Consider the following 144,179-nt stretch of genomic DNA (forward strand, 5'->3'; position numbering starts at 1 on the left):
TCAGTGAGGAAATCATAGTCTTGTACTCAGTTGGATGCTGGGTTCGGAGTGTCTCCTGAATTTATCTGTTCTCCAAATGGTTCAGCTATAGTCAGTCACTGTCGGTTAAGTTGTGCCAATTAAGTTTTAATTTCCCGATAGTCATTTTGTTTACAGAAATAGGACTTTGGCTTTGCTATTTTTAACCTTGAACCCAGTATAGAATTGTACCCTTGGGTTCCCACTGACTCAGAAGCCTTGTCTCATTTTAAACTGAGCAATAGCAGATGAGAAATATTGGATCAGAAGGTCCACCCTTTGTTAAAACAGCTCCAGGCCGCTTTGGCCTGCAGATCACTGCCTGACTTGGCATCCTTGCCTTGGGGCTCCCCAGAGGGCCATGGCTATTAACCCACATTAACTCCCAGAAAGCAGTTTTCTGAAGGTGATTGCTTGACTGTTATAAAGTTGATTGGAAAGTTATTTGTACTGAACAGAATACATGGTATAGAATATATGACTCTGGTATTCCAACGTGATTCCTTTTAACAATGACTTTTTTCATGAAATAGGAATCCATTGAAATGACCTAAAGTTCACTTTTATCATCAGGGAATTATGATGACTAGGAGGCTCTTTCATGCACTCCGTGTGTTAATTTGGGGAGAGGTTTGCTATAATTTCCATCCGTTTCTCTAGATTCATTCTCCACCGTCCTCACTGTGCGGTGTGCCCCATGAGACTGACCTCTCTGGCCCACAGTACCTGGGTTTCCTTGGCCTCTAGCTTCTGTTTGGTTTGACCAATGGGACGCTTTAGGAAGGAGAAGAGAGGATTCTGGGTAGTCACTCTCAGCCTCCCTCCCTGCCGCTGTTTGACAGCGTCTATGTCATCTGTCTAAAGCCACAGCTCCTATCGTGGAGTTTGTGTTCTACGGCACTTTCTAGACTTCATCACTATTTCTTCTTCTCGCACTTTCAGGACTAGAGTGGTGTGATCGGTAAAATAATGGTCCCCTCAAAGATGCCCACATTCTTGTCCTTGGAATCTGTGAATATGCCTTACTTACTAAAAGGGGTTTTGCAGATGTGGTTAAGTTAAGGATCTGGAGATGAATCCAGGATTATGTGGGTGGGCCCATTGTAACCACAATGGTTCTTGTCAATGGCAGGTCAGAGCTAGAGTTAGAGATACGATGAAGGAAACAGAGGTTGGACTGATGTGATTGCTGGCTTTCAAGTTGGAAAAGGGCCACTAGCCAAGGAAGGAGGAAGCCTCTAGAGACTTGAAAAAGCAAAGAGCACGTTCTCCCTTGGAGCATCCGGAAGGAACTCAGCTCAGATGACATCTTTATTTTAGCCAGTGAGACTTCCAAATTGTAAACGTGGTGATGAATTTGCGCTGTTCTAAGTTGCTAACGTTGTGGTAATTTGATGATAGTGGCTCTCCAATGTTGTTAGACCCATGGTACTACAATATCCTTTTATTGGCGGGTCTTACCCTTGCCCACATCTTTGTAAATAATCCCTTCATTAATTTTTCATTTATCCCTCTGTGTGTGACATCTGACTGCAGCCAGGACTCTGTTAAATGCTTATACCTTTTTATTCAGCAAAGCCACTTTTAGAAATTTATTCTATGGAAATAGTGGGGGATATATAGAGTACCTGAGATATATGCACATACTGATTGTAGCATTATTTGTAACAACAAAAATAAAGCAAATTTTCAGAATAGAGACTAGTTAAAAGAATTATAATATAGCTATATGATACAGTAATAGAATGCTAGAAAATGTTACATATGTACACATACACATGCATAATTGTGTGAAAGAATCAGGCTACAAAACATATCTATATTATATTTTTACATATACCTGTATCTGTGCACCTTTATTGATCTATCTATCTATCTATCTAATCTCTTGATCATCTATCTGTTTAAATATATAGGAACAGAAAAATGAAAAAAAGAAAAAGACAAATGATGCTTTTAGTGGTTAACTCTTGCTAATGGATGAAGGATAATATTTTTTCTTTGTGTGTTTTCATATTTTTCAAATTTTCTATAAGGCTTTCATTAATAGCCACAAAGAAGGTTTTAAAACAGTAATGGTTCCTCCCCACATGTGGTGGAATGCTTTGGATCACAGAGGGGATCTTTTCTGGTTTCATTGGCAGTTAGAACAATAATTTCTTCTACCTACAACTGTTCTGTGCAGCTTCGTTACAGTTATTTGCATTCTTGTCTGACACCTCTGTCATATTATGGGACTTTTGAAGCAGAGAATGCCCTGAAATTTATTTCTTCCTGCACACACAGTGCCCTATGTGAGGTATGCAATGTGTATTTACTGAAAGCTTTATACTGAATTGAATTTATAGGTGCTAAATCAAAACTTCTTTGATGAGGGACTTATTTCCACACCCATAAAAAAATACAAGTAACAGAAAAAAGCCTATGAGGCAAATTTATATAGCAGGGAGATAGCAGATACACAACCTGATTTAAGATGCAAATGGGTAGTGAATTATTTATATCATATCCTTGTCACAGAATTGTTCATTTAAAATTTGTTTACTAAGAGGATTGGATGAATGTAAGAACTTGGCCGAGGTAAACATTAGGATTAGAATATTCAAAAAGCACACCGAGTACTAGAAAAGATGAAAGGAAAACAGCCTTGTTGTATGTTAGTCACCCTGGCAAGACTTCATGATGGGCCAGGCAGAATCTTTAATTAGTGAGTCTTCAGTGTGTTGAGCAGAAAACGGTTTTCTAGGAAGAAGGCACTGTTTTGGAGAAGACCCAAGGATTAAAAATAGGACAAATGAGTCAAGATAGCTGTGCAGAGATACAGCAGAGGTTAGAGGAGTCTGAACGTTCGATGGTAATTGATAATGTCACAATGTAATAAACAGCAGAGGAGTGATAAAAGGAAGGTATGTCAGAAGGAGGAACTAAATCCTTTCATTCACATGTGAGAGACTTAATCTCCCAAGATAAGCATGTTTGGAAAATCTTCAGATGTGGGTTGAAGTCTCTATCCCTGGTCCAGTACCCCCCCCCCTTTTTTTTTTTTGCTTTTTTTTTTTTTTAATTGGAAGAGTCCTCAGTAATGGTTAATGAGTCCTCATGTTCATTTCATGAAGGATTTTTTTTAACTTAGCTACAAAATAATGTATTTGACTTAGTTATTATTGCAAAAAGTACCGTATTAAGATGGAACTACATATTTATTGATAATGTTACATGTTTAGTTAGCAATCCTATTAGGCATTTCTATTTTTAAGGGAAATCATCATGTTTACTTTTCAAAGTATTATCTACATTAGTATCTTCATACATGTCAGCTATAGTGATTTAAATTATACACTATTCCACTTGCAAATAGTTATTACCAATACTCAGTTCCAGGATTTTTTATGTCCGTGAATCTCCCAAGTATGGCATGATGCCAGTAACGATGTTCATTGTACTGCATTCCCACAAAGTGGAAAATATAGCAATTAACTTCATAAATGATCATCATTCTTCATAAGCCAGCAGACTATCATCCTTGTGTCCACTTCTGACCCTTCATATCTGTGCTGAAGAAAATTACTTACAATCCAATCATTCCTTGGTATTAACTCAGTAACTCCTTACAATAAAACTGTGGGTTAGGAACCATTATTATCCCCATTATTCAGATGAAGAAACTGAGGAAAAGTTGGATAATAAGCCATGACAGGGCCAGGGTTTAAATGTGTTTAGTAATGTGAAGTAAGAGCCTCTGCTTTTTCACTTTGTTGTACAAACAATAACAAGGGAAAATCTTTCTTTCTTATCCTAAATATAAAAAAAGTCACAACTGAATTTTTTAATTGGCCTTTGAATCTCTAACCTCAGACCAGGTAATAATAGAGCACTCCCACTACTTTTCTGATAGAACCAAAAGAGTGAGCCTGTGGCGACCAGCCATAGGAAACTCTGGTTTTCTCTTGCTCTAAGCCCTGAGGGACAAAGGCCAGCTCTGGGTCTAGAATTTTTCAGATGATTGGAGATCCCTTCTTTCAAACAGAATTCTGGAAGCAGTGAGTAACACTGAATAGTAATTGTTCATTCTGTTGGAGAACAAAATAAATGTAAAATCTAGCAACTTATTTCTGTTGCTGTGTATTTTTAAATGTCTATCTTATTGTAATTAAAATAATCAAAAAGTGAAGTCAAGATCAAAGAAAGAAGGCATCTTCAAGGTTGGCAGATCCTAAGGACTCTAACAGGAAGGTCATGTGTTCCAGAGTTTTACTTCCAAATCCTGAGACACTGAGGGGCAGTAGAAAAGAGCAATGCTTGAATGGCTCTCCTAGGTTTGCCATTAACTGGCTGTGTGACCTCTGGCAATTCAATGAGCATTAAAAATATATAGCAGCGCATGGGTCTAGGTCATTCTCCTTTTTTTTTCTATACGTTTAACAAAAATCCGTAGTGACAGGGCATACAGATAGCAATTTTTGACATAATCCCCAATGACCACATCATTTGGTTAAATTTAATGTGACCTTTGTCACAGACAAAAACTGTTGCTACTAGTCAGAATAATATTGAGACTAAAAAAAAGGGATGAAGGCCACCCATGAATATGTACTTAGCTAAACTTAAAGGCATTGAGTTAGAAGACAAGACCTAAGTGAAAACTATTTTTTTTTTAATGTGGCTGGAAGGTGAGAAATTGATGTTTAAATTGGATGCAGGAAGCCATGAGAGGCCAAGAGGATGACAGCTAGAGGAAGGTTAGGGCAGCTGTGCTTGTGAAGGATTATGCCAACTCTGTCCTTCTGAGAATTTCAGAGGACTTCAAGAAAACACGAACCGTCTCTGGAGCATGGCTCCCTGTATTTTTGATTTTGGGTGGGCACAGAGAAGGGCTCTTTGAGTTTGAAAATAATCTAATGTGTGAGTTTTTTTCAACAAGAGCCTTGGGTTTTCAGCCTGCGGTTTAAAGGAAGGATTTTAATTCAAGCACTCTTTAAAAATGAAACATCACGCTATGCAGAGTCACACTTGGGACATCTGTGAACAGCGCGGGGTTCTTTCAGAGAGCTGATCTGACGAGAGCGGGCGGGGCGGCAGCAGCGCGCTGCACACACTGGAAGGGAGGTGGGGCGCTTTGGCCAGTTTGTTGGGTGTCACCACATGGAGTGGTGTTGCTCTACCTAATTTACAGTTGGGGAAATGGAGCCTTATGAAGGCCGCACTGACAGTTGTCAAGCAACTGCAGTGGGAGAGCTGGCACCCCAGTTATGCCTGACATCAGTGTCCATACTCTTGACCACACCCCAAGGGTCGAGGCCCAGGAGTCTTGCGCTCTACCTACTTCACGCCATTTTTGTCTTCTCTGTCTACGCCACGCCCCAAATACACCTCACAGTTTCTGTGAAGTGAGGAGCATGATCATGCAGAACAGGATTACACTGCTCACAAATGAAGTTCACATAAGAGGAAGACAGTGCTGGGGAATGAGACAGGGAAGAGGGGTCACCATCTTTCAGACAAGTCAGTCCAACCAGACCACTGACATGACACTATGGACTAGAATGCAGCATTTTTATTGTAAAAGTCCACATATTAGGCAGTTCCCTTTGTGAAAAGGTTTTCAAATACATAGACAAGGAGCAGCTGATAATTAAGAATTAGATTATATATAATGTGTATTCATATTGCCAATACTATGCACACATTGGAAAGCTAGTTTTGAGTGTCCCCATTACAGAATACATTTCAAGCTGACAATAATGTTTCTCGTCATTGAAAATTTGCCAACAACTCTCCCAAAGAGTCAACATGTAATATGTTAACAGTTCAAAAACAAGAAAATAATTAATTCTATTTACACGTGAGGTTATATACTAGAGCACGGATACAGAAAAGGTTTGTAAAATTGGCAGCTAAATGCGTCTCAGAATTCATCCAGATGACTTGATGGTGACTTTACATGATTTTATGTGAACGATGCCACTTTCTCTTCTTTTCTACGTTTTAGATTATCTATAGCTATGATTGAATTCTGACTTAGAGTAATGACGACCAAAAGGAAGGACCGACAAGAGGTGCTATTGTAGGAAAAATAAGAATTCATGAGGAGTCCATGAAAATGGAGCTCAACTCATCATGTATGAAGTCTGGGACGACCACCCCATGGATTACAGTATTGTTGAATGAGGACACAGTCATAAGCTTAACCTCCATGTAAGTCTTTCATTTTTCTTTCATTTTTTAAAATGTAAACTTCAGTACATTTTCTCAGAGCACAGAGGACTACGTTTGGAATACCAGTCAGGTATGAATCCTGCTTACGCCTGTCGTATGTCCTCAGGTGACATGGTGGATGGGTCAGAGAGCTGACTCATCTCCAAACCTGGAACGATAATACACAAACTCTAATTCTGCCCTAGTAGACTCGGTTCTGTACATAAACATAGGACTTAAATATTGTTCTAAAAGGAGCCTGGACCTTGCCTAAACTAAACGTTTGATAATGAACAAAAATAGCCAGAGTTCTTTGGGTCCTTCTGTTTACTTCTACAAGATCAAAGAGCACTGGATAATGCCTCTGTGAAAAGATGAACCACTGGTTCCAGACCAGCTCAGAGAGGGTCACCAGCGTGCACGAGGCCAATTCACCTCTAACCATATTTACTGAGCACCGACTATGTGCCAAGCACTGTGTAAGGTGCTGAGGACCCAAAGAGGGAATGACAGGGATTCTGCCCACAAGGCACTCACAATCACGAGAAGCAGGTCTTGAGATGGAGAATAAGTTCTCTTACGACCTATCACCCTAAAAGGAAGAAACAAGAGCAGCAAGCACATACAGTTACTTTAGACTCTATGAAATTGGGCATATTTTAAGGTAGCAAATGTCAGTTATTCAGTCTCTGTTTCCCATAAAGTGTTTTGATATGTCAGACAAGGAAAAAAAATAAGCCGTTTGAATCTTCATGCATGAGGGAGAAGGCAGAGAAAACTCCCCCTCCCATTCTAAACTCAAACCCTTATAATTACACTCATGGTTCTTCTACAGCCCAAAGACACAGAGAAGACAATACTTTATGATGTTAACTTTATTCCATTTGTTTCGGCTCTAAAGAGATGCATGCATTAAACTTGAAGCATTCTATGTTATTGAAATATTTACATCATTGTACATGTGATGTGGAGGAAAACTTTCTTGCTATCTTGGGATAGAGATGTAATAGATTTCTAGTTTAGGCTCTTATATTTAAAACAGGTTGTGATTTTTTTTCAAATGACGGACACATCCTAGTGTCACATCCTAGTAGGATCCAATTTACTACCACTTGACCCCAAATGAACATAGGATATGGTTTTAGACTTTTTGCATCTAATTGTATTTTGAATTAAGTAAATGTAAATAGTCATGGCTTTTACTTATTTCAAATTGCTATAGCTGAGAAGAAAAAAATTCTTGTTTGGTTTCAGTGTTCTTGCTCTAATTTCACTTTGCCTTGCAGGTTTGAGACACAGCGAACATTATAGTTCAGATTACACGTACCACAGGAGAGTTGGGCGCAAACAGTATGACATGAATACAGTTTACCAGGTTAGAACAGAGGAACAGATTCAGATCATTAGAAACCACGTGGGGGAGTATGTAAGTGGACTTAGAAAGGACATCTTCTCTCCAGGAGCTGTAGTGACTAAGACCCTTATCAGTAACGCCCAGACCTCTTCACAGGTAAAGGTAGGAGACCCAGTAAACCAGATTGAACAAGCAGAAGGCGGTGGGGAAGAAGATGCGTGCGTAGGAGTCCATTTTGGCGATCCGGATGTGTATCCTCCCGTGTCTCCAGGCTCCTGTTCGGCAGTCTTCAAAACAGCAGAAAAAGCTAGCGCAGTCCTTGCCGTCCAGACACTCGTACCCGTATTCCTCATCTCGCTCTTGTAGGTGCGTGGCATTGTTCATTTGAATGGTTGCCGATCGTGGGCGGATGTCAATGGTAGGGGCCTGCGATGAGGGCAGGGAGGGAGAGGGCTCAGAGTCAGTTACACCTGAGAAACCCCAGATGGTTTCGCCACAATGTCACCAGTGTGAATGATGAATCTGAAAATGAGTACTCAGGAAATTGCTATGACATCATGATCTACGATGGTAAAATTGAACTCAGGATAGCACAGTTGCAGATTTTAAACTGTGAGCTTAAGCAGTGCAGCTGAAAACAATACCACCAAGCTAACAGCTATAGCAAGAAGGTTGAACACCAAAAGAACTCAAAGTTTAAAGGTTTAAACCAAACAACTACATGGAATCTTATTCTAGTAAATATTAGATGTGAGGTTGGTTACATGAAGGCATTTGATGGTGTTGCATGTGAGTAGAACAGAGAAAGAAAAATGCGTCAATTTTGAAATCAAATTTTGGGTCATGCTTATCTATAGGCAAACAGTAAATCCCATTATGCTAAACAGCTGTATTAAGGGTCTTCAATAGAAAATGTTAAGATGTATATAACTATAGAAGTTTCCTGAGTTTATAGCACAATGGTATGTATGGCTTATGTTTTAAAGGAATATATTACTTTGTCTAACAGCCACCATCTAGAAGCTTCAGAATGTCAGCAGTATTTACCTACACGTGACTGAAAATTTAAAGGAAAACAACGTTACTACCTGTCAAACTCTCTTTAGCATTTAGTTAATTGGTACTAGTTTCTTCTCAAGTGCTAATCTAATCTTTGCCGCTGGACCAATTATAAAATTGCTAGAAAACTTAATTTAACGTTAATTTGGATGTGTTAGTTTTAGGATAATATAAATATTAAATCCTAGTGTCTCTGAATCAGCTGTGAGAATTCGGTGGGGGACAGAAATCTCACTGAGTAGTGCATGACAGCGCCAGAGGTCTCTGGGTCCTCCTGCAAGGGAGGGAGGAGTGTTTTCAAGCATTTCAAAGACAGTATTATTTCTATAGAACTGACGGGTAGGGTTCAGGCCAACAGAGATGATTACATTTACTTACTGAAAAGCGACCCAGTTTTGAACTAGGATTCACAGAGTTACATTTAGGTGTATGGTACCCCTGGTATGTGGTAGGCACAGCCAGTGAAAATGGCTTCCACGTTTCTCTGAGAAGAGAGGGTACGTTTTGACTCGGATGTTTAGAGAGGCCCTCTCTACTAATGCCATCTCCTCGAGCTTAGAGCTCTTCAGCCCCCTGTTAGGTCAAAACCTCTGAATTAACATAGGCTTTCTAAATCAACTCTAGAAACCTGCAGCTCTTTCCCCATCTTAAACGTGTGCCCTCTAGTAGGATGCGTAGATGTCTGCTCATAAAAATAAATAAAATACCATGTAAGCGTTAATAGAGAAAGTCAGCAGTTGCATGCAGTGAATTTCCATTCCAAAAACATTATACCTTGAAGGAAAACATCCGAAGAAGCTTTGGGTTTGTAGACAGAGAAGAGAATTGCATTTTTTTTTTTTAATTAAAAGAAGAAAAAGAAAAAAAGAGAAAAAAAAGAGACAAAATAAGATAAATTAAAAATACATTTTGGAAACACAGCAAGTGAAATGAACCGAAATTATAAACACAGAAGGACAGTTCTGAGCTTCGAATAAAGTATATGCCCAAAGTAGGAAAATGAAATTTGGTGCTTGCTAGTGAAATCTTCAGTAAATTAGCTCACAATTATCTAACTGCAAAAGCCAGTGTTTTTCACTGTGAGGAAGCTGTCTATTGCCCATTGTCCCTGCACAGAAATACTGATTTCATTTTCTAATTACCAAGGAGGCCTGACTAGGAGAGACTTGCCACAAGGAACCCAGGGGCTTATTACGTGGGAAAAGGACATTTCAGCTTCTTATTCACAGCTTCGGATCTTGCCAGTTCTGATAAATCATGTAATTCACGTTAAAGAGGGAAATGCACGATGTTCTCAGGTAATTTCGTTTTTGCAGTTTCTTTAATCCTCTTTCTCCTCTTTTTTCCTTCTTCTGCCATCTTCATGACCCAGATTAAGGAATCCAAGTGCTCCCATCTCGGCCACAAAATCCAGTCTGCAGTGACAGCTGTTAGAGAGGGCCTGTCCTCACCGCCTCGCTCCTACTGGCAGGTAATAATGCTGAGTGTTAACTGAAACCAGCTTTTGGGGGAGAGTGAAATGGCAAGTGCAGGAGGGGGAGAAAATAAAAAACAACACAATAAGAAAAATAAACTAAGGACAGAGCAAATGCAAAGGCAGAGAGAGGCGATACAGACAGAGAAAGGAAGGGCTACATCGAGCATAGGGAACATCTGCGAAATTAAAGGTAAGCATTTCTTTTTCTTAAATTAATATCAAGAGTAACGTTGCTTCTTTCTCACCCTGCTACAACATCTTACATGCAAACGCGTGCGCTTTTGTATTGCTTCACCGGAGTCTCTGCAGAGGCACCAGGACGCAACCTAGAGTCAGCTCTCCAAAGCCCGCGGGTCAGACAGCTCGCCACTGGCCTGGTCCTCAGGCCCTTGGAGCAGAAGACCAGGACAGGCTGTGAATTCAGGGGCAGTGAACTCCTTTGCCCTATCTTGGAAGGCCTGGGGCCTCCTGTGAACCATATACTACTGTGTTTAAGTGGGTAAATGAGTAGAGCTGCCTTCTCTTTTCAACATCCATAATAAAGAACAATGGCTTCAGGCATTAATACTTGTGCTTCTTCATCTCCATTTAAGGTTTGGTGGCCCAGTGAAGTCATCCTACCTGTTTCCAAATCACTGACATCAATCCACGGTGGTAACTGCACAAATCAACAGCATCAACCATCATCCTCAACTCTAAATGAAAGGTACCGTGTAATGCTTTTTACACCTATTACCACATTTATTTCCTCAAAGCAGCCTCATAAGCTGTCTATTTTATATGTGAGAAAATGAAAACACAGGGAAGGTAAGTAACTTGCCCAAACAATAGATGAGCTATTTTTTTTTTAAAGATACATTTTGAATATAAAACCAAGAGGAGTGCTAGGGTGGTAACACAAGCACACATTAATTATTTGCAAAAGTGTAATGATCCTTGAAACTTTAAGAACCTTGTGGATTCCTAGTAGAAAGCCTTGGATGAAAAATTTAATATAAACCATCAATAATTTTAAAATATTATATAGTAAAGGGGCAGAAAGATGAACATCAATGAAACATAAAATAACAGCAACTAGCAGATAAATGCACTTCTCAGCCATGGTCACACTCGGGGGCTGGAGTCTGCCGCAGTGAACCAGGTCTCTCCCAAGGGACTGGCGACCAGAATGACTCCTCATGGCCCAGCCAAACTCACACATTCTGTTTTCATCTTGGGGACCAAAGTAATGCAGCTTAGCCTACTGCCACAGGCCAGACCAAAAGAAAACCACAAGGGGGTCTTTCCGCATAGAAGTTTTAAAAGCCCCAGTGAGAAATGATACGTACAGGGTTTTTCTTCTTTTTGTCTTTGTCCTTGCTTGGCTTCCGGTTGCTGACGAAATAATGCAGGGTGCCGTACTCCACCAAAGCAGAGAAGACAAAGATGAAGCAGACAGACACAAAGAGGTCCATGGCTGTGACATAGGACACCTTGGGAAGCGACTTGCGGGCAATGGTGCTGAGGGTGGTCATGGTGAGGACGGTGGTGATACCTGGAGAAAGGCAGCAGGAGACAGACCACGTGAGCACCGCAGCAGGTGGGCAGCTGCGTCCCGAGGGGGGCTCGGCCTCAGTCTTGGGAAGGGAGGCACAGCGAGTCCATTCACTGTGTCCACAAGTAGGGCCCGCCTGCCTGCCTGCCATGTGTCATCTGCTGTGGCCAGCACTGAGTGTGTGCTGAGAAACGAGAGGGACGTGGTCCCCGCCCAGGTGTCCTGTATGTTTTAGTGACAGACATCATGCTCAAGTAAGCAAAGAAAAGTGTGACTGCACATGACCGAGCAGGGATGGTGAGAACCTAGTTCAACGGAAGACCTCTGTGAGGGGGTGGTATTTAAGGTAAAGCTTAAGCAGTTAGCAGAAATCAACTCTTTGACTGTAAGCACTGCATAAATTAAAGGGAGGTTCTGAGGCAGGGAACCCTTACTTGTTTTTTTTAAGGTTTAGAATACCTGGCATCTGGGGATGGGCCAGAGAATCAAGGTGATGCTGAGGAAACAAGTTAAATCGTGCAGAGCATGCATGGGAGTTTGCATTTTATTCAGAGTGCAAGGAGAGTCTTAAGGGGTGAAATAGAGGATGTATTCTGGTGGATAAACTCTTTAAAGATTATACAATGAAAAGGGTACCTCAGAAGTAATATAATATTTACTGAAAACTTCCTCAGGCCAGGCACTCTGATAAGCACCCATGTGCACCTTCTCTTTGAATCTTTATAGCAGATATTTTCATTGTGATATTAGAGTAGAGGAAAAAGGCTAAAGGACCAGCTCCACGTCAGACAGTGAAGTGGCAGAAGGATTTGAATACAAAAGTTACATGTTTGATTTCAAAAGGCTTCTGTACATTGGGCACCAGTGCCCAAGCAAATCAGTCCTCTTCAATAATTGTTTAATAAAAGGGAACAAAGTTAAGATAACCTACATGAATCAACTGGGGAAGCATCAGGGGCTTGCCTTCTGTAACAGCTGTGTTATTTGTAATAAAGGCAACACGGATTCAGTATTTGAATAGGTTGTAGCTCCAGCCCTAGGGACTTAAGTCACCCCAACAGTCTAGGTTTCAGTTTCTGCATCTGTTGGACCATCTCTTTGAAGGCCCAACCATTTCTTATCATGAGTGGATGCAACTTTCTGTACTGCATAAGTGGCCTTCCCAAGCCTTGACCATTTGTAGTCTGTGACTTTCGTTTCTGGTGGAGGCAGGGGAGAGGGGAAGTTTCCATCACCTAATGCTGTGCATTAATTCTGACTGTTCCTGGGACCAAGAGACCACCAGGAGACAGCATCCCTGCCTCAAGGGGCAGTGCTGGGAAACGCCAAAGGAATCAGACCCAGGAGACTTGAGGAGCAAGGGGGGAGGAAGCAGCAGAGCAGAGGAACTGTAGCATACAGCAAAAGAGAAATGAGATTGTCTTTTCTCTAAGATGTGGGTTATTGGTATAGACTGCCTAAAAGGTAGTTGAGTGGAACCAAAATGCTCTTGAAGAAGGGTTAAGCGAAGATTAGCATTGACCTCTCTCTTCCTAATCTCTTGGGTTTTTTTGCCAGAGCCATTTTTGAGGGGTTTACAGTATGTTTTCAAAAACAACGTGGCTCTTGGGGGTTATTACATCCTAGCTTAATATCAAGTTTCCGCAGTGTACTTGTGTCATGAAATTCCAGAGAAGGGAAAGAGAAGTTTTGGTAGAAAGAACTCCGCAGAACAAAATAGCTTTTAATAAAGACCCTCCTTAAGGGAACTGGTTATGAAGGCCATTACCCCTTTCCTAGTCTGTTGGGAGTGCTTATGGGGCAATCCATCTCCCTGCCCAGGCTGTACACTTTGTGACAATAAACAAGACGTCTGCTTTGATGTCCACTGTAAGCCCACAGTGAGGCTAGTGCTAGGACTCAGTCAGAGTCTGCTGGATGAGCAAATAAAAGAGTCTAAGAACAGCGTTTATATGAAAGAACAAGGGGACTCAACCCACACTTGAGAACAGAAATCCATGCTGACGACTTGGGGGAGACAGTTTTAACTGCACATAAGGGTAGGTGACATCCAAGAATCTCCTCCTCTGGCAAGGTACTATGTCAAGCACTTACATAATTACTCTTTCTGTGCTCAGTTTTTTTTTCACCTGCAAAATAAGGATAACAGTGCTTTTTCCTCTTTATGAGGATTTTGTGGAATAAACTAGTAAGTGACAGAGACGAAATGCAAGCCTAGGAAATCTGACTGTTTGTTCGTTGTTGGGGGGGAGGTAATTAGGTTCGTTTATTTATTTACATGGAGGTACTGGGGATTGAACCCAGGACCCCGTGCGTGCTGTGGCTGTGCTCTACCACTGAGCTCTGCCCTCCCCCAAGAAGTCTGACTGTAAATGCAGTGCGGCGAAGCACACTGTTCTATTTTCTGTCTGTGAAGTGGTCCGGCGTATACAGGATGGACCACCACCCACGTGGGAGCTACCGTAGATTCCTGACTTGAGGGATGGCGTGGGGCTCCGGGTCTTCCATGTTGTGATGGAAACAGAGGAGTGGTCAAGTTCTCAACGACAAAGTGCAGATGGTGGTGACTGGGGGAAACTTCACAGGGCTCCTGTGAAGATGAAATTAAATAATGCACGCAGTGTGGCCATTCCTAGTAAAGTCTCGATAGATGTAAGGTACCACTATCATTTATTTTCGAGAAGAAAGATCTTAAACTAAAAGAAGTTTCACTTAGGCTGTCTATGCGTTAATTCCTGCAGAAGCTCTCGACTGCACCTGATCACAGCAGCTATTTCTGGGGGTGGATCTCGCCCCTAAGCTGGAACTCTGACCTTTACGTTCTTGACCTATGAGAAGTGAGGACGGCAGTATCCACAGAAGACACCACAGAGAAGTTCACTTAAGCAAATCTGGCATGTCTGACATGTGAGTTCAACATTGGGAAGTCATTATTATTCTACCTGGAAGTTCATCACAGCCATGTAAAAAGAATCTTGAAATATTGCTTCACGGTGGGAGGGTACAGCTCAAGTGGTAGAGCATATGCTTAGCACGCAGGAGGCCGTGGGCTCAAGCCCCAGGACCTCGTCTGTAAATAAATAAACCTCATTACCCTCCCCCCAAAAAAAACTCAAAAAAAAAAAAAAGATAATCTCTTTAAAAAGAAAAAAAAATACTGCTTTATAATATTTTCAGGTCTGCTTGGAGGAACAGAGGAGTGGTCGTTTTAGCTGATTTACCAACTGACAAGATAGCCTGATATGATTTTTAAGTCCAGTTTTGCTAGGCAAAGAAATGAGACTTCGCTTACCTGAGACAGATGAAAAATAGCGGTAGCTGTTTTCAGTTCCCCCAGACTGGGCCTGAAGTAAGCTCTGCAGGCATGTGACCTTACCTCGTATTGCGTGGGTGAAAAATACCAATCGGCATTTTCCTTGTTGCAGCCACTGTCCCCACCCCCTGGCTAAACCTCACCAGCTACCACCTGTGTACCAAACTGCGTTCACGACATTCAAGTGTTACAGGCTGCACACTGATCCTTGTTCACGCTGTGGTGACCTAAGCTTAGAAAGTGGCCAGTCTCTGCGCCAGGTAGGTGTGCTTATCTCACTCATCAGACAGCTGGGCTCTGACTGTTCTATGGCAAGAAACTTAAAGTCCACAGGTATTTGATGTCATCTGGTTTAACTCTTGGTTATAAACACTGGAAAAGGCAATTGGACTCAATGAAATCCGGGTCAGTGTTCTTCAACGTGATCTCGTGTTAGAATCACCTAGGGAATTTTCTTTTTTTAAATCCTGACACCCAGGTCGTGCCTCTCAACACATCAATTAAGCATCTCTTGGGGTTTGAGCTGTACTTTTAAGGGCCTCCTAGTGATTTAAATGTGCAGTGAAATTTAGGAAGCACCGATCCAGAGACGTGAGACAGCAAAGCTGAACTAGAGAAACAGGCTCAGCCCAGCGCCCCTCCGTTTCCCACAAGTGGCCTTCAACAGGGCCTCACACCCAGAACAAATCTGGGTCGCATCAGCTGGGGGGGCTGTGTGACCTTGTGAATGTCATTCAACCTTGCAGCAGCACCTCTGCCTCCTGCTCTAAAAAATGTGACAATCGTTTTTATCATCATCACAACTTCTGCGTGCAGTTGTTGTGAAGAGGGACCCTGCTGAAGGTGCGTGACACACAATGAATGAGCAACAATTAGGAGCAGCACCTACCTGCTCCGTGTTCAGGGGCTTGGTTCCTCATTCCTCAGTTCACTCACCTTGACCTCTTGTCCCACCACGGTCTTTTGCCAGTGAGCACTCACTGAATGAGGGGCGGAAATGAGCTACTAGAGCGGCCTCAAGAGGGATTTGACCAGCAGGAATCTAGACTTCAAAGGAAGAGACTGATTTGAAATCTTTTCCCTAAAATATTTTTAGGGTGGGTAGATTGGGACGCATCAGTGCATAAGCGCACGCATGACTTCGATCATCATCGAGGTGCGCAGCTATATGCCAGGCGCTAGACTGGGAATAAAAGAGACATTTACATGGTGTCGGACGTAAGAGGCAGATAGATAAGCATGTAATGCAATGTATTCTACTCACAGTGACAGGTAACAGTCCCAGAGTAATAGACTCGGCACGTTTTGGGCTTGTTTTTCGCGTGTGGCATGAGACAAAGTATTATAACTGTTACATAGGACCTGTGACACAAAGTACTGCATGTAACAGGAAAAATCAAAAATTTTGAAACAGATGGGAGACTAAATTAGGTTTGGAGGAGGACAAATATGCAAATGATGTCTTTCTTTTCCCCAGGAATCATTTCTGCCCTCAGTTTTAATAACCTGGTAGAGATTATTTTGTCAGAAAATGACTATTAACTGCTAACATTTCTGAGGCCCTAATATGTTTTGTGCACTGTGCATGGAAAACCTTACTTAACCTAATAAAACCCCACAGTTAGGTACAGGAAGTGATACATGCTTTACAGGTGAGTACAATGTGATTTAGACCGACTGAAGGGCATTTCTGAGGCCATACCACCTGTGTGGGTTGAAATCTAGGTTTGCTGGACTTCAGAACCCAAGCTCCTAACTATTTTGCATGATACTGCCTCTCTAGCAAAGAGCAAGCAAGAGACGTGGCTCTAGTTTTCACTCAGTGAAAGTGGAGAGTGGCTTTATAAATAATAGTAACTGCAAATAATCTTAAACACTGGGGGTGGGGGGGGTTCCCAAAGCTTCACAGGTGATTATGTTTTCCCCCAAATAATCTTTAAAGAGCTAATTACTGTGTATGTACATCTTCAAATGTCATAATAATTATGCATGTTGGAATTAATTAATAGCCAGTGGCATGCTAGTAAATGTGTAACAATTGATTCTACGGGGAAGAAAGGCACCCTTGATTTTCAGTTTCTGCCTATTTCCATGGTGTTAATATTTTCACCTTGGTTGATTTCAAGCTACCAATGTGGCATCACTGAACTTAGCGTTGAAAAAGGTTTAAACACAATCAGCTCTCATGAGCTGGTGTAAGCAGCTCTAGTGTTCAACTGCCTAGAGACCAAGGCAAAAAGTATACTGAAAAGAAGTTGTTTTTTCTTTCCCTAGTTAATTTAAATTTATTTTAAAACTTACTAAAGAAAGCCTATGGAGGTCATTTAGAAAAACTGAGCTAGGAAACTTTAAACACTGTTTTTGTCTTTTTAATATGCCAGTTTTCTTTAAAATTAAATGAACGGCATTTCTATTTGATGGCTGACTGAATTAAAAGCAAATCAGTTTAGAAAGGGGAGTAAAGATTACTGATATTGGATACTTACCGTGGGACACTACAACACAAAGGACCGTGTCTCACCTAAAGAAGTTCTGGCTGGAACAGCATCCTTATTGATCCAGAAAGACACCCAGGAGAGGACGACAATGAGTGTGCAGGGGATATAGGTCTGGATGGTGAAGTATCCCATTCTTCTGCTCAGGTCAAAATAGACGGTCATGACCACGTAATCTCCTGGAACAGAACAAAGACAGACCATGAAAACCTTCAACAAAACCAGAAAGCATTGTAAATAAGCATATATACAACTCCCACGTGCACTGGCAAGTTTTAACCCACTTGCAACTAAAAACAAAAAAACAACAACAAGCAACCGCCCAGACTACCGAATTCTGATCCTTTTACAAACAATGTGACTACTAGATGGAAGGAAACATTTTTGAACAGATTGCTCATATTTTCTTCTTTTGGGTGACATTTGACAGCACCTCCCCTGCATGCTTAATACACACAATGTGAAACGTTGTGCTTGGTGGAGAGGCAGGGTGCGCTTCTACACTGTGCCCCTTGCCTGTGGTGAATCCTAAGGTTTGTAACAATTTCCTCTTGTTCTCAAGACCTTTTTCCAGACAAACCAAGGAGGCATATCGTGGTTCTTGACACTAATACATGACTCTTCTACTCAGTTTATAACCAATCCCTGTGCTGCCACACACATTTCTCATGTTTTCGTTGAATTATGTGATTTTCCTTCATGGCAGTTACTTCAATTTGTAATTTATCGTTCGGTTGTGTGGTTATTTTTGTAACATCTGTCTCACCTGTTAGGCTTCATCTGCATGAGTCCACACACTGTGCCTCCTGTAGCCCGCCATTGCACCCCCGGTGCTTAAGCTTGCTTCCAAACCGGCATTAACATTTGTTGAATAAATGCTTACGTGAATGAATACATTTATATATTTAAATATAGAGAAAACAACAAAGAAAAAGAAAACCCAAGAGGTTGTGTATTCTAGAACATCTGGATTAAAAAGGAGTTTATGTAAGTAATCCAGAGAGTAATCAAAGAATTCAAGAATAACCATATAGCTATGGAAGAGAACAGTTTAATGTGTCATACTCCCAAGTCTCTGATTTGTTAAGATCATGATGTATGGATGGTTTTTAAAATTCCCTGGCCTTCATTTTAGATGATTGCAAGTGAAATTTTAATTTTTGAAGTTAGAAAATACACTATGAAGACATATCCCAGTTACTATGGATGTACGTTTCTTTGTAGTACTGTAGAGAACGTCAGTTTCAAAGACTGTGTCTGCTCTCCTAAAGTCAGATGAAACACAAGACCACTTTTCCATTGTTGCCTCTTTTTTCTTTACCAAAGGTGTGATTTGTCCTAAAATGCATGGGCAATGAAATCCAAATCATGTGTTTTAGTTGAATTACTTGGCTTCATGTCTGTGTTTCTCCACTTACTTAGAGGATTTAGGTCTGAGTTGAAAAGGTCCTTTAGAAGCCTCAGGTGGAGAAGGTTGACTTCTCTGGGGGAGTTATTACCACCCAGTCCACTTCTCCCTTCTCACTCTGAAGCTTCACTCCACAACCTTCTGAGCTGCTGTGACAGAAAACCTGCCACTGGGAACTCTTCCAGGGAGTAAGGACTCTCCCCAAACCCTGCAGTGTTTCCTAAGTGGAGTCATGATCACCTCCTAGCACTGCCCTTGGGCGGACTGATGTGCTATTACTCGTGTGCGTCAGGCCTGCTTAAGAGTGACCCGGACACTAATCAGGGAATTAAGCTCCCAGTGGAGCATCAGTTCCATCTCAGAGAGCAGTAATTAGCAATTATTTAGCAATTATCCTTGAAAAGGTACACGAAGGAATTTTCTTATTGATGATCATTAGATTTTGATTATTTCCCTGAGATTACACTTCTCTGTGTTGGTTTATCTGGATTTAAGCTATTTCAAGTGAAGTCACAGCATTTCAGAAATTAGTTTGGTCTCTGCTTTTGTTCTAATTGAGAAGATAATAGACTCAGGCTGCGATTGAGGAATAAAGCCATGTAATTGGAGATGATCGCTATTAGTGTCTGTCTATATCTTTCCCGTTCCTTTGATCACAGTACCAGAGGCAAGGGAAGAAGGGTTTTTTTTTTAAATAATCATATTCAGGAGCACTTTTTTCTCCCTGTTTTCCGAGTCCTTGAGAATTCTCTGCATATTTTAAACGTGGGTTTAAGTGAAACTTTAAGAATTATAATATCTTAAGCAACCCTGGACAATTTCAGTAGCTCCCTTTTACTGTTTTTCATCTAAGTGAATGGGAACCTGCACGTTGGCATTAATGATGTGACTCTTTTAAAGGTGAACTTTAATTTTGCCTCAAGTTGACAGATAATTCTCTCATTTCAATTCTCTCCTTCCCTTTAGGTCGGAATCTAAACTTCCACAGCCCATTTATCTGTCAGTTTCTACTTTAAGGAAATAGCATCTGACCATCTTTCATCTTTGCCAGCAAATCCACAGCTTTTCTATCACTAGATTATGGATTCAGACTTGGGAACAGGCCATTTAAAAGCAAAGCAGCTTCACAGTGACAGCCTGGTGCCTGTCTTATCTCTGAGGCCACATCACTTTTTGTATTTCTAAAAACTCTTGGGCTGAGGAGCCTATAAAAATCAAATCCCCTGAAAGTGCCACATCAGTGATTTCCCCAAAGCCCGAAAGGTCTAAATGCCAACCGAGTCAAAGGGGGTTATTTCAGCCACTGCAGGTTTATTCTCTCTACTGATTCATCCTCACACACAATATTTAAAGTCATAGCGTTTCATAAAGTAGTTTCCCTGTTTTTGCCCTAATTTAGATGTAATATGCACAAGCAATGATTGAGGACAGAAGATGTATATAATTTGAATAACACCCATTAATGACCATTCCTTGTTTTTTGTAAGATTTGCATGTCTAGTTTTAGGAAGAGACCACCAACATCAGTGAGTAATGAACTTCAGTTGCTATTGTTTTAGTTGTGAGGTTAACCATTTGAAAGCTTTAAAATTCAGATGTGCTGGAGTGTTTAGGCTCGTATTTTCATACATGAAATTACCTCCTCTTAAAAGTTTAAAGATTCTACGGACATCTTCCCCTCCATTGAATGCCCGCAATTTAAAAACAAAAACAAAAAAAACAGCTATTCTCTAGTTACGTGCACACACTGGGCTGAATGGCGTGCATATATTATCCTTAAACTTCCTAAACGCTTTGTCAGGATGGTCAGAAAACTAAGCCTTCACTGTGTCCCTGTCCCAGGATTCCTACGCCACTTCAGTATAGCTGAAGAGAGTACACAGCATTCTAGTAGGGTAACTTTGAGGCGTAATTAGTGTTAATATACTCTACATTTCTTTCTCTAGTCTCTTTTTTATTGCCAACAAATAATTTTAATGATTGTTATGCCCAGAGTACTATGTTAGGTAACGTGGAGATTAAGACCTATGGAATCTCACACTTGACTTATATATATATACATACACATATCTTTACTTTTTTAGGGGGGGTAATTCAGTTTATTTATTTATTTATTTTTGGAGGAGGGACTGGGGATTGAACCCAGGACCTTGTGCACGTTAAGCATGGGCTCCACCACTTGAGCTGTACCCTCCCCCTGATTTTGTATTAAATGGATTAAATGAGAACTAGATTATTTTGTCTCTTGCTACAACTCAGAGACAGAGAGATGTGTTGAGACCAGGCAGTAGATCTAGCTTTATCACTCCTCGTTGAACCCTTGAACCTGAGGCATAATTCCATGAGGCTGGTTTGACTACAGGCAGAAAGGTGAGTTGACTGGTTGCATCTTCATTTGGGGAAAGGTTTTTCTGAAATTAGATCTATACCTCACCTGATACACAATAATAAATTTAAGATGTACTGAAGATCCAAATTTAAGCATGATTATAAATACTATGTAAGGAAAAAATATGAAAATATCTTCATATTCTTAGTGTGGAAAAGGCTTTGTCAAGCACAGTACTAAACTCAAAAGGCAGAAAGGGAAGAAAAATTACAGGTTTGCCATGTAAAACACAGAACTTCAGTATTATAATTCTCCTTTAAATACGTTTAAAAGGCAAAAAACACTGCACTTGAATAAAATTTTTCCAAAATAAATAAGAAATCAAAAGCTAAGATCACTCATATGTAAATAATTTCCATTAATTTTTGAGAAAATAGACCCACATGTTTAACTAGGCTGAAAAAAATGAGCAATTCACAGATACTAAATATAGGAAAAGATTCTCAACTTCAGTAGTGATTGATGAAATGCCAAGTTTCACTTTTAGTGCATCATAGTGGGAAAAAATACCCCAGTCATTTCCAGTTCTGACCAAAAGTGGACAAAGAGCAGAGCTGCATACTCTGGGTAGGGGTCTGCGCCGGTGTAAGCTAGAAGGTCATCTGGAAGTCCATAAAATATTTTTCACTTCTAGGTATTTGGAATAAACACTGCAGGAAAAAATGGGTTTTAAATTTGCCTTTTGATTGGCACTAAGTTTTCTCGAGGTTTACTTTGTGCTCAAAAGTATGAGTTGAATCCCAGTCCCAAATCTTAATGGTGCCTAGAGCGCTGTGGGGGGCAACGACTTCCACACTGCAATCAGCGGCTGACTTCTGTGCACGCCATCCCCAGGTGTCTCTGTACTCATCACCTGCCCACCACTCCCAGAGCTGGCCTAGGCTCTCATTAATTCTTCTGTAATTACATTCACCATCTTTCCTGCAACTAGGTCCTGTGAGGTCAAGGGAGAGCCAAACAGCTAAACTGTAATCCTTGCCATCAGGGAGCCCTCAGACTAGGAAAGATCTATGAGCAGAGCATCAGTACTCAGTGGCACGAGGACGGCAAGAAAACATACACAGGCTGGGGAGGGTGTAGCTCAGAGGTAGAGTGCCTGCCTAGTGTGCACAAGGTCCGGGGTTCAATCCCCAGTGCCGCCATTAAACATAAACCTAATTACATCCCCCGCCACAACAACAACAAAAGAAACCATATGCAGGCTGATTTATCTTACACATCCTGATGGGATGAAGTTTCTGACAGGCACATTTCTGAAAGTTCTGTGTAAGTAATGTCAGTCTTCACAAGCCTTCAAGAGGTCCATGCTCCTCTTCACAGAAAGTCCTGACTCGTCAGCGCGACATGCAGGCCTGTCTATAATTTGAATTTAATCTAGGTCTCTCTCCCTTTCATTATTCCCTTCGTGTTCTCCAAGCCTTAGACAAAGTAAATTTTATCTTTCCATTTCACACGTCTATGATTTTTCTGTCTGTTCTTCCCGGCATATCTCTCCCAGATTCCAGTTTATCTCCTCAATCCTTTCCCTCATTCCCACCTTCCAGTGCCTCCTCCCCACCCCCATGCACACACATGCTCTGCTGAGTGATAGCCATCTTAAGTAAAATTTAAGACTAAGTTCAATTTTAAAATCCTCTCAGTGATGAAACCACACATTTCGAGTGCTTAATAGCTACTTAGGGCTAGTGAGTACTGTAATAGCACAGATCATAAAAGTTACTTCATTATAGAAGCTCAGTTGGACAGTGCTGGTCGAAACTAATCTCTTCTAGAATGCATTTCTGCTCATGCCATTCCCTTCAAGTTTTCTTAGTATAAAATCCATCCTGCTCCGCGTAGGATTCTAGTCCATTTTGCCCAGATCCACGGTGAATTATCACAGCACCATTTATTATCTCCCCATTTTATGCCCACCCAACCTGATTTACCTTCTGCTCTCCTAAGGGGTGTGTACGTTCATTCTTTGGTTCTCATTTGCCACTTTTTGCCTGCAGCTTCTGGGATACTCTTCATACCTCTGACACTGTCACACACATACACACACCTCCAAACCCTTCCACTGATGCCCACTGATAGCAGGACACATTAACTGTCTTTAACTTGCGCTGTCGGATTTCGTATGGTCTCTTCCCTGACTCCTCTCCCACTTTATCTTAAACAGTATTTCCTTACACCCCAGCTGGGGTTCTTGCAGTCCCTTAGCTGTCCCCTGCGACCTCTCACCTTGGGGTCTGTTCACATGCTGATTCACTCAGCTCACACTCCAACATCCTCATCTCTACTTAACTGCATTCTTTCTTCAGATGCCAGTCACTTTATCCCATCATCAGAGAAGCCCTTATGCTGTCAGAAGTCCCCAGTAAGCTCTCACAGCACCAGATGACTGTCACAGAGCTGACCCTAGTTGAAGGTGTATGGTCGGTGTGAATAGTGAATCGCACTCTGGGTCCACGAGCGCCACGAGGGGAGCAGCCGTCCCTATTTAGTCACTGTTCTAGTCTCAGCAGCTGGTACAGTGCCTGGTACACAGAAGGAATCAGATTCTTATTTGTTAAATGAATAAGTGCTTTAGCTCAGATGGCCATGAAACAATCCTGGGTGAACTACTCACTCAAAGCATTTAAGACCAAGGCAGAGCTCAAGATGCGCTTTTAAAACATTAAGCTTTACTCTAGAGATTATTGCTCTGGCTATATTGTTACAGCATACCTTGCTTTACCCAATCCCCAGTGGTGTGAAGATAAGGTCACAGTGAGCTGTTAGCAATCTTAAGTCCTTGCCAAGAAGAAGAAAATAAAAGGAAACTCATCAGCTACATCAGAGTGGCTGCATGATGCTTATTAAGAATCGACTGGTGATGTGATCCAGATGCAGTTAGGGAGAGAAGAGGACACGGGGGCTTGGCTCTGGAAACAGCCATGACAGTCTTCCACGTAAAGTCAGACAGGTGTTTTCATTTCAGACCGTCACCGTTATTTTTTCATGTGCTGTTTGTTCAAGCTCATATGGTGATGAAAAGGAACAAAACAGCAGTTTTGCTGGGGAAAACAGATGAAAAATAAAAAGCGTAGTTTAAAAAAAATTTTTTTTCTGGCCTAAATCCATCTTTTCAAGACCACCTCTGCCTTCTCCACTGAGGAAAGGAAGCACAGAGTTGTGGTGAGGAACAGGGACCGCTGCACACTAGAATGCCTGGAAGCCAAGGAAGAGTCCAGAACTCCTGCACGGGTGGCTTGTTGGGGCTGAGCTGTTAGAAGGTGGGGAGTGAGGGAAGCAGGGAAGGGGCAGTGGGAAAAAGCTAAGCATGGAGTTGCTTCAGCCTAAGGATAAGAGCTTCCAGAAGGTTCTGGAACAAACTACACCACAGGGTTAGTCCCTCCTTGAGAGAAGAGCAGCTGCCATTTGTACTCCTAGGGCTGAGGTGGGGCGGTCTTAATCTCCTAGATCACATGGCTCTGTTTTGGTTGAAGGCAGTTCTCCAAGAAGGGGACAGTGGGGGGCTGTTAACAGCCAACCCTTGCAGCACCTGGGGGATGGACACACCAGCTCAGAAAAGGTGATAGGAAGGAGGAGAGGACACCAAAAGTGTCTGTGGTGTCAGACTGGGTTCAAAATTTCTAGTCCTGCCACTCATTGGTTATATGATTTGGGGCGTCTTAACTGAGTCTCAACTTCCTTATCTGTAAAGTGGGGATGATAAGAGAACGTACCTCATAGAGTTATCATGAACATAACAAGAGTTCATATACACAATGTACTTGGTATAATTCCTGGAACATTGTAATAATAATTTACGTTAATGGGCCTTTTACTAAGTGGTGCAATCTGTGCAATACGGTTAACACCAGTCTGGCTCAAACAAGCATAGAAGAAATGTTTACTAAACATTTAAACTAAATTTAAATTAAATTAAACTTAGGGTCCTAGAACCTATCCATCTCAACTAGTACTATCCTCCTAAAGGTTAAATAATTGAGACCCACTGAAGACGGATATTTCATTCAAGGACACAGAGCTACCTAGTGACAGGTGGTGGAAAACAGGCATTTATTGTAAATATAAATATTTATATTGTAAGTATAAATGGAAACAAATGCTCTGATACACAGCTACTTACTGGATGGACCTAACAATCAGTCTCTTGTGTCTCTTCTCCTTGTGTTGAGCTCTCCTGAGTCAAGCCATGGACCAATTTTTAGAGGTTAATCTAGAGCTTTCTCTTGCTTAGTCTCTACTAGAAGTATTCAGTTGGAGCCAGCTAGTTAAGCAAGTACGAAGTCTCGAACACCCAACTCTCCTTTGACTTAACACCAAAGACCAGATCTGCATGAGATAGACTAAGAACCCCAACTGTGACTGCACGGTTACCCTCTAAACCCATGCTGCCAACAAGGAAGATGACATTTGAACTCTGTTGAATTTACTAATGAACCTCACAAATGGTTCTAAAGTCAGAAGACAAAGAGAGAAATGTCATTAATGAGTATAACTCAAAACCCAGAAAGCTCTCCTGGAGAAATAAGCATGTTAGCAAAAATACTTATTTTTTTCCCCACTCTTTCAATGGGTCTGGCATAGCTTTGCCTTTGAAGCCAGACATGATTAATCTAACCCAGTCCCTGACATTTTCTTAGGAAAAAAGACTCCACAGAGGTTGAGAAATCTTATGTTATCAGAATACCAAGCTTTCTAAAAAGGCTTTGAAACCAGCTGGAAAAAGAACATCCAAATTCAGGCAACTGCAGGCGATGGCTGCAAAAGGTCAAATCACAAAATGTTCCCCAAGATGTCAGATCACTCCTGGGGATACTCTGCAAAGTTGTCAGCTTAAAAACTTGACCTCACTTGTTCTTTGCTCTGTGCCCAAGCACTCCATTTTAAAGAGTTTTGTTTGTTTGCTTGTTTTTCTCCTTCCTGCTGAAGTTCTGTCACCCAGGATGTTTTGCATTTTGTGATATTCAAGTAATTTTTAAAATGTCTGTCAAAAGTCATGACTAACATTAAAAAAAAAATTGTAAATTATATCTACTACATAGAGTTGGTTCTAAAAAGGCTCAACATCTCTGAATCATGAAACTTTATCTTTTGGTGGAAAAAGGACCGGATTCAAAGTCAGTAAACTGGGGGTCTGCTTCTTGCCTGGCTGTGATCTTGCTGTGTGACCTTGGTTAAATCCCTTCTCCTTTCTGGTTCTCTTTTTGTCTTCTTTACAAAATGGAACTCAATTAGATAGTAGATGTTGTGGAAACCCTATGCCAAATATTAAATATTATTTTAATATTTAAAAATTATTATTAGTGATGTTATTTAACTCTGCATTTTTGAAATATATACGTCCACAGTTCACCGTGGGAGTTTTCCAATGTATAAAAAATGAAGAATGAGACATTTGACCTCTCAAAAAAAAAAATAGCTCTTTCTTAGGGGGACAGTCATTCACTCCATAACCCTGAGCAGGGAACTTAACCTCTCTGGTCTCAGTTTCCCCCCATGGGAGAATGGAGATGATCGTCACCCTTACATCACAGAGCTGTGATGCAGATGTGGGGGAACGACTCCTGTAGCATGTTTGTAACAGAGACTGAGCCACAGTGGGTGCTTAACAAGTGTTCCTGAAGGTTATTACCATTATTCCTTTCATCTTAAAATGTTTATATAACTCTTATGACCTTGGGAATTTAGCTATGTAGAAGTGCATTTGTTGTGATTTATATTTACGATATAAATATTTACAATATAAATATCTGTTCTGATTTATATTTTCAATAAATGCCTATTTTTCACCACCTGTCAGGTAGTCAAAAGCTTAATCTCATTCCTTTCTCCTCCGATTTTCAACCTAAAGATTCCATGGCTCTACACCTGACCTCTTCTTTTGCACTGTAATGGCCGCTGGGGTAGAAGACAAGAGAGGGGAAGAACCCACTTTCTTCCTTCCTGTGACAAGGCTCCATCACAGACATAGAAGCATGGGGAGGCCCCAGCACGGCCATGATGTGAGTGGCCTCCCCAGCGGAGGGCACAGGCCTTGTGCACTCGGTGGCGCTCTGTGCAGACTCCTGCGGCCACACCTCAGGGCCGGTGAGACGGCACCTGTCCTGCCTCTCCTCCACTGGTGGCACGACCGCCTCCTTCTGTCCATCAAAACATGCTTGTTGTTGACTTGATTGTGTAATAAAGGAAAAGATTGTGAAAACGGAAGGAAAGTAGGCAACCACACCTGTTTTCGATTACATTTAGGATTCAGACCTCAGGGCTGCCGTGGTTTTCGTTTTATAGGGCAAAGAATGGATGCTACGAGCATCAACATGTCTGCCACGTGCAGTGTTGTGTCTCCTTCGGTTTACAAAGGATGCTCCAAATCAGGGGGCCAATGCCCAGCATCTGTGTCCACAGGGAAGATGAAGATTTTGTTTTTGAGCAAAACGGGCCCCCGGGAGCACGTGCTCTGAGAGAAGGATCGTGTGAATTATGGCACATGGTCTGTGCTTTCTGTCTGACGTCTGCTGTGGCAGGATGGATGCAGGAGATTACCACAAGCCCTCCAAATCCATGTTTGTTCAATTCGGCACCTGCTTTATTATTGCGGATGGTATTCCGTGCCTAACCAGCCTCAAGAACAATGGGGTAATGCTCTGCTCACCAAAACTCAAACTGTCTTCAGCCTCATTAGACAGGGAGTTTTTAACGCTTTCATTGCTGAATTAGAATTTGGACATGATCCTACAGTGTCAGAGGTAAAACAGAGTTTAGCGATCAAGCCAGTTCCTTCGCTTTACAGAAAATGCGGCTCTGAGGCGTACAGGGGCTTGCCAGAGGTTCAGGGCTCACACCACGGAGCCTGCACCAAGAGCCAGATCTCTCAGTTTACCCCTGAGCACTTTTTTGTTTTCATTAAAGAACCACACTATGAGTTGTAAAACTCAACTATAGTTTAATGCATTAAAAATTTAATTAGATTTTTTTCTCCTCCTTTCCTATGCTTGAGTTCCTGAAAAAACTTCAGAGTTAACCAATCCTTGCTATGGAGTAACTGCTTTTATGATTTGCAAAAAATAAGGAGGAAAAAAAGTACCCTTTAATTTGAGAGAGTTGTTTGCTAAGCACTATGGTTCACTCCACATTGAGGCAACAGCCCTTCAGGCAGCCAATCATGAGAGGTTTTTCAAGGAGGATGTGATGTCAGCACTAATGAAATGATAGCCTACTTGGAATCTGATGTTTAAAAGGTGAGAAAACGGAAGTCCCTTTCCTCCCCTCTGTAGCCTTCCCTGCAGGGAGGAAAATCTCACTCTTTCTTTTCAAGCAGTTTATACAGGCTGTGCACTCTGTGGAATTTTGTTGCATTAATGTATAGTTCCTCTCCCCCAAGAAATTCTGTAACAACACACAGAATTAGGTGGCATGGCAGTAGTAATGAGAAACTTCTGTAAAAACTGGTTCCCAAGCACAGAACAGTACAGAGTTGCAAAGAGCTGCTCTCAGTTAGACACGGGTCTCTCTGACCTTTTCTAAGGTGGGGAAGATCTCTTGTTGATGTTTAAAGATTTGTGTTTTGCAAAAACAGAACATTCCTCTCTTTCCTTCTTTGCCACGTGTCAGCTTTAGTGGACAATTTGTAATCTACCCCAGTGTCAAATTCATCAAGCTTCTGTTTAGTTCCTCTTTTGTAGAAGAGACAAAAAAAAATGTGTTGTAACAAACATTCCCCATGTTCCCTCATAGTTCTCCTATACAGTCTGGCCATTGTTCTTGTTAGAAAAAACCCTGATAAATAAAGAGTAGACTATAAATTAAAGCCCCTTTATATTCCTAGTTCTAAAATCATTCCTTTAAACCACTATCACTTTCGAGTAAGTAAAAAAATGTACTAATAGGAAAAAAGACAGCATAAATGGTTAGAATATTTAGCATACTTAGAACGAGCAGCAGTCTCAAGCATCATCCAGTCCAGCTGTAACTGAAGCTCAGAGACTTAAAATCACACATCTCAGGGCATACAGTTAGTAGCGGATCTAAAATACACAATTTCAGTAGCTTGATTCTCAGTCTGAAGTTTTCTGATAGTGACTTTCCACTAAAAGCATGTGCCAGTTTGGGGGTGCATGACACTGAAGTAACACAGTAACGAAAACCATAGAAATATGAGGAATTTGCAGTTTTAGGTATCAACTTGTTCAGTTCTTTCATCTTAGAAGCCCCCCAGCCTTCCTCCTAGGGCACTGGGGGCTCTCAGTGCCTCCTCTGTCGTGGGACACCCTGTGTCACACAGCCGAAGAGGGGCAGGGGGTAGAGGGAGGCGGTTGGCTTTGGGGAGAATTAATTCTCTGCCTGCGGAGAGTCAGGCTTGGAGCAAGGCTGTTCTGCAAGAGCTGCTGTCTCCTCCCCATACGTCATGAGAAGGGAAGTCAGGGCAGTTCCTAGCATTGCTCCTTGAAGAGCTGCGGCAGGCTGTGGTGGAAAACAAACCCAGACAAGGGAAGGGAGGCCAACACACAGTCTCACCACACCGAGTCAGCCTTCCTCCAGGAAGAGACCGACAGTGTCTGTCTGCCTCCAGGAGTGAAAGGACGCCACTTGCTGACAGCAGTTTGAATGACCCAGATGAGAATCTGAGCTGTCATCAATGTACCTCCTCACTGTGCCTCAGCCAGGGCAGAGAGCTCGGGAGAGCTCAGCAGAAGAGATACCTGGCGCGGCGTGGAGCCGTGTTCTCTAATCCCCAGGGAAGGAAGGGCATTCAGGAAGTCCGACCAGCAGTTGTAAGAAAACGGTTTTCCATTTTTCTGCTTAATTCTGAGGATCTAAACAGAGGCACAGTAAAGACTGAAATTATGTCTCCCGTTTTCCATTTCTCTGGTCTTCTCTTGATGCCCTCTGTCCCGTGTGACCGAAGATCTCCCTTCCACCTGCCGCCTAACTCCACACAGGGCCTCTGTCTGACGTGCTTTCCCTGAGCAACGCCGTCCTCCACTCATGTGTATGCGGTGAAAACAGTGTGGGCTTTGGGGTCAAACGTGGATCCGCACCCTGATTCTAGCTCTTACTACATATATAACTTTAGGCAAGTTATTTAACCCTTTGGAACATATTTTTATCATATTTACATGCTGTGTGTCATGTTCCCTTCCTTCTGGCTGTTCTGGTAGAAAGAAGACGTGATAAACAGAGTGTCTTTCCTAGGAGCAGTGCGTTTTATAGGGGATTCCTGCCGACACAATGCTTTAACTCAGTGGACAAGACTTTTAATATTGGGACTTGTGGTGTCATGCCACCTGTGTATCTAGAATCATATCCAGAGCCACCAAAACCACACACTGAAAAGACTGTGTGATACACCATGAAGGCCAAACCTCAGTATTCTTCCAGTCTGGGGACGTGATCCAATCCAGTGGTTGGATTACATGATGAATGGAGACACTGCCAAATCTGTGATCTTATAGAAAGCTTGGGTTTATTCACAAACTCAAAAGCAGACCATACAGGTGATCAGAGAGCAAGGATACACTAAAACACCACAGTAAGAACCTAGAATAATCTGAAATTTTTTAGCCTAGTTTTAATTTGGGGGGGGGGTAAAATCCCCAAATTACCCCAAATATCAAAGGTATAGGCAATAGTGAAGAGAGAGTTTTCATGCCAAAATAAATAACATTCATATTACAAATACATAGGTTTTTCAGTGTATGATTTGATGACTTTGCTTAAAAAAAAAAAAAATCCTTAACATGAATCCAGGAGCTCCAGGCAATCCTGGTCTCTTAATCTCCACTACTTATGTGTCTGTACTTACGACTTTTTTTTTCTGTTATTGTTTCAGAGTGCCACTGTTGAATTCTAATGACGTAGATTTGCAGGGGTAATTATATCTGGAAATTACAATTACATCTCGAATTTTGGAACTGTGAATATAAAAATGTTCAGGAAGATCAGTTACTCCTGGGAATTAAATAGATTTATAGCAGCCAGTGTTTACTGATCACCTGCTGTAAGCCACTCCCAGTGGTAAGAGCTTAAGACACAAGGGGAAACAAAGAAGTCCCAGCTCAAAACGTGCTCCTTGTGTGCTTCCGGTGAACAGGCAGTTGGTAGCACTCTCACCAGTGCCACGGCGGAGGAGCATAAAGGAAGAGGGTCGCAAATGTTCTCAGAGGTGGCTTCATCTCAAGTGAGTGATGAAGGACAGATGGCAGTTGTCCAGTGGAGAACACAGGAGGAACATTCCACACAGGGGGAGAGGCAAGTGCAGATTCCCTCAGGCCTGGGAGAGGCTGACGTATCTGGGAAACCACAGCACTGATTGTGACTGTGGTGTAGAGTTTAAGGATTGGGCGAAGGAGAAGGTGGGTATTGAGTTTCACGGATGTCATGCTACGGAAGTTGAAATTAGCAATGTGAAGCATCCCCTAGGCTTCTGCCTCCCTTATCAGGCCAACTAGGAGATGCCCAGATGACATCTGCCTTTGTTTCAGCTTTATTTCAAGGTGTCAGGTGGAGACTCACGCTTGGTATAATCCTGTCCTCCGCCAGCAGAGGTTACGAGTGAATCAGCGCACTAGTCTAAGACAGTGACTCTCCAGGCCTTTCCGGTCCTCAGGGATCAGCTGGGGTCGGGGGCTACATTGCACACCAGGAAAACCTCTGATTCGCCAGAAAGCCTTTCGTCATTCTTAGGGTGAAGTGCACCGCAGGGAAGACTGAGGTGCAGACCACTCCTCGCCAGCCATGTCCTCCACAGCCACGTCAGCACTAGCTCCCTCCAGTCTGCCGCGTCTCATCTCAACACGCCCAGGTCTCTTCCCCCTAATTACCTGAGACTTAGCTCCCGGCTCACTGTCACACTCTGACATCCCTGACACAAAGTCTCAGGTTTCAGCCACTGTGTGATCTCCACAGAACTCTCTCCCGTGAGCTCCCTGAATTCCTCTAGTCTGGTGATGCAGCGATACTGATCCCGACACTGCTTCATCCACCCACTTGTGCGACATGCGCAACACCTCTTTCTAAAACACTAAGAACTGCAGCTTTTCCATAATCTCTGTTTTATGAATCTTGCTGTGTGACTAACACCTCTTACTTGTTTCTGTTAACTCCCTCTGGTATTATGGTCTCCAAAATCTTTTGACCCAACCGGGACCTTTAATCCACGTTTTCTCTTAGCATTTTTACTCCCCCTCTCCCATCAGTGTTGTCTCTCCTTACTCTGTGTAATTTCTTTGATTGATTGTTACACTCTTCTTTTTTTAATCTGTTTATATATAGAGAGGCTAACATTTGTAAATCTCAAGCTCCCAAATGTACCCCTTCCCACCCCACTTCCCCATTAACCATAAGGTTGTTTACTGTGTCTGCGAGTTACAGCCACTCCCTTCCCCCCTTTTCCAGTCTACTCCCGCTCATCAGATCCCCTGACAAAACCACCACCCTGGCTGACCCAGGTTTCCTTGCTCGATACCCTGTCCCAGCCAAAGTGTCCTTCCTGCTATTTCCTAGACAAGCACCCTTTTGTCCTAGTAACTTCACAGTAATTATCAGGTAGTGTCGAGAAACCTGGGAATCCTAACTCTCCAAAAATGGGTACTGGACCCCAACAAACCTTACATATCAGGCCTTAAAGTAGAGCTGCTCATACATCTGCACTGAGGCTTTGCCACCCACAATGAGTCCTTGTCGCCCACAGTGTTGCTGAGAAATGGCTTAGTCACTTTGGACATCATTGATTATTTTATAGCTTCCTAACTTCAAATGATCTGTGAAAAACAGACGCTAACAACAGAAAGGATACATGAGGAGACAGCGAGATAACAGAGAATATCCAGAGGGTTAAAAAGGATTCCAGCATCAAATACAGGTAGCTAAAAAACGCAGACTTTTTAGCAAATAAATATGAATTCTAGGAATTAAGAAAACAAACAAACAATAGATTCCTTTAGTTGTTTCTTTACCAGAAAATGAAAGGCTCTGTCACCTCAGGATACAGCATATTTGCCCCAAAGTCTTATCTTTTCAGATTTAACGATTTGACCTGCTGAACACAGGGTACAGCTGAAAAGACAGCACGACCCAAGATGAGGAACCTTGCCTTCCATGCAGTTTTTCATACGCTTAGGTGAAAACATAGACATAGGTCCCTCCACTCCAAAAGGAACAGAGAACAGTGTATCTTAGTTATTTCAAGACTGATCTTATGTTGAGGAACTGTTCCTTTTAGGTCATGTATGCGATCCCGTGAACATTTTTGCAGAGTTCTGTATGATTGCTACTGGGGATGTTTAAGAGGAATTAGGAATGAAGGCGCGGACCTCTACCATCGTGTGCCAGGTGGAAAATGAAGAAAAATAGCCAATTTGGGGGGTGTTAGGTATAGATTTTCAGTTTGGTTGGAGTGGAGGGGTGCTCATAGCCACTCCTGACGCCTCCTCCCCTGTGAAGGCGCTCTCCTAGAGCGACACTGTTAGCCCGCCTACATCCTTAGTCCACCCCAGGGAAGATTAGGTATGTGGATGGGTAATCAGCTGTAGATGGATAAACTGAACATTCATTGCCCAGTTCCCTCCTGTTTCTCATTCCTCTTGCGAGTGAGAGCCCCACAGGGCACACCTGTTCTACTCCGCCTTTCCAGGCACGGGTCATCTTAATTCTTCTGGGTGGCTAATTGTAGTTCTAGGGTGTAACATAAAGCTCACTCTTTCACAGGTAGATGCGAGATTTTTTTCAGTACCAGCTCTGCTGGTCACTTTCTACTTACTCATTTGTTTTCATTTTCCACTAGTTTTTGAACACAAGAGACAAAAATGAGTTGTTACCAGTAAGACCCTTTCAGCACACAGTGTTCACAGTCGCTGGAATAAGCGTGGTCCTTCCTAAGTCGGAGCCTTTGCCGGAGCTGTTATCTTTGCCTTGATGCTGCTTCTCTCTCTCCAGCCTGTCAGCATCTCGCTCCACGGTGAGTTCAAGTATCCTATCTTCCAGGGGGCCTTCTCTGGTTTATCCACCACCTCTGTGCCTAACTGGGCATTGCTTTGACTCTAGTTAGTCCTAATCTTAACCTCCTGCTCACTGCTACATTTTGCTCTTTGCAGACGTAAGACATTCACTTTTCTCCCAGATTTTATGATGACCATTGTTTGAAGACATTGCTTGTACCGTGGGAATTATTTCAAATGTTTCACACACAAACAAAAGCATTAAACCAGTGATGATGAGTGTATTCTTTGGAGCCAGACAAGCCCACTTTCAAGTCTTGGCTTTGCCACATTCTGCATGGCCCCAGGCAAGGTTCTTAACCTGTCTAGGTCTCAGTTTCTCGTGTGCAGAATAATAATAATTTAATTCCTCATAGTTACTGTAATGATAAAATGAGCAGTGCAGTGAAACACTTAGCTTAACTCCTACCACGTGGTTAATACTCAATAAATAGCTACAGTTGGTCTTTATCAATGTGCCTTGTGCACACGTAAATGCAGACACACACATCCATAAATATGCGCCTTTTCACTTTCCATGTGACTCCCAAGACAGATTGAACTAAACTAGATTGTCTACGTTTGGTTTGAAGGTGCTGCATTACTCCTCACACAAAAACAATTCCAGATGAATCATGGGTACAAATATGAAAGGTCTGACAGTACAATGTGAATTCTAGAGTAGAGTATAGGAAAATGTCTTCATGACATTGTGGTAGGCAGATATTTCTTAAATAAGGTGCAGAAACCACGACTGCTAAAAGTAAAAAAAAGACTGTTGCATTAAAGTTACAAACTTCTGTACATTAAAGGTCATCATCAGAGAGAATGGGAGCCAGTGAACAGCAGAAGATATGCATCCGTCTATCAGAAGACCTGTATCCAAAATATGTCTGTCTGCACCTGTTTTCCTGAGGAAATGACCCAGTTCTGGTATGCGCCGAAGGTAGTCTTCTGTTACACAACATACGAAACACCACGCACTACATTTTGCCCTCTATATTATTCATTTAATCCAAGTCAGCTTTGAGGGACATATTATTTTCTTCATTTTATAGATGAAGAAATGTCCATTTAAAATAAATAACACGAGTGACTCATTAAACTGGTCAGTTGTGGGTTTGTCGTTTAAAGCTCAGTTTTTTCAATTACTGAGCCCATGTTTTTTGAAGAGCCAGGGCCAGTTGGAAGTTAATGATTCTAAGGTACAAACTAATGTCTGCTTAGGTGCTTCCCTTTGGAATATTTAAATCCCCATGGTACTGTCTGACCATAGAGAGCCCTGCATGACCAAGCGACTCTTAATATATCTGGTCAGATGTTGTATGAAAGAAACCATTACACTCCTGCCATTTCTAAAAAGAGAGCAAGAGTTTCCTTAGTATTCCTTGCTCTCTCTGGAGTAATTTTCTCAAGAAGGTTAATGCACTCTCCTCTTCTAAGAGCTGTTCCAAGACCTCCACTTAGAAAGCCCAGGTGGCAACCACTGGCAATAAGAAAGGTACAGCTAAACATGCCAGGGGACTCTTAAGAAGCACATCAAATACAACAGAAGGGACTTCAAATGCTACCCCTGGAAGCAGGAATACAGAACGCATTACACAGCGTAATACAGGAGGAAGTCTGTTGAGCTGATACGGAATCACTTATGCAAGAGGAAATTAGAAGGCCACTTACACTCAGCATCTGAGGCAGCACTTCTCAAACTTTACTGTGTCTAAGTTTCACCTTGGGATCCTGTTGGGAATGCTGATTCTGAGGCCGTGCCTCTGGAGATTTTAATTCTGCAGACACAGGGTAGAGTGGAGGCGGAAAGGAAATCTGACGTTGACAGAGTAGCGGGAGTGATGCCGGAGCGCCTGTAGTGTACGGTGAGAAATCGTCCTCCCAAACATCAAAGGGTAGAGGGCTGACTAACAGCGGTGTGGGCCAAAGCAACAGCTGAGTGATTCCAGCCCTTCCTCTTCGTGTTTCAAAGCTCTTTCGTTGCCATAAAGGGGAAAAGAGCCATCTGTCTCTGTAAGTCATTTTAATGACTGGCCTGAGTGCTGACACAATCATTTGGATCAATGGCAGAGATTTAAGTCAAGGCTTAATTCTTTATCCCACACCTCTTTGGGAGTAGATGTGTTTTGAATCAATATTCTGAAAATATTTCACAAAAGTAACGCTACGCACTTGACGGCACGGTTAAGGAGCAGAAACCACAATCAGACGTGTTTATGTTTCTGCAGGGAAACATACAGATGCACATACTTTATCTGAGATGAAGTCTGTGACAGGCTTCATGTCCTTTCAGGTCAGTTTCTTTCTGTCAAGTGAGTTTGAGGTCAAGTCATGTTATTTTTATGATCATGAAAAACCCTTAATTTTCAAATGGACACTGTAATGAGATCAAATTCTGTGGATGAGTTACTGTGGACTTTAAAAGCTCTATTTTATTGAATACTTAGTATCTGTCTGGCATGTATTTAGTGTTTTACATATGATTTTTTTGGTCATTGTTGTTGTTTTCACAACATGCCTATGAAAAGTATCTTATCCATCTTATTGTAAAGATGAGCAAACTGAGGCCCAAAGGGTTAGTAATTTGCTCCAAGACAGGCTAGTCATACATATACACCAGAAACTGACACATTTGGAAACTGACTATACTTCAATTAAAAAAAAAATTTTTTTTTAATTTAAAAAAAAAAAAAAAAAGGCTAGTGAGTGGCAGAGCCAGGATGAGAACACGGCCGATCTGACTTTAGTGATGACAGACTTTATACCATGGTATGCTCCTATGCCCAATAGTCCCCTCTTCACAATGAAATCAAGAAGGAAAAAAAAAAAAGTGCTTCAGTGGTAATAATAAATACAACTTCAAAACCTCTTTTCATTAATTGCTAAAATGTTTCACTCAGTGTGTGTCACGCTTTCGTATAGCTGACCGTGCAGAACACGGATACTCCCAGTCTCCTCTCCGTCTGGACCGCGGTGGAAAACCACTCCTCCATCCCCTGGGAAGCCAGACGTAGTCGTGGGACCTCTACGGTAGCCTAACCTCACAGGATCGACACAGCACTCGTAATCTCCCGTTACCCCGCTTCCTTGCTTTGCATCTGCATTACTGGTTTCAGTTTCTGTTCCTCACTCTATAAACTGACCAGAGTAAACATCACTGAATAACGTTGTATAATAATTTTGCTATTGACAATTCCACTGGTTCCTACCCTTGGCCATTTTTACCAACAAAATATTGTTAAAGGAAGGCAAGAAAATACATTTCTGCTTAAAGTGTGATACCAAAGATTGCTCTTGATATTCGATAAGAAATGCTAAATTTGATGTCAGCATATTTTAAAACTGCTGTTTCTTCTTATTTTTCTTATTACCAGTATTTTATTTTAATATTTTCTAGGCTTCAGAAAAAGAGCACCATCGTATCACATCGTTAAGAGGTCATTTACTCGAGAGTCCGTCCCCTCTTCTTTGACCAAAGTACACCAACATCCTTTGCGAATTTATTTTCTTTTCTCAGCCATTGCATTTGGGTGGTACACATCCCACTCCAGATCCTAGGGTGGGGATTAATGTGGGGATCCTTTTCCTGTGCCTGGAGAGTTTAGTTTAAGGATGTGAACCTGACCCAGTTTAAAGCCAACAGAAGCGAAATTACCGGGAACTCCAAGAAGAGAGTCTGCCTGTGACAGCATGGGGGGAAGATATGGCTCCTGGCCCCACTGTAGCTGTTTCACTACAACAAAGTGAGAAGCTGGTCTCCATGGTGGTGGTGTACAGAGTCTGAGCATGACAGCCACACCATGGATAAAAAGATGGAGGACATGGAGAGAAGCCAGATCTTTGATAAACATTTTTTGACTTACTGAGGCTGATATCCATGACTTATACATAATCCCGTCTGACACATATTTTGCTTCTAAAAGTAAATTTGACTTAGACTGCATTGAGACAAAATGAATGTATTTTGTTAAAACTTGGAAAATGTGGGCTGTGTTTTCTTGAGTAGAACCAGTGACCAAGCAGGCTTTAGAAATTTCCCAAGAATGCCCTGAGCTTCCACCACGTGGCCACTCAAAACTGTGCCACGCGGGGAGTCATTTAATACATTTGTGTTTTCAGTGGATTTACAGCCCATTTGGAGAGGCAAGAAACATATGTGCGGTAATTAAAGAAACACAAAGTGCTCAGCTGCCTGGTGGTGAATCGTCAGTACAAGAAAAACCCTGAAGACAGCACTATGTGGAAATGGTCAGGGAAAAGGTCCCACACACAGTGTTACTAGATCTTGGGTTTGACGGCTGTGTGTGATTTAGCCGTGGAGAAAAAGACTGAGTACTGCAAAGAGGGGAACAGAAATAATGGCGGAGACACTGCCACCACTCCATCACTTACTCTGTCAGCTAAGGGGCAACTACAGTGTGTCCTACAGCGTGTCTCTGTGCATCTCATGATAATCCTGTGATGCAGACAATATTAACTCCATTTTATAGAAGTGTCCAGTTTAGTTTGAGTTTGGTTTGGTTAGATTTGCTTCTTACAGGTATGACCTTGCAGCAGAGCTCTAACTCTTAGAGCTATGAGGACACAGGATCTATAAATTGCACTTAATTTCAACCAATACAACTTCCTTTTAACTCTGAACAATTCAAAATTACTTCAAAATACATATTCTATCAGATTTTAAAAGAAGTGTATGTACCTGTGTGTGTGTGTGTGTGTGTCTGTATGTACCTTATATACGCAGCACAATATTTCAGGCTCTAGCTAGCGGATTAAGATATATGTTAAATTAATCTTCAATTCCATGAATTGTATTATGCCTCTTTATATAATTTTAGTAATTTTTAACTTAATTTTTGCCTTCAGTAACGGTAAGACCTAGCAATGTTAGTGGAAGCAGTAATTTACCCATTTATGCATGCATGCTTCCATATGACCCTTTGATTTCTAGCTCTTCCGTCTTTTACAGGCATAGACATCCACGTGCCAAACTAAGATCCTTCAGCAAAAACAGGAATTAATTTTCCTGATGTCATACTGTCACTCTCCGCCGAAGGCCGACAGTTGTGAGGAGTACAAGCCCAGAATGGCAAATCATGTTCCTGAGACAGGCCTACAAACCCTAAATTACATTAAGCCCTAATCCCTGACTCTCAGGAGGACACAGTGCTGTTCTTTCTGCTCTGTCCACATCTCTATAAAACCTAATTTCTCCACATTTTCAAAGATTCAGTTCATATTCAGTCTATTATGTGTCATGTCAGGTCCTGTGCCAGCTGCCAAGGAGATGATAATGAAGTTGGATTTTATGGCATTTTATCTGCATTTAGTCATATAAAGGAGAAGCTCTCTCATCAAAGAGTCTGTGGTAGTGCAGTGAATCAGAAGTGATCTTTTATCAAGTATGAACACATATGATTTATACAGTGTTTCAAAATGCGTTTAAACCTAAAGACCTACAAAGTGCACACTTAATCCACCATTAAACAAAAGAGACCCAAGGCTCTTTTCCTTTGAACAAGAGTCTGCCAGTTGGTTATCAAAGTCCCTTTGACATATAGACCCTAAATTTATAGACCACACATCTAAGTTCATCCAGTTTAAAACTATTAAGTGTAAAGCTTGTTTTGATACTTGTCATTTTATAATCATTCTTAATTACCCCACACCTAAATATATGACTTCATATAATAATTGATAAATCATTAAAACAGTGGTTAAATGTTTATAAACAGGTCTGGGCAGAAACTCAACTGATTCTGGGTAGATACTAAATTCCACAGACTTATATGGACACATAATAGAGTAACTCTTGAGTATTCAAATTGCCAAGGAGGTAAGTCAGTACTTTCAACAGAAGGAATGGAAAGGGTAGCTGTGTAGACTAGTTTCAGTGAATTTAAATAAGGAGAGTAAAGAGTTCTGACAGTTTTATAAATATTTGAATAAGTAACTAAAATAACTAGGCGTTAAGCTTCTTGAAAGTGAGATTCATACCTCATATAATTTTGGATCTAATCTGTACGCCTTGGTACAGATTTTATTTATCAGATATGCCAGGAGATACTAAATGAATAATAAAGTAAGAGCTGAAGAACACTTTGGCTAATGAAAACAGTGTGGATTTCAGTACCATGTTTTAATGGGAATTATTCATCTAAACTAGCTAGTTTCCTTGTTACACAATGCTGTACAAATGATCCAATGGAGTTATATAGTGCTTTGCAATTACAAAGTCATGTCCATATACTTTAATCTCGTTTAATTGTTATATAATGCAATTACATAACATGGTTCATGAAATAGAATGTTTCAGTTCTTATTTCTGCAGACAGGGAAACCATGCCTCAGATAGGCTAGAGCCACGCCCGCATCCAGGTGAGCTGCAGAGAGGCCATCGGAGCTCAAGTCATCTGGCTCTGCATCCACAGTTCTCCCAGGTCCACCCCTCAGGCTAGAAAGATGCACCATTCCAGGAAAAGCTACAGCGCGGAGTGCCGGCGGTCACTTCCTCACCTCTCCGTCGTACAGAGGAGTCTAGTGGGTATAATTTCAGGTTTAGCCATGAAATCACAACACCAGAGTGATGGATTTCAATACTGCCCTTGGCTGTGATCTATTACATTCTCCTAGGCCACAGAAAAGACTCCTGGGGAACTGAGCGCAGACTCAAAAGCTGGATGCACACCAAAGGACTGTCAAAACTAGAGCTACAGACAGATCAGATTTGTCTGTATGCAAAGCTCCCGCTGGTACTTCCATGGGCTAAAAATTGAGTGTAAAAGACGGGGAAAGACAAGCAGACACCAGACAGCATCTCCCTCGACATTAAGCTGGCGCAGCTACAGGAAACGCCGCACTGGCTGGCACGTTAGCAAAGGCTTCCCACGCAAACTCTCGTCCTCTGAGGGCAGGGCTGGCAGTTGGTCTCAGCAGACACCTCTCTCCCACCACCTCGGTCGGGGAGGCACCAGGCACTGCGGGCACTGGGGTGAGCGTCCTGGCTGGCAGAAAGAGGGGCGAGTGGAGGTGGGTGACTCGCAAAAGTCAGCCCCTGAACTAGTCACAGTTAAGAATGACAGAAGCACTTAAACTGGAGAGTGACTGTACCAGTACTTCCAAATTATATTTCAAACACATACTAAGGTAATTTAAGCGTGTGAGATATTTTTAGGATAATGGTTTCCTCATTCAGAGAAAAAACAAAAAAGAGTGAGGATGACATGCTTCTGAAGCCTATATGCCTTAATGTGCCCCAGTGTAGGAAAGAGTACGGATCTGTGTGGTGCTTCATCAGGCCTGTCGCCTGGACAGTCACGGAAGAATTACTTAAAATTCAGTTATATCTGGCTCCTTGCGATTCCACTGGACTGTGATCTGACTGAGGGCGAGGACCATATCTAATTGATCATCTGGAACCCCGTTAATGGTGCTTGGAATGTAGGAGGCCCTGAGTAGATGACTAACCAGCTGAACTTAGCTGACCCGAAAGAAAGGAGCTAATCAGAGCTTCGCGCCACCCTAGGGAGAGTGGCAGCGTTGCACAGACGTACACAGGCAGGCTTTGTGGTCTGGACTGAGTTCGAATCCTGGCTCTTCCACTTACTAGCCATGTCACCTTGGGCAAGTTATTTATCCTTTCTGAGCCTGAATTCTTTCACGTGTGCAATGGCTATATTAATATTCTCTGCATGGGCTAATTGAGAGGGTAAAGAACATTGCTACTAGGAATCAATTATTTCAATAGCAAAAAAAAAAAGTCTTTTTGGATTTCTTTTAACTTTTCCCCCAAAGTGAGGTATATTTTTTTAAGCATGTGAGCCAGTTAAAAGAAAACGGTGAAGAAACCGTCTCTCTATCCAGTATGGGTGGAGTGGGTTTATCCACTAATTGGCATGAATTCCCTAATCCAAACTGAGCTGCTATTCCTAGAGTTGGTGAAATTCAGCGATAAATAAGCCTGTAAGAAGTAAGGAAGCTGACACATTCCAGGTGCCCGACAGGTAACCTCTACAATTTTTCTTTTCATGAGTGAACGCGTGGTGAGGGAACAGCCTTTGGGAGAAGCCTAGTAGCGTTTTGGCAGGTGCCTTCTAGGCATGCTGGCCTCAACTTAACAGTGGTTTCTAAAGTAAATTTTAACTGCAGAGTCATTTTTCCTCTTCCTCTTCATCCCCTATTCCTCACCAAAGGCATCCTTGTAAGGAATCTTACAGAGCAGAGTATTTCAGAACCTGGGAACTGGGGCCTCTTCAGACTGATTTCAGATGCCCGGTTTCTCTCCTTGGCTGAGGGGGTTGAACTAGTTACTTAATTTCCTTAAGTTGCAGTTTTCGTATTTCTGAAAGGAGGGTACTCATTAGATCTGCTTTGAGGTTTTTATGGGGATCGAAAGAGAGAAGTTATAGAAATTTTGCCAAAGGCACTTTGTTGCACATAGTATGTTTTCAATAAATAAATCATATTATTATAACATTGAATAATGGTGATGTCTTAAAAAATACAAAATACAGCAATTATCTTGAGAGAAATGTTCAAGGAAGCTATTAGTTTTCAAGACATACACGTTGATTTCTTTCCGTCCCAAGCAGAACAGAGACCAGCCCTCATGCAGAGCTTTGCCATTTTCCTTGCATCTCCACTTAAGAGGCATGAGACTGCACTGGATGTTTTGAAATGAAAGGATAATTCTCTTAAAATTTGTTTCCAAAACTCCACGTGAATTCTAATTTCAAAATGTTTTCCATCCTACATTCCTCACCTAAAAGTTTAACTTTCGATTCCCAGGAAACTTAAAGGAACTGAGTTTAGCCTGCTCTACTTTCCCACAAATTCCCCCAAAACCTCAAAACTGACCAATGCCATAGGCCCCGTACTGGCTTTAGGTGAAAATGCATCCATTCCAAATTCCATCTTCCTCTGTCTTCCTCCGAGTCTAACTCCCTTTGTCCTTTCATTTCCACATTTAGCCTTGATCTTTTAATAGCAGTTTTCCCACCAAGAGTGGGGGGGGGGGAATAAAGTGGATTTTTGCCTCTGTGTTGCTTTAGTAATATCCTTGATTTTTATCAACTTGTCATCCTTATTAAATCCTGATGACAAAATCTGATCACGGGAAGCCAGGATGAGAAGCAGGAAACTGAGTCACATGCCCAGCCTTGCTCCTTCTGGAGCTGGGATAAATGATTCATTTTTTTTTTCATGTCTCAGTTTCCTCACTGGCACAAAGATATATATGTATCTCTGAACTCCAAGGTATGACTTCAGAACTTCAGATCTAAAGAGGCCTTGGGGTAATTATTGAAGCAACGATGGTGAGGCTGCGCGTAAGCACTGCACTCGAACGTGTCATAAAGCATTTTCACATCCGTTCTCTCCATAGCTTTCTGAGAAAGGACTCCAGCTACGGTCGTGTGCATCTCACTGACGAGAAACTGACACACAAAGGGATGTGATCAAGGATTTAAGGTAGCAAGTTAGAGGCAGTCCTGGAAGTGGAACCTGGCTTTCCAGACTCTCGTTTTCCCTTCACCACTCCATGTTATTTCAGCTAACACAGTACAGTTACAGACACTATCGAAGATGCCACATGTCACTAATTCCTCAGAAAGCACCGATTGCTGACATCTGCCATTACACCCCTCTTGATGTTTACTTTTCGTCTTTCTGTTTTACTTCAATATCTGATGCAAGAGAGAGGACCTGCCGAAGTAAACTTGTGAGTTACAGAACTTAACAGACAGGCTTGAATAAGATCTGGGAACCAATTCTTAGATGCTTCATTTCCTGTGAATCTAGCTGGCAAGCCATTTCACGTCTCTGGACTTTATTTTATTTTATTTTAATCTAGGAAATAAGGAAGCTTGACTGGGCAAGTCCAGGGTCTCCCTGACGTGTGTGCTTTTGTCTATAACTAGGGCATAGAGTATTGTTAGTAACGTGGAGTGAAAAATAATGAACTCCGCTGATACATCCAGTGTGTGTGTGTGTGTGTGTGTGTGTGTGTGTGTGTGACATTCCAGGCTAGTCATGGTCAGTCAATAAGTCAACTTAATATCCATTTCCCAAATCCTTAAGCACATTTCTTCCAAAGCCACGTTATGGAACAGCTATTAAAAGAGCACGCCGGCTCCCTCTTCTTCTGACCTTTTGGGACAGCATCAGCTTTCTTCCTTTTCTTTGGTCTAAGTAGAAGGTTACAAAGCAAGCAGGAGTGGATCATCACATCCGTCACTGCCTTCTACAGACTTTCAGTAAATTCTGATAAGTCACTCTTCTTTCCTCAGAGTCATTAAATATGCCTGGCATTTTCATGTGGAAACATTTCTTTTTTAACTTTAAAGTTAGAGGGAGAGGAGCCAACATGGCAGAGTGGAGAGACTCACAGCTCGCCCCCTCCCACAAAAACACCAAGAACTGCATCTGCAGACCCACTGAATCGCACAGAACACCCACTGAACTCTGGCAGAGTGTCTCTCACTTCGAAATCCAGGAGGATTCTTACAAAATCCGGTAGGAGGAAAAAGAAAATCAGTGTGGGGCCGGTCCTGCGGGGAGGGAAAGGCGAAGAGAGAAAGGCGCCCTCACAGTGGGACACCCCGTCTCCAGCCGGGGGGTCAGTGGGGACGGGGGCAGAGCCTCCGAGGCTCAGAGGAGAGAGCGGCAGCCGCGTGGCAGACAGACCTAAGAGAAAGTGGCACGGAGGGTCCCTGCGGTCCCCAGCCCTAGACGCGAGCTGGCAGGGAGAAGCTGGGACCGGAGGCTGGAGATGGGTGAGGAGCCCGGGGAGAGGGCTGGAGCCCACTGCACAGAGGCAGCCTCAGGAGGCTGGAGGGTGGTATGAGGTCTGGCAGGGGGAGTGTGCAGAACTGAACAGCCTGAGAACCCCATGAAAAAGCACCACTGCTGGAGTGCGTGGGGCGGAGGGCCGCAACGCTTGGCTCTACTGTCGGTGTGTTCTCAGGAGAAGAGAGGTGGGGCTGGTCACAGCCATCACTGCTGGCAGAGGCGGGGCTGGAAGCTGAATCCATACCCAGGGGCCCTGCAGCTCTCAGGCGGCACTGAGATTTGTTTACAGCCCCAGGCAGAGAGGGTGGATTTGCTCGCCTGGTGGCTTTGAGGACCCAGCCTCCGGGACAAACAGGCAGGGTTCCCGTGCACAGCAGGGGCGAGGCCGGGTACCAGGCGGTACGCGGAGGTGGGGCTGGGGTCTGCACGGCCGCTGCGGCGGGGCCTGGCACCTGACACTGGCCGAGCTGCGCTGGTGGTTCAGGGGGCCCAGAACCTGGGGACACCGCAGCCCACAGCGGGTGGCCGACGTTCCCGCATCTAAGGCGGGACAAGTGCAGAGTCAACAAAGAGTGCTTTCTGAGCCCACACAGCAAGTGACAGACACCACCACAGAGGGCGCCTCCCGGTAGACATCTCCTGTGGAGGTACACTCGGCCGCTTCTTCCCAGCTGAAGCGCTCCAACCCTGCCCACCACACACTGCAGCTCAGACACAGGTCGAGAAGCCTCTATTCCAGCAACAGGGGAGCCGACCTGTCAAGGCTGTGACAACCACAGAACAAAAAAGGAGGCCCCACAAAACAGCAAGGATCAGGGCAGGCGCCAATCACCACAACACCAACCACACCCCCAATCAAAGGGATAACAGCCAACACACATGGAAGAGAGAGGTGGCAGCCATCCACACTAAGAACAGCCCTCACAACAAAACTGTCAGACTCACAGTCTACATAGGAAGGCTTACACTTAGATGTGGGATCTAAAACAAAAAAAAGAAAAAAGAAACAAACAAACTTATTTACAAAACAGAAACAGACTCACTATGGTTACCAGGAAGGGAACGGGATGGGAAGGGGTAAGTTGGGAGTTCAAGATTTGCAGACACTAACTACTATATATAAAATAGATAAACCAGTTCATGCTGTATAGCACACGGAACTATATTCAATATCTTGTAGTGACCTATGGTGAAAAAGAATATGGAAACAAATATATGTATGTTCATGTATGACTGAAGCATTGTGCTGTACACCAGAAACTGACAAAACATTGCAAACTGACTTCAGTAAAAATATATATAGACAAAAAGAAAGAGAGAAAGGGAAAAATACAATTATAGTATGGTCACATTGTCATCTCTTTCCAAAACTGGTCACAATTCCCTCAGCATTTTCCAACAGTTACCTCCGCTAAGGCTCATAGTAGCTCTGGTAAGGCAATTATGTTCTCCCATTTTGCAATAAGCAAAGTGAGTTCAAAGAGGTTAAATGACTTATCTAGATATATGTGCCTATGAATAAGGTCAGCTAGAACTGAAAGCCAGGTCTTCTCACCCCAGCTAAGTATTCCCTTCAAATTTTACTGAAAGTCATGTTTTACTAGTATCCATGTAATTTTACCCAGAGTTTTTCCTTTGAGTCACAGATAATACTTCTAGTATTAGGAAGCAATTTAACTAGCCTTATTCAAGACACTGCTATTACTTCTTTATTCTTCTCTTTGTAAAAAGAAAACTGGACACATCAGGTTAGTCAGTTATGACATTCTGAATATTGCCATCAACTCAAAGAGCAGAACATACCAGGTTGGTACAATGCACAATCTCATAAGGTACCTTGAACATGTGTTCTTTATGACATATTACACACACACACACACCTATTCATATGAACAGCCTTCTTCCTTAATGAATAAAAGGAAGTCACCACTTCTTACAAATGAGGCCCAACAAAAACGTTATGGCCCAGTCTCAGAGCACAGGTTCAGATCCTGGCTTTGTCACTTACTGGCTATGTGATCATGGAAATAACAAAATCTACCTTCTAAAGTTGCTGCAGGTTAACGTAAATCCTGTAAATTGCTTAGCACAGTGCCCGGCGTATGTGTAATGCCCAGTGAAAGCTGGTGTTAATGTATGTATCATCATCATCTCAGCATCCACCCTGTTTATCTCAGCGTAGGAGAATAATGGCAGATTTTTAGGACCCAAGTATCTCCTACTCGTCACTAATTCAGTGTCAGCCAGCAAAATGAGAATGTCTTTGTTTATCAGCTTAGTCTGGGGTCGTGTCCAGGGTACAGCGGCTTGAGGACACAGATGCTCCTTGATTAGTTCTAATTCTGCCAATAATTAGCCATGTGAACATGTTTTACATTATGAGCAGCACTGTATTTCATGTACCTCATCTCTTAAAACAGAGGGACAAAATTAAGAATGTTTCATAGAGGAAAGGGTTAAAATTCAAGCTCATTGTTAAGAGTCAACGAAAGAAAGCATTTAAATGTTTTACTTAAAACCGCTCTTTGAACTCTTTTCTTACACAGAACTGTTAAAGATATTAAGGATTTGTTTCCATGTAAAAAGTAACAATAATCAAGAAAGCTTGGCCTTTTCATTATTTTGTAACCACTTATTATTAAATCACGTTCAATTACTTCCGCCTCCCGACAAGAGGATGATTCTGGTTTATTGTTTCTTACAAGTTACCACTGCCTAATATCTGTAAAATTGAATTTAGTATGGGACCAATATTTACAGACTTGTTTTCTATGATAATTAATAAAGCTGTCCCAGCAGTACAGCAGGGGAAATCTTGCCCAGGTTTATAAAATGTGACAGTTCCCATCACTCTCTGATAATTTCCATGTTAATATTGTGTCTTCCTACCTGCTCCTCCTGAAGCCAATTTTACGTGAATAGGACATCATGGCTCTGGTCATTGACAAAGTAAAGCAGGCTTGACTCATACCAGTCTTTTTTTTTTTTTTTTTTTTTAAGGATAATTCTCAGAGTGAGAGAAAATCTTATGCCCAGGCTCTGGTTTCTTTGAGAGCCAGTCATTCCTTTCCCTTGTTGGGGGTGACTTTTTCTGACATATGATCTTGAGCTACACGAATATATGTGGCCAGTTAGGCAGGCCATGTATAGCATGAAGGACTATACTAATGGCAAATTTTGATTATAGTTTTATAATTTTAAACATTTGCTATGTTTTTCTACCAAGGCCATCCCTACAGAGGCCTTCACTGCAGGCCCTTTGTGTAATGGAAGCATGCATCCCACCTTATAAACATCAAACTTACTCATGCAACTTGCTTTGGCAAATAGACCAAATGGGTTTCGCTATCAAAGCAGAAGCTTTAAGAATCATTTTACTTTTTTATCATTTCCCCCTTTGACCATGAGAATGGCATGCCACAGAATAGAAAAGTACACAGGGCACTAGCCTATAGCCAAGGCATGGAAACAACCTAAATGTCCATTGACAGATGACTGGATAAAGAAGCTGTGGTATATTTATACAATGGAGTACTACTCAGCCATAAAAAATAATAAAATAATGCCATTTGCAGCAACATGGATGGACCTGGAAATTGTCATTCTAAGTGGAGTAAGCCAGAAAGAGAAAGGAAAACACCGTATGATATCACTTAGATGTAGAATCTAAAAAAAAAAAGGTCAAATGTATTTACAGAACAGGAATAGACTCACAGACATAGAAAACAAATTTATGGTTACCAGGAGCAGAAGGGGTGGGAAGGGATAAACTGGGAGTTCGAGATTTGCAGATACTAATATATATAAAATAGATAAACAAGAAGTTTATACTATATAGCACAGGGAACTATATTCAATATCTTGCAGTAACTTATGGTGACAAAGACTATGAAAATGAATATATGTATGTTCATGTATGACTGAAGCATTGTGCTGTACACCAGAAATTGACACATTATAAACTGACTATACTACAATAAATATATATATACACAAAATATATATATATATATAATATATATACAGAAAAAGCACATGGGAAAGAGTAATAGATACAATATATTTATATGTATATGGTTTTAAACCGCTGAGATTTGAGGGCTATTTTCTACCATAGCACAGTCTAGCTTAACCTGACAGATAGTCTGATTCTGCCTTACTTGTACATAATCAACTTTTGATAAACAGATGACAGATACATAGATGCCATAACAATAAAGAGAAAACAAATGATACACTAGATTTAAAAAATATGGCCAAGGACAAGTCTTTCTGCAAACTCAAATTCAGAAACTGCTTCGGTCATCACTGGACTGGAAAATCAGCCTCTCGGTCAGGAAACATGGGTGTCTGCTTAGTAACTTACTCTGTGGTCTTGGAAAAGACCTTTACCCCATCTGGGTGCTTTTCTACAAGATCAGTAGTACATCATAATCTCACCCAGGAAATGAACATCACCTCATAGAATTACCATGGAAAGTGAGTGAGATGATGTATGTATCAAGAGCTGACAAGAGCTACCACGTTGTGTTATTATGATTTAGAGATGGCAGTGTCAGTACTATTTTGATGGACTGCCGATTCACAGCACTTACACATCACTGAAATTTACATAATTAAAAATAAAATAAGTTCAGGCTGTACTATGCACTCTTGATTCCAAGTGACCTTTCTGTTTGAGGGTACCAAGTGTCTGTTCTTTCTCCCCTGTGAAAGCCATGGCACAGCCAATGCCCTATCTTCGCCGTCTCCCAGTTCCTCATTCACAATGAATTCAATGCAATTCCACCCTCACTCCTCACACCCACAGTGGGCCTATTTTTTCCAGGCCAAGTTCATTTTTTCAGACTTTAACTGATTTACCAAGCATCTCTATGGTAATGCTCTGGCCTCTTGCCCCACAGTTGCTACTAGAATTCTCTATACTTGGCAGATAAAATAGATCTATATTTCTCTTGAGTTTTACAGAATAAGAAAACACATAGAAATTTCTGTGAAGAACTCACGCGAACATAGAAAACCTGCATTCCAGCAGAAGTTCGCTTCATGACAGAACCGCTAAATTTCAGGAAATAACAGAAGAGCGTATTAGGGTTGAAAAGGACCTTCACATTTAATCTATACAGATTTTTTACTTTGAAATGAAGAAATTGAAGGCCGAAAGAGGAAATGACTTGCTCAAGGTCATTCAACTATACGTTAGCACAGCCACAAAGGCAACTCTTAAAAGGAATCAAAGTTTTTTTTTGTGCTATATCCAGCTGTCTCATTTTTGCAAAGAAAATGAAAGAAAAACTGTTCATTGGCTATACAAGACTGCTTGCTAATCAGTAACATGCAGGGAAACTGCAACACAGCTTTTAGCTGCTTAGATGTGAGCTGGAAAAAAAAAAGAAAGAAAAATACAGAGGAGACTAGACGCACAGATGTCCGCATACAGAACTTCACAACTCTGTTTATTTAAGATCCATCTTCCACGAAAGCGGGTGGTAGAGATAAACTGAATCAACTTTAAATCCATTTGCATTGCATATGCTACATACTTACGATAAACAAACCCAGGTGTAGACTGTAAAAAGCAAGTGAGACCTAGGCTGGGCAGGTTCTGGCACTTCTCTGCAACTTATTACCTATTTTCAGGCAAACTGGCTGAGTAATAGTTTTCACCTTCATTTCTTACAGTGTTATTTTACAGACAGAAATTCCCTCTGCCTATTAAACATAAATGAATATTCTTTATTTCCACAGATACGTATTTGCTCTCATTTGGGAGCTGATTATCCTTCATTTTCCCCTATTTTGATTGAGATAGAAATACACTTAGTTTTCTAAAATAAGGAACAGTAATTCAAGAAATTCATATAGCCAGGAATTTTAGTCAAGGAGATTGTGTGCCTCCCCATTTGGACAGGTAAGAATTCAGTTCTACCTAATCATTTTCAAATGCAAATACACAACCCAGATATTTAAGATGTAAACATGCTGAAGGTTTTCCTCTGAAATTCCTCAATTATTTAGTGTTGACTGAAATAAATAAAATTTAAATTTATCCATTTCTAACGATCTGTGGTCTAGGCTGGAGTTAGGCAACTGGCTACCAATTTACAGTGATCTTACCTCTTTGGAGCAATTACCCGTAAGTAAAATTACAGTTGGCCTTGAGCTTTGATATTTAGTCCTAAAATTTTTATTTTTCCATCAATCTAATTTTACTCTCAGGCACTAATACTGGCAACAAGAAGTCACCAACTTAGACAATGTCATCATTAGGTGGTTATAATTAGTGATCATGATTGCATTCTCTCTAGCAAGGAGCTATTAGACAGCTCATGAATTGCACATTGTCTTTTATGTTACAGAGCTCTTCACCGTCCAGTGAACAATAGAAGTAATAATGAGGAAAACCAAGGTGCATGGTGCCGTAAGGCATATGAGGGCAGGCAGATTAGAAATCGTATTTGGAAACTATTCCACTAAACTCGGTTATCTACACTAAAGTTTGCATCTCATCAGAAATGTCATTTATTGTACATCAGTATTCATAAGTAAAGATATCATCTTATACAGCTGATAAGAGAAATGCTTATGAAAAAAGCAATTAGGTTTGTGGCAGGTATGGGAGAAAAACTATCACCTTAGAGAAAATGCTATTTTTTAGTATTTCTTTTTGTCATTGTTCTGAGAGATGATGTGTGACACGGAGTAGTTATTTTGGGGTGCATAAATCGGGAGACAAATGTGAAAAATTAAACATTGATGATGTGGTTTATATCTTAAATGTGAAGCACTGGCAATTTCTTGAATAGCAGAGATACCCATATAGAAATGTAAACAAAAAAAGTATGAGTCGTGTTTAACACATTTGCTGATTCTCTAGTCCCTGGGCTTTTCTGATCTCTTTCTGCCCTTCTGGAATGGACTACGAAGACTAGCGGTTCTTGATTTTCTAAACGAAATAGATTACAGGAGTGGCAGGTGAGAATGGTACACGAATTCTGGTCAGCCCCAGCTTGAATACCCAGGAAATCCACTTCTGGATTATTATGCACTGCAGTGTGCTATAACCATCCTAATAACCTCCTTTTGAAGAAAAGAAAGTTACATTTAAAAAACAATACATTATTTTCCTCATTGCTATTTGATGCCCTTTTCAGTCTCTGACATGCTTAAATTTGCATATCTGCAATGCCAAGTGCATTATTTTCTGAAAATGCAAAAATAAAGAGGAATTCTTCAACTGCATCAAACACAGTGAAAGGAACCTTCAGCGAATCTGCACATAGAGCAGTGTCTGTAGACTCAGTCTCCATCATCTCACATTTTTATACTTTAGAAAATTATTTAGTGTTTTTCATTTATTTGGGGGCAGCAGCTGGACAGGAGAGCTCAATTAATTACATCAGTCACAGTGATCAACATGTCTTCTAAACGTGGCCAAAGAGGAATTTCAGATGAATTAGGAAACACGATATACTTGGATAAAAATTCATGTTGTCTTGACCTGGTTGCTTTTGATAGATGGTCAAAATAAGATATTAGTCCTCAAAATTACTGTAAATAGAAGTCATGCCAGACTTTTATTATGCTTTCTTTCTGATGAGACTTTTCTTCCAGTAACAAATTTATACAAATACATTGGTTCCAACAGTTTCTTATTTAAAGCCAGATTTGCACGGTGACCCACAGGTCCACTGAGCAAGTGAATAATAGTATCTTATAAGCAATAAATGTGTTTCTGAAAAGGGAAAATACATTGTCACTAAATTGTTTCCCACTTGACTTTAACTGCCCGATGTAAATGTAACTGCTGTCCCTACAGGTTAACGTTTTGTGGACGCAGCAATATAGTGACCATATTAAGTGCTCTTACTTCATTGCATCGTCTCCATAAAATTAGCTATGATCAAGCTAAGGAATAACTTTTTCTTTTAATTAATTCATCCCTTTACCTCCCATGTCGGAGAGATGGAGCGGGGTAAAATCTGGGGATCTGGGTAAATAACTCTGTTGAACAGCCTTGAACAAAGTACTTAGCCCTTATAAATTTAAGTTGCTTCATCTTCGTAACAGAAACATAATACCTCTCTCAGAGGCTCCTTGTGAGAAATAAAATGGTGCCATGCGTGAGGCACAGACACTAGAAAGTCATAAAAGCCCACTGTCCCTCCCCAGCACACAGCTCGTCTACGCTTTCCGGCCCCATTTTAGCTCCACAGGGGCGGGCAGCTAGTTCTTGCCGATGGAACATAAGCTGAAATGAAGCGTGTCCCCTTGAAACCAAACAATTTTCTGCAGACTTCCCACGACTTCTCTGCGCAACTCCTCTTCACCTCTTAAGCCTTGTCTCCCTGCCAGGCAATGTCAGAGCAATGTTGGAATTTAAAATTCCAATGTGGGATATTTAGATGTAGCCTCTGAATATTCCATTATATATACAATGTCCTATCGCTAACAACAGAACAGAGTGCGAATCTCATTTAAAGCCTAAAGGAGGTTAGTTTTGCATTTGACTTGTTTAGAAGACACTGAAAATCTGACGAAGGAAAACATTACTATATAAAGTCGCTCCTACACTGGAACATCTATCGTGTAACCTTCGTTACGTTGGAGGTTATAAATAAGTCTAAGGACAAGGACTTTAAAGAAGCAACTAGTCAAACGCATTCACTTCACAGATAAGGACTTTTCATCCCAGAAAGGGCGAGTGACTTCCCCGTGGCTGTTTCTGGCCCAGCTCTCTTTACATAATTCATACATCCTCCTCCCCTGAAACCAAAGGTTTTTTTTATTTTTTTTCTAAATTGAAGCTTGAAATAAAATAAAAGTATATTACAGTGAGGTCTTTCACTGATTTAACAAGATTATCAGTTTGCTTCAAGTAGTTTGAAAATTGTATTATTGACCAAAATGGGCTCACAATTTACCGACTCAAAAGGAACCAGACACTGCAGGGTCGGTGATGTGGTTGTTTATTTCTCTCCTATCGTTTAGGTTTATTAATTGTTTTATTCTAACCTATTCAGTGGAAAAATTACCAGTAACTTACTTTCTTAAAAAAATTTCTCTTTTTCTTTCCCTCTAAATAGTTCACCTCAGTGATGAGTAGTTTCAAGTGTGTCTCCCTGGGTTGCCAAAGACGTATCAATTAAAACCCAGCCCAGAAGGTGGGAGCTACTTCTTTTTCTTCTATTTGGAGAATTATTTGACCAGTACGTATATGCTGATTTAGACAGAAAAGGTTGAACTGGAGTTTAGTATTAAGAAAAAAATTAGGCACGAAGATCTGAAGTAAGTACAATGTATCCAAGAAACCTCAGGGAAGTTTGGTGGGAGAACATCAGTCAAGCTCTGACGCTCTAGGGTGGATTATATGTATATATATATATTAGAAATCAAGCCATGAACATGGACTTCATCCACAGAGCTGACATTTCTAAATTTGTGGTCTACATGCCCCTGTTGGAAAGCAAGGTAAAGTTTTAGTGGTGCACAGGCTTTTTAATATTTATGCACTTCTTGTAATAGAAATCAAGAAAATACAACTTGACATGGAATCTAAGCCAAAAAGACGGGTAGAAGACACAAAGGAAGAAAGTACTAGTTCATGTACATGGGAATGCCCCCAAATTTATGAAACACTTATGTTTACATTTCTAAAGATAATATGGACTGTGGAATGGCTTTTCAGAATTACCACGTTGATCATTTTGAAATATATAGAAATACCAAGTCACTATGTTGTGTAACAGGAACCAACAGTGTTGTGGATCAATTACACTTCAAAAACAAACAACAGGCAAACTCATAGAAAAGGAGATCAGATTTACAGTTAACTAGAGGCAAGGGCTGGGGGAGGGAGAACTGGATGAAGGTAGCCAAAAGGGGCAAACTTCCGGTTATAAGATAAGTAAGTAGTAGGCGTGTAATGTCCTACATGATAAATATAATTAACACTGCTGTATGTTGTATATAAAAGTTAAGAGTAAAATCCTAAGAGCTCACATTACAAGGAAAAAGATTTTTTTCTATTTCTTTAATTTTGTATTTCTATGAGACCATTGATGTTCCCTGAACTTAATGTGGCAATCATTCACGATGTTTTCAAGTCAAATCATTATGCAATATACCTCAAACTTACACAGTGCTGTCTGTCAATTACATCTCAATAAAACTGGAAGAAAAAAAGACTGAATGTTTTTCTTCTATAGGAAGAATATGTTTCTTTTTGATTCATAATAATGGCATTTCGATCTCAAGAATGTAGGTTCCCCTAAGAAACTGATTTGCCCGTCTTTATAGCTCACATTTCACGAGAACATGAGGGAACAAAGCTCTGCTTGATACCAAAAATCAGGTAGGTAATTTGGTGAACTGGCCATGGCAGTATGACTAGAAAGAAGCAAGTCGTCTACTTCAGAGTAAACGATGAGTCATGGAAAAATATAGAAGAGAATTCTGCATTGCTTATTTAATTGAAGAAAAATTTATGGTCTTATCAATGTAATTGTCACAAGCAATCCATCTTACAATTAGCTACTAATCAACTCTCAGCGAGTCACCAGGCTCACAGTATCATGGGTGCAAAGATGATTAAACAAAGCCTTCCATGGGGAGGCTTATGACTTACTGGCATGAGGGGGCAGGTAAGGGGGACTAAAATGAGTGCCGAAACACCGCAAGGCAGAAATGATGTTTTCACATAGTGGGCGACGATTCTGTGAGGGAAGTCTGATGATGACAATGATGGTGGTCCCTCCCCCCACCACTCACCGAATCCTTCCTACATATTAGGCACAGTTTGTAAAGCACTTTTAACGGAGTATCTTCCTTGATCCTGAGAGTAGCCCTGTAACATTGGTGACACTGAGCTTACGTGTTTCCAATAACGTACACAAGCCAGTATTCAAACCTGAGCTGCCTGGCTCCGAGACTGAACCATCTTAAAGTTTGTTCCAAGTTGTTGTGGCATTAAGATCTGTACAAGTCTCATGGACGAGAAGCTGTTTATTTATGTTTTAAAGTCACGAAGGTAGGGTTGAGCTGACAAGCTGAAAAGGAGACTGAAATTCAATGTGTACATAGGACTGGCTATTTATATTCAGGAAATACTAACAGAGTAGTTCTGTTACAAGCCGGGAAATTGTAGAAAACCAAGCTGGGAAGTTCCTGAGGTCAGGGGCTTATATATTAGGAACAATAACTTGTGCTTCACCGAACCTCCTGAATTCTTGGCACATGAGGGAAGTTGTGGTTCAGGAGGACTCACTGGGCCACAGTGGGGATAAAGATAGTGTAGTGGTTTAGAGTGAGAGTCTGAAAGCAAACCGCCCAGCTGCCATGTCTGATCCCTGCAAGTAAACGAACCCTAGAAGTCCGTTCCTCGTCCACAGAGATCCCCTCAGTGTTGATGACAGTGAAGATGACCATGGTTGTGGGAATTAAAGTAAGTCCTTTATATAAAATGTTTGCTATGGGACATGTCGTTGGTGCTCAGTAAGTGCTAGCCTTTATGATTAATGTATCAAGGACAGACTGTAGCAGAGAGACACTGACAGCAGGGACACAGCTTAATAGGCTACCTACACAGATGAGAACAGACAAAATCGTGAACTAGGACAGTGGCAGTGGCAACCGAAAAGAGGACAGTTACACAAGGTATTTCAGAGGCATAAGTGCCTGGGTGATTCACTAGATGTGGGAGGCAGACATGTGACTCTCCGAGTGCTCACGCCTGGCTCACTGGGACAATGATGGTGCTATTCCCAGATACACAGCAGTCAGGAACAGAGGATGGTGTGAAGGACAAATCATGGGTCTGGAATCTGTTCTGATGTATTGACCACAGATTCAAAGTCTTCTTTAAGTCGTATAAGTCTACCACCCAGGCAATGTTTTTCTCAAGAGTGACACAGATACCAGTGCTGATAAAGATGATTCAGGTGCCACGTTGCAGGGTTATCACATAGCACTGAATTATCCGGTGAGGAAGAAGATTCCTTCCTGTGCATGTTCCTTCTGTCCTTCTGCTGAAAGCATGGAACAGCTGTACTTCGGCGCTAGCTGCACTCGCCCTTTTCTCTAGTATTTCTCTTTTTCAACATACTCAGAGTCTGGGGAACACAAATATATGCACTTAAAATTTAAGGACACTTATTTTTCATTCTATTTTTATATCAAATTTCTATTTGCCAGATGCTTCTGCTTTTCCAATTATGGTCCTAATCTGAACTTCCCTTTAAAAGATTCACTTTCCTAATAACAATGAGCCCATGTAAACACCAAAAACACCACAGAACCTGCAAAACAATCACCACTTGCATAAAACAAAGTCATGGAAGGCGGACTGGAACGGATGCAGGCTAGAAATCCCCGTGGTAAGTAAGCCAAAGTTTAGGCAACATTCTGAGTTGCGACAGAATTCTCAAAGGGAGATACATTTACTATAAGCCTAGGAGAAAAACCACATTGTCATAACAGCCAAGATTCAAAAAGGCTAGAATTTTGATCTTCCGATAATCTCCCAAGAAAGTTATTAATGTAACTTCCTTGTGGATGATTAATTAGTTACAGAACTACACTTTGAAGATAAGAATGTCATCAGGAATAAGACAAAAGATCACGGAGAAATTCCGATCATTACAGCATCGACTATGACAAGAGTCAGGCTGCCTCTCGGCACCGGTGTTCCGTTCCAGTTTAGCCAGTTTCTCTTCACAGAGACAACTGAAACGGTACCGCACACACAAAAACAGCCTGGCCAGAGCAGGGAGCGTAAGGAGGTCAGGGCGGGGGCTAACTACCGCACTAAAATTCACGAGGACTTGATACAATCAGTGGGGCCACTCAGTATCCAGTCTGTTATCAATACAGTTCAGCTTCGATTTCTCTAGGAAGATTAATAGCCTTCTGAAAAGAAACTTTGATAAATATTCTTGCCAAGCTTTAAGTAAGCAGATCATTTTCTTTTGGAAGTATCTCTTACTAGAGAGTAAATACGCTCTAGGTAATTCTCAATATGAAACCATGGGGAGGGGGTGACGTTAGACCCGGTGATACAAAGCCAGCCCTTCCCTCACTACCATTTGGTTTTAATGTCACTCTGGATTCACATGACTAAACAGAGGATCTGCTAGTTACGAATTTGCGAGTTCTGTTTTAGGGTGCTGGAATAATTATGGAAATATGAATACACAACAGAATTTAATGCCCAATTTCTCATTCTGGAAGCATGTAGACTTAGAGATTATTTTTACATGCGTTCTTTCACAGATGGGAGACCAGTTCTAAGACAATCTTGAATCTTTTTGGGGGGACCAAAAGAAAGACTGTTTTAGCACTTGATGGTCAGGATTTCCAGTGAATAAGAGAACATAAGGCCATGTTTTAAAAGTAGATTAGAGCATTTCTTTGATTTTCTTTCAGATTCTTTTTGCAACATAAGAGAGTTTTTGAAGAAATCTGAAAAATGCCAAAAACAATGTCAGAGCCAGAGAACTCTTTGATTTAGAGGGTAGTGTTGAAGAAAGCAGAGCCTTAAATTTCCATTTCTGTATAGGTCCTTAACTTAATTTCTCTCTGTACAATAGACCAAAGCCTTCCAAATTAGTCAACACACAAAAATATGTCCTATGAATTCCAGGGGGGGAAAAAAGGCAGGTATGAGAGAATGAATCAACAGAAAACAGCTTCACTCATGGAAATAAATATAAAAAGGTATGTCTTATTAAATGGTAAGCTGGGAACACAATGTTTACATTTGAAATTAGGATATATTTAAATTCACCTAACTTTAAAAAGGAGTAGCTGGAATAAGTTGTACGGAGTATGTACTCCGCACTGCAGAAGGTTTGTAAGAACCTGTAGCCACCCACGAGACAGACCTGGTCCAGAAATGTGTCTGACTACCCCCCAACATGGTTTTTAAAATCAGTTCAACTAATACCATTAAAAATAATGATATATGATATAAAAATACAGATTTTTAGTTTCCTGACCACATTAGGTCCCATGCATCCTTGGTCAGTATCATTATTAAGCACTACTTACCGGATGCTCTCTCAGTGCCTTACCTTTTCATTTCCATACATCCAGAAGGCCGGTGACGCAGACCTTTCTGTCCACACTGGCTATCTGGGAGAGCCAGTCCCCTGAGAAACTCAGTAATTTCTTAAAATCTGTTGCTGGCACCTGATGGAGTTGGTATGTGAGCCCAGGCCTATCTGATACCAAAACCCAGTTCCTTATTCACAGATGGAGCCGGTTCAAAACGTTTCATCACTGAACAGAGAATTAGTCCATATCCACTATGGTCACTTTTCTGCATTTTGAAAAGTTAATTTTCCCCATGTGAGACATTAAATGCTGTTATTTCAATATATTATGAAACATATTTCTTAAAAGAAATATTACACCTGTGCCTGATAAATATTTTCCCCTTTTTTAATAATTGCTACTCATTTTCACTTAACGGAAATTAAGCAAATTGTTCACTTACCCAATTTGAATCTAATTTGCTTTAAATTGAGAGTCCATTTATATTTATACATTATACTAGAATACCATGATCACTTTTCTCTCATCAACTGAAACACTTCAATTTTCTGAATATTATTTGTAGACAGGTACTGATAGCTTCTGAATCACATGTACTGGATATTGAACTGTGGAAGGGTCACTCAGAATTGTTTGAGTGCATCTTACCAGAAGTCGTCTTCACCACTTCAGTGGTGTTTCTCAGTCCAACAAAGGAAAACTGATAGAGCCTCCAAGACCTTGTGTCGCCCACTTCAACGGAACTGCGCTTCCACTGATAGACAATTTCTTCACGGGGATAGCCGTCTGCCACGAGACGAGAGACACACATTTCAAATGCTTAAAAATGAACGAACGGAGCAGCCGCCTTCTGTGAACAAGACACGGAGGTGGATACCGAGGGAGACAGAGCTGTGCTTTAGATGAGGACCCTGGACTAAAAAGCACTACAGCAGAGGACGTCAATGCAGTGATGCCGCGTCCTGATGGGAAGTGAGGTTAAAAGATCAGGAGATTAGCATTACCCTTGAGAAGCTCTTTAATTACACAGAAGGCATCAGGCATACTCTGCCTGGTTTTGTATACACTACATGCATCCTTTGCATTGTCTGGGGTAACAGATAAAAAGTGGCCAGTATGTAATTAATGGTACATGTGCAAGACATTGTTTTATGCTGGAAGAGTCTCAAAAGGGCAAGATGTTTGAGAGTCATGCAGAAACAGAAAATGATGGAAGAAGAGCAGACTCAAATCCGTCTCCGGGGCATGTCCTTGGAGTCGAAGATGATTGGGAAAAAATACCTCAACTGTTTATGCTCTCCCTCAACTTGCTGAGACTTCATTTTACACACAGAAATCTACAATTAAAGGCAGTAAGTGGAAATGTCAAGGGGAAGATACCAGTGAGGACTGTGGCTCAGTCATGTTCAGCCAAGAGAACAGACAGCACTCATGAGAAAGAGATTACGCTGAAAATTAGCGATGATCAGTACCTTTTCCTAGCCATAATACCCTAGACAAATTTCTTAATTTTTTTTCCTGAATTATTTGTTTCCTTATGGGGATGATGAGCATACTTATTTCATGGAATTAATGGTCAATATACAGTTGTTGAATGGATAAACATTATTAAGTAAACTGTAGAATAAACTCAAGTAAGAAAGATAGGTATGTAGATAGATGGAAGGATGGATGGATGGATAGACAGACAGACAGACTGATTATAAAACTAGGAATCTTCTCAACTGTTTGTCTTCTAATAATGCTATGGAAAGAAAAGTTTTGATTATGGAGGCTGATTGACTTCTTGGAATAAAACCCTTTATGTTTCCTTCTTTTCTTGTGGTCTAATTCTTTGTCTGTTATGTTTTAATTAAGAAGAAAGAAAAAAAAAAAGAGTTCCCACATCGCTATAGGATGGGGGATTTGGAGGGAGAGGACAAGATGTGGTGAAAACTGATGATATTAAGAAACTTCCTATGGAGTACCTGTTGGTGACTGAACTGGTTTGACAGCAATAAGTAATATTCAGGTCAGTTTGGGTTCAGAAGACAATTGTCAATCAGTGGCCCGATGGCACAGAAACCACTCGTTCTTCAGTTTTAGCTGACTCAGGAGAAGAGCAGTGTCAGGTAGAAAATTAGAAGAAAAGAAATGCAATCTCCTAAACCTTAGGGAAGCTTCCACTGAAACACACTGTATTCTTGGATGAAGTAAAACATATGGAGTGAGATTTATCATGGGAATTTTTCTCAGTACATATAATGCACAATGAAGTTTTCCTTTGGTTCCCTGTGGAAATGATGTTTAGTGAAATTTGTGTTTGCTTTTCTCATTTTTTTCTTTTCATTGAAAGTATAGTTATTATGATTTAGTTGGCTCTTAAGATTCTCCATCACTCCCTTGCTGGCAAATTATATATGTGTATATACGTGTGTGTGTATAATTTAAAATTCATAATTAGTTCTTCATTCTCCCTAGTACGCACAATTGACAAACCAAAAATGAGGAGGAGGTGAGCAATCTAACATGAATGTTGAACAAATGGTGAGGCGAACATGTGGGGGAAACTGAGGCTTATTTCTGATTCAGGCAGGAAGTATCTGTGAAGGTTACTAAAGCTTAACTTGAGTTAGAATCATCACGGATCTTCTCGCTATCGTCCATTTTCCGATGATAATAATAATTAATAAAGTAATAGAGCTCCTGATTGAATCTTCACTATGTGTGAGGTAGCATCCAAACATTGTACATATATTATTACATCAACAAAACAATATTTAGGTGAGGCAGGTCTTATCATCTCTATTGGGCACCTGTGTTGTGGACTCGCTGAGAGACTTAGTAATCCGCTCAAGTCTAGAGGGATGGGATTGGATTGGAATTGGACCCACATGGCACCAAAAATCAGTCTTTTGCTCACTGGTGGATACCTAGTTCTAGATATTACTAGAACTCCAGGTGGAGGGAGGTAATTTTCAATTTTGTTTAACAGGTGTATCAAAATTGGAGTGAGCAAACATTGTGGGATCTCTATGCGTCTTGATACATAAAGGGAGAAAGCAACGAGCAAACATACTGGTCCTCTGTTCTCCTGGGCCCATGTGGGAGCGGAGATGTGTAATCCACCATTGCCCTTTCTGTTGATACCAGGCCTGGCTTTACAATCTTTCCCAACAAAGGGCTCCAGGCAACCACTGCCAATTTATTCAAAGTTTGCGCCCCAATGAAATCTATTTGTAACTCCTGATAAAATAGATTTTTCTTTTTTTAACGATGAAAAAGATTATCAAAATCTTCAAAGTCAACAACATCACTTACTGCAATTCTGCATTCTCTGTAAGTCTCCCAATTAATTGATATTGCAATCAGAAAGGCGACTGGTGAGAGGAGTTACAGAACATCAAATGAGCATTACTTACAACTGGAGAATTCCAAGGGGCAGGAGTGTTCATCCATTGGAAAATTATGCAACTGTAATTGGCACTCAGCATCAATCGTCAACCTAAACAGGAAGATATGAAACATAAACAGAGATTTTAGACAGTTTAAAAAAACGTACACTAGCACATTTTCTAATGACCATTCAGTTTCATTCCCGGAGAGTATATCACCCATTCTTATTGATAACCCAAGGTGATCCTCACTGAAGAAATCCACCAAGTCCACGAGAAAATTATTTAAGACTTAATGCAGTCCATTTATTTTCACAGACCAAACCATAGGATCTCACTGACCTCAACTTCATGTATTCAATATTCATGATCACCTAATTTTGAGGGCAAAGTAATTGCACAAATGAGATCGCTAAGAATGCTCTTAATGTACTTACTAGAACAAACTGTTTTAAGAACTTAAGCTCATTTGCTGTTTGCGTGTAAATGAATGCAGATAATTCTCCGATCTTATCTGCTAATTAAAGCAGAACCTTCTGTTTGTAAGTACTTGTTAGATGTTAGCTTTAAATTACTATATGTGAGTTTAAAAATACCTATGTTTCACAAATGGAGTGTTATGCATTCTTACAAAGGAACACTGTGAAACCATTGGATAGGATGTTACAGAGGAGACCAGTATCTTATGGCAATCAAGACATGTTAAATACGGATACAGAGACTTATTAAAAAAAAGTCTGCCAATGAGTCCCAATTTGTTTGCAGCTGGGGTGCTTACTGAGATCTTCTGGATCCCAATATAGGCTGGGTTTCTAGGACAGAGAAAATATAAGTGAGTCCTAGATGTTTTGACCACCTTTGGGGAAGTATGAATATACTGTAAAGTTATAAAGGTGAGGGGTTGATGATTTTCCAAATTTTATATTTGTTAGCGACAGTTCTTACAATGTGCAGGTATCAATCTTAAAGCAATAAAAGTTATTTTAAAAACTTTTATTTTGAAAGATTTTACAGTTTAGCATCATTTTTAATTGGGGAGATTTTACTTTTCTATGGTATAATAGAGCAATTACTGATCTTAAAATGTAACTAATGATCACTGACTCCTTAGTTGTCCCCATGGCACTGGCTAAGGTGAGTTTAGTGTTATTATGGCTTTACTGTACTTGAACTTGCCCAAAGTCACAAAGCTAGTGGCATAGCTGAGATCTGAACCCAAGATTACGCCTCCAAAGCTAAATAATTATATGCTCTTCCAAAGAAAAGATTAGTTTTATTCATAAGTGAAACTTCAATTAAATTTGATATTTTATTAGTATTTTTTCTCCAAATTAAACTGGAACTGTTAAAATTGAAAATAATGTAGACCGCAGATAGGTACATAGATATATGTCTATGCATATACATGCACATTCATAACTCATTATAGATAAGCCACAAGAATAAAATCATCTCTCTGTACAGATTAGCAACTCATTCAAATCTTGGATGAATCTCATGAGTGACATTTTTGAGGTGGTTTCCATAATTAAATATTGTATAGTGATTCTGCAAGTTAATAGAAATGGAAAACTGACTATAATATTAGAATGATAAAGGACTTAAGATAGTGTGACTTTACTTAGTACTTCAAACTAGACTGAGCTCTTATTTATCGGACAAACTTTGATTTCCACTGGATTATAATTCCAGTCACTACCTTACTTCTAATTTAATAAAAACCCATGATGAAGTCAAAATACGGGCAATGAATTTCTTTTGTAATCGTGGCCATTTTTCCTACTCACTGATAGAACTGATGGCAGAGAGGATTTGGATCCAGTTTAAAGTATATTTTGTATTTTGGATATCACATACAGCATGAAATATATGTCACAAGGGTATTTAACAGGAACCATTTTGAAGTTCCAGGTTCCTGGATACTAAGATCTAGAAGAATTGTATTAGTCCTACCTATTACTGAAAATATATACAAATAATTTAAGTATCTCCTTTGCTTACATTTTTTTTTTATTAGGCTCTATATTAAGCACTTCACATATCACCCCACTTAGTCCTTATTACAACTCTGTGAGATAAGAAACATTAACTCTATTTTATAGCAATTTTAAAAATGAAAGGTAAATGTTTGCTTAGTTGTAGTACCGGAGAGTATCTTGGGCAGGGGACATGTCGTGGTGTGGGGGTGTCTTCTTTGGCAATAAATCTTCACCAATTTTCACCTAATTCCTCTAAATGAAAATGTATCCAAGTAAAAATACCAAACTTCCTAACCAAATAAAAATTTGAGATTCTCCTAGCACCAAGACCCCTGCTACCAGACAGCTGCCCCCAGTGCTGTACGTCCCATGAGGAGCTGCCTCTCTTGCAGGAATCCTGGAGAACGGCTCTAATACAGACAGTCTGACATAGAGCTAATAAAGCCAGGTTTGCCTGATTCTTAAGTCTACGCAGTATTATGTTGATTTAATAATATGCTCTCACCAATGAGAAACTTAGATGTAAAAATATTTTAAATGCATGTAATCAGTAAGCGCTAATAAGATAATGGCATAAAGTAATTGAAGAAGAAAACCTGTCAAACGTTACTTAATATTTAAGTTCAGAATAGAAAAGAGGCCTCCTTCAAGTTTTCCCCCAAAATATCTCTTCCCAAAAGAGCAAAAAAAAAAAAAAATTAAGTCAAACAGCCTATCACTGTAGTGGGTGCTGGGAGATGGAAGTCATTCTAGTTACTTGCCATTGTGCAGCTAGAAAGAAGGATGTACAGGAATTTCCACATCAGAAATCCTCCGTTAGCAGTGGTTTCCTTGGAGACGGAAACACTCCCAAACGTAAGAACCGGTGGTCCTAAGGATGACTGACTGTGGGGTTAGTGTCCATATTTTAAAGTAGCAGGACACACACAAAAGCCAAGATTGGTGTAAAGGCCAGGGGGTCTTAGGAATGCAAGGGAAATTCCGTGTCCCTGTGAGAAAGCAGAGTTCTCACATCGGCCATAAACGAGGTTTTACCTTTGTCTAGTCCTTTGAATAGGCTCATTGACAACAGAAAGAAAAGCTAATTGCATAGCATCTCGTACTATTTAGATCAAGCATGCCAGCTCTGACGCAGGCTTGACATCTTTTTTTCTTTTTGTTTTAAGAGACTATGATTTGCAAATATTAACTATCTATAAGATAGATAAACAACAAGTTTCTTTTGTAGAGCACAGGGAACTATATTCAATATCTTTTAGTAGCCTATAATGAAAAAAAGAATATGAAAACAAATATATGTATGTGTATGTCTGACTGAAACATTAGGCTGTACACCAGAAATTGACACATTGTAAACTGACTATAAACTTCAATAAAAAAAAAAAGATTTTACAAAAAGAGAGAGAGGAAAATATAGTTGATCTTTGTTTCATCCCCAGCAATCACTTCTTTCCTTTTCCAAAAGAATACCTTAAGGTGTAGAGCACTCGACCATCATTCCAAATCCTCAGCATCCTATTGGGAGTGGTTATCCAGTGTGCGTCGGCCTTTTTGGAGTTTCTGAAGAAAGTGTCTGGAATCCAGATTTTCCCCACCATGTTGCTGTTCAATCGGAGGACTTTAATGGTGCTGTTAAATTTCAGACGTCGGTCATACCATGTTTGGGCAAAAAATATATCAATTGTATATTCCTGTTTTAAAGAAAAAGATGAAATGGAACATCTTTAATATAGCAGGACTGTATAATAGAGCATCTGTTTGGATTTATCATTTATGTTCTCATGGCTAATACAAAAAGCAAAGCTACTCTGGCTTCGAATAGTCCAAAAGGAAGCAAAAGCTTTGCTAAGGAGACTCACCCATCTTTCATAGACAAGACGATGATATTGTGAGAAAACAGACCTGTCTAAGTGATTCCTGGCAAAAGATCATCACCCTGATACAGCCGTTTGCATTCGGTATTTATAGAGCAGAGTTTCTCCTGTTATTCTGGGCCAGCTAACTCTCTGTTGTGAGGGCTGTCTTGTGTATTTTAGGATATTTGCTAAGTATTCCTAGCCTCTACCTACTGGGAACCAGTAGCACCAAACCCCACCCTCAATCGTGACAACTAAAAGTATTCCCAGACAGCGCCAATTGTCTCTTGAGGAAATCAACCACCCACGTTCAGAATCACTGCTATAGAGTGAAAGAAAGTCCAGAAAACTCAAAACAGTCCTAACCTGGAGCTCTGGAGGCTCAGCTGCCTCACACACACACACACACAAAAGTGAGGCTCCTCCAGACTCTTCCTTGTCAGGTAGGGTGAGGACGGAAACAAAGGGGAAGACACATAAGGCGCTCTGTGCCGGGTCTGGCAGACAGCACACACCCAAAGCAAGGTAACTGTCTTTATGTTTTACTATTACAGTTGATGTCATTTTTTTTTCTAAACAAGAGGAAATGAACCAATTAAAAGAGAATCTTTATGACTGTACTAATCTCTATCACAAAGCGTATTCAGAAAATGCTATGATGATAAATGAGTGTAATGAATCCTCCCTGCACGTATTTAAGCTGCGAGTGACTGACTTTCATCGAAGAGAAGAAAGTGTGATGTCATTTAGACCTGGAGTCAGAACACTCAAGATCTCATTTGGCTATCATATTTAGATATTACGTAGCATCATTTGATAACCTGATTTTAATCATATCTATAAATGAGAAAATTAAAGAACCCCCAGTGTTCGTAGGAGAGTCATCCACATTTCTTAGTCTGATCCCCTCAACCCACCACCGTTTATAATGAACACAGAAAAACAGGGAGATTATTTATTTGCCCAAGAAAAGCAGCCTGTCAGGATCAGACTAGAATCTTCTTTCTTTGCCTCATTTGCATTGTCCTGGATTACTTCCTTGTGCCTCCTGCCCCAGTATCTCACAGTAACCGACTACACTTCCACTGGGGCAGGTCATACCACCTTGTTTGCTGTTTAACTCCATACGTGCAGCCCCCACGTAATGAGAGCGGAAACTGTTCCATGAAATTCTTTTATCAACTAATTAGTGATGTGCCAGTAAACACAGTAACTCAGTAACTTCTAATCTACATTTGGCAAACACACACACACAAGCTTTAAGATTCTCTCAACTAGTATTTCATAAATTGATCTGGGGACAGTGGTTCTGGACACTAGTGTGCCTGAAATTCCAAGTCCTGTGGTTAAATAGACTACATATACAGCTGCCTGCTGCTGCTGCTTTATATCTTGCATCAGAATGCTAACTATTCTGAGAATTTTAATTGTGAAGAAGAAACATGCTGGCGTTTGTTAATGGGTCAACAAGCAGCTTACTTGCAAGGAGCATGCAGGTGTCAGTATCCTTTATTGAGCAGTAATGGAAGTTTCTCATCTGTCTCTCTGACTCAGCCCGGTGTCCTTACTGCTTGCTTGGTAAACACTATTTTAAAGTTATAATATCGCTATGCTATTCTATGTTAGGGTACATTATGCCATGTTATGTTACGTTACAGTATGTTCTACTGGACTCTGTTCTATTCTATATAGACTTCCGTCCAGTTTCTTATGTCAGATTTGAATAGAAAGCTTTATAGAAGAGCAAAGTTACATTTACTGTTACATCTAATGCACTATTTCCTCTGAGAAACAATTTTGATTTGAAACAAATCAATATTCTAAGATGTAGTAGAGAGCTAGGTTTCATTTTGTAGTAGGGAGTACCTACCAAGGAAGTAATGATTGTTGAATCTTAAAATTACAGCATTTTACACACGTTAGTTTTATACATATAGTTTTATACATACATGTAATTTTCATAACAATCACTAAAACTAATTATATTTATGTCACAAGAGAGAAAAAAAGATCTGAAAGATTCTCTCTCCCTTCCATTTTTTTTTTTGTTATTGTTGGAATATTCCTTGCTATTTCCATGATACCACATTCCCTCTCTAATATGCTAATAAGATCAACAAAAAGCATTAGAAACTTACCATGTTGATAGCGTTCACTGGACCAATGCTATTCACATACATGTCTGTGTGGATTAATGTTGGTTTCACTGCAAAGAGAAACAGAAATATGTGCATATGGAGAAGCATAATATTTTAACGTTTCAGTCCTTGTTATTTGAGAAAGAGATTTATTTTGCTACCTGAGAAGTGATTTACTCACAACTAATTTAGTGCTAGTGACTAATTCACTATATTTAAATAGCTGTTTGTTTTCAAATAAGTATTTCCTTGTAAGCAGGGAAACGTAATAGCTAAGCAGAGCAGAGATTTGATACTGATTATCTTTTTAAGACTATATAAAGATGACTAACTAAGAAAACACTGATCAGATTTTCTTCATCCTTCTCTCAGATATCCTGAATTTTATTATGTTTTCCTTCATGCTCTACAATCCATTCGGGTGCTATAACCTGACTTGGCCCATATGGAAAAAAATAACTACATAGCGACCTAGAAAACAATATGCATTAGAAACATGAAATAGACATAAAAAGCAACAAGGATTATGAACTGTTTTTGAAACACTGCTCCCTGTTGATTCCTTTTATGACCACTTCATCCTCATCCATCTCCAGCCAACACAAAAATCAATCTTCCTCAAGGATTTAATGAATTCTGTGACTCATCAAATAATATGAGGAAACCATATGGAAACCCAATACACACCTATTTGTCAAAGAGGACTGATATTAAAAGTCATGTAGTGTTACATCTATGACCTAATGAATGTGCTCCATTTTCATTTAACATTTAATGAACAAGGATTCATAATACTCTGGGCTTCGATTCAGCAAGCACATTTCTCTCATCTTTATCCATTTTCCGTGAAGTGCCATGCTCTGATTCCCTCCAGTGGGTTGCATTCTCCACTCCTCCCTGCGTCTACACCCTGGCCTTCACATCCGTGAGGCTGCATCTCTGCCCCTGAACACTGAGACTGACCGTCTGACTTGCATTGGCTAATAATATATGGACAAAAGTGACTATGCTAGTTCTAATTCTAAGCATCAAGCCTTGTGAGCTTCTATTTTCTCTCTCCTTGCTACTGTCACAAGAAGGACATCCCCAGCTAGTCTGCTGGTCCCAGGAGTGGAATGAGAGCACAGCTTTCCTAAATGAGGGTCCCTAACCCAGCTGAGCTTAGATGAGATTTTGTGGTTGTTTGTTACAAAGCTATAGGTAAGCAGTATGTCTTTTCTTTACTATGATTTACTTGGTTTTTTTAATCTTAAAAAAATTTTTTTTGTTGGAGGGTGGGTAATTAGGTTTTTATTTATTTACTTCTTTTTAACGGAGGTACTGGGGATTGAACCCAGGACCTCATGCATGCTAGGCATGGGTTCTACCACTGAACTACAGTGTCCCACCTTATTTTATTTTGTTGGGGATGGCTAATGAGGTTTTTGCTTATTTGCTTTTTTAAATGGAGGAACTGGGGATTGAATCCTGGTGATTTCTGATGTTGCTTCATAAAGAAATTTAGACTATTTCCTTCTATATATAGTCTTTGTCTGTGATGTCTAGGAAAATTAAAATTTCTAGCTCTGACGCTCACTTGAACATCATCTTTCTTCATTTTGAACTTAATGTCCCTTCTACTCCAAAGCCTAAATGCTATTTACACCTTCTTTATTTTAACAACATACAGTGGGAAGTATTATTTACACCCTTCTGGTTGTTGAAATGTGCTGGTGTTTCCTTCTGACGTGGCAGCCATGTTTGTCTCGGCGTAACCCACGTCACAAAAGGCCTTCACGTACCTCCTATATCAGGTCGCAGTTTATTGTCATATCCTTCCAGAAGGTTGTTTAAGATGACAGTGACATCGCCCTCTGGAACTTTTGGAGTCAAGACCCATGTTTTGTTAGAAGCGTAATCTTCATAGTCATCATCAGATTTTTGGCTAGTGAGGCTAAGAAAACAAAAATATCGGTCAAGAAACATGTTGACCCCACCTAAGTTGACGTTTACTCCCAGACCACTGGTGGAAAAGGAGAAGTGAAACAGGATGGCAGAGGTGGATTCCAGTCAAAATTCTCAGCTGAGGGTTAGTCTAGCTAATTAAATTTGACTGAGGTACATTAAAATCTATTAAAATATACTCTTCAGTTTTCCAGAATGCTCTGTCCTCCCGTCTATAAATATACATGTTTTATCAGTTATTTTTGGCTTTTTGGTAGTTGGTGTTCTTCCTGGCCACCTGCCCAACTTCACAAAAGACTTACTAAAAAAAAAAAAAAAAATCCTATTTTTGGGAAAGCCACACTTAAATGATCGTAATTCAGTCTAGGAGTTCAGGCATAATGTCTATTTCTTCCTCCTTTGAGAAGTTAACTTGCTCCAACCTATTAATGAAAGTAAGACACTGGTAATTAGATTCACTCCCACAAACCGACAGAGAAGTCTCTCTCCCCTCAATTGAACTACTAAGGAGGGCTCAGTCTTGCTGCCATTCCTTCCTCCAGGGTGTGTGTATGTGTATTTTTTTTTCCCCCTCACTTGTGCTGAAAGGCAAGGGCGGTTCATTTATCTTTGATTGTTAAGAACCCTGTACTATGAAGAAAGATGTAGCTGCAGACTTTAAACCACTCTTTATTATAGCAAAAGTGCCCAAGCTGGAAACTCATACTAATCTAATGCTGTACAGTCATAGAAGCGAAGTTACCTATTTTGAATGATGAAAAAGCAACAGAACATTCTGTGATTCAGTTTTCTATGCCAAAACCTGTCAAAAATCCCCACAACTGGACCAGAAGTTAAGGCTGATTTTGGCAGGATATTAGAATTTCCTACAGTTTGCCCCTTCCCTGCCCCAAGTTTCATATCCCTCCCCCAGATCCCTCCCATACACAGAAGGATTCTATTTTCCAGATCTAGGGGCAATACAAAACCTGGCAAAAACTGCCATTTTCATTTTTATCACTACTCAGTAAATATTGTTTACTTTTGCTATTTATGGTGAAATAAATAATTACTAACTTGAAATATAAACTTCTCATCACCATCCTCATTGAATTCAGTTTATTTTCTCAAAGATACAGTAAAAGTGAATCTTGTCAGAAATCAAATCAGTGCCTCCTGTCAGTGCCCTGAATAGATATGTGTATTCTCAAACCATATTTATCACCTTTCTTCAATTATACTCAATCATACTCAATCATCAAGATAGATGTATATGCATATATGTATATACATGTGTATGTATAGATAAGTAGACCGTTGAGTAAATATCATAGAAGAAAGCTGATTATGTGATTGTGATTAATCTGGTTTGAGAATGAGGATGGGAGATGAAGTTTTAAAAGTAATCACTGGGATGGTTCAACTTAGTAAGCAAGTAATCTTTTTATTCCTTTAAAGCTTTAGAAATAGGAAACATAATGCCTGAGCCACACATTTGCAGAAAACCTAACATAGCCAGTCTTACATCTTGCACGTAAGTTAGCAAAAGACCTTAAAATTTTTTTCTGAATTTCACAGAGCACCCATAGAAGGTTTGTACAGTAGGATGGCCAAAGCTGCAACCAGCTCTCAGAGAGAAATACCTCAATGCAAGCAGAGACTAGATCTCGGCTAGGAAAATTCCTCTTAAGCCTCAATTCCTCATTTCTCTAGAGCACTGATGAACTCTATCTAATAGAGTTCTAATCCTATGACCTAAATCTTACTTGTTTAAGAAAACAGAAGTTCTGTGACAAAGAAATTTTCAAATCTCTCCAATAACTCATTGAGAAAAGAATGTAGCTGACCCACTGGGTTTCATCATAATATTTTATCACTGTTTAAACTGTTCATGCAAAGTGTCTTTTCAAAAAAGCTCTTCAACCTCTTCCTTCCTCTCCCCGCCTCTCTCACCCCTGCCTCTCTTCCTCCCTCCCTCCCTTCCTCAGACAAGTGCATCCTATTACAGTTTCTTTAAGGAAAGGGAGTATTTAAATCATTTGGTATGCTTGTTCATATCACCTCCCTATACTAACAAATAATCCAAGCACGATGGTGCCATATTATCATTGTTACTGTTTTCGGGCAGATTCTGAAGAAAAATACATTAATTGAAAAGATAAAAGATGCTTCTTAGCATTAGTACTACCTTCCAGAATTGCCCAAATAATTCTCTTAGTCATCAGCTATTAGAAGCCAAAACAATAATCAAATAGATTTCACATAACAAGGTCAGTGACAAGCAAAGTTCATAGCAATACAGGCCTTCCTCAAAGACCAAGAAAAATCTCAAACAACTTAACTTGCCAACTTAAAGAATTAGAGAATAAACGAAAACTAAAATCAGCAGAACAAAAGAAATAGTAAGATTGAAGGGGAAATAAATAAAATAAGAGATTTAAAAAAAGAAGAAAAAGAAAGAAAGAAATCAGTCAAACCAAGAGCTGGTTTCTTGAAAGAGTAACCAAAATCACAAACCTCTGGTGAGGCTCACCAAGAAGAAAAGAGAGAGGATGCAAATAAAATAAGAAAGGAAAAAGGAGAAGTGATAACCAATACTACAAAAATATAAAAAACAATAGAACACTATAAACAACTTTATGCCAAAAAATTGGACAACCTAGATGAAATGGACACATTTCTAGAAACATACAGTCTACCAAAACTAAATCAAGAAGAAATAGATAATATGAACAGACCAATCACTAGAAGTGAAATAGAATCTGTAATAATAGTAACAACAACAACAACAACAACAACAACAACAATTCCCTGCAAACACAAGTTCAGCACCAGATGGCTTCACTGGGAAATTCCACCAAACATGCAAGAACTTATACCAATCCTTTTCCAACTCTTCCAAAAGACTGAAGAGAGGGGAACACTCCCAAACTCATTCTATGAAGCCACCCTCACTCTGATACCAAGACAAGACAAAGACACTACCAAAAAAGAAAATTACAGGCCAGTATCTCTGATGAATATAGATACAAAAATTCTCAACAAAATGTTAGCAAACAGAATCCAACAACACATAAGGATCATACACCATTATCAAGTCAATTCATCCCAGGGTCACAAGACTGGTTCAACATATGGAAATCAATCAGTGTGATACACCACATCAACAAGACAAAGGACAAAAAAAAAAAAATCCTCTCAATAGATGCAGTAAAAGTGCCTGATAACATTCAACACCCACTTATGATAAAGACTCACCAAAGTGGGTACAGAGGGGACATGTCTCAACATAATAAAAACTATAAATGACAAACCCACAGCCAACAGAGTGCTCAGCGGTGAAAAGCTGAAAGCCTTCCCATTAAAATCTGGAACAAGACAGAGATGTTCACTGTCACTCCTACTCAGCATAGTATTGCAAGCCCCTGCCACAGCAATCATACAAGAAATAAAAGGGACCCAAATTGCAAGAGAAGAGGTAAAACTGCCACTATATGAGGATGCATGATAGAATATATAGAAAACCCTAAAGACTATACACGAAAAATACTAGAGCTGATAAACAAATTAAGCAAGGTGGCAGGATACAAGATTAACATACAAAAATCTGTTGCATTTCTTTACACTAACAATGAAATTTCAGAAAGAAAAAGTGAAAAAAAAATCCTTTTAAAATTGCATCAAAAAAATAAAACACTTAGGATTAAACCTGACCAAGATGGTAAAAGACTTATATGCTGAGAACTATAAAACAACGATAAAGGAAATTACAGGTGAATTAAAGAAATAGAACAATATCCCAGCTCATGGGTTGGAAGAATTAATATTGATAAAATAACCATGCTACTCAAAGCAATCTACAGATTTAATGCAATCCCTATCAAACCAGCCAGGACATTTTTCACAGAACTAGAACAAATTATCCTAAAATTTATATGGAATCACAAAAGACCCAGAAGAAAAAGAACAAAGCTGGAGTCATAACCCTCCCAGACTTCAGACAATACTACAGAGCTATAGTAATCAAAACAGCATGGTATTGGCACAAAAACAGACATACGGATCAATGGAACAGAATAGAGAGCCCAGAAATAAACCCATACACCCAGGGTCAATTGATCTTTGACAAAGGACAAAAGAATATACAATGGAGAAAAGAGAGTCTCTTCAGCAAATGATGTTGGGAAAGCTGGACAGCTGCATGTAAATCAATGAAGTTAGAACACTCCCTCACTCCATATACAAAAATAAACTCAAAATGGCTTAAAGACTTAAACATAAGACAGGACACCATCAATCTCCTAGAAGCAAACATAGGCAAAATATTCTCTGACATAAATTGTAGCAATGTTTTCCTAGATCAGTCTACTAAAGCAATAGAAATAAAAGCAAAAATAAACAAATGGAACTTAATTAAACTTAATAAGCTTTTGCACATAAAGGAAATCGTAAACAAAACAAAAAGAAAACCTATGAACTAAGAGAAAATATTTGCAAAAGATGCAACTGACAGAGGCTTAATTTCCAGAATATACAAACAGGTCATACAACTCAGAAACAAAAAAACTAAACACCCCAATTAAAAATGGGCAGAAGACCTAAACAGACATTTCTCCAAAGAAGATATACAGATGGCCAACAGGGACATGAAAAAATACTCAATATCACTAATTATCAAAGAAATGCAAATCAAAACCACAATAAGGCATCACCTCACACCAGTCAGAATGGCAATTGTTAAAAAGTTCACAAATGATAAATGTTGGAGAGGGTGTGGAGAAAAGGGAACCCTCCTACACTGTTGGTTGGAACGTAGTTTGGTGTAGCCATTATGGAAAACAGTATGGGGATTCCTTAAAAAAACTAAAAGTAGACTTACCACATGATCTAGCAATCCCACTCTTGGGCATATATCCAGAGGAAACTCTAATTCAAAAAGATACATGCACCCCAATGTTCATAGCAACACTATATATAATAGACAAGATATGGGAACAACCTAAATGCCCATTGAAAGATGAATGGATAAAGATGTTGTGTGTACCAACACACACACACACACACACACACACACACACACAATGGAATACTACTTAGCCATAAAGAATGAAATAATGCCATTTGTAGCAACATGGATGGACCTAGAGATTATCATATTAAGTGACATTAAGCCATGAAGAGAAAGACAAATATCACAGGATATCATGTATATATGGAATCTAAATAAATCATAAAAATGAACTTATTTACAAAACAGAAATAGACTCACAGACATAGAAAACAAACTTATGGTTGCCAAAGGGGAATGGGGGGAATAAATTAGGAGTTTGGGATTAGCAGATACACACTACTATATATAAAATAAGGTCCTACTGTATAGCACAGGAAACTATATCTAGTATCCTGCAATAACCTATAATGAAAAATATATAAAAACATCTATGTATAACTGAATCACTATGCTGTACACAGGAAACTAGCACAACATTATAAATCAAATATATTTCAATTAAAACAAAAGTGTCAGGGACAGATTTGGTCATACCTCAAGAAGTGTACTTAGTCATAAAGAGGTAAAATAGAGCAGAAAAATTAAGAGAATGTTCTTGGTAGTTAGAAGTATCAGGTTTGCCTTCTGGATTCCTGTCTTGCCCGACACTATTTTTATGACCTTGGGCACGTTATTTAACCTTGATAAAGTTCACAGTGTTCTCATCTTTAAAATAGAGTTAAGACTAGTTTTCACATCACATTTTTGTGCAAGGTTAACATAATGTTTATTCAGTGCTTAGCACGGTGCCTGACACACAGCCCTGAAAGCAGACTGGTAATCGTTTCCAACCTCACAGCCAAAACCTGAATCGACAGGGAGCTGCTTCCAGACTTTGGTCTAATATAGGCCAAGAAGAACTAAAAACAGATGTTATCCAGGAAGAAAAATAATGAGCCCCCACATTATAAATAAATGAAGTTTTTATTCTCTAGAGTGTTTGCAGCTGAGCTCTAAACTAACGGGGCTGATGCATCTTCTGGGATTGTTTCCAGATTTGTTAAAAAAAAAAAAAAAAAGCAAAGAAAAAAGAAACACTCTCATTCAAAATTGGCTGTTTCTGTAGAATTCTTTGGAGTCAAGACCTCCTTGCTTATAGGTGGACTATCTAGGGATAATTAAGTCTGACCACTCAGTAAGGCATTCTGTAGAATTGTGAGCTCCATGAGAATGCTTGGGCAGAAACAGACTGATAATGATTCAAGGAAATTGACTTAACAGTTGAGTGGGCTGAGAGCAAACAAACTTGAACTTCTAGCTAAAGGCACCTATCTAAATGTAATGGCCTTTAGAAGTGATTATTCCTTCTTGTGCCCTTTAATAGACTAAACACAATTTTTAAAAGGTAAGGGACTGAAGTTAACATTACTCTTATATTAACATAATGAAAACCTTGTTTGTTTTTTTTTTTTTTGGATAACTTCTGAAAGTGATAATTTCCTAAAGACAGTGCCAGGAAAGGCTGTAAATTTCTGAAAGACAGTGCCAGAAAAGGCTGTAAAGTTTTCACTTTAAAAGCTTTCAAAAAATTGTTAGAAAGCCATCTGACCCAGGGCCTTGGGCCAGCAGCATGAGAATTTCCTGGCAATTTCTAGAAACGTACAACCCTGGGTATCACCCAGAGTCCTGAATCAGAATCTTTTCTTTTTCTTTTAGCAAGATCTTCAAGTGATTTATATGCATACTAAAATTTGAGAATCTCAGTCACAGAGTGTTTAAGCAAGGCGTGCTCCCTCTCGCGTGTGTGTGTGTGTACGCACGATGGGATGGGCTCTTAAAAAAACAAACCACACAGGTTCCCAGGTTCCTACTTTAGCTCTCCTGACTCTGAGTCTCCACGTTAAATTAGATTATTCATTTTTATTTTCATCTTTATACAGTTTTATGCATGATTTAAATTTATGCATGATTACAAATATGTAATAAGTTCATGTTTATGATGAGAAGCAAAAATCCATTTTGTTTAGGAAAAAAGTGGCTTTTAAAAACAAATACTGAATTTGAAAAAAAAATGAATAGATGCTCGATGAGAGATTGCTCTCGATGAGACAGAAGATTTTAAATATTTGAATTTTGGTACTTATTTTGGACATTTGCCACTGTGAAGACTAATCATGCAGTTTATGCAAGTTGAGATTTATATCCAGGTTATTTCAGATCTCCATAGATTCAATACAGTTCTAAGTTTTGTGGGAAGGAAAAATCTAGTCGTTGTATGCTCCCCAAGTTATATAACAGCAAACATTTGGGTGACAAATAATAAAAACATTTGTCTTTTCATTTGGGTATCTTCAAATCCACTGGTGTTTGGCATCATAAACAAAGAATATACATTTTCCTTTGCCTACAATCTTTTCTTCTCTCCACTTCCCAAACCAATATCGGGCATGGCTTATTCCTTCTTACCTTTCAATTTCCAACACAAAAATCACCTTCCTCATAGAGGTCGGTCTTTCCTTACTGTTTAGTCTATCTCTGTCACCCACCGCATCCTTTATATGTTCTAGCCAGTCCCTTGACTGCGCCATAGCATTGTTACAATGTGTGTTCACTGACTTACTGTCTGTTTCCATTACTAGACTATAAACTCCATGAATACATGGAATTTATAATTAAAATTTGTGGAAGGAATCTTTTATCCCCTACTCACTAGTTTTCCTAAGATAAATTTTAACACCAACAATGGCTACTATTAAGTGTTTACTATGTTGTAGGGATAACCTTAAAGACTTCATATACCTTCTCCCACTTCATCTTCAAAATACTGATATTCCTATCATTCTCTCCATTTTACAAATGAAGAAAAACAATGATATTTACCAACAGGCGTAGTTGGCCAAAACCAAAATGGTTTAAGCATTATGCTGCAAGGCTTTAAAAAAAGGAATGGAGACCCAAGAATCTGCTACGGAACATTCATCAAAAAAATAATAAGATCATCTAAAACAAATGGTTGCTCCAGCTCATTTTCCCTTAGGACATTAAATCAGTTTATGCCTGAGATCAATAAAAGTATGGCACCTCAGCATGAAGTTAATAACGTTCGAATTTCATAAGCTTGTCACTGCAGATACCAGCGATTTGATCTCCCCACACTGAGGAATGACAGCAGAGCTCCTAACTTCACTTACGGGATGTGATCAGCTGCCTCACTGAGACCCTTTCTTCCATGGCTTGGAAAGTAGTGCACACTGCAAGGCTGAGGCATAAGCTAGTTCGTTTCAAAGGATGTCCTCCAGCCGCTGCAGAAGATGGCTTTGGTAGAAACTACAGGAGCAGGTATGGTAGGGGAGTGCATCTATCCTCAGAGGGCACAGGGGACTTAGAATCTGACCCTCGGAGGACACTTCACTCTGTGCTGTCCAGGAGGACCGGGAATTCAGAAACGTTGTGGTTCACTGGACAGGAACACTGGGGCACACACTGCTCTGTCATACGGAGCCGTTAGGGTCCCATGGGAAGCTGCATCTCCCAGTGGGGACAGGTGGGAGACCCCTGCAGAACCTGTGGGGGCAGGTGCTCCATGCATAGCAATGCGCCTGTGCACAGAGGGTGGGGTCAATTCTAAGTGGAGATTCTGTGTGAATCATTCTATTTACTATGATCCCCCTTAGCTCATAAGTTCAGTTTTGTGATAACCAGGGCAACAGCTGCTGGTAAGTGTGTCTGTCTGTCTGAGTCAGTTATCAGATGTATATATTCCAATTATGAAAAATGCAAACTGTTTATTAGCAATCTCCAATAACCCATATCAAATAAATGTCTGTGGGGGTTGTACTAGCTAAGATGAATTTTACTGCAAGTATCAGAACATTCAAACTAAACTGGGAGGGACCGGCACATATAATTGTAAAGCTTGATGTAGGATGAGCTTCAGGGCGCTTTGATTTGGCTTCTCAACTGTGTTTTTAAATACTTAGATTTTTCTCTCTCGCCCTTCTATCCTCCACGGTATCAACTTCAACCCAAAGATGGCTTAACTGTATGGTCACAAGATGCTAACAATTCCTTACCTCTGTGGTTTCTGACTTAAAGCCATAAAAACAGAGATAAACTCTTTCAGATGTTTACTTGTCTTAAAAGTCCCAGGAAGTCTCACTTTGTGCATCACTAGCCTGAATACATATGAATTCATACACATGACACCAAATCTATAGCTGGAGGATGGGACTCTGTTCATAATCTTAGTGTAATTATACATCCTACCACTGGTATCAAAGATGAAGTCAGCATTCCCAAAGTCATGTGGCCCTCACAGACCCCAAATAAAAACTGGGATATTTAAGATAAAGGAGGAAAATACGCGGAAGACAAGCACAGCATTCACTAGGAAGAGAGAGTGTAAACAGGAAAAAACATCGAAGTCAGGTCATGTTCTAGGATGCTCACTGAAGTCCGTTTTCCCTGGATTAGCCGTCTCACTGCAGTTTGTTGTTGTTGTTTGTTTGAACTCACTCTTAAATAAAAATGGGACAGTGTGGAGTACTTAGGACTCATACAGTTTTGGAAGGAAAACATTTTGGCACTACCTACTAAACATGAGTACCTCTGTATCCTGTAACCCAGAAAGTCCAACCCTAGATTTGTTCCACCAAAAAAATGCACACACAGGTCCACTCCAAGACACGCACAAGAATGCTCACAGTTGCATTTTTGGTAATAGACATTTATATAACTTAACAGTAGAATGAATAAATAAAATATGGCATATTTATATAATGAAATATTATACAATAATACAAATTAGTGATCTACTGCTATGTGCAGCAAAATCAATCTGAAAAATAAAAATTTCAGCAAAAGATGTACACACATGCCCAATACATGCACACACATATGGTATGTTTCTGTTTGTACAACATTTAATAAGAGGCAAAATTCAACTATAGAGATCAAAGCCAGCACAATAATTACTTTGAGGGAAGAGAAAGAAGATAGAGATTGGGAGGGGGATGAAGATGTTTCCTGGGTGTTGGCAATATTTTCTTTCCAAAAATTAGTGGTTATGTGGCTTTTCATTTCAATTAGTGATGATCCAATGATCCATATTTATGTCTTATGGACTTTTTACACATTTCATTTCACAATAACAACAACAAAAAAAGGTGTTTAAAATTTTAGCTTAAGCTGGAGCATTAAAAGTAGAATGAAAGGCCCCTAAATGCAAGAAATACGTCTTCAACAGATATTCCAAAACTTTGCAAGCGCCTAGCACTTGACAAGCCATCCAGTGAAAACTTTCCACATTATTGAAAAAATCAATGAGAGTATAGATTATTTTTAAAGGGTCAATGTTTGTGAAAATGTAGTTGGTAAAACTCACTCTTTTTGTAAGTGTGCATGTGTAACAGTTTCAGCTAACGTTAAAGTAAGCTGCCTATAAAACACGCCATCACCTGATTGCCATCACTCTCTTCATTAAATGTCTACTCCCTGAAAACTCAAGCAACATATACAGAAAATATTTGGGCAGGTTAAAAAGGAAACAAGGCCAAGGTTAACTAACCCAAGAAAGCAACCCTAAAGTCACGTTAACTCTCCATGACTGTCCGGGAGAACAGAAATAAAAGTGCTGATGCTAAATTGTGGTAAGAAGGACACGCCATTGGACACAGGAATTCTTCCTTTGTAAATAACAATGATTTTTGGTAATGATAATGATTATCATAATGGCACATTCCGAATTTATTTAGTTATAAAGCACCTTCATGTGATAATTTACAAAGCGAGAAAAAAAATCACAGTCTCAGAAAGCAGACAAGATGGCAGAGAAGAAAAGACCCTGGGCTCACGTCCCCCTACAGGCACACCAAGATCACAACTACCTGCAGGATAACCCAAGACGAGAAAAACTGCCATCTACCAGAAAAGATCTTCTACAACTGAAGACATAAAGAAGAGGCTACAATGGGGTGGATTCTCCATATAATCAAATCCCATACACGGCCCTTCCCTCTCCTCCACGGGCAACTCACAAACTGAGGAATCATTATATTGCAGAGCTTCACCCAGAGGAGTGAGTTCTGAGCCCCACATCGGGCTCCCCAGCCAGCAGGTCCAGCACCGCCCCCAGAACATCTGGCTTCCAAGGCCAGTGGGGCTTAACTGCGGGAGCCCAGCAGGACTGGGGGAAATAGAGACTTCACTCTTAAAGGCGCACACAAAATCCACACCCCCCCCCCACCCCTCACACAGCAGGATCCGGGGCTAAAGCAGTTGTCTGATTGGAGCCCTGGCCAGACCTACGCGCTGGGCTCCTGGAGAGCTGGGAGGTGGCTGGGCTCACCTTGGGGACACAGACATTGGTGGCAGATATTTTAGGGAAACACTGAACTGCATGAACATTGCTGCTGCTGAGCTAGTATCTTGGCTCATTAGCGCTAAGACCTGGCCCCACCCAACAGCCTGCAGGGGCCAGTGCTGGGACGCCTCAGGCCAAACGGCTAACTGGGCTGCCAGAAGACTAAAGACCCACAGCTGCCTCTAGACAGGGCCCTGCCCACACGGGGCCAAGGCCCAGCCCCACCCACCAGCAGGCGGGCACCAGGAGCAAGAAAACCAGGGTCCCTCAATGCTGGCCAGACCCTGCCCTGGGACCAACTGGGCCCTCGCTCTGCCCACTAGAGCAGGCCAACACAACCTTTGGGGCACCCCAGACACTATACCCAACTGCGTCAGGAACCCCATACTTTGCTTCCCTCCCCAAAGATCTGAAATGAGGTCTGAGATCCCTGGGCCCTGCAGCCAGAATCCAGGAACCACCTCCACCTGTCAGTAGTCAGGCACTAACCCCAGGATCTGGCTTCACCTGCCAGCAAGTGGCCAACAGCCCCGGGATCTTCAGGACCCTGACTCCATCCACCAGTGAGCCTGCACTAGCCGTGGGGGCCCCCTAAGATTCCACAACCAGCCACCTGGTGACCAGGACCTGACAAACAGTCAGCAGCACCTGCACAAGACAGGGCCTGGCAGCCACCAGACTAGGCACCAACCAGGCCTACCAGACCACCCACAGTCAGCCCAACTTAGGGCGGACCCCTAGAGCACACAGCTTGGGTGACGAGAGGGGAGCGCACTGCTGGGACGCACAGGATGCCTCCTACAGAGGCCACTTCTCCAAGCTTGAGAAACACACATAAAAATCCAAATGCAACTTAGACAAAATGAGGCGGCAGAGGAACATGTTCCAGATGAAGGAACAAAATAAAACCCCAGAAGAAGAACTAAATGAAGTGAAGACAGGCAACCGACCTGAGAAAGAGTTCCAAGTAATGACGGTAAAAATGATCCAAGAACGACTTGGGAGTAGAATGGATTCACAGAGTGAGAAGTTAGCAAGTTTTCACAAAGAGTTAGAAAACAAAGAACAATCAAACAGAGATGAAGAATGCAATAACTGAAATGAAAAACACACTAGAAGGAAAAACAATTTTCACAGTATCTCATCTGTGTACCCTTTGCCACAGATAGGAAGCCATGGCTTCAAAACTTGGATATCTTGGGGAAACTGAGATGACTCAACTTGCACAATATACACCAATGTAGAATTTTTCCAAGGCAGTAACCCTTAGGGGGACCCCGAGTATGCTGGTCTCATGCAGAACATTATTTTCTGCAAGGTGGCAGAACTTAGACACTGTACTTGCACTGTTACTGGACCACGGCAACAGGGTGACAAGCTAGTCCCACACACCTTCGGAGGCTGCTCTCCTGTATGCTAGGAACAGACACGAAGTTTGTATTTCTTGCTGTTTTCTGACTCCTGACATCCAAGACCGATTATAACCACAGAAGACATGCAAACCATAAAGCTAATGTCAGAGAAGACTATAATTATTTACTATGAAGGAACAGTTCAAGAGGGAAATACTCCGAATTTCTTCATTTATATGATGACTCTCACTAAGAATGTACAAAGTCTAGCACACACTGCATGTTTGATACTGGATACAGATTTGTTATTCTTACCCCAGCTGCACGTTAAAATTACCTAGAGGGCTTTAAAAAAAAAAAAAAAAAAAAAGACCAGTGCTGAAAGCTCACCTCTTAAGATACTAATTTTTTTGATCTAGGATGAGACCAAGACATTGGTATTCAGCTAACTCTAAGGTGCAGCCAGGGTGAAGGGAAGAAAAGGACATTCTTTCCCAAGTAAATACCACTTTGGTAACTGCTCTCAAGCCAGTCAAAAAAAATGCCACTTACTACAGTGTTTCAAAGTATCCTGGAAATTCAGATTAGCAGCATCCACAATTAAGATCCTATATCCTATTAAGATCACTTTATATCAGGGTTTCCCAAAGTCTGGGACACCTGCCCCTAGTACTTAAGACAATTTTAAGTGTCACATAAGCATAGCACTAAATGATATTGAAATACATCCTTTTGAAAGTTGTCTTTTTAATTTTCTCTCAGCTCATCCAATCATATTAAAGACAAAGTCTCAGTTTATTTGTAATTTGTCTTTATCCACATCCTCCGATTTGCTAACCTACTTTCTCAGAAGAGCAACAAGCAGCTTAGCACCACTGGCAGACGACAGAGCACTATCAAAACATGAAAGCACTGCGCTGGCTTCACTGTATTTACTTTGCAGTTTTATTCAGTCATGAAAAGTGAAACTGATTTTCCTCGTTTAATTACTTCTATTAAGTTTATTAAATATTTAGATTTGGAAGACATTGATTTTATCAAAAATATTACGGGACACTCAGATGTGGCAAAACCCATGAAGGTGGTTGAATTTGGGACACAATTGCGAATTTAGATGTCTCAATCCCTCAGTTAATCAGCCTGGATCCGAGACTCTTTTGTGCAAGGCACAGTTGCAGGTAGAAAGAAGCACTAAGTACAATGCTGGTATCAAAACACCTCCCATCTATCTGGGGAGACAAACAAATACCTGAATAGCTAGAAAAAAATGTAACACTTAAATCACACTGCAAGGCATAAGAAAAACATTGTCACATGTTAGAATGTGACCAATCTGTCTGCCAGCATCTCCAACTTGATGTGAGGGTTATTTCTATCAACTTGCCTCTGTAATCAGTTCCAAACCTCAATTTCTGTGGTAAGAAGAGTATTTTTCTCTAGAACATAAAACATTTTGGGGAGCTGATAAAACTTGTGGTTCCTCTTCTAGCTAAATAGAAGGTAATACAAGTAAGTATGAAAAAGTGTCCGCTTATTTACAAGGAGGCCATAGGTGGGTGGGAGAATTTCTGTGTACTTTCTCATGGTCCATGAACGAGAGATGAAACTGTCCCTGATTTAGAATAAAGTTCAGAGAGCTAGTGTATGAAAATAAAGGCTGATTCTAATGCACGCAATATCAACATGTATTCAGATGTCTATTCAAGGTATCAAATTCAAATATACTTCAGATACATTGAAAATTCATATCACTAAAAAACAGAGAAATGAAATATTTGTTAATATTTAGACGCTTGGAACTATGGAACAAGCCTGTTAAAATTTGACTGAATTTTCATTTTCATGTAGAAATTTTACCAATATGTATACATCTGAGTGACCAGCATTCTGGGAATTTCTTTCTGTTTTTTTTTTTTCTTTTCTTTTTCCTTCTTTATTTCCTAAAATTGTGCTATAATCTTTAATTTCAAGTCATATGAATTTGAAATCTGTCCCTGTGGTTGTGGCCAATCCTAGAAGACTATTCTTAAGTGTTCATTATTTGGCTCTTCTTGGATAAAACACTTTCTTAAAATCTATGTGTCACTTTATGATCACTTTAAAAATTAAATCAAGTCTTATGTTTCAGTTTTGTGGCTAGCATTTTTCTCCTTCCTCATTGCCTCTACCTTCACTATGTGAATAGTCCATTTTTATTTCTACTGAACGTAAATTTACATAACTAGGAATTATAAATACTCCAGAGCATACAAGTTGTGTATTTACTCGCTCATTGGTGATTATTCACAGACATCTCCTATGAGCTAAACACTATTATCAGCACTTGGCATTATTACCTTGTTGCCTATTAAAATATGGTACATTTTTATTTTTAAATGTTCCATGCTGGTAGTGAGCATAAGTAGGTGTTCTATGGATGTATGTTAGAAAGTCCAAGATGACTTTTGTTCTTAGAATTCTGGAACAATGTAAAAAAAAAAAATTCCCAATGGAATTTGAAATCATCCTAACTTCACTGAAAGTTCAAGGGTGTGTTAAATCAGCATGCCCATTTCATAGAAAAAAATTGTATGCAATAGAAAAAAGGCCACTTTGTATCATTTGCATTTTTACAAATTTAGATCCTTGTCATACAACAGGTTAGAAACTCTAAAGGATAATGAATTCATATTACAAAGAAAGTGCCTTCAGGGAATAACAGCTTACTATCTTTTCTCAGTAGTATATTTTTACCTTTTTCAAGAGACTGCAAACCTATTGCTCGAAATGAAAGAAGAGCTCCCACAGAATTCATGCTTCTCCCTGTGATTTCTCTGTCACTATTCTTCCCAGTCTTTCCAATATTCCCAATACACGTTCACCAGTAGTATCAAAGCAGATCACAGAGCCACTGAGAAGCTTCTGATTCAGTCTATCAAGAGTGCACTCTCAAGTCGAAATAAAGAAAAAACCACCATTTTGATGTGATCATATTTATGTAAACATTTCTGGAAGAAAATTACCTAGCTAATTATTAAAGCTATTACCCCAGAGCGAAGTTTTCAATTCTCTCAAGCAAATAGGAATGAGACTGTTGAGTAATATGTTAGATGTATGTTTAATCTCACACAAAATTGCAAAATTATTCCTCATTTTTCTGTTCCCACTAGCAATCATGGGAGTTCCAGTTGCTCCACATCCTTACCAACACTTGGCCTTGCCAGGGTGGTTTTTATTTGACCCCCTCTGATAGATGTGTAGCAGTATCATATTGTGGTTTTAATTTGCATTTACCTAATGGCTGATGATGTTAAATTTCTTTTCATGTGCTTACTGACATCTTAGTAACTTAAATGAATCTTAGAGGTACTCTGCTGGGTGAACTCTATGATTCTTCATATGTGGCGTTCTTGAAAAGAAAAAACTACAATGATGAATAATAGCAGTTGTTGGCAGGAGTTAAGAGTTGGGGGAAGGTTATGGCTATGATGGAGCAGGAGAAAGGAAATTTAGGGAGGCAGAATTGTTCAGTATCCTGATTTGGGGTGCTGAATTCCAAGGATTCACATATGTTAAAATTCACACAACTATGTAACAATAAAGGTCTGTTTTGCTCCACATTAACTTAAAAATAAAACAAAACCAAAATTATTACACTATAAACTAAATCACTGAATTCTTCAAAATATTCTTTGACATGAGAGCTTTGTGAAATTTCCTGATATTAAAGCATGAGGTAATTGAGTCTAAAAATGTAAAAATCTTCTGGGGAGAAGGAAATTTTTATTAATAAAATGGTGTTTTTTTCTTTGTTTTTCAATTTGGCTCAGAGACTTTTGTATCTCTTTCAGATTTTTAGAAGGAATATTACCTTCCCTGGTTCTGTTTTATGCAGATTAAGTTCAACAATATATTTTATGGATAGGAAGTAAGTGTACATTTGTTAATTCTCTCTATGAGAATCTCTGAAAATTTAAAAATCACTCAGGCAAGTAACTTCTCCCAAACAAATTATACTGATTATTTTAGAGTTAAGAAACTTTTTTTTTTTAACATGCAGAGCATTTATCTTTATAAAAATGTATCTGTTTAAGCACATTAATTATCATAAAATCATTTCATAGTGCCATAATTTTACGGCATTCATAATACACTGAAATAATTACCATGCTTCATAATAGCAGAATCAATAATTCTTTATTCTGCTAAGATTTTGGAGCAAGAAGGAGAGCAGCACTATATGTAACCCTAAAGAAGCTACAAGTCAACAGTTTAGTTAATTGCCAAGCAATTGCAACTCTCCCCATTCCCCAGATCCTAGAGGCTCAAGTCTTCCTTAAGAGCACAGCTGATGGCATTGTTACATGAAGTTTTTCTAACCCAAGCCCCTTACCTGTACTACAATTCAGTCTTCACTATGACTGCAAGGCTATGCTGTAAGAAGTAGCTTTCTGCCTCCCAAATTCTACATTCTGAATTTTCCATCCTTGCTCACTGTCCTCCAGCCAATTGGGCTTTTTTTTTTTTTTTTTTTAGTTCCCAAACTACACCAAGTTTTTTCTCCCTTCAGGCCCCTTGCACCTGCTGTTGAACTTATAAGAAAAGTCTTCCCTTCAATCTTCTCCTCGCTGAATTTTTAAAATACTCTTATGATCACAACTTCTAGGGGCCTTTCCTGATTATTCAATCTAAATTTTTTTCTTTTCTTCATCACACCAAACTTTTGGCTATTTCGTCAACACTTACCACAATGTGAAGTTTGTTTACTGTCCTCCTGCCCCTAGACTGCAGTGTCTGAGAGGATTAAATGTCTGTTTTTCTCAGTTGTATCCCCAGTCCCTAGTCCAGTGCCAAACAAGTATTGGGAACACCATAAATATTTATTTATGGCAGGAAGGCAGAAGGCAAGGAGGAGGAAATCTGGTTACTTTGTATTTATTTTCTTTCTATATTTAGCAGAGCACTTTAGATTTCCAGAGTCAAATGATATCCCATGTTAGCCGGTTTCAAGGGGAAAATGGACCGAATCATGTGGATCTGTGGATTTAAAAAAATGGTTGAGTGTAAAATGTGTATCTGGTTACACAGCCTTCCTTAGATTGGAGGCAATAAGTGAAACAAACCAATATAGAAGTAGGTGTGTCTATATGAAATTTTATAAAATTATGGTTACAATGGATGAAAGATATAATATGGTGTAATGTTTTTAAAAGCACGTCTTTACTCTAGAATGGCCACTCCACAGGAGCAGGGACTGCGTTTACCTTGCTCAGTCCTACAGCTTCTGCATGTGGCAGGGTGTCGGGAGCACAGTGGGTCAGAATTACAAAAACTGCGATTCACAAAGTAGTCAGAAGGAATTCAGGACACCATTCAGATCACCTAAATAAGAGTGTGTAACCCCTCTCTTCAAACTTCTGCTTTACGTGTATCTGCAGTTTTCTGAAATATTTCATTGATACTTAAATATCTATTAAGGATCTGCTTGGGAGATTAGTTATAGTCTGAACTCAAGGATAAGTGGTGGTGGGGGTTTGGGTAGAAGGGTAATTAATTGGAAAGGTGCAAAAGAAAACCTGCAAGTGTGATGGAAATTAATACAGACTGGAAACTAACGTATGTGTGAGTGTATATAATGTGTATGTATGTGTTTGTGTGTGTGTATGTGTGTGTGTGTATATATATAGGGTGGTGGTTATACTGATACATACATTTGGAAAAATGTTATCTAACTGTACACTTAAATTCTGAACACTTTACTGAATCTAGATCCTGTTCTTGTTTAACAAAATACTTTGTTAGGAAAAAGTCTCTGCCGTGCAGTGAAATGAATCAGAAGGTAGCGAAAGTGACATCAAAAAGGTTACCTTACGCAGCTGATGCAGTAACCTAGGTGACAGATGATGTTGGGTTTCACTCTATTATCAGATCCATAAAGCACAGAAAAATGAAAAGTCACTCATGCATCATTTTGAAAAGGAAACGATGAAGAGTCAGTCGTGACCCGTGATATGAATAGAAACCTATCAGCTTAGATTACCTCCTTCCTCTCCAGGTTCAACAGCCATTGCTTTCATATCAGGGTCCAACACAGACGGAACCATTGAGAGCAGGAACACAGATTTGCTCTGAATCATGAACTGAGTAATTCTGCTCAGAGACTCAAAGGTAATTGCTTCACACTATCTCTGGAAAAGGACCTGTGTGTCTATAGTTAAAGAAGTTGTCTTCAGGAAGGAACCCCACGTCTCAGCATAGATTTCCTTGTTATTGGGACCTAATCCATATGTGTCAGACACATTATCAAGTTCATAACGTTGATCTGAAATCAGCGAACAGCGTAGGCATTCCAGAAACACAGGAATTTCTGCCCAGTTTTCTCATCTTACACAAATTAAGACAGGGGATTGGAAAATTACAGAATTTCTATTAAGATACCTGCCTCCTGCTCCCTTCTCAAATTTAGAGGTTAGCAGGGGTGGAGTGGCTATTTGTGCCTCTAGGAATATCCTCAGAAAATAAGTAATAACCCTGTAGTAGGAACAAAAACATCATATAAGGGAAGCCTACTATGTGCCATGTACTACGAATTATGTCAATTATTCCTCAAAATAAGCTTAGGAAGAATTATCTTCCTTTTTTTTTTTAAATATATATATATGAAGAGTCTGAGGCTGAATGGAGTTAAGTCAGCTTGCTGAGGGCCACCAGGAAGTCAATGTCAGGTGGGAATCTGACTCCGGGTCAAGTGCGGCCCCACAGCACACACTTCTAAGGACTACCCTGCACCGTGGGACTCGTTTGCTGTTTTGTTTTGGTCACCAGCCATATAGGCTGGATGTAGGGTGAGATACTAGTGGAAAAGATGAATAGGTTCTTCTTTCTTGTTTTAAGAGATGATACATTTCAGGAAAAAGGAGATTTAATTCTTATTATTTAATTAAACTGTAATTACTGGGCATTTATTAGTAATGAGGCAGTTTCTAAAAGCCCGGGGCATAGCTGTGGACAAAAAAAAAAAAACAAAAACAAACAAAAAACCAGCATCTCAGCTCTCATCAGGCCTGGATTCTAGCTGGGGGAGATAGAAAAAAAAAAGTGAAAATAATAGAATGCTCAGCCACATAATAAAAAAATTCTACTGAATTACTGAAGGCTATAAATGCTGAGGAAAAGTCAAACACAGAAGAGGGTAAGTGGGATGGTGTGTACAGGGTGGAGGGATGTTTGCAGCATGACAGTGAATGATCCGAGTAGACACTGAGAAAGTGACATTTGAGCAAAGATGTGAAGAAGGAGAATTAATCAGTGGGTAGCTGGAAAAAAATGCATCACATAGGGAACATAATATTAAATATGCTTCCCCTTTTGTTACCACAACTGTGTCCCAGAACTGAAAAAAAAAAGGGGGGGGGCGAGAAGAGTTCTCCTCTCATTTAACACAAATAACGGTAGACGGCCAAGAAGACGCAGAACCTTCTAGACGAGGCTAAAAACCAGCCCTGGATTCCCTTTCCTCCACCCACTTCGGGGCCATGTAATAGAATTTTACGGATTCAACGAGAAAGCGGTGCTTGTGAAAGAAGGTTGTTGGCCTAAGTGCAGGAAAAGCTGTGCGGTTTCATATCCGCTCCTCCCACCGGGGCGCACGCTCCGCCTCCACCCGCAGCTAACCGAGAAAGGAAGTCAGGAAACCCGCCCACGGGTGTCTGTCTACCATCCAGGGAAGACCCACCGGGTAATTCCGACTTCTACCCCAAACAGAAAGCTTGCATACCTGCCTCTGGATGCTGTCTCAACACAAGGGGGATACAGAGTTCTTAGCAAAATTTGGCCCGTATCCTCTACCATTTAGGCAGTCCAAAGGACTGCTGTAGCCTGATGCTTTCCTGAAAAAGTCTGAAGTTAACTAGTCTGAACAATCCCAAGAGTGAACCTGAGTGACAAAAAGACCTTCACTTTCAGAACCTGACAAACAGTTTTGCTGAGTTTATTTTTTATTCATTCCTTCCTTCCTCATGAACTAAATGGGTGCCTGAGAAATAGTCGTGCTGGAAGCATCTTGAAAAGACTATTTATTTGGCAAGAGAATTCTAGCAGAAAGTCAGGGTGGGTGTGTCTTTGGAGTGGAGCTGGGGTGGTGGTGATGTGGGGGGGGGTCATAAAACATCAGCCCCCGTTCAGCACGACCCAGGCCAGGGAGGGGTGCAATTTAAAGGTCCCCAGGAGGGGGAAGGAGGAAGAGGGTCAGCTCCACAGAAGCCATCCAATCCCCTCAGGGAAGAACAACTCAGCATTTAGGCACCTCTCACCCAGAAAGTACAATCTTAAAAAAGCCAAAAGCAGCCTAATACAGAGAGAGGAGGAGCCTAACAGAAAAATGAAGAAACAGTGGCAAGACTGCAGATATCTCAGGTTAGGCCTGATCAGAGAATAGAAGCCAATTTAAACTACTATATGTAAAACATTTAAACGACAAGTTTCTACTGTACAGCACAGGGAACTCTGTTCAGTATCTTGTAGTCACCCATAATGAAAAAAGAACATGAAAAGGAATATATATTCCTGGATATGTATGGATATGTATGACTGAAACATGATGCTGTACACCAGAAATTGACACAACATTGTAAACTGACTAGACTTCAATAAAAATAAATTAAAAAGTGCATGGGATACTGAAGTATCAATTTAGATGAGACTTTTAATACCTGAAAATGAGATTGTAAACTCTAAAAAGAATGGAAATGTTATGTGATTTACCTTAGGGCTGTCCAGGTGTGGGGAATAGAGATTCAACAGGTGAGATTTACAGAGAAACGCGACTTCTAACATCTAACATCTATCTAAGACTAGCATGTTCAATAAATCAGCCACTGGGAAACTCAGGCATATTTTAAATATTTCATAATAGAAAGCATAAAAATTAAAGATTTTAAAATATTAACATCCAAATGTGTTTGTATTTCTGTGATCATTCACTCCCCGCATTTTTAGGGCTGAACATTACATGTTACAATATACCAATATCAATTAAATGTCTTGCAGAAATAAAAACAAATGGTGGTTTTAGGGTTAAGGGACTTTCCTAAGGTAACTTAGTTTATACAAATTACCTGGGTGTAGAATAAACTAAAAAATGTCTAAATTCTTATAATTTCTAATAACTTGATTAATAAAGTAGGGGTTTATGAAAGTAAGGAAGTATTTAAATACTTTAAGTCATTAAATTATTTAAAGTGAATAAATTTATTCAAGTAATTTGTTTTGGAATTTAATCAAGAATCATCAATGTCACATGTAAACATTTTGAAATTCAAGGCTTTTTTGAAAATTATTAAGAGCTAATTTTAAAATAAAGAATGCAGATTTTTATTAACAAAGTTGAGTTAAAAAGAGATGATTTGGTTCAATGAAAATTTTTATCTGGAATCAACGAGATGTTGTTATTGACTTTAAAAGCTATCACTTTAAATTTTCCCTACTTAGCCACTATATATAAAAATAGATTAAAAATTTTTTTTCTGTATAGCACAGGTAACTACGTTTAATATCTTATAATATCCTTTAATGAAAAAGAATACAAAAGTGAATCTATGTAGGTATATGCATGACTGGGACACTGCACTGTACACCAGAAATTGACACATTGTAACTGACTGTACTTCAGTAATAATAAAAAAAAAATTTTCCCTACTAAGAAGTACTAGGGAAAACTACCTTTTTACTAAAAACAAGAAATATCTGAATATTACCTCAAATTTAAAGTAACTTATTCTTTTATTTGGAATAATTTAAGAAGAACATGTATTCACTTAATCTCTCTTATGTAAGGGGAAAAGTATTCTTTTATGAGATTAAAAAGGATGTTATCCAAAGCTACAGATTTGTGTGTTTCTGCATGAGTACAGGACATCTTGCTTTTACAATGATAATAATTTGAAAGGAACTAAATACATACTTGCTTGTTCTAAGATGAAGGGAGATACTGGAAGAAAACAGGTAAAATACATTTTAAAATAGTTGATAATTTATTAACATAATTACTAGCATCTATTCTCTTGCCAATAGATTATAATTTATCCATATTGAAAAGTCACTGAAGCACTAAAATCTCCTTCTGTATACACTTTTATAGGCCGTACACAGTCTATTTCGCACTTAATTCTAAAAATCCCCAAAATATTCACTGTATTCTTTTAATTGTATCGTCCAAGTCTGAAATTAACTGAAGCTCACAACTCGTATGTATAGTTAAGATAGTCATGTGTTTTTTCTTTTCCTCTGTTTGACTATAGTTGACTATTTATAATAGATTGACAGAGAATCAGACAAGGTGCCTCAGTGGGAGGTGGTGGTTAGGAAAATCCACACACTTTAATGTATGTAACTTGAAGACCTACTGGACAGAAGATGAGTGGAGCAAAGCCCATCGACTGGCCCTTGATTAGCAAATTTAGTTTGTGTTGAAATAATGTCATAAGTGACTATGCTGCTTTATTTAATTACCCTTAATATAGTTCTTGTCTGTTACATATTTTTTAAATAGTAAAGAAAAATAGTCTTCAGAACATTGAAAAAAATCATCACTTTTCTTCTTCAAAAAAAAAAATACCATTCATTTTTAAGTGAAAACCTCTCCAACTGAGGGCAAAAAATTCCAGCCAAGACTATTATAACCAAGAAAAGAATGCTGAAATATTAAGACTGACCAGTTAATGATTGAGGGTTGGTTTCAGCTAGTTGGTGGATCTCACTCAGTTTCTCTGTCATCTATGGTTCATCAAGTTAGACAGCTGGCATATTCTCTTGTAGCACAATACAACTTTCCTGTGTAGCATTTACCTGAGTTAAAATCTAATAATTATTTGTACACCTGTTTGATCATTGCCTGCCACCCTGTGGGACTGCAAACTCCACAGTAGCAGACCTCATGGCCTCTGCTGCCCCATAATTATATACCCAGCTCCTAGCACAGACCTGGCTGAAATACTATTCCTTTAATGAATTAATTAAAAGTTAATTCATTTCTACAGTTTATAACTAGCACTTTTCCCCTTCCCTTACATATTTCAAATGTGATTTCAAAAGCAATTTATAAAAAGGGACTGTTAACCTGCAAAAAAAAAAGAACATAAATAAAAATGAGTCATTTGTTTCTTCCTAACAAAATTATACTGACAAGTTATATGCAGTTTGTTTTGGCCATTTTGTTTGAATATGCCTAAATAAATTACAGAACTTGGTTATGCATCTCTCACTGCAAAGACTTTGTGTTCTACTACTAAAATTGAGTTCATGGCAGGGTTTCAATTATTACAAAGGATCTTTGCTTAAAAAGCATTCTCTTGTTTTCCCCACTATTGTGTTATTTGGTATTCATATGGTTTTCTTTATGAATGGGTGGGGAGTGTAATATTGGCGCTATTTATTTAGCATATACATGGCACTTTATCTGAGTTATATAATGATTCTTATAATGATATACAATTAGTACCATATTTTGCCCTCTTATTTCTTAACACTCTAAGGATTAATGTGATTTGGAGTTAAATTTTATTTTTACCCTAAGCCACTAATGTGTAACTTAAAAAGAGGTTTTTATTTCCTTTTTAAAAGGTACGTATTCTCTAGAATATGGATGAAATGAATAGCATATCACCCTCACAGTAAAGCAGACTTTTACATCTCAAAACAATCCAAGTATTTTCTTACTTTTACGAAGAAAAAGGGTGAGTGGTGTGGCATATTGCACTGGGAATGCAACTAGGAAGTCCTAAATCCTGCTCTACAATATTCAAGGAGACTTGGACAAGTCCCTTAACTGCTCCTTATCTCATTTTTAACAGCTGTCAGATGAGACATCTTTCTCATCTAACTCACAAGGCTATAGACAGAACAAAAGTGTGCATGCAAACACTGTCAGGAAAAAAAAGTCCCAATTTCTAGAAATTGTAACTTCGTATTCCTCTAGAAATTAAAATGTAAGCACTTTGATGTTAAGTTTTCACATGCCAAAGTTAATCAAGCTGTTGCTTGCATGTCTGAGGTGATTAAAAATGTCAATGTCAAATATCTACATATTGAAGACAGAGATATCCAGATACTGAAGCAGTAACATTATTTCTACTTTAATATTCAGTACGGTTGCCCAGTACTATCTTTCACTTTTCTGGGAATTTCTGTAGGAAAACTGCGGGACAATATTGAGCAAGTTGTTCCATAAATTTTCTTGGTGGAGCACAAGTTCTCTCCTTTGAAAACGGGATGGCGAGCAACAGTTAAGTTTCTGGGCAATGACTGAATTGCAGATTAAACTATGCTTTATTTATTCACACGTAACCATTAAGAAAATATATTTCCCAAGCTTAATCTTGTCCAGGGTCTAAGTCATGTCATTTAAGATGTTCTTAAACTCATTAAACAACCGAATAGTGGATTATTTCTAAGCATTTCTGTTTAGAGCTTTCAAGAAAGAGAATCAGATGAATCGAAAAATGGAGTGAGTGATGGAGACTGAGTGTGGAGCTCAAACCACACTACTTATAAAATCCCTATTTTAATTTATTCAGAGGGCTGATTGGATGTAAGGTGTCTGTTCTAGGTTCCATTGTCTGAAGGTAGAATCAAACAATCATAAAAATTGAAATTGATAAGTATCTTAATAATCTAGACTACTTACTACACTTGATGAGATGAAACCGATTTAAAAATTCAGAAGGTAATTAGTGACAGATCCCAGATATAACCAGTTCTCATCATCATGTATGTCTATATACATTTAAAACAATTTTTTTAAGAGAACAACTCCACATCATCTTTCATTTATAAAGAAAGAGCTTATTTAGCAAAAGACACACTGAGATCAGAGTAGCTATGGTCCAGGAGACAAGGCAGGGAGGTGACAGGCTTTCTGACACCCTTTTGGGGAAGAAGGAGTCTGGGACAAAGTGGTGAGAAGTACTGGGTCAGTTCCAAGTGGAGAAAGGAGAAAGCTCCAGTTGGATCAACACTGTTGGCAGGTCGTGGGTGGACCACTGCTGACTTTTATGGGGGACTCAATTAACGCTGGAGGGACAGCCACCCTCTGGATCCTGGAGGGCACCCACCAAGGAACACAGTAAGGAACCCTCAGATGGTAGGACGTGTATATAAATGTATATACTTATTATGTATCTTCATTTTTGTCTACATACATACTTATTATTTTATGTGACTTCTAATTATCTGTCGCTTTTAAAGCAAGTCATTTAATGTCTCGATAATCTTGGTCCAGTCTGTCAAATGAGGCTGACAATAACTATTTCAGAGATTTTAGTAAAAATTAAGTATATATATAATATATTAACTACAGAATTATATTTGGTACATTTAAAATATGTAACTTTTGTATATGTTAAAATCTATAGTACATATTAAAATTTATATATAAAAATTTGGTTCACTGTATGTATATACATGACACAAGTAGAATTCTGGAAAATTCTGAAGTTGATATGATATTTAGTTTCTGACTTTGAAAATGTCACATGGATCTCTTATCAAACAGTAGCAGAAGAATCAATTTTTTCTTTCACATTCACCAGTCTTCTGTGATCAGTGAATGTAGCAGAAAGAAGTACTTGGGAGAACCATGCAAGCGAAGGAAAGGGAACTGACCTTCTACTCTTCTAGGTTCTTGGTTGAGACATCCTTGTAATTAAAAGACAGATTCGCAAGAGAAAAAAAGCAAAATATGATAACATATATATTTCCTGTATACATGAGAGGTACTCAGGAAAGTTGAGTAACTCCTTCAAATGGCCCATCATCCCCCTTAAATACCATCTCTAGCTGAAGACAAAGATGTTGGGAACGGGGAGAGCCAGTTATGGGAGGTTATCAAGCAGAGAAAACAGTAAACAAGGGGGCTGTTGGTACTCAGATTTATGTCCTTACCTTCACCATTGGTAAGTTTCTAAGAGATTTAGCCGAACTCTTCTTCCTGGTACAGGGACGGAGACGCCCTTAAAAATGGAGGTGCCCCTTATAAATGTGAGTAGGTTTCACAAAAGAATAACTTCCACTCAGTTTTGAGCTGCTTCTGTGGCGGCTGTTTCTTAAAAATAATCAGCCTAAAATAATTCTTATGCCAAAGAGGCATATTTTGGGATGGCGAATTATGCTCCCCTTCAACAAGTGTGTGTCATTCCAGCAAAGCCTACTCGTACATAAGCTGTGGAAAGCCTGTCTTGGAATGGCTCAGGAAGCCGTAAAGGTGAGAAGTACCCACGACCCCAGTGACATAATATTTACAAGAAAGGTCAAGGCTCTAAATTCAATCCTAATGTTGTTTCAATTTGAGCAGAAATCCTTGACATGAAGCAAATTTTAACATGTGTGGAACACAAACCTTTATCATTAAATATTCTGTAGTTCAATTACTTTGAGGGGATAGCTATTCTAGACTGAGTCTAAGACATCAGAGACATTTATGTAATGAATTTAACTTAAAAGATAATTTTTAAATTTCTGTCTACACTCCAGATGTTTTGTGTAGAGGGTGGTGGGCAGCTGTACTCTGAGAAATATTGGGCGATAAGCATTTTTCCTTTTTTCCCAGAGAGGTGTTTGCCTCAGAGTAGATTATTTGAAATGTTGTATCTGTAACAAAGCAATTAAATATGCTGAGGAAAAGATTTTTCTTTTTCTAATAAAACCAAGTGGAGCATTTGGAAAGACAGGAAATCACAAGCTTGTATGGTTCAGGAATCATACAAGTTTAGCAAGATTCCCAGATAATCCCTAGGATAGCATTGTAGATTAGGTATGTGCCAGTTCAGATAATTTTGAGTTTCAGAAATTAACTATTCCACACATAAGAAGAAATATTAGCCATTAAAATCCTCAGTCCAATGCTTGATATTCCTCCTTGTTTTACTCTTATATAGACACAATCTAATGAATTCAGCCAGTTTAATGACAGGGTTAATTATTCTTTGGAGTTATATAAAGGAAAAGTCAATTAAATGTTTTGTTTTCTGTTTTTGTTTTTGTTTTTAATTTCCCTTCAACTTTCTAGGTGGTTCTACTACCATTATTTACCCAAAAAGCCTTTTTTCAAGTTGCTCCTAGGATCCCACGTTTTTCCAGTCACTTGTTGTCCTCCTCAAGGACCAGCTTTAGAGATCAAAGCTTCTATTTCCATCCAGCTCTACTCAGCCATTCAAATGGCTCCCCCCCCCCCCCCATGGGGTTGCAGCCAACTGAAACTCTGATCACATTCTCTGCACCAAACTGCAATGACTCCATCTCTGACATTACTGAGAACATATGAAAATCCTCCAACTGGAGAGTTTACATGACACAGAGCTCCCATGATTTAGAGCTGCTTAAAAAGCACATCTAAGCTTGTGCTGAGAATTGAAAATTAAAATGTATCAGTAAGGGTTACTTGACACTGGAGAAGAAAAGGTGGGACTGTTGCAACAAGAAAATATGTTAAATATGATACTACTATGAATAATAAAATTGCACATTTTGGGTTAAAATAAGACCACTGGAGATAAAATATATAAGAACGCCCTTATCTGTTTAGTTATCAAGTTGTCTACTCAGATGGATTTCAGTAGGAAGGAAAGGCCTATTTCCCTATGTCTTGAATAGATTTTAATCCACAGGTTTCATAAATGGTGGGAGTATGAGAATGATACTTTCTATTAATAAGCAGCTATAAATTCTCTAATTTCTTAAACAAAATCAGAGCTACACACAACATTCAATAGGAAAAGAGGTGTGCGAATTTTAATTCAAAGCACCGTTTTTCCAGTATTCCACCAAGATGTATTGCACATAAGCCATTTCTAGTAAAAGGGCCCTCTTCTGAGAAAGCTACTTAACTGTACACTCTTAAAGAACATACATTCTATTTTTATAGTAAAGGAGGAAGGTATGAAAAGTGCTGGGAGAATTAAGCAGGCCCCTCTCTCTACTTAGAAACTCCAAAGAGAGGCTTTAACTACTTGCTTTGCTTGGGTCTCCTCTTTATCAGAAACCTGCATCTCCTATTACCTACCCTAGAGAACAGAGAACCAGAGCGGTGATCTAGAAATTTTCAATAAAATAAAATGATAGTTTCAACTCCCCATCCCTTTTATCTTTCATTCTTACAACCACTACCTAAGAGTGTCAACTCCAAGGACAACCTTAGGGCAATGGCTTGATTTCTTCTATAGCTAGTTTTGCTTTTCTTTTTCTTTTCTTTTTTTTTTTTTTTTTGAGGAGGGGATTGGGGGTAATACTTAGACCTTTATTTCAAAGTGACAGTATAGAAGAGTGCAAGTAATACAGGTACAATGAGCCTCCAACTTGCATTTGGTTCTAGCTGGAAATCCGGATGGTGTGTGTTGGGTGCGGGGACTGTTCCAGTGAGCAGATAAATGAACTATAGGTGAAGGGATATTTTCCTGGTACCTTTGGTACAAGTAAGTTCAAAAAAAACTTAGGTGCAAGAATTTCACAACACACAGCTGCTTAGGGTTTTGGGAAATCCATCACCCTCTTCCCATCTTTTCCATTCAGTGCAGCAAGTCTCTAAGACATTAATGCATAACTTCACAATTTTGGCATCACATTCACCTGGCTCAGCGTATTTTTTCAACACTGCAGTAAAGCCAACTATTTTCCAGATATATACCCCTCCATGCATTTATTAACTACATTCTCTACTCCATGTCCAACACCCCTCCCCCACCCCATCCCAAGGAAGGGGTAGGAACAATCAGAGCAGGGTCCCCAGAAATCTCTGGTGCTCTCTGGCTCCACTGGCCTTTGGTCTGCACTATATGGATGTCCTGTGTAGATGAAGAGTTGTCCTGTAGGGTTAGACAAGCGTCTTTCCATCCGGCCCTGATGGGACTGCTGTCCCTGGTGCTGAACCATGTTAGCCCACCAGGGAGTCGGCTGCCAGGTCAGTGGGACTGGAGAGAAAACCTGGCTGACAGATCTCATGAATGCCCAGGTGCAGAAGCAAGTAGCTACTTTGGTTATAGGAACAGAAGCCCCCCACCCCCACGCCACACACGAATCTCCAGGGTGTGCGCCAGGACCCCATTTGCAGTCTTCTCCTCCAGACCCCCACCCAACACGCCTCCAACATGGCCTCAAACGCCGACATTTATCAGCACAGCTCACCTAGATATCAGATTACAGTAATCCCAAAATGCTATTCCCCAAACACAGTCTTTAAGACGTTAGCTTTCACTCTAAAACAAATGAATACAATCCAATAAATTAAATAAACAAACGAAAGTGACCTTCCTTTTTCCTCCCTCCCTCTCCTGCCCAATATATTCACATTCCTCTAAATCATCAAGCCCCAAATCCCATAAGAGTCTTTTTAAATCTGGGTGGTCCCCCTAGTTCCCCGGTCCCCACCCCTTCCCCCACCTTTCTGTAACAAAACAAGGCGGAAAAGGGCATCTCTTACCCCGGGTAGAGAGAGAGCAGGAGCAGAATCCACACCGTCATTTTCTGTGAAAATACAGGAGTCGAGTAGACCGAGCTTCCTGTGCTCCATATATTTGTCGAACTCATGGCTCTTTTCCCCCCCTCTCCTCGCTTGCCTCTAGCCTCTAGGTTGCAGAAGAATCAATCCCTCCCCTTTGTATTATTATTACGCTTATGATCTGATGGTGGCTCCCCCCACCTGCCTCTAGTAGGTCCGGTCACCAGGGAGCTGTATTGCTACCAGCTTCGGGAATTAATATTCAGGGGGCAGAAATAAGATCAGCACAAACGCTTGCAGATACCATCAAAGCTTCAGCTCAGGGAGCAGCTTCCAAGTCTGGGGGAATAATATAATTGAGGCAGGGGGAGGGTGCAGGGAGAGACGCGCAGGAGACGAATGAGGGAAAGGGAAGCGAGCGCACACTCACACACATACTCAGGCTCCTCGCACTCACACACACTCCCCCAGGTCCCTCGTTTCAGGATTGTTTATTTGTTTGCTTTGCTTTGTTTTGATTTTTCTTTTAGAGGGTGGCAGGTGAGTGTGTGTGTGTGTGTGTGTGTGTTTAAAAGAAATACTGGAATCTCTGCGTGATTAACTATCACGCAGATTAACTATGAGGTCAAAGTGGAAGAGATGCGCGCGGCTGTTGCACGAATTAACACATGCGTGGTGTCGGTCCAGCGCTTTTTAACCCTTTCCGGCACACATAAGCATGCAAGGATCGGCTTTCATGGGGACAAGGGGTGCTTTGGCAAGCTAAAGCTAAACTAGACCACCAGTGACAGAAGGTTTGTCTCCTCAGATCTGCCAAGAATCCTTGTTTAAAATCATGCAGTCTCAGAAATCATGGTTACAACGTAGGGGGATGGGGAGCAGACGGTGGGGGAGGAGGGGCTGTGGCTCAGTAAACCGTCCTGTAGGAAAACAGATTTGGTGAATTTTGCATTTGAATGAAGGAAGAGAACGCTGATAGAATTAAAAGACAAGAAGAATCTGTGTTCCCCAGGATTCATTCCTACCTTTTTTGCTCTCCATCCCCAGTAAAATTGTGAAGATACAAACTCCTTGCAGGTTGAAGAATATAATTGCACAGAGCAAGCTGCCTGAGTAAAGGCGACAGACCAGGAAATAGGGGGCTGCTTTTCGAAGGGAGGATGGACCAAGGGGAAGGTCAAGAAAACATTTAACAACATAAAGGGGTTTCTTGCTTGCTCTGTGGGATTTGACTTTTGTTGTTGGCGGTGTTCTACTTGGTGATAATTCTGAAAATTTCCTGGGTGGATGAGTGGTGCTAGCCTGCTGCCTTCTTGCCTAGAATGTTACCATGGCTACTGATACATGGGAGAGATCCCCTTCATCCTAGTTCATCCACTGCAGAGGAAACCCCATTCGCTCATCATGGAGAAGGAAGCAGAGGATTGTTTTCAAGGTTCCTGCAGAACTGAGACCAAAGCAGAGATGTTCATGTATAAGTACAGGTGAACCTCAAGGGCCCATTGGACCCCTTCCTGGAACACTGCAGGGAGTCATTTCAAAACTGATGCCTTTTCTAGAAGAAGGTCTTCCAGGTAGGGAACTTGAATAAGGAGTCCAGGAGGCACAGACAGAACATGGGGTGAGGAGGTCCACACACCATCTGCAACCCTAAAACATACTCAAGACAAGCACGCAGAAGCACTAGAGGCTTCCTTCAGGCTGAGGAGACACATCCTGACACTGATGCAAAAAAGGCCTCACAGACACTCCTGGAAACCTGCATGCCTTCCAGACTTACACTTAGGCAGTTATTTTACAGCATGTGAACAAAATCCAGTCAAAACAATAACATTCATGTGCAGCAGTCAGCTGACTTCTTTCTTTGGTGATTAGAGACAGAACAAATGCAAACCCCTTTCTTTGTAATTTTATTACTTGCTTGCACTGTGAGAAATTTTCGCCCTCCTTACAGTTACGTTTTTTTAATTAATAAATTAAATTTTTTTTTTTTACAAAAAAAGCCTAGGTTGTTAATAGCTATACACTTATTTTTAGTGAAAACATTCTATCATGTTTTTGTAGGTCAAGGCTTACAAGTTCACATGCCTCCAGAAACCAAGCAAGTGAGACAAGTGAGAGAAAAGGGGCAGCTGTGACTCAGTAAAGTGGTGGAGACCACGCAGGGTGACCATACTCTGTCTGAGTGGAGTTGCCACTACTCTATTCCAATCAGAGCTGCCAAAGGAAATGGGAACACAATTTTGAGAAATGTCCTCAAATACAAAGGAGGCCAAACCAAACAGATATGCAGACCTTTAGGTTGCAGATAAAAACTGATGTGAGAATTCTGTCTTCTATCAAACAGAACATTTTCAATTTTCCAATCTAATTGTTTCCCCTTGAGTTAAGCTATGAGAAGGAATGCTGTCACATTCACAAAGTAGTAATTCAAATTCTGATTCCTTATCGTTATCATAATGATCCCAATAAATTATAATCTACTTCAATAATGGAATACCTCCCAGCATAGTAAGAGAATCCACAGAGGAAATTTTACTATTTATAGTATCTGGGTACAATTGTAATTGTGCTGTTCCTGGCTAGTAAGCTTCAGTTTGCTCTGTATCTGTCCTCTCTGGTGGCTGCTCTCTGAAAAGAACAACAACAACAACAACAAAACACTAAGATTTTACCACACATTTATACACTGTTATTTGTAAGAGACTTCATCTAGTAATTTCTTTTCTTCTCTTTTCCATTTGCATTTTGGTTTATTGAATTTTTATTGAAGTATAGTCTGTTTACAATGTTGTGTCAATTTCTGGTGCACAGCATGTTTCAGACATACATATAGTCCTTTCTATAGTCTTTTTCATTATAGGTTACTACACGGTACTGAATATAGTTCCCTGTGCTACTGTGCTATACAGTAGAAACTTGTTGTTTATCTGTTTTATATGTAGTAGTTAGTTATCTGCAAATCTTCAACTCCCAATTTATCCCTTCCCACTCCCTTTTCCCCTTGGTAACCTTAAGTTCCTTATTTATGTCTGTGACTTTGTTTCTGTTTTGCAAATAAGTTCATTTGTGTCATTTTTCAGATTCCACATATAAATGATATCACATGGTTTCTTTCTCTTTCTGACTTACTTCACTTAGAATGACAGTCTCTAGGTCCATCCATGTTGTTGCAAATGGCATCATTCTATTATTTTTATGGCTGATTAGTAATGTCTTTTGTAATCACCATTTAGCTACATTTAATCTTGCTCATTTTCAAGAAGGTATGTTTATAATACACATTTAAATAACCATTATTTGATAAATATGGTACTCATTTTATTGCAAACTTATGTATATATATACCAAAATTTTAGAATTATTAAAAAATAAGAAAAACCACCACCTACATCCTCTTATTCAAACAAGCCATTGTCAATACATCAGAGTTATTTGGTGGGTTAATTTTATCTGAATGAAGTTTTACTTTTACTTTTAATTTGATGTTGTATTATTATTACCATTATTATTATTATAATAATTACTATGCCCAGATGTAAATCATAAGGTTGAGAGTTGGATTGGTTTGGTTGGTAATACCAAATTTCTTATCACTTGCAGAATTAAAATAAATTACTTAGGTTCTAATTCTGTTAATGATGAAGTAGGCTAAACATGCTGCAGATAATGTTTATAACTGGTGGACAAAACATTATGTAAAGTACTAGAAAGTTACCCGAAGCAAGCAGGAAGTAGTGAAGTTTTGACCATAAAGAGAGGGAAGTGAATTGGATGAGATCTAGGATGACGTGGCTTTTCCCTGGAGGACACTTAGAAGATGATCAAGTTCTCCTTATTTGCCTGGAACGTCACTAGCTTTAGCTTGGAAAGACCTGTATCCCAGGAAAACCTTCCACTGCAGAGATACAGGATGGCTACAGTCAGCAGAAGGAAATAATCCTGTTGGTTTGAGGTTTAATAGGAGAGTTGGAGCTGCCAGGGCTCCTCAAGTTAAGGGAGAAATCACAGAAACAGAGAAACAGGGAGATACGACTCCTGATCTGTATGCAAACTTCGTTTGGATATTTGTTTTTGAATGGAAAGGGCAAAAAGACACCAAGAAGCCTGGAAGAAAGCAAATACTGAAAGACTGAAAACGTTGAGCCGTATTTCAGCTGCCACTCACTGCAGGAGATTCTGAGTTTGGAGTCTGAATCCCACCAAATTAGACTCTTAAAAACATACTTCAGACTTTCCTTTAAAACCACAGAAGGACCATGACCCTTCTCCATTCTAGGACTAAGGATTTAGTCTAAGTCTAAGGACAAACCTGAAACTAAACCTGAAAACAGCAAAAACACTACTCCTGCACAAGAGTAAGGTGATTTGCCAATCATTTAACTCCTCGTAGAACAAAAATCAACATCCTTTAGAAGAGTATTAAAAATCAGAATGTTGATAATATATAAAACATCTAATAATACATGGTAAAAAAAATCATAGAATATACAAAGTACAGGATAAATAAGACACATATTATTTAAAATAATAGTATTCAATATAAAGCAACCAAACTTGAGATGCAATTAGCAAAGACAGACATTCAATCAATTATTTTAAATAATCTGAGGATTTAAAACAAAACATGACCATAATGCTTACATGGTCAATGTGTGGACAGCAGGGACTCTCAGAGGAGAAATGGAGACTACTAAAAACAAGCAAAATAGCAAATTCTACAACTGAAATTTATAATGCCTGACAGAAAAAACTCATGCATGGGTTTTAATATCAGATTAATTTAAGATCAGATTTAATATCAGTTTAAGAATAACAGTAGAAGAAATTATGGTAAACTTGAAAACACAGCAACAAAAAATATCCAGTATAAAAACCATGGAGAAAAATACTGGAAAAAAAAATGAGCTACTGGAAACTGTCAGATTGTATCAAGCCTCCTGATACAGTAGCGTAGGAGAAGAAAAGAATAAATAGGAACACATTTAAAGTAATATTGGCCAAAAAACTTCCCTAAATTGCTGAAAATATTACATAGACCGAAGAAGCTTTGTAGGCCCCAAGCAGGGAAAACACAATGAAAACTACACCTGGGAACTTTGTAGTCCCACACGTAAAAACTAAAAATCAAATGAAAAAGTTGGAAGTAGCAAGAGAAACATGCAACATTACAATTGCCAGAGGTTAACACCACAATGACGGCTGGCTTATCAAAACAACTGAGGTCAGGAAAGAATGGATGACATCTTCCAAGTTCTAAAAATAAATTATACGTAGGCGTCTATATCCAGGAGACAGATCTGTCAGAAATGAAATGAGGAAAAAAGCCATTTTCAAATAAATGAAGACTAAGAGAATTTGTCACCAGCAGAAACAAGTTAAAAATAATGCTAAGGTAAATTCTCCAGGCTGAAGGTAAGTGATACCAGATGGAAACCCAGATTTTTGACCAGTGAAGAGCCTGAAGATGGTTAACATGTGAGGAAACAATCTAGTTCTATAAATTTTTTATCTTGGTTCTTTTAAAAGACACCTGACTTTCATGCAAAAGTTATAACAGTACATTTTGGAGTTTATAAACCATGTATGTATAAAACAAGTGTCAACCATCGCACAGAGTATCCCAGAGTTGGGGTTCAACGACATTATACTTTTGTGTAGGTAATTTCTTGCCTATTCCATGAAATGATATAATAGCAACTATAAATAGAGTTTGATAAGTTAAAAATGACTCTGGAAATCTTCAGAGCACCACTAAAAGTAAAATAAAAAAAAAGTTTAGTTAAAACTCATTAGCAAAATTAAAATACTAAAAAGTATTTCATAAATGCAAAAGAAGGCATAAAATACCAAACAGAGAGAAAAAGTAATGGGACAAACAGGATGCAAACAGCAAAATGGCAGCTGAAAAACAAACATAAACACAGGGAGTATTACTAGAGAGAAAGAGCTGGTCCTTATAACAACAAGAAAATCAACTAATTAAGAAGACATTAAGGTCATAAAAGTTTACACACCTGATAAAAGATCTTCAAAATAAACAGAAGCAAAAACTGACGGAACAGGAGAAATTCGACAAATCCCACAATCATAGCTGGAGATATTAAAAGTCCTCTGCCTTAACATTTATAGAATACTACACCCAATAATTGCAGAATAAACTACAAAATGCACATTCTTTTCAACTGTTCTTTAAAAAAGGCCTCAATAAATTTCAAAATTTTGTGAGCTTACAGTGTATATCCTCTAAGTACAGCAGAATTTTATTAGAAATCAATAATATAAAATATGTAGGAATGTTTCAAAGTTGGAAAATTAAATAAATACTTCTAAATAATACATGGGTGAAAGAAGAAACCACAAGAAAAGTTGGAAGTGTTTCACATCAAATGAAAATACATTTCAAAATGTGTCTTGTGATGTTAAAGCAGGTCTTAGAGGAAAGTTTGTAACTGTAAATAGACAGAAAAACAAAAAGGATAAAAATAATGACCTAAGCTTCTGATTTTGGAAGCTAGAAAAAAACAATAGAGTCCTGTATATATGTTCATTTGATTTTCAGTAAAGGCGAGGCATTTCAAAGGGGAAATATTAATGTTTAAAAATAATGATGTTGGAATAAATGATTAAATTATTATGAAAATAACATTTGCCCTTTATTTCATCTCATATGTAAAAGCTAAAATTATTAATCTTAAGAAGGAAACAGGATATCTTTATGATTCTGGACTAGGCAAAAATTTCTTACGGAAGGCATAAGGTATTAAACACAAAATGTAACTGATAAACTGGTCTTCATAAAAAATGAAAAATATCTGTTCAAAAGACTACTGAAAAATGAAAAGCAAGTCACATATGAGGAAATAATATTCACAACATAAATATCTAACAAAGGACTTTTATCCAGAATACATAAGGAAATCCTACGCCTTAATAATGAAAATGCAAACAACCCAATAAAAATGGTCAAAGTACTTGAACAGATGCTATGAAAAAGGTGACGTGTGTCTAATAAGCCAATGAAGAGGTTCTCATCAGCAACATCCATTAAGAAAACGCAAATGGGAGCCACAATGACATCTCTTCACGTGCACTGTAATGGCTAAAATTAGCAAAACTGACAGTACCAGATTTTCTGAGGGTATAGAGCAACCAAAACTGATACATTTCCTGGTCAGAATGTAAAATGGTAGGACTATTTGCAAAAGATTATGGCATTTTCTTTCAAATGTTCAACATTCACTTACCATATGACCAAGGCATTCTACCTCAAGATAGTTATCAAAGAAAAATAAAAGTGTGTGTACCCAAAAAGCCCTGTGTAAGAATTCTGTAGACTCATTCAAATCTGAAACAATCTAAATATCATAAATAGAAGAATGGGATTCCAGGATATACTTAGCAAATGGAAAAACATAGTAGTCAGGAATAACCTCATGAATAATGTATTCATATAAATATAGATACTTATAATATACATACATACATTCAACAACATGGTTGAATCTCCAAAATATGTTCAAAGACAGGCAAACACCTGCAGGTATTGTATGATGCCATTTATATGACCTTCAAAGACATCAATGTAATTAAAATCAGAACAGAGGTTGCTTATAATGGCTGAGGGACAAGAGAAATTTCTTGGGTAAAGAAAATATTCTTGATTAGAAAAGTTATTACATAGGCCTATACACTGATAAACCTCATAAAAGTATACACTTAGGATCTGATGGTTTCACTGCATATTAATTTCACCTTAATCAAATTTCTACTGATAAAATAAATACTATCCTTATCAGTAAGCATAAGCTGTGACAAAGTGCTGTGTGACAGGCCTAATCTGATCCTCATAAAAAAAAAAAAAAAACCCCGAGGCAGGTAATATTATCAAGTTTTCACACATGGGAAGATTAAAATTTAGAAAGGCGCAATTACTTGTCCAAGATAACCCAGTGTCCACTTAACCGTCTGTGGCAGGACAGATTTTAAACCCAGGGAGTCTGATCTAAAAGACTGAACTCTTGAGCACGGCTGTACATAGTTTTTCAGTAACTGCGGTGATAAATGACATAGGTATTAATTCACGTCCTTAATCATCAGCTGTAATAAAACGTTAGAGGCAGCATGATGTAATACAAAGATGAAACAGTCTGGAGTCAGACATCTTGCTTCTGTCGTTAACTTTGTGACTTTGGGGAAATTACTTCATTTGTCTAGGTCTTACTTTTCTCATCAATACAATGATGGACGATACAGGTGATATCAAAGGATCTTTTCTGTTCTAAGCATTCGGTGACCTCTAATTTGAACCGAGCTTCCTTGAGAGTGAGGTGGGAGGAGAGATCTATAGCTCCTTCAAATATGTTAGGTTCCTTTAATTACAGCATGACATTCATAGGGTCCCTGTCCGTGTTACTGCGCATTAAAATAAACTGAAATAAAGTTTGGCTCAGTCACCTCAATCTTCGTCCCCTTATATCTCATGGGAGAGTCCAAGTGCCTCACTGCTCAGGATATTAGATGAGTCAGAGTCAGCATCCATTTCTCCTGCTTTGAATCTGAGCTGACCTGAGGATCTGCTTTGTCCAGGGGGATGTACAGATCTGTCAGATCTGAAATCCAGGCCTCCCAGAGCCGCTTCACTGTCTTACAGCGCTCCAGCCGTCATGTAAGTCCATCAGTTCCATGACAACGGAGCCTTTCCTCGCCGGATCTAATATCCCCAGCACCTAGAAGAGGGCCTGGCCCATCCGGCAGGCTCACTGAGTATTTGTTGAAATCTCAATCTTAGAAAGTATCCTCCAGGAACGCTGTGTCAATTTACTTTGTAACAACAATGTACGAACGCCCTTTTGACTATTCTTTTGAAGTCACTGGGTATTTTTTTTTTTTTTAATATCAGAGCTAAAGTCTGAAACACTGAAGCATTCTCAACATTTACTCAATATGGCGCACGATATGAGAACTTGGTCAACGCTGTGAATTATCTTGTTAATGCTTTTCAGATTTCCAGGCAGGCATGCCGCAGTAAAGGACTTCCCAGGCTGCTGTCTCTCACTGCTAATGATACGCCTCCCAGGGGCTTTCTCATAGACTTCGGAGTCACAGAGGTGTCTTTAGTGTGACACTCTCAGTGGGTGGGACTGGTGGGACACAGAGGCCTGGAAACATAGTATGAATTTCCCCCTAGTGGCATCAGGATCCCTTCAAGGACCCCCATCAAAGAGGATTTTAAACTGCAGGGAGAAATAAAGGACAAATGAAAATGACAGTAAATGATTATAGTGATAATTTATGGCTTTCTTGGAATTCTTTTTAATTTCCTTTTTTTCCCCTGGCTCAGTTAAAAGGTGAATCAGTTCTTACAGGGTTGATTTCATTTCTTAAAAAAATGTAGTTTTGGTAAAAAAAAAATACATAAATAAAATCATTATTGTAACCGTCACAATTTATATGACAACTGTTTACATCAGAAAGAAAAAATGCAAAACCTCAGAAAATACAGTATGGGGTCTACCAAACTGGAGGGAGACTTTCGGTTTAAAATCATCAGGCTATTTTATTGAGGAAACTAATTTCCACACTTCAAACACTTAAAAGAAAACATGGCTTCTTTAGACTTACAGAAAATACGTAAAAATTTCTATTGCCTTTATCAAAAAGGGAGAGGTTGCAGCGAAAAAAAATTAATCCATGTTTCAAGTCTTATCAGAAATTTTACTATTAAGCCTGTGTCAAAACTAACAAAAATTTTTTACATTTGTCTCATCTGCATATGAGGCAAATAATACTGTGCTCGTGGAGCTGTATGGATTAAATGAATTAATATGTGTAAACAATTTATACAATTTTGGTCCATATTAAATATTAAATAGTATTCTACTATGATTGTTATTATTATTGTTTTCCTATTTTTCAACAACATTCATCAAAATTTATTAGTACCTAACAGTTACCAGGTCTCTATCTAGCCATCACTTAAACACAGTTGCATTAAACACATTTCCTACCCTTGAGGAGATTATAGTTTAGTGACTTAATTTTCTACCATTGTCACTCTCACTGGAATACAAAGTAAGCCCTTTTCCAATGCTCTTCTGTGTTTCATAACTCAATGTCCAACTGCCTTATAATAAGCCCCTTCACTCCCAAGTCTCCCAGAACAACAAAGTGTATGTCTAAGACCTAAGTTCTTCTAAGGTCTTTCTCACAAAACTCATTTCGAGTCTCTGTGGACTCCCTTTTCTCTTTCACATGAAATCCCAGGCATGGCTCACGGCTTTTCCTGGCACCATAGCTAATAAATGAAGAGGTATTTATCAGCTACTAACATGTACAATTCAACTTAACTTAAAACCCGGAACATTTTGCAATTTAAAACATTCCTCCTGCACTGAAAAGACTTACTTCAGGATAAGAAATCTGAAAAGGGAAGGCAAAGACTAATTGACATTTCCGATTTTTCTTGGTATACCTTCTCTCACTCATTCCCTAACACCGAAACACCCCCAACACCCAAACACACATGCAAACACACAAACGTGCACACCTTACAGCTGCTTTTTAACAAGGGGTAGGGGTAGAGGGGAGGTATCCCTTGACTGGTACATTGAAATCTGGTGTCAGAACCTTGGATACACAATTACTATTTCTTTTTATGAGGCATTTTTGAGAGTTCCTAAGAGATACCCATTAAGGGCCACCGAAGAGTTACTTGGTGCAGAAAGTGCATTTAAGTGGTGATGATGAGCCCCCACCCCCGCCAGCTGCTGCATCTTTAGGCAGACCTTAGTCTTTTTTGTACTGACCACAAGTCCTTTACGTGAAATATTTCAAGATGGCGCACAGCCAATTGCCTTTCCTAGGAGCTACATCTGACTTGTGGAAAACACACAATTTTGTTGCCAAGCTCTGAAAGTGCAAAATGTTTCCAATGTGCCCAGTCTCTTCCTCTGTCACCAGAGAGCTCTAGTTACAGCTTCTCGCCTTTAGACGGTTACAATTCTGAATCACGTACAGATCCCTCTGTCCTCCACATTCTTCAAGGAATACATGTCACTCTCTTTGGGTAGTTCTCTTGAATTTCAAACCTGTAGCTTAAAATGAGGGGCTGAATTCAAAATAGCTAAAAAATGGAAGCAAGAAACAAACGGAGAAGCAAAATGCAGTATGTACATATGGACAACAGAATTTTGTAAAGCCTTGGAAAGGAAATTCTCACAATACAGTGAAATGGATGAACCTTGGGGACACTATGCCAAGTGAAATTACCCAGTCAAAAAAAGATAAACATACATGATTCCACTTAAATGAGGTACTTAGAGTACCTGAAATCCTAGAGACAGGAAACAGGATGGTTGCCAGAGTCAGCAGGGAGAGGGGAATGGGGATTGTTAAATGCATAGAGTTTTGGATTTACAAGATGAAATGAGTTCTAGCGATGAAAGGTGGTGATGGTTACACTATATTATGATATTAATTAGGAGAAAAAATTCCTTTGACATTTTCTCCTCAATTCACGCTAGTAAAGCAGCTATGTACTTTACTTATTTATAGTTTATTCCTACTTGTTTGAATCCTATTTCTAATAAAAAAGAAAATATTTGAATGTAATTCTCCAGAAACTTAGGCAAACCACTATGCTTTCAAGTCAGTTTATCGACTCATTCATTCATTATCGACGAAGGTGTCTGATGCTGTGCTGGGTGCTGGTGCTATACAGAGATGAGTAAGCCATGCTTTTTGTCCTCAAGCCCTAGACAGATTCATGGGGAAGGAACTATATGTACATTTGGAAAAATGATTTAAGATCGTGAAATAATTGTTAACGTTCTGAGAACGTACACATGGCTGGTTGTGGGGACTTGATATTGAATTGAATGTGAATTAAAACTTTGGTGAAATTACTGTAGTTCATTGATGTTCTATTTGTGAAATTAGATAGTATAACACTTTTATTACTTCAGACATTTCCATTTATCAGTGTCAAACTAATTACTCAGTGAAAAATTACTGAACATAAGTCAGACCTGAAACTGACTTTAGAAAACATCCAACGCAAGCTTCTTTTTGTACTAAAAAGACAAATAAAGACCCAGAGAGGCTTAATGACAGATTCAGAGTTACCCAGCTGATTAATAACAGAGCCAGGATGAGCAATGCAGATTTCCTGACTGTGAGGCGTCAGCTCTTCCTGTGACCTCCTCACCCCCAAGGAAATGACTTCAGTTTGTAGATTAAAGACACAGGTGAAGATGATCGCTCAAGTATTTTTGTTTCAGTTCTGCTTATTGAATACTCTGCAGTATATGAGATTGCTTCCTATTTATGTTATCTAAGCTTCAGAAGATGATTTACTTTTTAGGTACTGATATTTAATTCTTTACTATATTAGAACACCAGTTATCATTTATGACATTGGAGATGGAGAAGAAAAGAGGGCTTGTGGGGCATTTGGTTGGGTAGTTTTGGTTGGCTAAGAGTTTAATTTAATGATAGAACTTGATTTGAACCATTGAGATGGTGACAGACTCAACCTCCTACTCTCCCCATCCTTTGTTTCTTTCTTGGAATCTCGGTTTTCTCCAGGTAATTACCCAACTGACAACCAACTACTTTATTTTAGCTACTTTTTAAGAAGTACTTTGTATACCTTAAGTCTACAGCAATGTAAATGGTGATTATACATTTTTTTTCTTTTTGAGAAAAGTTTGTTCATTTCAACTAGGCTAGCATAAAGTTTTTAGCATGAGTAAAGAGAAATGAAAAACAAAATGTTCTTTTCTAGCATAAAAATTTATGCTTTGGAACACTTCTCATTTTCCTTTAGACCATATTAACCTTTTCATCTCCAGCTGCCTGGGGAGAACCCATTCAGTCATTTATTATTTTATTTCAGATTTTGGGCTTATTTGAATTTTTGGAAAATTCAAACTCCAGTGTAATATGTAGCTACTTTAAGGGACTATTCTTTTTTTTTAAAGCATACTTAATTAATAAATACATACGGAATTAGTAACTGCTTTGTGCCTTAGAAAATACTGTGCCAATATTACTTCTGAGAAATTGAAGTCTTTATATTTTTATAACATTAGTTTTTGGCTAGTTGCAGAAGGAATTCATATTGTAGATGAAATGTTTGGAGAAAAGTTATGGATAAAAATCTTTGAAACTCCCCTTTTAATGCCTTTTCTTTAGTTATTACATCTTCTTTGGAATTGTAATTTTGATGACTAGGTAATATTTCTTTGTTTTTATAGTCCATATTTTTTAAAAACAAGTCCTCTTTTATTGGGCATCTACACTGTTTCCAAATATCCCCCGTTACAAAAAACACGGTAATGATATTCTTGTATGTAAACCTTTGATTGCCTCTCTACTTATTTCTGGGGGATCATTTCTAGACATCAAATTGTTGAGTCAAAGAACACAAGTATTTTTTATCATTCTCGGTTTTTTGATCAGTGTTGCCAAATTGTTGGAATGTGGGAGCAACCAAATCTTTTTCTAAGTCTCTTCCAGGGTAACAGCTCCTTTCTTCCACTTACTCGATAACCAAAGTCGCACTGTTCTCTTTCCTCATGAGATAACCTACTTCACCTCATGTTAACATCTTCATTTAATGTACGCTATTGAAAACCCATCATGTGCCAAGCTCTCATTGTCCTGAAGTGATAAAAGCAGGAGGGTCCCCTTCCTTCTTTGAACTTACTTTCTAGCTGGGGAAATAGATATTAAACAGAAAAACACACACTGATACATATGAACTAAAAAGTTGTAATAAGTAAGCTTGAGAAACTAAGTAAGTTGCAATGAAAAGTAGTGACAATTTATTCCTTAACAAGCCATGCTTTCTAATATACCATTTATTCTAATCAATAAATATCTAATGACAACTTTCCCTTCACTTTATCATAATACTTTCTATCAAAAGGTATCCAATCCCATCAGTAAACACATTAGATTTTGCTTCCATAGCCACAGGAAAAGAATTTTTTATAGTTTATGGCTTCTCAAACAAGACAACATTACAGAATCCATACAGGAGGGTGAAGGGAATAGAAATATTCATGACAAAATTGAACTATAAAAGAAATAAAAGTCTATGTAAATGAATATATGCATGTATTTGCATGAATGGGACACTGTGCTGTGCACCAGAGACTGACACATTGTGACTGACTGTACTTCAATTAAAAAAAAAAAAAGTCACTATCCACTGAATTTTTTTTAATATATTTGACTCAAAAGGTGTTAATATATTATTCAGCAAAGAGCTCCTATAACTGGTAACTAATCTCATCCCAAGAGAATAATGAGAAAAGGATATAACAAACAGTTAACCAAAGAGGAATGGCAAAAGGCCAAAAAATATATGAAAAAAAGACTTAACCACACTAGAAAAGAGGAAAATCAGATTGAAACAACCATGTGATAGCATTATACCCATGCAGTCTCTCCCCCACAAGATGGAAAATAACTGTGGCAGACATTGCCGGTTGCTTAACCACATCCAATTACCACTTCAGAAGATTTCTAAACACAACTAATTTTGTTCAGCTCTCTATCCTCCTCTGCACATCCGTACATGGCAGAATATCCTGACCCGTGTTCCAGTTCCAGGGCTGAAGCCTGATGAGTCATTTGGTTTCCAGAGATTGGTTTAATCATGGATTTCTGACCAAATTAAGGCCAGTAAGAGGAGAAATCTGCTGCTAAAATTCTGCAGATTTGCTATTAAAAAAGAAAAAAAAGATTGAGAGATCCCTTCTGCCTCTGGATGGCGTCAGGTCTAGAATAGATGCCTGGAAGAGCCTTGGAGAGCTTGATGGGGACTGGACAGCAGGAGGGAGACCTGAAGACAATGCTCTTCATCCTCTGAATTAAGATTTATAGAAGACAATGAATTTTCTTATTCAAATAAACTGAAATTGACACTTCTGTTAGTTGCAACCCAAAGCAGCCTGATAATATGTAAACACTGTCAATGGTAATATAAATCATTGCAACATTTTTGGGTAGTCATCAGCAAGTAACTGTAAATAAGTTTACATGTTCACCTCCTTTTATCTTAGCTAGCAACACTAGAAATGTTAGGAATGTCTAATTTAAATATAGTATGTATCTTGTAACCTTACTTTTAAAGCAAAATCACTTTAAAAAAATAAAATAAAATAACCCCCCTGAAAATAATAGAAAGGCCATTCCACAAATGTGTGACTAAAATAACTTGTTGCATTATGGAGTACCTTAGAGTAACAGAGTACTATAAAACTTTACAATGTAAAAGGTAGATCTATAATATTTAGGTTGGAAAATCTTAATGTCAATGCAAGTTCATCTATCCATCTATTTATTGCATGATCCCATTTTACCAAAGAGTTATGTATTAGACAAGTTTCAAAATCATATTCTTAGGCAGAAAGGGAAAATTGTGACGGAATTTTGGACAGCGTTCAACCTAAAAGTGATCTTACAGATCAATTCCGACCTTACTATTATATGAACAGGGAAACTGAGTTCTGAAAGGAGATGTGACTTGCCTGAGAGCTCATAGATAGAAAAGAATCCCAGCATCCTCAAGTTTACAACTGTATGTGGATAAACCTGTCCCTGATGATGAGATAAACATGAGAGTGATGCCAAAGTGGCCCTATACACAGGGGAGATCACAATAATATTACTTCAGGGTTTCAGAAAAGTCCTCTTCTACATTAAGTGATGCTTTCAATTTCTTCAGGGACAACCTGCTTAAGTTAGTGCTTAAGACAACGGGTGCTGGAGTCAGAAACATTTAAACTGAAACTCTGAACCTGTCATTTCCAGTTTTTCAATCTTGGTTAGTTTACTTCATCTGCCTGAGGTATGGCTTCTTGTTTTACATAACAGCAATAATCAAAGTCTGTAAGAACTGTTTCAAAGGCTGAAGAAACACAGACATATGAAGATATAGGAATTTGCCACCCTACGGTTTTGTGGTACCAAAGTCCACCCAATCCTTTAAAGAGGCACACTTCACACCAAAGACTTGCTTTTAGGTCTCAGTCTGCCGAGCATTCACAGCACAAGATAAAGAATGAAGAGGTGTCATTCCCCCTCTATTTGTGTACACATTGGCTGATACTGTGATCCTAACATCCTGTGCTTACGTATACAAACAATTCATGTAGAAGTTGCAAGAGTCACGATTAAATACACTTGCCAAATGAGGGTTAGCCAGTAGTTGCCTTTACCACCAAACTTCACTTTCTGAAGAACGCTCCATACTCAAGCTTGCACTGATGGCTGGATAAAACACACACGGGCCATTTTAAGTGACAGTTTTCCAGTCTGACAAAAACCATAAACCTCAGCCAATTAATAGACCAGGAATTATGGAGTCAAGTATTCCATCATCTGCCTTATTTTGTATATTTAATTTATTTAATCTATCCAGCTTCTGAATGCCATTTTAGTTTTGTGTATGTACTAGCAGGCAGGATTCCACCGTCCTTTACTGTAGATCAAGGGGCTATAATATCCTCTCCCCACACCCAGGCAAGTGGGGCTCAAGCAGCTGACTCCGGTCAGTCAACACACGCAACCACATTTGACTCAAAGATGAATGGCTGATATAGGCGTCAATCAGGGTGGTAAACATGGTTAGTATTAAGTATCAAGATTACTCCTGAGATAGGACCTTGGTTGTACTCCCTGTTGCCATGTTTCCTTGCTCTAACTGTTAAGAAAGTTCATTCACAGTATAGAATTCAATGGAATTAAATCTGTAATCAATGCTTCCTGTTCGTGTAATCCAACCTTCTCACTCCATGTCACACCACCCCCTGTGACTATGTAGGTTATCTAGATTGGCTGTATCTTGCACATTACAAATCATCTTATAAAAACAGAGTCACCCTATAGATGCACAACCTTGAAAAAGCTGTGATGGAAATTGGTACGTGCAAGGTTACTTTGAAAATTCTGGAAACCCACGAGGCATTAATAGCAACATGATAGGTTATTTTCCCCCCAATTTCACAACTTAAAAAAACAGTTCCATATAGAGTGTTAAAGTTTTTTGTTTTTTTTTTTTTTACTCCATTTCATTCAGAACATTCACCTGACTTTTCTCACCTCTTGGTCTTATTCTTTTATGAGGACTGAGGATCTAAAAGCAACCAAAGAGGATGTGGGTCGCATGGTATTTGTAGAGAAACTTGAGTGAGACATACTTCTATATTTAAAGTGAAAATTCTTTGGCCTGATTAAAGAGAAGATGAATCTATCCAAAGACTTTTTTTTTCTCCCTAACTCTAGAGGCCAGATTAATATTTAAGATCTAGATTGGGGAAAAAAGATACAACAGGATAAAAAGGAAATATTAAAAACAAAGGGAGCCCTTAATAACACTTTGAGAGAACAAAAGATAAAAAGTAACCTTTAATAAAGTACCTTTTTTCTAATATTTTTATAGAGTATGAGTGTATATATATTTATATATAAATAAATACATATTTACATATATACACACACACTCAAAATTTCACTTCAGTTTGCTTCTCTTCCTCTTCTGCCATCCTGTAATATATCCTAGTAGCCTACAGATACAACCTAAATTATCTAATTATTGTAACTTTTTAGGAAAGGGTAGAGCATTGAATAGAATAAATTTTAGCAACATTTCTCAAAGTCTATCCCACAAACCACTAATTCCATGAGATGATCCTCAAAGGGGGAAGAAACATCATCAAATGAATTTGAGGAACAATGTGTGCAGTGTCTCCCATTTAGAGGAGACTCGAAATGCAGGGTAGGGTTTTACATCCCCTGAAGGGTTCTGTAGCAAAGAAAGCTACTGCCTTTGGCAGTGTATTTCCCAAACGCATTTGCCAGTGAAAACATCTTGCAGAACTTGCGATAGGTGGAATCAATGTGACGGTGGTTGAAGAACTGAGTGTTGGTGAAGGCTCCCGCCTTGGCTAGACAGGGGGTGTTGAAGGACTGAGGTGGCCCATGGGCACTGGACATGCAACACGGAAAGATGAAACCTGTCTGAGTTGACTTCAATACTTTCTAATTCCTGCAACTCTTTTTTTGAGGCCTGAGAGTTTGACTTCCCTTGTGATGAACAATTTACAATGTGAGAAAATGGTATCTCATCCAACAGTCAGGTTCCATTCAATTCATCACACATACTTTATAGCCATGGAAAGGAAAAGGGCTTCTCAAACAGATGAAGCGTTGAGCTGGATTCAGTGCCCTGCTGTGTACCCACACACACAAACACGTACACACACGTGAACATCCGTCTCCAAGAGAATGCAGACGAAAGGCTAAGAACCTGACTTCTATGAGAGTCAAAATTCTAGAAATTCTAGTTTTATCAGTTTTTTTTTTAATATAATATAAGCCAGAAATAAGGTCCAAAGCCTATGTCCTCATCTTAACCACTTCATGGGTGACGAATAGGTCATAAATGTGGCTAATGTCAAGAATCTAAAATAATGCTGTTTGTTTTTCTCCACCTCTTTTTAAGTTTTTGTTTGTCTGTTTTTAATCAAAGTGAACACCTATTTTAAACACAAATGTTACACAATCTTGTCTCATTCTTCACTAAATGATTTTAAAATTAAATATTCAGTAGGTATACATATATTTTATAAATATTCATTTAAAGCATCAAGAATAAAGATATGGTGCTCCCCTGTGGGCACAACACTCAGTTTAATTAAAAGATGATTATCATTAGCTTGAAGTTCTCTGAACTCAATCCCTTTCCCATCTCCTCTCCATCCTCAGAGCAGCCTGTGTCGAATTTCTTTATTGTTCCTTTGCTTTTCCTTAGCTATGTTGATATCCCTAAAAAATCCCATTTCATATGGAAAGTATCTTAATAAAATGACATTATATATTCTTCCATTTTTAAATTCAATTTACATCTTGTGATTCATCCATATTGCTTCATGGATCTTTAATATAGTAATTTTGGCTCTTCTGTGGAAGAGTCTATTGAATTAACATATCACAAGTTATTTACCTCTTCTAATGTTGATAGTTACTTGGATTATTCATTGTTTTTTCCATTACAGATTATTAAGTTCTAGAATATTTCTTCTGGTGCACATTTACAAAGACAGAATATATGAAGTATATACTTAGGAGTGCAGTTGGTGGCCCTCAGGTATGTGTAATTTTATCAGGTAATGCTAAATTACTTTCCAAAGTCCTATTATCAGTTTACTCTCCCATTGGCAATATATTCCAGCAGCTCAACACAGTCACTAACATTTGATATTGTATACTTACGATTTTTTTTTAAAGAGGTGTTAAGATTACCATTTTAAAGTCTCCAATCACTAAGTACATAAACCCTATGGTTTCTAATCAGCGATTAAGTACATAATCCTTACCCCTCATTTAGAAAATATTTACATCCACCAACACACATTCCTCACAAAAGATTCACATATAAATCGCTGAGAATGCAAGAGAGCTGATTTCCTATGATATGGTTTAAACTTTGTTACCTTAATTAACGAATACGTATAAGGACTGAGGTGTAGTCAGTTAGCTATCACTAACTATGCCCTAAAAATCATAAAATGAGAAGTGAAAAGCAAGGTTAACCAGCATGTATACCTAACACGGCGGGGGGGGGGGGGATTACATAATCCTTCCTTCTTGAAGAAAAGTTCCATCTGGTTATCATAAAACATAAGATGTACATTCATTAGGAATAAATACTAACTTTAAGTGTACAATTTTCAATCCACAGATAAAATTGAAACCAAAGGAATGTAGTACCTTCTGCCTAACGGCAGCTGGAAGACCTTGACTGATGGCAGGCGGGCAAGTGGGTATTTTTTTTTTTTTTTTTGTAGGGGGGAGGTAGTTCGTTGTTGTTTTTTTAATTATTTACATATTTATTTATTTTGATGGAGGTGCTAGGGATTGAACCCAGGACCTTGTGCATGCTAGGTATGCACTCTACCCTCTCCACCGCAAATGGGTATTGATCCAACCACCTTTGTGACTCATTTATTCAAAAACAAAACAAAAAAACCTCCGCAATTTAAAAGTCAAGTTGCAATGACTACATATATGTATATGTATGTGACTGCATATATACAATGACTATATATTCCACCTTTACTTTGGAAATATTTCAAAGCTTTCTTCTGCATGAATATACCTCAAGCAATTGCAGTAAGGAAATCTCTTTGCACCAATTTAGTATTTATTGTAACTTAACTTGTAAATTATACATATATATATATATATATATATATATATATATATGATTTTATACTTAATTTCTATAAAATAGATCCTTGGTGTTGGTAGTTAGGTCAAAGGAGGTGTACCTTTCAGAGTACTTAAAATTACTTACTTACAATGATCCAGAAAATGTTGCAATGATTTACATTACCACTGACAGTGTCTGAGATACAGTATGAGGCTATTTGGGGCTGCAAGTTAACAAAGAGAGCTGATGTCACTTTAAATATAAGGAAATTCATAATTTGTCATAACTGGAAGTCACAGAAAAATAAAGGTTTTTTTCCCCCACAATTATAAAAATATTTCAATAATATTTAAATAAACACCTCAATTCCCCACTATATTTACAGGGTTGAGATTCCCAGTGTTTTTGCTTCAATAGGATCTGTGAACGCACACATAATTTTGTTTCTTTTTTCATGCGAGGTGGAGGGAGACAAGGTCAGGCATGTGAACAGACAGTTCTGAGTCAGTCGTTGGACCGCATATGCATCAGGCTATCTGGGTTGCCTCTGCCCCGCCGGAAGCACTCCAGTATTCAAACATGTTGTGGGGGGAGAGGGATAGGACACAAGGAGGTGTTTTCATGTAAATTATGATGAAATATTCAGTAATTCTTGGGATCTCAGGTAACTGAACAAACTAACAGAAATTACTTGGTAGGCAAATAAAGTCACACTTGGTTCTCAGAAGATTCTTGGAAAAGAAAGCATCCCTATTTAACCCCATTACAAAGAGATAGCAATTGGGACAAAACAGGAAACATTTATTCTTCAAACAACCATCCCTGATGGGCCTTATAAAGAAGGTGCTCAAGAAACAGAGGACTGAACATCCATGGAACACAAATTCTGACATAAGGACTGTTCAGACAAGACATAAAGGAGCTAACAAAAAAGGCATTTTTAGTACCAAACCTTGCCTTCAGCAAAGGTTCATTGTATATGGCACCTGTCACATCTTATGTCTTTTACACATTTTGAGCTTTGTTTTGGAAATACAGCTATTTCAAAACCATGCACACAAGTCACAGAGAATTCAGGTTTGGCCATGCTTGCACAATAAGGCTTAAGCTCCAGTGAAGTGAAATTCTTTGCAATAAATCTCCAATAACACCTTGTCAAAGCTAACACAAAATAATTAAAGGAAGCAAAGAGCAGATGGGTCCACTCTCGCCTTTACAGATTATCTCACTTCAATTAGCAGGAGGCTAAAGGAAAAAAAATGTGTTGTACCTTTTTGGTAATAAGAATATAAATATCCTTTTAATTGTAGTTTGGCCATAGTGAAAAAAAATGTAATTACAACTTACAATGCTATTTCAGAGTCTAATAGGTACATCAAGCCATCTATCTGGTTTGTCTTGGTTTGTCCTCCAAATAAAGAATATTCGTAAAGTCAGTGGTACATTTTCCCTGGCTAAGTTTCTAACTGCCTCTATATACAGAATTTTTATTTGATGCTATCGTGAAATGTTACAAATGAACATTTAACTCACAAGTTGCCCTGGGAAAGTTAGCAAGCAACAAATATAGCAGTATATCATCATGGAGATAAGATATTTGTGGCTATTGATTTTTTATAAAAAAATTTTTAGCCTGAATTGTCTTTCATTACATTATAAAGTAAACACCAGGGAAGTGTTTGGTTCATAGCAGCTGTGAACAGTTTTTCAGTTCAGGAAAATCAACTAAACGACAGTGCCGAGATGACAACTAGGTGTACTGACCACTTTTTCCCATTCGCCTGGTTGATGATTGCTTTTCCTAATGTACTAAAGGAGAAAGAAAGTTACTACGAACTCATGAACTGGCACACCCCTTCCACTAAAGCAGATCGCTTTCCTCTCACTATGAGAACCATGTTCAAGGAGACTGAGAAAGGCAAGAGAGGCCGTTTGAAATGGTAAGGAACAAGCAATAGAAAAAAATAACCGCTTGTTCTTTGAAGTTACACCACCAGAGGAGCCAATTATTCTTTCAAGAAATTGTTCTTACTATGAAGCAGTACCTGTGATTAAAAAAGAATATTAGCAACAGAAGGTTGCATCTCCATCCGAGGAGTTGAAAGACTCTTCCTCTGAAGCAGTATTAAAGAAACGGAGAGCAAATTTGAATTTGAATTAACCCAACTCAAGGCTTGACGGGTATGAAATTCAGGCTTCAAAATGCTGAAGCCGAGTTGTGCATTTTATTAAATCCAGTGTTATTTCCACAAAAAAAGGGACTCCCCTGGCCACATGAGCTGAGTTTCATTCCATTTCCGTCTATCCTATTTCCTAATTTTCATAGAACTTATCACCATTAGAAATTATCTTATTTATCTGTTTGTTCTTCTTACCAGGCTTACTGTCACTCTTCCTTATTGGAAGGTGATTTCCACGAGGCAGGAATTCTGTCTGAATTGTCTGAAATGTCTAACGCTTAGGCAGACTGCATTCAATAAACTTGTTAAATGAGTTAACAAATGAGTGAATACATAATGAAAATGAACACCACATAGAGGTGGAGAAATATCAGAGGTAGTCTCATTCTCTCTGAATTTATAATTTCGTTGTCCAGTTAAAATTTTTTTTTGAATTAAATTTGCAGAATTGTCACATTAGCTTGAAGGCAAAATGGCCAATGATCCCTAGGGCTGGATCCAGGAAGACCTGGGGTAAATGAACATCGCTTTGACACAGACTAGCTCTCAGAATTGTGGCAAACTGCCTAACCATCTCGGGTCACAGTTTCATTTGCTACGCAGTAGGGAAAATGCTTTGTAAAGTATTGGGAAAGTTAAAACCATAACCTATGTAAAGTGTTTGACATTGTATTAGGTGCTCAGTAAGTGGTCATTCTTAGGAATTTTATTAGGAATCTGTGGGGCTCCTCCTGAACAAAGCAAGTTCATCTGCTCAAAGGTCGTCAGTTGCAACAAATGTCAAAGAGAATTTTCCTGTGTCCTTTAATCTTTAATGCTACATGTCAGAGTTTATATTTAGAGTGGGAGCATCAGTTACATGACAAGTAAGGGGCTGACACTAAGGGAGATTTTAAACACTTTCTTCTTAGAGGCAATTTAACCACCTATATTTTGGAAATACTTCAAAGCATGAATATACCTCAGGCAGTTACAGCAAGGAATGTCTCTTTGTGCCAGGTTAGTATTTTTTATTTCATATTGGACTGAGCTCACTGGAGTTAAATGATAAATCAAGGTCTTTACTTGCAATAGGTTTGTGATTTTACACACGCAATTCTGGTTAAGTACGAATGGCCTGGCTTTATTTTTAACACCCACTAATATCATTTCAGAGTGGAAAACAGGATGTGAGTAGAATTAAGTTAGAATTTGAATGCCTGCATGCCCTTGAGACATAACTACTGCCTCTAATTAAGCTTTGCGTGGTTTTTGTTTTTGTTTTTTGCTTTTTTTGCTGGCTGCTTAGGAAAAATATCACTATTTTCTGTTCTTTGGGTTTAGAAAATATCTTCTTGAAAGAAAATAATTTCTTTCTTATGATATTTAAGCTTTAAATTTAAAACTCTGATAAGTAACTTTTCTTGTCAAGTGATATTTATTATTCAAGCCCTAAAACACTACACTTTCAGAAAGTATTTTTTACATATTCTTAAATACAGGAAACAACAGTGTCTATGTTGGTGCAAATGGGGAATAGTTTCAAGAATTTAAAACTTCAAGCAAGCTTGAAATTATTTATAGATCACTCGCTGTCTTGCCTTCTGAGACGGCCAGCACTCTATGGAGTGTGTATCTACTATTACTTCAAACTAAATACCCCCACACCTCTCGGTCTCGCTCCCTCTCACCCTGCTGAGATGGCCCACATTCTGTCCATGGAGTGTGTATCTCCTAAGCTGTTTTCCCTTCTGAGTGAGACAGACCCCGCTCTATGGAGTGTGTATCTCTCTAAATAAACTTGCTTTCAATTAAAAAACTTATATGTCCCTGATCAGAGAGTATCTAAGATTTGTGTTAATCAAATGAGGAATGACTCACACTGAATAAAAAAGCTGTAAGCAAACACTGGCTATTCACTTAAATGTTCACTTTTGAAAAAAAGAGGTAATATAACTTCTTTGGTTGAGGCTAAACAATATATGAAGATTATTTCCCCCACCCCCTTGTTTATTTTTTATTCCCCTTCATACCCACCCCACCACTCACTCTCTAAATTTTATGCTTCACATTTGCCTTTGATGTCAGTGGAAGAAATTTAGCATTAGAATGTAAGTGAAATTTACCTTTTTAATAATTGAACTATAAGCTTCTTGTGGAAGTCAGAATAAGAAGAGATGACTATTGATTCTGAAAAAACTGGAGTAGCTGTCATTGCATCATCTCACTGTTTAAACAAAGGAGAGACTTCATCTAGACATGTCCATACCCACCAGAAGACCAGGACCAAGCTCCACGCAGCAGTGGGCAGGCACTGACTCCTCCTGCCAGGAAACCTGTATGAATCTCTAGTCCAGCCTCATCCACCAGGGAGCAGATACCAGAAATACGAACACAACAATCCCAAAGCCCGTGGAAGGAATCCACAAACACAGGCCAGACTCCACACTGGGACTGGCTGGACCCTGGCCCTTGGGTGACAAGAGAGGAGTGTACTGCTGGGACACACAAGACATCTCCCACAGAGGGCCACTTCTTCAAGGCTGAAAATGTAACTAACCTACCCAAACATACGAAAAGATAGACAATGTGAGGTGGCAGAGGAACACCTCCCAGCCCAAGGCACAAGATAAAATCCCAGAAGAAGAAATAAGTGAGGAGGAGATAGGCAATTTATCTGAGAAAGAGTTTAAAGTAATGATGGCCAAGATGTTCAGAGAACTCAAGAGGAGTATAGATGCACACAGTGAAGTTTTTAGCAAAGAGTTGGAAAACAAAGAATACCCAGAGTTGAAAACGACAGTTACTGAAATGAAACACACACTAGAAGGAACTAAGAATAGACTAAGTGCGAAGAATGGATCAGTGAGCCACAAGACAGATTAGTGGAAATCACTACTGTAGAATGGAAGAAAGAAAGAAGAATGAAAAGAAATGAAGATAGTTTAAGAGAACTCTGGGACAACATGAAGTGGACTAATATTTGCCTTATAGGGGTCCCAGAAAGAGAAGAGAGAAAAGACCTGAGAAAAATTTTGGAGAGATAATAACTGAGAACTTTCCTAACTTGGGAAGTGATGAAAGGAAACCTTAGAATACTAAGAATATTCTATCCATCAAGGCTCTCATTCAGGTTTGATGGAGAAATCAAAATCTTCACAGATAAAAGCTAAAAGAATTCAGCATCACCAAACCAGCTTTACAACAAATGTTAAAGGAACTTCTCTAGTCATCAAACCACAGAAAAGAGAGAACAAAAAGAAGAGAAAAAAAAAAAAAAAAAAAGACCTACAAAAACAACCCCCCCAAAATTAACAAAATGACAAGAATATATGTATCGATAATTATCTTAAATGTACATGTAAATGGTTTAATTGCTCCAACCAAAAGACAGACTGGCTGACTGGATATAAAAACAAGACCCACATAAATGCTGTCTATACACTGTGACACTTCAGAGCTATGGACACACACAGGCTGAAAGTAAGAGGATGGAAAAAGATATTCCATGCAAATAGAAACCAAAAGAAAGCTGGAGTAGCAACATTTACATCAGACAAAATAGACTTTAAAATAAAGACTGTTGCAAAGGACACTACATAATGCTCAAGGGATCAATCAAAGAAGAAGATACAGCAATTGTAAATATATATGCACCCAACATAGGGGCACCTCAATATATAAGGCAATTTTTAACAGACATAAAAGGAGAAATCAACAATAACAGTAATACTGGGGGACCTTAACACCCCACTTACATCAATGGACAGATCATCCAGACAGAAAATCAATAAGGAAATACAGGCCCTAAATAACACATTAGACCAGAAGGACTTGAGACCTATAGGGAATTCCATTCAAAAGCAACAGAATATACATTCTTCTCAAGTGCACACAAAACATTCTCCAGAATGACCACATGCTGGCCCAAAAAGGAAGCCCAGTAAATTTAAGAGAACTGAAATCATACCAAGCATCTTTTCCAACCACAATGCTGTAAGGTTAGAAATCAACTACAAAAAAAAAAAAAAAAAAGAAAAGGCAGCAGAAAGTGCAAACACATGGAGGCTAAACACTATGCTACTAAACAACCAATGGATCACTGAAGAAATCAAAAAATACTTTGAGGGAAATGAAGATGAAAACACAATGATCAAAAACCTCTAGGACACAGTGGAAGCAGTTCTAAGAGGGACGTTTATAGCCTAGCGCAGGAAACAAGAAAAATCTCAAGTACACAACCTAACCTTACACCTAAAGCTGCTGGAGAAAGAACAACCCCAAAGTTAGAATAAAAGAAATTAAAGATTAGAGAAGAAATAAATGAAATAAAGACTAAAAATTAAAATCAGTAACTTAAAAACTCCCAACAAAAAAAGTTCAGGGCCAGATGGCTTCACAGGTGAAATCTACCAAACATTTAAAGAAGAGTTAACACCTATCCTTCTGAAACTATTCCAAGAAAAAATTGGAGGAGAAGGAACACTTCCAGACTCATTCTATGAGGCCATCATCACCCTGATAGCAAAGTCAGACAAAGATATCACAAAGGAAGAAACCTACGGGCCAATAACACTTGTGAATATAAGAGGCAAAAATCTTTAACAAAATACTAGCAAATCGACTCCAACAATGCATTAAAAGAGTCATAAACCATGATCAAGTGGGATTTACCCCAGGGATACACGGATTTTTCCATATCCACAAATCAATCAATGTGACACACCCCAGTAACAACTCGAAGAATAAAAACCACATCATCATCTCAATAGATGCAGAAAAAGCTTTTGATAAAATTCAACATCCATTTATGATAAAAACTCTCTAGAAAGTGGGCACAGAGGGAACAAACCTCAGCATAATAAAGGCCACATATGACAAGCCCACAGCTAACACCATACTCAACGGTGAAAAGCTTAGAGCATTTCCTCTAAGATCAGGAACAAGGCGAGGAGGCCCACTCTTGCCACTTTTATTCAACACAGATTTGAATAGCAATAGCACTCAGAGAAGAAAAGAAAGTTAAAGGAATCCAAATTGAAAATGAAGAAGCTAAACTGTCACTGTTTGCAGATGACGTGATACGATACATAGAAAACCCTAAAGAAGCAACGAGAAAACTACCAGAGCTCATTGATGAATGTGGTAAAGTTGCAGGATATAAAATTAATATACAGAAATCAGTTGCCTTTCTATGTACTAACAACAAAATAGCAGGAAAAGAAATCAAGGAAACAGTATCATTTACTATTGCACCAAAAAGAATAAAATACCTAGGAATAATCCTACCCAAGGAAGCAAAGGACCCGTACTCTGAAAACTATTCGACGCTGATGAAAGAAACTGAAGACGACATAAACAAATGGAAAGATACACCATGTTCTTGGATTGGAAGAATCGATCTTGTTAAAATGGCCAAGACAACCAAGAGGATGGAAGAAAATATTTGCAAATGATGCCATTGACAAGGGACTAATTTCCAAAATATACAAATAGCTCATACACCTTCAAATCAAAAACAGAAAACAAACAAGCAACCAGACCCAAAAATGGGCAGAAGACCTAAGCCGACATCTCTCCAAAGAAGACAGATAGCCAATAAGCACATGAAAAGATGCTCAACATCTTTTGTTAGAGAAACGCAAATCAAAACTACCATGAGGTATTACCTCACACTAGTCAGAATGGCCATCTTTAAAATGTCTACAAATGATAAATGCTAGAGAAAGTGTGGAGAAAAAGGAACGCTCCAGCACTGTTGCTGGGAATGTAAATTGGTGCAGTCACTATGGAGGACAGTATGGAGGTTTCTTAAAAAACTAAAAATAGACTCACCATATGATCCAACAATCCAACTCTTAGGCATATATCCAGAGAAAAATATAATTCAAAAAGACATATGCACCTCAGTATTCACATCTGTACTATTTACAATAGCCAAGACACGGAAACAACCCAAATGACCATTGACATATGACTGGATAAAGAAGATGTTGTATATATATAAATGCAATACCACTCAGCCATATAAAAGAATAAAATAATGCCATTTGCAGCAACAAGAATAGACCTGGAGAATGTCATTCTAAGTGAAGTAAGCCAGAAAGGAAAGAACACTGCCATATGATATCACTTATATGTGGAATCTAAAAAAGGGGGACACAAATTAACTTATCTACAAAACAGAAACAGACTCACAGACATCAGAACAGAGTGGGAAGGGCTAAACTGGGAATTCGAAAATTGCACCTCCTGCTGAGTGATGGAAATGTGAGCCATCTTGATTGTGGTGGCGGCTTCATTGGTGCCTACATCTATCAATATTCATCAAATTGTACATCTGAAATATGTGTAGTTTACTGTACAGGAACCATACCACAATAAAAGTGCTTAAAAAAGAAAAAAAAAAAAAAAAAAGAAAGTGCAGGTTAGAAACATGCCCACATAATCAGATAGCCTAAAGTGGTAGTTTAAATTTCATTCTCTGTTTATTATCCACCTCTATCATCATGAAAAGTCTTGATAAAATGATGGCGAAACAAGTAACTCTGCAATTAACCGATCTGCATTCTTATAGCAAAAATGCCTACTAGAAACTTGTATAGAATATATAACTGAAATAAAAATTATATCTAAGGAAAAGAAACTGAAAATAGACTGCTTGCTGTAGGACTGAAGGATAGGTATAATGATATGATTTTATTTTATTTTAGAGGAATTTTTGAATTAATTTAGGAAAAAAAAATTCAGCAAATCTTATACATAATTAATGCAAAGAAACCACATCTAAGCACATGACAGCCAAAAAGTGGGCATGTTGAATAAATAAAGCCAGATGAAAAATACATAAGCAAAAGAGAGGAAAACAGACTGATGGCAAACTTTTAACAAAAATCTATGAGAGTACAAAGAGAATCTTTACAGGACTGTAAAATGAAAAAGTACTGTCAACTCAGAATCTTACACAAATAAAATATTCTTCAATAATGTGGTTAAAGACAAACTTGTTTTTCTTTTTAAGATGGAAAAAAAAAACTGTGATATGTTTGAACAGTTTACTGCCAACAGGACTAATTTACAGAAATTTGCAAAAAGATGTCTTTAAGTTAGAGGAAATGATCCCAAATGGAAGCACAGAATTTTAAGAAATAAAGAAAAAAGACTAGAAAGGTAAACATGATAATAGATAGAAATGAATAGTAGTTATTTAATAAAAGAAAAATAATGTCTTGTAAAATTTATAATATATTAAAAATCATATTTAACACAAAGCATAGGAGGTAGTAAATAAAGATAAAATGTTATGTTTCTTTTCTTCTTTGGGAAATGTAAATGAACTACTTTTAATTCAATCAACAGTGCAATAAATCTAGGATAAAGATTTTTAATCTATAGAGTAACCACTAAAAGAATAAAGTGAGTAACAAAAGAAAAAACTAATAAAGTAAAAAACTAATAAAGACATAAAAATGGAATAGTTAAAATACTAAATTAATCCAGAGATGTGAAGAAAAATAAAACAACATATAGGATAAACAGAAAAAATAGTAGACTTACGTGTAACTTTATCAATTATATTAAATGTGTATGGCAGGGGACTTTCAGTTTCAGCTCAATTATACATTGTAAATTATAGGGCATCAGTATTTTTTTAAGTATAATTGATATGCTAAGAGGGGAGATAATTGGAACCATATGAAATTCTTAATTAAAAACAGAGAAGTCACAAAAAGTGAAAAGAAAAGCAACCAAGAACAATATAAAAAATGGAGAACAGTTTCAAACATGGTAGACATTCTAACTAGAGCAATAATCACTTTAAATGAGAAGGATCTAAAAACAAAAAGCTGTTAGAATGGGTGAAAGAACAAGATCCAACTATACATGGTCTAGTAGAAACCCCTTTTTAATATAAAGATATAGCTAGGTTACAAATAAACAGAGGAAGATACGCTATGCCGACTCTAATCAAAAGAGAGCTAACGTATGTTCATTTCTGACAACGCAGACTTTAGAACAAAGAAAATTATCAGCAATCGAGAGGGACATTACATATGATAAAGAAGTAAGTTCTCTAAGAACACATAACAATCCTAAATGTGCATGCACCTTGCAACAGATGTCAAAGTCCAGGAGGCAAAAACTGACAGAAATGAAAAAAAGAAATAGACAAATCCACCAATATAGCTGCAGACTTCAGCTACTACTCTGTCAGTGGTTAAAGGATCAAGGAGGCAGGGAATCAGTAAGACTAGAGATAAACTGATCAGTCTATAAAATACTACCAGCCAATCTAATTTAACTGACACAGTTCACAACAGCAGGATACACACTCTTCTGTAGCTCATGTGGAAAATTCACCAAGATATCAGATGCTGGGCCACATAACACACACTAAGAAATAAAAAGGACATCATTCAAAGTATGCTCTCAGATGAAAATTGGAATTAAAATAGAAATTAATAAAAAAAAAGATAGCTAGAAAATCCCCAAATATTTGGAAATTAAACAACACATTAAGTAACAGGTGGGTCAAAGAAGCACTCCCCAGAAAAATTTAAAAAAAGAAAAAAAAAACCTCTTTTGAGCTAAATGAAGACAAAAATAAAACTAATCAAAATTCATAGGATACAATGAAAACAATTCTTAGAGGGAAATTTATAGCTTTAAAAGCATGTATTAGGAAAGAGGAATGATCTGAAGTCAATAATTTGTTTTTATCTTATAAAACCAGAAAAAAAGAGCAATTTAACTCAAAATCAAGTAGAAGAAAGGATATTTAAAATTGATGCTGCAATCAATAAAAAAACAAGAGAGAAAATAAATGAAACCAAAGGCTGATGCTTTGAAAGAATCCATGAAATTAATAAATCTCCAGTCAGGCTAAAAAACACAAAAAGAAATAAAATACATTTTTCATATCAGAAATGAAAGAAGAGTTCTTGTTAGTGATCCCATGACAACTAAAAGGATAATAAATAATAAAGAAATACTACAAACAATTTTATGGCTACAAATTTATTAAAGAAATTCAATCAACAACTAAAAACATTCCAATAAGGAAAGCATCAGGCCCAGATTTTACCCCAAATTTTACCCCAAATTTCAGGAATAAAAATAATATTAATTCTCTACAATCTCTTCCAGAAAACAGGAGCAGAGGGAAGCTACTCCTAACATTTAAAAGTGAGAGATTAGATGTATCAGGAACAAGGCAAAAATGTCCTTTTTTTACTACTCAAATTCTACATAGTCCTGGAAGTTCTATCTACTGCAATACAGTATCAAAAATATAAAAGACAGATAAACATATAGTGGGAAGGAAGATAAAGCTATCTTTATTCAGAGATGGCATGCCTTTTGATGTATAAAATCACAAAGAATCTACAAAAAACAAAACAAACAAAATAAACCAGTTACACAGAACAAATCTTCCAGAAGTAATAAGCCTGTGTAATAAGACTGTAGGATACAAGGCTAAAATACAAAAGTCAGTTGTTTCCCTGTTTGCTAGCAATGAACAATGGATTTTTAAAATTAAAAAGTCCATGCCATTTCTAGTAGTCATGACAAAAAAAGCAATACTAAGGCATAATCAAACAATAGATGTAGTCTATATATGGAAAACTACAAAACACTTAAAAAAATCAAAGATCTAAATAAATGGAGTTATTCCAGTTCATGGGTGGCAATCAGTATTATTAAAATGTTACTTTATCACAAATTAATTGTAGATTAAACACAAACAAAATTCCAGCAATGAGAAATTATGTATTTTATATGGAAAGACAAAGAACCCAGAATAACCCACAACATATTGAAGAACACTGAAGAACTCAGATTCCTATTTCAGGACTTACTACAAAGGTACTATAATTGAGACAGTGTGAGATTAGCAAAACTATAGATTCTAGACCAATGCAACAGAAAACAGCACCTACATACAACAGATCTATGCAAATACAGTCAAATGATCTTTGATAAAAGGCACAAGACAATTCAATGGAGAAAGGATAGTCTTTTCAACAGATGGTGCCAGGCAATTGTATATCCAAATGTAAAAAAATTAAACCCAGACACTGACCTTAGACCTTTCATAAAATTTAACTCAAAATGGATCATATAACTAAATATAAAATGCTAAACTATAAAAATTTTAGAACATATAAGAGAAAATCTTACATGAACTTGGGTACGGTGATGAGTTTTTGGACAGAAAAGGAAATTTCAAAGAGAAAAACAGAAATTGGAGCTTATAAAATTAAAACTTCCTGCTCTATTAAAGAGATTGTTAATAAAATGAAAAGTCATATACTTTGACAAAATATTTGCAAAATACATTCAATAAAGAACTTGTACACAAGTCTGAAAGCTCACAAATAAGAACATAAATGACCAGACTTCAAAAATGTTAAGAAAAACATCTGATCAGATCCCTCATTGAAGAGAATATAAAAAATGGTAAATAAACATATGAAAAGATGTTCTAACAAGGAGTCACTGTAATGCATATTACAATGGCTGAAATCCCAAACTGACAATACCAACTGTTGTTGAAGATTCGGAGTTCTAGGATCTCTCATTCATTGTTGATGTGAGTACAAAATGGTACAATAACTTTGGATGACAGTTTGCTAGTCTCTTAGAATGCTAAACGTAGTCTTACCATATGTTCCAATAACCACACACATAAACACCCAACTGATTTGAAAAATTATGTCCATATAAAACCTGCATGTGAATGTTTATGATTATATTCATAATTTTCAAAAACTAGATGCCAATAAGTTGTCTTTTTGTAGGTGAGTAGATAGTCAAACCATGGTGCATCCATACAATGAAACACTACTCATTAACAACAAGTAACAGAGCATTAAAAATATATATATATAGTAACAAAAAAAATTAAGAGAGCAAAATGGGAAGCCGCTCGTAGCTAAGAAAGACAAAAACAAACACAAAAATCTACCAAGTAATTTAAAAAATTTCTTAAACTGGCCAAAGCCTCAAACAGGCACTTCTCAGGGTTATCAACTGATCAGCAAGCAAAAAGTGAATATCATTAATCATTAGAGAAATATCAATCATTAATACAATGTAATACAACTGTGCACCCAAGAAAACCGACTAATAATAAAAAGACGGGCAATACCAAGTGTTGTCAATGTGCTGCCTGTTGCATTGCTAGGTTGTTTAGCCAATTGGTTTTGCCACTTGGAAAACCATTTGGCAGTTTCTAAGAAAAAAGTTGAACATATGTATACTCTATGACCCAGGCAGCAGTACAAATGAGTATAAATTCAACAAAAATAGTTCTTAGGTCCACGGAAACTTATACAACATGTTCAAGCAGGTTTTTTTCCGCCTACCACAGTCTAAATTAAAAATAGTCCATATGTGTATCAACATGCTCAAGCAGGTTTTTTACCCCCATCACAGTCTAAATTAAAAATAGTTCATATGTCTATCAACAGTAGAATGAATACATACTTCGTGTGAATGTGTATGTATGCAAATATATTTCTATACATGACTTGTATGTACATATATACATCTAAGAGTGAAAACATCAAAATGTGAAGAATTATCCTCTGTGAGTGGTGAATTATGAATGCTTTTTAAAAAATCAAGTTTCTGTATCTTTTCTGTTTCCTAAGCTTTCCGCAATGAGCATGCCTTACTCTTTAAAACTGGAATACAGACAGACAAACCAAAAGATGCTGTTAAAAGTAAACAGATATCTTTAGAAAACTCTTGATATGATCAGTTTCACAAGAAAAATTCAGGAAATAAATGACACCCAGAAACCGAGAGCATTACATTTACAGATTAGCACACAAAACTCTGTTTACCTTTGGGCAAAATGAAAGAACTGAAAGGATTTTTACACAAATTCTTTAAAGCTCTTGAGGAAAGTCTCAGGCCCAATGAATTCTGAGGCATTCATGTCAGGTTGTAGCCACCCTACATTAATTTAGACCCATACTGATAGATAACTATTAAAAGTAGCATCTTTCCTTTGAAGGTGACACAGTGACAGCCTAAGTGTGTGTTACTCCCTCTTGAGAAAAAGCTAGGAACAAGGTAACCATCTGGTAGGGGTGTGTGCACACATCGGTACATGAGAATTCATGTCCTTTTGAAAACAGCCAAGTGGCTACATAGTCAGAAGGTCACATTTTGAACAGTGTATTTCACAGGTGTTGACTTTTCACCTAATGTCCTTTCTAATATTTTCTGGACTAGAGAACAACAGGTGACAGGATATATTTCACAACACTCTAATCATGATGATAAACGGGTAAAAATTACACACAGCTTGATGTATGAAATGGAGTCTCAATATGGGTGACCGTATATATTCCCAAATATATTAAATGGATACGTTTTACAGTAAGATGGTGAAGGATAATACACGACTTTTAAGATGATATATTTTCTATAGAAAAATAATTAAAATGATTATTTTACATAGAAATAACCTAGCATTTGACCACTTCTGTTTCTCTCGATGTATGTTCGTTTATCTCTATCTGTATCTATTCCAAGCTTCTTTAAGAATATAGCAATATCCTAACCAAATAATAGCAAACTAAAACCAACAACTTCAAATGCATACCACAGTTATAGGCATTACAGAAGGTAAAGGAGGTAGTTTAACTTTAGCAAATTAACTAACGTATTAATTAAGAGATGAAAATAGAAAATCCCCCGATGTTAACAGATTTAAAAAGGAACAATCTGACAGCAAAAAGAAATATACTGAATTTTAAGTAGCAAACTAGGAAAGTCTCGGTAAGATTTGTTGCTAAAACTTCTACCAGATTTCTGCTTGTAAGCAGAATCCCTAGTTGCTACAGGCCAAAGCTCTTACTGTATCAATAAGGTAAAGCCAAACGCATGACAAATGTTGTGGTTTTTAAAGGCACCAGGGGACCAATGCAGTACGGTGAAAATGCAGTGCGATGAAGACGAGGAAGCAAAGAGGCCAAATGACATCTCAGAGAGGGGAGAACCTTTCTGAGATGAGCGGGTAACTGTCTTTCTTGCTATTATTGTCATCACTGTTCTTCCCTTGGGAGATTTTTTAAATTCTGGGCTTAAGGGGAGGCGCTAGCTTATCCCAAGCAGATGCTGTATGTTGGAAACAGTGCAAGTTTCAGTGAGAATATGGGACTGTGATGACAGACTGGAAGACTGTGGAGCCCAGCATTCACGGCTGGTTTTCCCTAGGGGACACTTCCTGCATTTGGAGGCTGCATTTGGGAGCCTCAGGATGAAAGCAGAGTAAAACCTCTGGATTTCTCCCTGTGCTTTAGGAGACACAGAACTAATGGAAGCTTGCCTCAGACTCTCAATGTTTCCCTCTCAAGGCATCTGCCAAATTTTGAAGCTTTGTAAGGCAAGAAGCTAAAAAGCTAAGCTCCAAAACCCCGGAGGGCTGTCTGGAATCTCGCAGGTTCTTTTAGCGCCAGAGAGAGACGGATGGGTCAAGCTCCCAGTAAAAAGCCAGCGGGGATGGGAGTGAGTGACACACACTCAGAGGAGGAATGATCAGCACAGAATTCAGTAGACTGACCACCTCCAGGAATAGACGGATGGTGTGAGGGAGGGAGGGCATCAGGGGTCTTCTAAGAAATTTTCAATATCATTTTTTTGACAGTGGTTCGATGAGTTCTCACTTCTTAAATATGAACTTTATTATCACATGTTGTGTTTTTATGTGGTCAAAATATGTCACAAAAAGGTAAAGTTTAAACAAATAACATAGGTTCCAATAAACATCAGAAATAGGATCAATCTCAAGTCACCTACACAAGAATCTTAGATAATTTATAGGTACCATAAAGTACTGTTAGAAATTTATGAGAATTTTCTCACTTTCACAGACAAAAAAAATTGAAATATTCACTTGGTTTGTGGTTTTGCAGTATTCTGGCTTTTTTTTTTTTTTCCCCCAAAATGACTTTCAAAGAAAAAGACAAACTAAAAACAATAGTGTAATATCACTTAATCATAGGCTAACAAAATCATTCAGGAAAAGTTTCTCACTGTTATCTACCTGACCTTGACTTTTATTACAAGTAGCCTGAGGTCACTCAGTAGCGGCAAGTGTATTAGTCTCTTGAGCTGCCACTGCTAAATACCACGGGCTGGGTGTATTTTCTCAGTTCTGGGGACCGGAAGCCCCAGATCAAGGTTCTGGTAGAGCCAGTTTCCAGGGAGAACTCTCCGCCTGCTGTGCTGATGGCCACTTTGTGCTCACATGGCCTTTCCTTTAAGTGAGCCAGGAGAGGGAGCTTTCCTGTGTCTCTTATAAGGACATGAATCCTATCACATCTGGGCTCCATCCTTACGACTTCATTTAACCTTAACTACTTTCTTAGAGGTCCTGTCTCCAAACGTGGCCACGCTGTGGCCTCGGCATTCAACATGTGAATTTGGAAAGTACACAAGCGTTCAGTCTGTAACCGCAAGAAGTATTTTTCCTTCCTTTTTACAAAAAAAATGAAAATACGGAAAAATAAGTCCTGAGGCCAAAGTACCTGGTTACATCTGATGAATGACTGTTGTTTGTCCTGAGGGAAAGGTGGGTGGCATTCACACCTCTTCTGGTTGGAGTTCACTGCTGCTTAAGAGTATTCCTCTCCTGCTTTTTGACAATATAGCTCCATAAATATGTTAGGGAGAAACTTGCTTCACAGGAATTTAAAATACTATTAAAAAAGGAACTGTAATTGGATCTCATTATAGACTCAATGTTTCAACAATGGAACTGCAGTGTCGTTGAGCCTGCCAGAGTCTTGGATGTGAGGGTTGCACGATTATTATTTCCTTTCCACACGCAAATTCGTTGGCTGTGAGGTCCTTGACCTTCTAGCAGACTGAAGATATCTGCTTCCAACTAGAGACTTAAAAGCTTCAAGAGTAACAGGTGGACATAAAGGGGGCCAGTGTAACTGATAAGGTACACGTGGAACTTCCTGTCTACTCTGTAGCATGGAGTCCCGACGTGTCTGCCTCACGGTAATTGCGATGATCAGAGAGTATGGTCTGTCTGAGAGCCTGGAGGCCTCTCCACTATCCCATCATCCTGACGTGAAGGTGGATTCTGAACGACAGTCTTGCAGAACTTTAGTGTGAATCCTTTTTTTGCTATTGTTTTGTTTTCAATTTCCATGCTTTCCATTGTTGAAGATGGATGGCAAGGAAGATGATAAATTTCATGTTGCAGTTGTGTTTTTATTTTGTGTCTTGTGGTTTTGCTCAAAGTGCAGGAGGAGACAGAGGGGAAGGTGAGTGCAACTTTACCATATGAATGAAAAGTCATCACCTTTTTTTTTTTAGTTTTTCCCTTCAACGTCCAACCATTTTGGAATTTCCAATTCAATCTTTCAGCTATGAAAAATGCGTTAGGTAAAATTTGGGTAGTCAACCAAAACACTGACATTTTCAAATGATGTTTAAAATGCTCTATAAAAAAAATTAAAATAAAAGGCTCTGTAACTTGAAACTTTAAAAATGAACCGTCAACGTTCATCTCACTGTTGTTTTAGAACTGCAATTAAACAGGCCATATGTTAGCTAATCTGCAAATAATACATCTGTGACCATTTGTGGAATCTCCCTCCTCCAGACTTCTATTCCAAGCTCCACATAAGCAAAGAAGCTTCTTGGGAGTCAGTTACCACACTTTCCTCCTGGGGGCTGAAGATTTTGAAGGCCTCCATGCAGCCACGCATGATCTGAATTTAGCATAAGAGGATTAGGTTCATGGAGGGAAAGGAGACAGAGGGATGATAGAATTTTTATTTATACCTTTTCATCAATAGTCAACAAAATAGCCTTAAGTATCTACAATCACTGAACAGCTCTGTTAGGAATACTAAGGGTAGTACATGGTTTTACCTTCAAGAAATGTTCACATGATTGAAGAGGCAAGATACAGACAACCACACGCAACCACAAATTGTATGAAGTAATATAATCCCAGGAGAACAGTATGGATTCAAAGAGTTCAGAGAAAGGAAAGAAAAAAAAAATCACACCTTTGCAGCTTATCTTCCCTTTTTTCTGGGAACTACTCATTTTTCAAGATTCCACTTACTGTCACTTCATACACATGTACTTCTCTGGCCCGTCCTTGACCCTCTCTGCACCGACAGATGGAAATCACCCCCCTTTCCCTGTGCTGCTCACAGCACGCAGCACAGATTGTTCGGAGCCTTCCCCTAAGGATTACAACCTCACCAAAGCTGTTTTGTTGTTCTGTGTGTCTCTTCCACCATGTGTAGGAAAGTGTTGCCCCTTTTGTGGGGTAAGCGGTTTTGGTGTTGAAGAATCTAAAGCCGAAGAGGGTGGGAGAAGCGTGAGAGGTCTTTGGACCAAGTTCAGGAGGGAACGTTCATCCCTTTGCTTACAGATTAAAAGGCTCTATTAACACGTTTTCTAGGCACTTATGAACAGAGCAACCATAGTGGCCTTCAGAACGTGTGAGTTGTAAATCATGCTGCAAAATGGCAAGAGTTCTTAAAGACTAAATCTTAGGGTCATGACTTCATAAACACAGAGCCATGTCTTCGTGGACATGTAACACAACTTATTTTTCACAATACATTGAAATAATCCATTTAAATTTGTAATGGAGCAACATTCTGATATAACTGCTGCTGGAGATATCTTTCCCCAACCCCTATCCTCCGCCCCCAGCCTGCCCCACTTTTTACATAGCAATTCACGTTAAAAATAGATCAGAGTGATGAATCAAAGACACAGGGGGAAAAAATGTACCCCCCCCCCCAAAAAAAACCCCAAAAAACCTCTTGAAACTTTTTGAAGGGAATGTAACCTTGGGAAAAAAAGATACAGTTTGTATGAGCTTGCTAATTCAGAATTCCAAAGACTAAGCCTTGACAGGGCAAGTTTATACCATAGCAAAATACACATTTGAAAGAAAATACAGTTAAATCTGCTCTCACCCTTAATGCCTAGGAATGATATTCAAGAAGTGTAGAGGGTTTTGCGGGCCCCCATACAAAGATAAGGGAGTGTGCGGGGACATGTAACAATTGATTGCCCCAGGAGCCAAAGGGCAGCTGGGGCGCACCCGCAACTCATCAGCGAGTGCCCTCGAACACCTACTGGGATGTTCCAGTCCATCTAAGAGCTGCTAGTCGGCAGTAACCAGTTCAGCAGAAAGGACGTGCAGTCTGCCAAGCCCTGTCCTCATTAGAGCTTGCAAACAAGGTCCTTCCTTTTGGCAACAGTGCAGAACGCTAAAAACATCAACAAACAAAGAAGCAGGCAAAAAAAAAGTGATAAGAAACACGAAGTAGAACTCTAGAGACCTAGAAGACAGGTAGGAGGTTGAGAGCAGAAACCCTCAGATCGCACACATACATGGGACTATAAGGGACTGCCTGAAATCTTTTCCTATGTTAGTAGTTCTCAACCAGGACAATTCTGTCCCTTCCTTTTGGAGGCATATGACCATGTCTGGAGACATTTTTGGTTGTTACACCTTTGCGAGGGGGCTGCACTATTGGCATCTGGTGGGCAGACTCCAGCAACACTGCTGAATATTCCACGTTACACAGAACAGTCTTCCTACCAGAAAGTATTCAGCTCTCTGGTCCAAAACGGCAATAGTGCTGTGGGTGAGAAACCACGCCCTAGCGCGTGACCTGTAGTAAAAGAAATTTTTGTTATGTTTATTCTGTGTTAGACCATAACCTACTGGAGGATGCAAAGGAAATTTCATTTATCTTTGCCTAGAATTAAGGATGAGGGGAAGAGAAACTCCCAAAATGTTTTCTTCAAATTCTTAATAATATATATGCATATGTATGACTGAAACATTATTCTGTACACCAGAAATTGACATACTGTAAACTGACTATATTTCAATCAAAAATGGAAAAAAATTCTTATTAATAAAAACAACCATCATACGGTTTTCTTTTACCAAAATATAAAGTATCTATGAGGAGGTAACCTACCTATCATGATAAAATTATTTGAGGAATAACAAGTTATACCAGAAACTTAATGGCTGAAAATAATGATTTATTTTTCTCACAGTCTCTGTGAATTAGGAATCTAGGAATAGTTTAGCTGTGTTCAGTTCCTCTGATTCAAGGTCTCCCGTGAGGTTACAAACAAGCTGTCAGCCAGGGCTGCAGACTTCACCGGGGCTAAAGGATCCACTTCCAGCCTCACTTGTGTGATTTTTCAGACTTTAATTTCTTACCGGTTGTTAAATTGACATCGTCAGCTCCTAGTTATACAAAATAGAGACTAACTGTACTGTTGTTCACAATGTGGCAGTTGGCTTTCTCAGCCGAAGTGAGCCAAGGAAGAGGAAGGGAAAGGGGGGAGAGGGGGAGACGGGGGGAGATGGGGGAGCACACAAGATAGACATCATAGTCTTCTATAACCTAATGTCAGAAATGACATTCCATCACATCTCTACTATGCTATTCATTAGAACGGAAGAGAAGCAGTAATTTTAGTTCACACTCAAGGGAAGGAACACCCAAGGATAAAAAGATCAAAAGGTAGAGATCACTGGGAAGACAGCACACCCCATTTTATAGATTAGGATACTGAGAATTCAATAAAAATCCAATGAATTCATGTCACAGTGAATTTGATATTTGAACTCAAGACTCCCAAGACTAATTAGCTCTCTCTCTTTAAAAATAATTTACTGAAATTATCTGCATACAATTATGAGTTCACACCTTTTATTACTTTAAATTATTAACAATTTGGTGATATTTCTACCTCCCTGCTTTAGTTAAGCTTAGGTTTATCTGCAAAAACAAAACGCACCCAAAAAACCTACAGCGACAATCATGTTAATAAGATGGACTTTTCTCTCTCACACACACAGAAGTCTGGAAGCAGATGAGCCAGGACAGGTAAGAAACATCCACCCTGTGATTTTGGATCCCAGGCTCATATCCTGTTCCAAAATCCTAGTATGTGGCTTCCACTTTTACGTCTACCTCACATTCCAAGATGGCTGCTAGAGTCTGGAAATTCACTTCATGACACAGGAAGATGGAAGGAAAAAGAACATTTTTTTTTTTTCAGCCGAAGTTAGCTCTTAATGAGTTTTCCGGAAATGTCACACAGTACTTTCCCTCACACTTCACTGTCAACAGCTAAGCCACAGACCAAACATAAATGTAAGGCTGACTGGGGAACAGAGTCATTTGTTCTGTGCAGCCATATGTTCAGAGTTTAAAAAAAAAATTCTGATACTAAAAAGGAAGAAGGGAAAAATACTGAGGTAGGAAAATGACTGTCTTTGCTTCCCTGAATTATGAAAGTGGTGCTTTCTCATTCAAGACTGTGTGGAGTGTAGAGAAATGTAGAAAAAAGGGCTAACCCAGCACCTATAAGCCTATTTCCTCAAGATAATCACTTCTCTACATCATTGTATATTTTCTTCCTTTGGTTTCAATATAGAGGTTGTGGGTTGCTTCTTTTCTTAAAAATTCTGTATAAGGGCATGAGAATTTGCAAAAGCAGAGATAAAGAGAATGCTCTGGGAGTGGACGAAGGACAGCTAGACTAGCTTTGAGGATTTATATGAGAACAAGGATTGTTAGTAAGTCCTGAGAATAAAGGAAAGTAGGATTCTTTTCTGCATTCAGCAGGATGCTTTAGGAATTTTTTTCACAATATACATCTGAAGACATATTTTAGGAATTTCAAGAAGCTTGGAATACTCTAAGAAAGGAAAAGACTAGAAATAAGAAGTTAAATGGGCAGTTAGAGTGACAATCCAGTCCTGAGATAATAACACACTGAAGAATGGTACATAAAGTCAAACAGAAGGAAAGGATGAGGCAAAGCGACGCTGCGAACAGAGAAAACGATGCAACGTGATGTAAGCTAGATGAACCACTGGTTACAAGAGTGCTCCTTACTTCATAGTACGGATATAATGAAGTAATAGGTAGTAAAGTCGGGCTGTGAAAGGGAGAAATAAAAGCCATAAATAACATTTAAAGTGAGTTGAGATCATAGTTTATAAAAATTTGAAGCAGCATTCCCTGGAGATGGATATACCTGGGGGCAAGAGTCAGAGAGGTAACTGCCAGGGGCCAGGGCGTGTGTAATCAGACACTGGTGAGATTCAGAACGTCGCAGTGAGGGGGAGGCAGTGCCCAGCCAACATGGTCATGGACATCCTAGGTGTCCAGGGAGATGCACAACAAGGCTTAGAGGCTCTTCAGGTCAACGTGGTTTGGAAAACATGAAAAATCCTGGCGATCAAGAAAGGTCGGTCGTGACACTGGAACCACGTTTGGTTGTCTTGGGGAGATACTGTTTTGTTTCAGCTTGTTTGGGTTTTAACACTCTTTCTCTAGGAAAGAACTAGTGTTTGATGAAACCACTTGGAACGTGACATTTTGACTAGTGAGCCTCTTGGTGCTGGACGTTGGTATGAGTTAGCCAGCACGTTTTATTTATGCAGAATATTGGCTTTATCTTTTGAAAGGTTCTTCAAGCCCTTAGCATTTCGCAAGAGTTAAGTGAATGAAATTCTCCCTTGCCAAATGCCAGTCGGCTGGTGTCTTATTTGTAGAATTAAAAATAATTAAGTAAATCACACTCTACTTGTTTTGTTCCATCTCTAACCCGCAAATCTTTCTAGGTCTTTCTTCCAGACAGTGGCTAGATAAACAAATGCTAAAGTTTTGCACGTCCTTGTTTAAACTCCAGACCTCAATTCATCCTGCAGTCAGAGCTTGAGGCTAAGTCTGACACAAAGTCATTAAGCAGCTTTCATACGTCTAGCCTTCTCCACTCTGCTGGAGAAGTGCTGGATTAAAAATACAACTATTTTCACTCTTAGAAATGTATCCTTTTTTAATCTGCATATTCTAGAGAGAGAAAAAAAAACCTGAGTTTGAGTACAAATTCTGCCAAATAAAAAATTATCACTGATATCTGCATCGTGGAGTTTTGGGAAGAAATAAAAGCATACAAGTTTGTAGCATAGATCATCAGATTGGCATATTGCAAATGCCTGACCAGTAATACCTAATAACTATTATAGGGCAAATTTGCCATTTTGTATTTATTATATGTGAATCACACATTTTTCGAAGTCCTAAAAAAATAAGGCATGTGAAGTCTGCTCTATAAATCAGAAACTAACGCACAGTGTGGTAAATTCCCATGGCAACAGAGCTAGTAGGGGGAAAACAGATTCAAACTCAGATCCGTCCAACTTCAAATTAATTGTTCATCTCAGTGTGAAACTACATCTCATATTAGACCCGA

The 144,179-nt window shown here is 38.9% G+C and overlaps 1 protein-coding gene across 2 annotated transcripts; it reads right to left on the reverse strand.

Annotated features, from left to right (window-relative positions):
• Positions 1-7,717: 7,717 nt before the first annotated feature.
• Positions 7,718-100,696, reverse strand: GABRG2 (gamma-aminobutyric acid type A receptor subunit gamma2). 2 transcript variants are annotated; one of them, XM_010972231.3, is made up of 9 exons: positions 100,473-100,696; positions 70,182-70,333; positions 68,401-68,468; positions 65,877-66,097; positions 62,455-62,537; positions 59,702-59,839; positions 17,472-17,624; positions 11,432-11,637; positions 7,718-7,993 (listed from the first exon to the last, which is right to left on the reverse strand). In XM_010972231.3, exons 1-9 carry the CDS (start codon positions 100,577-100,579, stop codon positions 7,718-7,720), a joined length of 1,404 nt encoding a protein of 467 aa, XP_010970533.1. In that variant the 5' UTR covers positions 100,580-100,696. The 2 variants fall into 2 exon arrangements, with proteins under 2 accessions (XP_010970533.1, XP_074206427.1); XM_074350326.1 differs by lacking the exon at positions 100,473-100,696 and having other exon boundaries at positions 70,182-70,772.
• Between the last annotated feature and the right edge of the window lie 43,483 nt (positions 100,697-144,179).

Source organism: Camelus bactrianus, chromosome 22 (assembly GCF_048773025.1).
Source record: "Camelus bactrianus isolate YW-2024 breed Bactrian camel chromosome 22, ASM4877302v1, whole genome shotgun sequence".
In the NCBI taxonomy this organism is placed as follows: domain Eukaryota; kingdom Metazoa; phylum Chordata; class Mammalia; order Artiodactyla; family Camelidae; genus Camelus; species Camelus bactrianus.

What these genes read in the sequence shown, in the direction of transcription:
- GABRG2 (XM_010972231.3), bottom strand. Translation starts at nt 100,579, where the DNA reads ATGAGTTCGACAAATATATGGAGCACAGGAAGCTCGGTCTACTCGACT. An exon ending in CCCCTTGGAATTCTCCAGTT is followed by an intron (nt 59,840 to 62,454) that starts GTAAGTAATGCT and finishes GTCTCGTGGCAG; the next exon opens with ACGGCTATCCCCGTGAAGAA. An exon ending in TCCAGCCAGAACTTCTTTAG is followed by an intron (nt 11,638 to 17,471) that starts GTGAGACACGGT and finishes GCCTTTCTCCAG; the next exon opens with GTATCACCACCGTCCTCACC.